Source organism: Centroberyx affinis, unplaced genomic scaffold (assembly GCF_046629955.1).
Source record: "Centroberyx affinis isolate AG114_WGS23_722 - 3 ecotype Tasmania unplaced genomic scaffold, CSIRO-AGI_Caff_v1 ptg001398l_1, whole genome shotgun sequence".
Lineage (NCBI taxonomy): Eukaryota > Metazoa > Chordata > Actinopteri > Beryciformes > Berycidae > Centroberyx > Centroberyx affinis.
Genome location: NW_027279880.1, coordinates 16,383 through 160,561, shown reverse-complemented (window position 1 = coordinate 160,561; position 144,179 = coordinate 16,383). Strand labels below are relative to the sequence as shown.

Sequence of the window (144,179 nt, the reverse complement as noted above, 5' to 3'; positions counted from 1 at the left end):
GATGTCTGTTTTAATGTTGTGTTTTGTTTTGGGTGGTTTTTTATCGAAAAATCTAGGGTACAGACATTCCTGACAATGCTAGGCCATGCAGTGACTATTAATCACAAATATACTAGCCGCAAAAGGAAGGACAGAAAAACCATCAGCTTGACACTCGTTGTGAAATGTGATCAGGCAATTTACTAAAACAAAGCAACATATGGAATTTACCTTGAGCAGGATTTGTGATTTAACCTCATCTTTGCAAAAGGTGCAACTTTTGCTTCTGGAACAAAAAACTAATGAATAATGAATGCACAAACTTATCCAAAGGCATCAAGTCTGCTGCGCATACCTATGAGAATATTCATTGCGTTTGGGTGAATGGTCTTAGGCAAACGCAAGTGTATGGGGAAACACCTGTTCACAGTTTGAAATATAATACCAGTGTTCATGTAATTGATGTCTCAGGAATATGAGGCTCAGTGCTACCAGCTATAGTCCCACCCTGATTTAGATGGTGTGACTGATACCATACCACAGCATTTGCCAATTTAAACCTTTCCCAGAAATGTACAACAATGGAGCTGTGTTTGTAATACTCACCTTGTATTCAGTGGGCAGAGAAAACCTAGTCTGGGGTGTGCCTGGATTTTAAAAACTGAAATGCATACAAAAGTTCCCTTTTGAAGGAGAGTAATTTGTTTTGTTAAGACACTGTGCTGCTGCAGGAAAAATGAGCTATATGAAAAATGTATGGACTGTAGGTCTGTTAGAATTACCTGCCAAAATGTTTCATGACTCGTAATATGCCAACAGCTGAGGGGAGGGAATATTCGCCACTGCATCCAAGCATAATGCCATGATTTCTGCACAGCAGTGCTACTTTGCATAAAGTAACTTAATTAATACAAACATAGCAAATATGGTATAGGGTATCAATCAATCAATCAATCAATCAATCGACCAACTGAGTGAATGCATAGGTGGTGAGGTGGTTTTCTCTTGCAGTCGCTTGACTTATCATCCATTTCTGATTATCTCCCATCCATGATTCACCAGCATGCTCCGGCGCTCATGCCATAGTGTCATCCTGTTTGGCAGTTTGGATCTTCGGCATGAGTGCGTATGTGCCTGTGCATCTTCATATGAGGACTGTCCGAGAAGTGCTCATGCCACATGACTCACCGTATTCCCTGGTTATTACTAGTTTCTCCACAGTAAGCCCTTCTCCAACATGCTGAAGAAATGAGATTTAAACAGCAGAGAGCTCCAGGGTCGCGGTGTCGTGCTAAACCCCTCCATCAGACTCTGTCAAAGGGAAAGTAATAACTACAGTACCTAAAAAGAAGGAGGGGGGGAGAAAGAAATCAGTTTTCAGCAAAATTCTGTGAAACTTAGTACAGTCGCTGAAAGCTTTTGGTGCATGAAGGAATCTCAGCGTAGATAAAAATGAATCTCTGTATTGATTATTATTAATGCAGATTTCCACGCCAAAAGCTCTGCTATCATTTCAGAATCTCATGGGCATTGTGAAAAGGAAATAAACCTATGAGGGCATAAATACCTAATCATCTAGAGAGATATCTCTTTATAGTCATTTGGGAGACAAATCAATATCTAATCTCATGGAGAGTGATCGGGTTTAATTTCACTATGTGTGTTTTGTTTCTTTTGCATCAGTTCAGCAGACTTTAGTGAGCTACCTTTTGATTCCAATAGGAGGAACAACTTGTGGCCTTGCAGGTAAAGGAGAAAAAAAACATCTGAAGGGGGAGATTCTACTTTGATGTCAAGTTGCCAGCGCTGACATTCTTTCTTTCTTTAAGCTGATTTTTGGGGTTATGCAGCTTGAGACTGATCTGATCTGCTCTCAGAGATTTCTCTTATTTGGCCTCACTACAGCATATCAGCCTAGCTGAGTTTTCTGATATCTCATTGCAGCACCTTGATGTGGCTGAACTCTGCTGCCTTCCCTGCAGTTGTCTGCAAAATTGTTTACTGCATCCCTTGCCAGGTCAACAAGAATGGGGCACTAAATAGATGACTACCTACAAGTCTAGAAGAAATTACGAACGCACCCTGTTATGGTGCGTTTTAAAGATGATACAGTGATTAAAGCATGTAAGAACTGAACTCCAATGAATTCCATTTTCATGTGGCCATTTGAGACGGGATACTAGATGATTTAGGAATAACCACATACACACAGAGACAAGGCAATCCTAAATCTGACTGCAAAGCAATGTGGTTGAGAATCTCTTACATTTATAAACTGGCTGAATAAATACAGGCCCACATGCGTGCTGCTTCCAGTGTTGTACACTTAAAGTAGGACTTGGCCAGGCATCTTTAGCTACAGGCAAGCTTGAGGAGATTTTCATTAGCCTGCGCTCCGGCATTAAGGTGCTACTAAACAAGAATAATAACAGACACACAGAACAGATCGAAACACAATTACCAAGTATGCCTCAGTATAAATGCAAAGCAAGCATGCTGTACTTCTCTATTTGCTGCTTTCGCTTGGTGTGAGATTTAATTGTATTTACATGCAGCACTTCTAATAGCTGCATGCGACATATAGGACATAGATGATCTCTGGGAAAAGTAAATTTGATGCTGAAGTTTACCCAGAGGGAACATTTCCCCTCCTAGTTAAAGGAATTGAGACTAATAAACTAGCTGGTGGAGCAGCCGTTGCACATTTTAACCCGCCAAGCACAGAATTGATCATTTTCGCTGTCACCTTTTCTCGGGGGGAAACACAGCGTGGATATCCCCCTTAGCTGTTCTACTGGGGATTGCAGAAGTAAACTGCAGGTTTACAGTGATGGGAGAGGTCACCCAACCCCCACCCGCACTCCCCCCCTACCCCATTCCCCCATCCCTCATCCCTCATCCCTCCTCCTTTCTGGTGGCTCTTCAATTCCCTCAGACTTCTCCTTACCTCTCGCTTCATCACTCTATTGCACAAATGCATCCTGCCACTGATGGTCTCACAAGGGATTTGCACGTGACCTCCCTCCTTGTCTCAGTGTTCAAGGACAGCACCTATACAGTGCAGTCGGCCCTGGAGAGCCACCACAACCCAACATCTGTCCTCTATAGAGACTTGTGACTTCTCCTTGCACAGAACCAAGTACAGGACAACTGAACAATCCTTGTTCTTATCACGGGAAAAGAGCCGGCTTGTTGATAAGAGAAATATTGTTTATAATATTTAAAAGCCTTTGCACAGTGCTTTGGGATTTGTCACAGAAGTGACACAAAAGTGATACAAAAATGTGACAATACGTATCGTGGGGCAGAAAAATGAAAAGCAATATTAGCTACATTTTATTCTGTTGTACTAATCACAAATGAGACGGCTTGACCATCACAATTTCATAAGTTTTGTGAGTTTTGTAATGACATTTTCAAATTGTTGTTTACATTCAAGCAAGTCAATGCCATTGCTAGCAAGATTTGTGGCTCAGAAATAAACATAATTCTGCACAGTCATAATTTGTTGTCATTGAACTTTTGATTATTACATTGGTTGTATCGAATCGTGAACCCCATATCGCATATCGAATCATATCATGAGATAATCGTATCGCCCCTACTGCCAGTGTTTCAGATCTAGAAGATTTTGCATGCTGCCATAGGAATCAGAAGAGAAGAAAACACTCCCACACATACCAATAGGCATCAGCAGCATCTATTTGAGACTCTCAGGGATGTAAAATTAAACATCTCCAGGCAAATGGCGTTGCTCATAGATGATGTCAGTCTGAGGTAAAAGTTCAGCCTGAGGCTGTTGTCTATCCCCTTTCCATTCTTTATTCTATATATGTAATTTTAATGAGGGATGACTGAGCCTTGATTATAACTGTCTTATGACTGAATGTTTCTGCTACATTTCTACTGCTGCTGGGCATCAACCATTATTGATATGAATCTTTCAAACTCCTTTTTAAAAAAAAAAAAAAAAAAAAAGACTGGACTTAAGTAAAAAGAGGCATCTGATTCACTTCAGCGATTCACTCATCAATTATTGAACCTGGTTGTAAAATTGAGAGAGGTGAAGTTTATCGTCTTTGTCAGGATAAAATTATTTTGTTTTCCTTCAATTTGGTCAAAATGTTCAGCATTTAAAAACACAAAAATAAAGTCTTGATACATGCTAGGCTACAGAATATGCATGTATTGTTGCATGTATCGCTGCATGCGACATACACTGTACATGGTTGTGTTTTTCGGTTCATGTGTTGCATTCAAATAGCCTTGTTAATATTTTCTTATACATACTTTGACACACTGACCTGTTAATATTAATATCTACACTGAGGCTTTGCAGCTGCATTTACAAATCTCTTAGCAACCCCTCTGGCACTATCATGGAGTTCCAGTGGAGAATTAGCTGTGCAGAAATAATGTCTAAATATGTAACAACCAACCGGGCTAGAGAAAGAGAAATAGCTCAGAAAGATTGGGTTTGGGCAAAGGTCAATTCAGTATGTAATAAGTAAAAATAATTTGGTCCAATAAGGTACACTTGTTTCCAAAATTTAAGCTCAATAAACATCCATGTAGACTTTAGCCCTTTGTTGTATATTAATGTGTTCATGTTATTTGGATTTGCATATGTTAATCGGGTTTGTATGGTATATTTTTCTTTTTTGGGTGGGGTTTGAAGTCCTATAGGCCTACTATATATATATTTTTTCTTTTCTTTCTTTCTTTTGTTAGGCAGGCATTCAGTGAGAGCCTATAGTTTAAACAGGTAGACAAGGTAATTGAAGCTAATTGGAGAAGCAGTCAGTCTCTGTCTAATTACATACACCTGTGTTTGTAGTCTCCTCTATGTTTCATTGTTCTCTACACTGTGAAGAAGGCCAGGTGGGGCCACAACGCGTTGGTGCGTTTTCTAGCATTTTAACATGAAAACAGCCAAGAACAATAAAGGCCTTTTAACTTTAAACAGAGGAGAGTGCCTTGGATTTTTTTCCTCTACATATGGCCTCCACATATTTCCAATGAGCAGCTCCAGTGAACATGTCTGAAGCCTGTGCAGTGTTCCTCATCTGATCAACATTTCAACATAGACCAGCTAAAGCTGGTTGATGGTGTGAGCTGCTTTTTGATAGGATCTGCTGGACCTTTGCTGGTCTTAGCTGGGCAGAGATGGTCTGATCTGGTTAAAGTGGTACTAGAGAATACTGAAGAAAAGTGCCCAAAATATATAGTGAGCTGATTACCAGCTAAACCAGCATTTATGGTCAGAGCATGACCCTAACCCTAACCCAACCAATGTTACTAGACACTACTAACACGAACATTATCCTCTCAAAGAGATGTTAGCTAGTGCACAAATCAGATGTGCTTACAACAAATCAGTGAAGGTTAGCTGACTAGATACAATGAAGCATTACCTAAACACAAAATCGATCAGATACAGGCTTGTCAGTGACAAAACAATCAGTTCCCCATCAGAAGTTTATAGAAATTCACCATGTGTATTCTGTTCTGTTGAGACGGCCACAGTGTATACACTACCAGTCAAAAGTCTGGACACACCTGATTGAATGTACTGTGATTTCATTATCTAAAAGCCATTTTGATCTAAAGGCCTTATGCTTAAATGCTTGAAATTAGTTGTTTTAGACAAATATAAATAGTGAAGTTGATGCCTATGTATGAATTTCTTTCCAAAGACATTGCCTTTCCATCAAGGCAAAGGGCGCCTACTTTAAAGAATCTAAAATATAAGATAGTTTTGATTTGTTTAGCACTTTTTTGGTTGCTGCATAATTCCATTTGTGTTACTTCATAGTTTTGATGTCTTTACTATTATTCTAAAATGTGAAAAATAGTAAAAATAAAGGAAAATGCGTATGTCCAAACTTTTGACAGGTGCTGTACATTTAGAAACTCTATCAGCTGTTAACACCTGAGGACTCCAATATGGCCGCCAGAAGGTGCTTTATGCCCTCTACAGCTTTGATGCAACAATCCTGCATAAAACTCTGATGTCTAACCATTTTCTGGTTCAGCACATTAACGCTCCCCATGGCCCTAAGCAAATCATTAAAAATCATTAATTGGCTGCCGCTGTTTAACAATTCCTCCAGTCAAACAAAAGGGGTCCTCCAACTCTGGCATAGCTGTGTTTCCTTGACACACACATCTGACGACGCTATCCCAAAAAAATGTTGAGATAACTCTGGCCAAGCAGTGAAGATGAAAGGCTTTGAGCTTTGGGGATAGAGGGGTGGGGAGGGGCGGGCTGGTGGTGTTGTCAGGGCTGCGGCAGTGAGTTAAAGATCTATTAAAATAAGAAGCATTTCCCCAGCAACTTTCCAGGGAGCGTGCAGGCAGTTCGTTAAGCAGACAGCTTGGGGAGCGGAGAGTGTCTGCTGATGACTGACTGCGGTAGATCCAGGCTCTCTGTGCCATGCGTCACTCTGTTTGATGATGAGAACAGTGCTTTAGCCCCATTCAGCAGATTGCTAAATAATTAAAAGTGCATTTCATTTCTCAGCCTACCCTTTGTGTTTCATTAACAGCCAGAGTGAAATATAGGCAGTTAAGCAAGAGGTAGAAGGACCTGTCACTTGATAACAACGCCTATGTTATGTTTTGAAAATAATAATTTTTAATACCGGTAAACTAATTAATTTATTACACTCACTTTCTCTCTTTCAGTTATATGTTATTACAGATTTCAATTACATGCTGTTTATGTCGATTTAGCATTGGCACACAATACCAATTACTCAGACATTTTAATTGTTTTTTTTCTTTTTTCCAGAGTATATAGTATTTCTGCAGTTTTCACAGTATAAGAAGATGTCACTATATGTAACTGCTGGAGACAGAGAGAGACTCAACCATCTTAGGAGCAAAGATGAGGCAGTTTGTGAACAAATAAAGGAATATGACAGGGTATATGACGCATGCAACTTTGTCAAAATATGTGTGAAACGGTTGAAAAAAGATATTTTAACTCACTCCTCTGGTCAAAACACAATGCATTTGTTCACTTGAAGGGTGGACCTTTGAATTGGCTCAATCAGCAGCTCTGCCATCTATCACACCGGCAGTAATCTCACGTGGACACAACACAAAAGAGGTCTGGGGAAAATCATGTTAAAGTAACTGGACCGTGTGGAGCACAGGGTTGCAACTGGATCGGCTGTGAGTTTGAGGACGGCTTCTTGCACGCTCCCATGGAAGAGACACATCAGGTTTGTTTTTCTGAGCTAGAACAGGTTCTCCATTGTTACAACGCTAACTACCTAGCCTGCTAAACTACACCAACCTAGATAAAAACCTTTGAAAACGTTGAATCAAGACTAAATTCGGTTCACTTTACTGTTCAATTCTGCCATTATACCAGATACATTTGATGTCACCATTATAGTTTCTCACCTTTTTATATAGGCTCTCAGCTTGGTAAATCAATGGTTGATTGACCAAGAATGGCGGTGACATTTTACACAGGAGAGAGAAAACTACAGTATTAGTAGTCTGTCCCCTGATGTCAGTAATGATGGAACAGGCAGCCGTAATGGATGTCAGTGGAAGCGCCGCTCTATACATGGGACGAAGTGCAGAGGAAGATGCCAAATCTCTTTTCAAATCTCCAATTAGCCAATGGAGAATATTCTGATGCGTTTGGGACTCCAGAGACCTTCGTTGGTTTGGGGAAATGGAGGGGGGGGGGGGGGGGGGCTGTTTCAAACACAGTTGTTTCCAACAGTGACTCATTAGTATGGCTGTTGATGAGATCCACTCTGAGGTTCAGTTTGTTTCTGTCTATGAAACCCACTGATAGCCTGGCAGCCTTAAGCACCTCCCAAAATAATGGAAACAGCATATTTTTTTCTCCGTCATGAGCTGCCACATCAATGCCAAGCAAAGCCTTTGTCTATTCTTACCTCAGATCATCAACAAATTATATTAATTTTCTGTCTTGGTTGTTCCACAATATTAAACAAGTGAGTGACAGTGTAGAAAAAAAAGATAAGAAAAAAAATGCCAGGTTTTCTCGCAAATACACTTTTTTTTCAGAATTTTTATATCTTTTCTCATTCTTGTTCAGTGTTATGACAAAAGGATATCATAATATCAAAATATTTCCTTGCTACTATGAAATCTTTTCTCATTATTATGAGGAGAAGATTATGAGGGTGGAATTTGTTTCCATTCCATTTTGCAGATTATTATTTGTGAGTTAAGGGAAAACTATGACAAAAGATTAAAAGAAAATATTAAAATCCTCATATTTTTGAGAAAAGATCTCATCATTGAATGAATACAATACGCTTCTGTATGAGTCAGAAGTGTGGCTCAGTGAGATTACAGTGGCAGGGCCAGGGACTGGAGGTGTGAAGCCTGGGATGGGACTCAGCCTGAAAGGAAACCGTATTCCTTCCTTAGATGACACCTGTATCTGTGTCAGCTCGTCTCTCTGCACACTGAGCTGCTGGTCCTGGGAGTCCACCTGCGCTCTTTCTTTACTCACCTGCTAATCTCAAGGCTTCTGCAGCCACCAGCCAGCTCCACATGCAAAATGAAGACAAACATTATTTGTTTGTTTCTGTAGTAAAATGGTAGCAAACACCACCTGCGTGTAAACTCTATCAATATATATTCTGCATACATCATCACTGCACTTTCTTTGTTCAGGTAAATCCTTTTATCTGTGCATGAACATCAACTAACACACTTCAGTGCATGCCTCTGGGGTGTAAGTAATTTAATGACAATTCAAAAGCAATCACTGCTAAAAGTACTTTTTAGAAAGCAATTTAACTGATGTACAAATCATAATGCCAACTACTGATCTTGTGGGCTTCAAAATGACCAAGGTATTGTTAAACAATTAATTGTTTTTATGGAGAATAAAATGATGAAAAAATAGGACAAACAGGACTTCTGGTTTGTCACATGCAGTGAATATGGGTTGCATAATGCACTTGGGTAATCTTGTTTAGACAAAGTGTAAAAAACTGACGCGACGAGAATGATGCCGCTTTCTTCAAAGGGGATCGCTGAATTATTCAATCAAGCTAATGAAAGTTCATAAAAAATGTAAGTCTTTCACACAGCACCGCCTTTGACAGACATATCTCAGCAAAATTGATTGCGAAAGTTTTCTTTGAAATAGCGAGAGGTTTTCTATTATTAAAGATCTCTGGGGTTTGGTCTTTGAAATTAAGAATAATTGAGTCTAAGTGTGGGGCAGATGAAGTCATGTCCGAGCTGGCCTAACAAAAACCTAATTTTGAGTCGGACATTTTGCTGTAACATTTGAAAACAAACAAGAACAAGACATGGATAATGTACAAACATACACAAACTTGATGCATTTCAAATACCAGGCCCATTTGTCCTGAAATAACCTCTCCAAATCTAATCGGAGACAGCGTCCTCTCCCCCTTCCCACAAGATTTCCTGTAAGGAGGCAAAATGTCAGTCAGCTTTTTTGCCTTTTATTCTATTTAATCATTCAGGCAAGTCTGCACTGTTTTGAGAGTGAGATGGATTTACTGAGTCACACCCATTCATATGATCCTCACACAATCAGTTGTGCCCATTAACTCTCAGCTGGAGCTGAAACATAATACGATAACATGTTTGGAGAGTTGCTAATCATCAAGCTTAATGTTCTGTGTAGTATTTATGATACGTTTATAATATTTAAGGGATACAACTATAGGAAAAAACAGAAAAGTTGTGAATAAAATTACCAATTTAACAAGTTAATAGTTAATGAGAGTTAACCCAGTCATGGCTTTGTTGTCCTCAGAAAGATCTGATTTTGGAGAGGATATTGCGGTCTGAAGATTTCCAAAAACATTATGCATAAAGTCTAAAAGCATACAGACTTTATTGTGCAAGTGGGTGATACTTTTATCATCCTGCTTTTTATTTTATTTTATTATTTTTTATCTTTAATAGCCGGCTCTTTTGAGCTATTTGTTGGCCAAACCTAAAGTGATTGCTCCTGAAGCAATTTTTGCAATGCTCTTTCGTTTGCAGACATTTAGCAGTGATATTTTTTCCATTTGAATTTCTTTGTCTATTCACCATACTAAGTAATGAGCATTTCGAGATGCGTTTCCAGAGAAAAAAGATTGATGGAGTTAATTTGAATCAACTGCCTCATGGATCCTTCCCCGCAAGATGCTGCAACTCCAATTAAAAATCCTAATTATGATGACCAATATATGGGTTCAATAGTGTGCAAATTCACGTGTGGTGTAATAGTGTGTGTGTACGCGCATAATTCAGGGACTCGCAGAGAATCTCATAGAGCAGCAGGCCCTGAGGTAATGCAGGTAAGGCCTTAGTAAGCTACACAGAGAGCTCATTAGCCGTGTGCACACTCCCCCAGACACCGGTTCATGCATAAAGATGTCCGGTGCATCTTGAAACACAGCAACCAATATTGCCCACTTATGCCCAGTATGCTAATATTGACTTGGATACAACCTATTTTTTTTTTCATATTTTCAGAGGATTTTTCTAATCTCCTCTGCTTTTCATATTTTGCTTTCCCATGAAATTAAAGTTTCCTAATAGCACTTTTCCTTTATGCATTTATATTGAAATCAATGAGGGAATAATATCACTGATCCAATCCCCTGAGATTCGTGAAAAGTTGCTGCGGATTCATAAAAAAGTTAAGATGAAATATTAGTTGTTTTTTCACAATTAGGTAGCAAGATCATTTCACTCTCGCTCTTATATAGACTTACAATGGGGTGGGGAGCTGCTGCTGGGAACCTGAACCCTAAACCTTTAACCTGTGTCTGTACCTTTTGGTTGCAGTCCAGTCTCTTTAACCCACTAGTCCACCTGTATTCAAAACACCAAACATCCAAAATCACATTTAAAAGACCCTCGTGCAGTCACATGTGGTTAAAATATTATCCTTAGTTAAATATATGAAGAATGACATTGGAACAACTCCACACAATTCATGAATATTTCTGAATCGCCACATGTTCAGTTCATTATGCCTTGTGTGTCATGATGTATGAAGCTTGATGAGGTTTCTTTGGCCAAGCAGATGCACACACACTCTTCAGGATCTTTGTGTTACATGAGTTGGGCTTTTTTTGTTGGTAAGTTAAAATGGAGCTGTCACTTGTGATGCCACTCGCATTTCACAAGAGCCTCTGAGATTTACTTTTTGTTGTTCTCATGAAATTGCCATGTGTCCCATGGACTGCCTGACCCATATACTGTAGCTGTGGTACATGGTGTTATGCCCGACTCACACTTCATTTTCTTTACACTTAGATGCAGAGGTTATTGGAACATACTCTCTTCCATGACAGGAGTCAAAAATAACTCATTTTGCCACAAAATTATAATTTGAAGTTTATTTCAGTCCTCACAAGAATGATTTCATGTTTGAAATATGTTTGTCATCTCTTAACATATTTTAAAAGCGTCACTAACTTATCAATTATTAGTTAAACAGAACAGCTATAGATAAATGTCAGCATTACCTTTTTTGCAATAATTCATCGATCTACATCTACTTCTTAAAAACATGTCACAATGTTTTTTAAAAGCAAACTTTCCATCTATTTCAGTGCATATTGAACAAAAAAAAACAACAACATAGACCTTTTGATAAAGGATTGCCAAAATGGGAAAAAAGTTGAAGTTAGACAGGGACAGGAGGCTACAGGAGGTGTGTGTGTGTGTGTGTGTATGTGTGTGTTGGGGGTGGGGGTGGGGGTGGGGGTGGGGGGAGGGGCTGGCATCCACCCGCCAGTCCCTGACATCTACAGAGGGTGCGGCCGCCTCCACAATCCCCACTCTGTGCCTCATGGCGCATACTGACAGCTCGATGTTGGATGACAATCACTCACACCACAGCCACATGTGTATATAGTTAGAATGAATGAAAAATCTTATTTTTCCCTGCTTGAGGGATTTGTGTCAGTCAAACTGGCCAACATGTCATCCACAGAAAGGTCTGGTAAGCTTTTGAACGGGATCTGTTCATACACGCATTGCTTGGTAAAGCCACGGAAATATCACATAACTCGACTGTGCCGTAATTGCGCTTTTTTTGGCCTGGACTGAGCAGAATTGACACCAGAATTGCACTGTGATGCTTGATTGTTACTGACACGCCCCCAACTGTGCCTCCCCTCCCACTTTGGTGCAGTCAGGTTCACTGTGAGTCAACGAAATACCAAAAAACCTGTGTGCTCCTGATGAAAATGACACTTTGACGGCACAAAGAAAGTAGAGAACTAAATGTCAGCCAGCTACAGTCAATGCAAATAGACCTCCCTCTGCAGTGCAATATCACATACCTTCCACTCCCTCTTTCTCTCTCTCTCACATATACTGGCATAAGTCAATAACTGGATAGCCTTGCATTTCCATTCTGAAGTGAGCAGATAGAAAGTAACAAGTGTGTGTATGTGTGTGTGCGTGTGTGGGTGGGTGTGTGTGAACCCATGCACATCAATGCATAGCCCAAAAGGTGCGAGTGAATTCATGGGGAAAAAAAGTATCACTGAACTGTCAGACTCGCTGCACAAAAAGTAAGCTCAGAGAAATAGTGAATTTTCAGAAACAAGAGGTCAGCAGGGTGAGCGTAAACTTATCTGTCTATCTGTAAAATGCACAGTGATGTGGGAGAAAAAAGTAAAAAAAGGGCAATATTCATAAATCATCTTAAAGAAGTATATGGTAACTTTGTGGACAGTTTTCTATTTGATACAGAATAAGGAAGATCACCAAGGAGTAGATGTAAGAATGTCTTACTTTGACATTCTCTGTGAAAACAGGTTGTGTTTTAAACATAATAGTCTACTTGCAGAAATCTTTACAGAAAGCAGCTGACTAATCTAGTAGGCTATATATCACAAGTGCATGTATTACATTAGTCATATGTATTGGTTTTCTGGATGATGATACCCAGGATTTCTGAGTAGGGCCCTCACATTAAAATCTGCCCATTTCCAGCACTGGTTAACATGGTAGCTAACATTGGCCGTAGCTAATACTGATAGAATGGCTAACGCAGACAAAGCTAACGTAGCTAATTTCCTCTACATTCTGTGAGGAAAAAGAAGTAAATTATCTACTTACTTGTGACAAAGTATCTTAATGGCTTCCAGTCTTCCCCAAGTCCAACGTGAATCAGGTCCTTCGACAAACTTATCAGGCCATGCAGCAGCACTTAATTGCTCCGGGTCCTCTTCTGGCTTTAATTTTTTTCACCCGGCATTGTCTTTTCTCTTAGTTTGTTTGTTTGTTTTTTTTGCCTGCTTCGACTTTCCTGATGGAAACCCAACAAATCTCAGTCTGTTTCCCCTTCGAAAACCTCTGTTTGCACCGCCAAACACAACATCGTTTAGTCGTTTGAGACGTCAGTCAAAAAGAACCAGGAAGAGTTGTTTACACTCAGTGCATATCATGTAAAGGCTGCCTAACAAGTTATGAGATTAGCTGCTATACAAGCAAGTGAAAAATAGCAGTGTGCTGTGTGGATGTAAGACTGTCTTATGTAAGCTGAGCTCACACTTGAATAAAAGTAAATATCAATATCAATTTAATGAATTTGACATTTTTGTTCCATCAAGTAATGGATAGGTAAACCGTTTAAGCCCTAAACTAATGTTTACACACAACACTACTCAATCAGATATTACAGAGAATAACACACAATCACAGCCAAATCAATTCACCACAGTCCTCCAACTACTGCCTTGTTTTTTTTGTTTTTTTTGTTGTTTATGTTTTTTCATAGAATTTATTTTTTCCACTGTCAAATTGATTGACTTTTCATACAAGGGTCTATATGTAAATTTAATGTCATGCTCCCATGCAGGCAGTGAAGCAGTGCAGTGGCCTGTTTGTTTTATTGACTTCCTGAAGCTGTGCACATATTATATTTTTTGAAAGCACTCAGAGAAATGGAACCGAAGTTTTGGATTGATCACACTGAACGTTGAGCCTGTTTGCCAGCTTAGGCCGTTTTCCTCTCTGCTTACAACTAATAAGAGCTCTTTGGCACATTCGTATAAGTACAGCATATTGGTTTCCGTTGGACATTCTGTTTGAATCAACTTGAATTCAAGCTGCTTGTGCAGCGGCTGGCATTCTGTGGAAACCCCTCGGTGAATAATTATTGTCCTTAGTGAGGCGAATTTTAATTTCGTTCGCTTTGCAAAACAGCTCTATAGAGAGTTTCGCTGTTCAATTAAATATTTCACACATCTGAAAGAAGAAAACGAAAACTTAGGAAACAAGGGAATTAAATTATGAAAAAATATATATTTTCATAGATGTTTTATTGCATCTTTGGACTGTAAATGTAGGCAGTTTACTTTATGGATTGATATATATACACAGGGGCAAGTTTCCTGCTGATAAAGTATTTAATAAAAGAAAGAAAGAAAGCGAGAGAATGAAGGAAAGACAGATTTTATAGATTGCAGGGCTGGTGAACACTGTGATTGTCAAGTCCTCGTCCTCTTGCTGGCCTTATTCTACATCGATTACCACAATAATTGTATAATGATGACAGATTTGACAGTTATTGTCACATCTGTCATGTTTCCAGTGTGGCTTTTTCCAGTGAGGTGTTTCAAGCTTGTGAATTGCTCCCGCACAGCCTAGGGAAATCATGACTTAAGTAAAAATAAATCTAACATCATATAGTTTATATAACAGAACACTCATATTTGAATGACAAATTGGTCTACCTTATGTGACTGATGAGAGATCAAGCCACGGGAAAAAGAGAACAAGATGAAAGTACGACAAATGGCCTATTTCAGGAGTATTACAGAAAACTTCACATGTGATATCAAATGCAAGGATTTTTCTTTCCATTTAAAAAAAATACTCCTAAAAATAATCTCAATTAGGATTAAATAAATAAACAATGTCAAAAGTAATTTATACGCACGCATAACATTTATGCATTTGCATCTTTTGTGACGTGAGAGTAACATCTGACATCCTTCCCAGTATAAAAGGATATGACACATCACTTTGAGCTTAAATAAACCTCGAAACGGTTCGCTATTGTTGACAATCAGACACCAAAATAGAAATGTCTGATGTGTTTGTATAGCGCACAATAAGAGTGACAAATGCTGGATCTTACCAACATACAACGATCGCTCCACGGCGTCTTCAGAGGAGCAGAGATCATAAAGGTGTTGCGTTTTTCTTTGAAGAAATCAAAGCTCATCGGGGTTTAGAGCCCGAGGCAAAGCAATTTCCTGGCTGCGCCAAAACCGTTGAGGACCCATCTATTACAGCACCTGTGGGAGAAGACGCCCCATTACCACAATCTCATTAGCTAACATCACGGCATGCTGGCAATGGAATGAAATGACGCTTGCTCGCAAACTTTGATTTTAATAATTCATTGTTTACAATAAAGTTCTCCAGTGTGTCCAGTGAGGAAGACAATAGAGCTTTAATGAGCTTTTCTTCTCTTGGATATCGCAGACTGTGGTGTGAAAGTAAGTAAGGTGCTTTTTTTTTTTTTTTAAATGTAAAAAGCTAAGGGCAGCAACGTTCCCTAGCGGTTAGACAGACTCTCCTGTAACCTGAATTTCACAGGTTCACAGTAGAGTTCGACCAATATGGGTTTTTAAAGGCCAATACCGATATATCACAATTTTTGTATTAAAGCTGCCAATATCTTTACATTTGACCATTTTCATGCCAAAAAAATTACTGGGATTCAGTTTTTCCCCCTGAACTTTATTCTTGGCATGGTGGAAAAGCCTCTGAAACATTTAGACCATCATGCGAAACTAAAAACTACTAAAACCCCACACAAATAAAATTCCTTCAGGGTTGACAGCTCCTTGAGGAAAGGGTGATCCACCTCACCTGTATAATGGTAGAGGAGAATCTAGGATATATTACCGCCTTTACATGAAGAATTTGCTTCCAAAAAACACGAATGGACAAAATGTAGAATGTGCAAAGAAAACGAGAACCACTCGCTCCCTCAACAGCACTTGCTGTAAGACTGCCCTGCTACTGAATGGCTCCCCAATCATACATCAGCACCTTATGGCAACTGACAATGCAGTTAGCCAATAGTCTTTTTTATGCAGCCGTCACTTTACCCTATCATTGTACTAGATCTCTTATTATACCTCTAACGTGATCTGGTATTTGGACTTTATTCCTGTACTTTTGGGGTTTTTAAGTCTTACATCCATGGACGTATGCACTTTTTTATTTATGTTATGGGGTGGGAGGGGGTCATGTGTTTTTGTCATGTAGTTTATGATGTGTCTTTTATTTTATATTATCCTTGAGGTCCCTGTTGTTAATGTTGTTCTGTTATGAGCACACTGAGACAAATTCCTAACGACTAAATTGGTATGGCAATGAAGTATTGACTCTGAATCTTGAAAATAAGATTTCATTGCATGTTTTACAGACTGTTTTTATGTAGCTGCAGTCAGGGAGGAACCTGAATCATATTGGCAGTGGACAACATGACTGGCTGATGTTTGATATTTAATAAAAGGCCAATAGTGGCTCAATATACAGTATTGTGCAAAAGCCATAGGCACATGTAAAGAAAATCCATAAAGCGAAGATGCTTTCAAAAATAATGAAATAAAAAGTTTCTAAATATATTTGAAAAATACTATAACGAACAGTCTACTTACACACTAATGCAGCAATCAAATGAACAAACATCTAAGACAAAATGTATATAAAAAATCTAGGGTGACTAAGACTTTTGCACAGTACTGTATATCAGCAAATTTATATATCAGTCTAATCCTAACTCACTGCCAGTATGTCCATGTGTCCTCTCATTGAACCCCTATCTGCTCACTCATTGTAAATCAGAGTAAGATAAGAGAGAGTCAGCTAACTGCCTAGAAAAAATCTCAAAGTAATGGATGCCCGTACAATCTAGATGTAACAGCTTTTCACATTCTCCACATTATGTAGCGAAAAAACATTCAGTGAAAATAAAGTGATATAACAAGTTAGCAGGATTTTTACTTTTGGGATTACATGATGTGACACTGCTGTGGAAGAGGAAGCAAATTCAGCTTCTATTTGTTGAGATAATTCTGCACACTTATAGAGGCTGATAATTAAATCTTTTCTAGGTGATAAGGGGAATCACTGACCAAGAACAGATTCTGTAGGTCTCTGGATCCCACCCGCATGACATCTTTTATGTCAGTTTGACTTTTTACGTTGCATTGTTGATGAAATAGCATCGAGGGTCTGAGTAGTAACATGCTAGCTGCATGGTAATGTAATTCAATTCAATTCAAAACTTCATCTTAAAAAAGAGGCCCATAGCAGATAAAAACAATACAAGACAATTACACATAAATAGAATAAAAATATGTAATCTTTGTAAGATGCAATCTATGATTTAATTAAAAGCATTTTGTAACAAATGCCTTATACAGTAAGTGCTACTGTATGCTGAAAACCAATCTAAGAGTTTTTTATCGATATCCATCTGTGACAAAGGAGTTGCAGCAACATTGACAGCTCTCTGGCACAGCTTACGGTGGCCTGTAACTGACATAAATAATAAAGTCACACTCGCCCAAGTGGAAAGTGAGTTTTAAAAGCTAGAAATATCAGTATATGGCAAAGTAATCGTTGAGTCATTGGTATTGATCAACATATTTCATGGTCATTTTGTGCTATAGGGCAGTAAATATCTTACTTATTGCACCTTTTAATGCCATCCTTGAATTCATTTGTTTGTTCACTTACTTATTTTGTTTGTTTTGCTCATTCATTCATTCAGACCTTGTTTCATTGCCCATTGCCCAATATGCCCAACAGTATTGCAGTTGGCCTGCCACAGTCACATCTTGGTGTCACAGTGTCAGTGTCATGGCCGTTCTTCTCTCGATACTCTGTCTCATCATGTCTGACACAGCCTGACAGTTACTCGCACACTAAGAGTCAGCAACTAGTCTCTGACTGGAGTGTCTGATTTCTAATTCTTCTCTACCAATTACTCTTAATGTTACTGTTACTACCCACTCCTCCCTTGAAATGTAAGTGCTGCAGCAAGTAGCTAAAGTAAACTTGATTAAACTAAAACGGGTGAGCGGTAACATCATCAGACTCACGCTGCTTTCTTTTGAATAATTATCTCATCTTGCAGAGTCTTATAAAGGTCTATGCGCACATCCAACTGTAGACAACAGAAAATCGATTATAGTCCTGTAAGTAACTGTAATTGAGCTGAGACGGCAACTCTTGTCCAAGTTATCTGTGCGTTTCATGAAGTCGTAAGGTCCTGAAATAAGGATGTGAAAAAGCTCTGAAAATGTCAGAAAAACGAGTGTAATTGGTTTCTTTTCTGAGAATAGAAACCAATTCATCACTCGATAACTGATATCATACTATTATACATGACTAACCCTCGACCATTCTGTACGCAGTTTTTCTCAATATATTCATAGAAGATGAACTGAGATGGAAGTATTTCTTTGCAAGGCCATTAAAACGGTTTGTAGAATCTGCTGGTGCATGTCTTTATTATATAGGATGTCGGTCATTATGCAAGCTTTTACATTATGTAGCTGGACTTAGCTAGTTAGCAATTAACACTTTACATTACAGTTTACTAATTAATGCTTAATTAACCAGTAATTAAGCATCAACTAACAATGTGTTATCATGTTTATTAGTTATTAAATATGCATCAGTCATGGTCAACTAATATGCTGATTAACTAATAATTTATGGTTAGTTAAAAGCAGAGGTGGAGACTCCAGTCACATGACTTGGACTCGAGTCACAATTTTAATTGTTTGAGACTTGATGTGATGCAATAAGAGAAGACTTGAGACTTGACTTGACTTGGTTCTGGTGACTTGGGACTTCACTTTGACTTGTACTTTGATGACTTGAAAAGGTTTCTAAAGTCTTGACAAAAGATCTTGTGTTTTTGTAAATGACTTGGAATTTAAATTCAGTCGTCTGGTGGAACAAATCCCATCACTTTCAATCTGTTTTCTGGATTGGTATGGAATAATTGAATTTATTGAAGTTGAAACTGATTATAGAAATCAAACTCACGATGCTTTTTATCCTATTAAAACCATATTGCTTTGAAAAGTCCTAGATATTTTTTTCTTTTAAGATATTAAATTGATACTGAACTCTTGATTTGTTGATTTGCTGACTTGACATGACTTGGACTTGACTTGGTAATCTACATTTACACTTCACTTGAGACTTGTGCCTCAAGACTTGAGACTGACTTGAGACTCGAGCAAAGTTGACTAAAAGTATATTATGTAATGGTAAGGTTTCAATAATTTATGCTTAATTAAAATGCAGATTCTAAAGACAGCTATAAAGTTAGATGAAGAAGACTGGACATCTGCTCATGATGGAGGATGAATTTAAAGCTTTACACAAAAATGGACAAATAAGGCACCTGATAACACCAAAGAAGCATAAAGTAATGTTCAAAGATTGAGAATATGTAGATTACTCAATTTTGATTAAAAAGTCTGATAGAAACTTATAATTCCACACTTAAGATGCATGACTGTTGCAGGGATCAAACCTGTGACATTTGCATTATGAAACAGTCACTCTAACCACTATAGCACACTGCCTCACATTTTTTTTACAAAAATATATGTTGCGTAAGAGGGACCTGAACTCAGGTCAATGTGCTTTGCAGTCTAAGCGAACTTCACAGAGGGAAACTGCCCTTGGCTCACACCTCCATCAATAATTATTTCGCTTTACAACTTGGAATGCAAAGAGCCTGGACTGTTGATCATTTTCCCTCAGTGTCAGCGGGTGGTTAGCGATGAATTTCACTGCAATAAGGTCATTTTCAAGCGAGACTAATATGGGGTCAACCAGGGTGAAGGTTTAGGAGAAGACGATGATTATACATCAGAAAATGGCTTTACGTGAAGTCAGTCTGTTTGCTTTCGAAAAAAACGTTTTTGTATCCCTCGCCATGTGTGGGTGTTTGGCAGATTGCGTCTGAGTGATAACGCAGCTAAAGTAGCCACCAGTGGAGAAGGATGACAACCGTACTTTCAAAGATTGTCGGGTGAGTGAGGGGATCCCTTCTTGACGTCTAAACTTTATAGAAGCTCAACTTTGTAGTGCTGTGAGTGAATCCACTCTGAAACACTCACAACCCACAAAAAGACAGTATTGAGAGTATCTCCACAGCGAATCATTGTTTTTGAGAAGAATGGTGCTCCCTTGCCTGTCTTGTCACTGAAATAGGGCGGCATCAGCCTGAGTTGCTTTGAACACTCTGACACGATTTCAGGAGGCATCTTAAGGGAACAGAAAATAAGAAATGATCTCTCAAAGGTGTCTGAACAAAGGCAAAAAGTTGAGTACTGTTGAAAGTTTATTGCTCTGTGGAGCCATTGCGTAACTATTTTCAGCTGCACAGCAGTTGACTGTTGTCAGTAGTTACTGAGATATACAGGAAACTGATATGTCAGCCATTCAGACATAAACTGGATATCATATCTCAATAGTGATCATAGGAATGCATCATTGTGTAACTGTCAATGCCTTTTGGACACTTTCCCCGACTTTCATGATGATCACGACACAAATTTCCAGACGCAAGGTTTTGTATAGCAACAAACTGTGATGCTTTTTTTGAATGCAAAACGTTTGAATAAAAAAGGGGTGCGACACTGCCTTCCTCTCTGCCTTAAACCTAAGATATAGTGGCAACGTCTGCATTTCACACAGAGTTGATTGACTTAAAATCATTATTCAGAGCAAGATGTTTGCTAATCCCCAAATTGTCTGAATGTTTCAGCTTGTGCCATGAATAATATTACCACTCCACTGTGCACTGGCCTGACTTTCTCATTCAAATGCAGCTGAATATATTGGCATCGGGGGTCTAGGGTGGTCAGGGTCGGGCCGCATACAAGTGTTTTGTAGGAGCAACCAATGTGTTTGCATTTAAAAAAAGATTAGCCTGACTAACCTATGGGCTTTACACTGGTGCTGAAAGTCTAACATTGTTTATTTAGTCTCATAATCAAACCCTTAATGTAATACTCCTAATACATAATACATTTGTAATATTACTCATACAGACAGCCCTTAAACAAGCCTTGCTTCCACCTGTGTTTCATGGTAAATGCTATACTCCCAGTGGGATTTGAGCCATAATTATAATCATGAAAAAAATCATGAAATTATAATTAGAATCATGAAAAAAACATCTATGTTATGGAGCAACTGGCACTTGGTTATATTAGGAGACATGTATAAAATAGTAAATCCGGAATGCTTTGGGGAGCTGCAGCCTTTCTATCTTGAAGGTGGCAGTTAGCTGGGGATGGGAGAGACGGTTTGTGAAGTAAGAGACTGCTGGTCATGGATGACCACACTGATCTCCATATCTACCAAACACAGCCTTGTTCTCTGGGGTCACCTTGTCTGACTGTTTTGCTGCAAGGGGCTTCATGCATAATCCGCCATTTACTCTGATGCTCTAAAAAACACAAGCGTGCAGACACACAATGCTCCAGTTGCGCCAGTGAAGCTTGTGTTCCTGTGCTGATCCACACCTAAAACACGCAGGTGGCAAGCGGAACACATCGGGGATGCTCAGAGATAAAGGTGGAACTGCTTGTTGTCTTACAGTGAAACGATTTGCATGAAGCCCGGAGAAGAGAGAATCAAACAGTATGTTTCATAATTGAGCGTGATTTTTATTTATTGGTTGACAATGTGATTTAACATAAACTGGCACAAATCCTTCTGGAATGAACGCTGGTGTTCAGGTAAACACTTTGTAGAAGGTTAAAACGTTGTTGGCGACAGGTACTTAAAAGAAAATGATTAAGTAGACTATAAAAATGGCAGAGAAGCTCCTGTACACAATCTATTTTCTTTCAACTCAAACATTTTCTGTTCTGTGGTTGTTGATCAGTTAGATCTAGTTAGGCTCATTCTCTGTTAAGTCCTTTGAGGCACACTTGTGATAAACAGGCGATAGAAATAAACAAACTTGAACTTGAACATTTTACAGACAAAACATACCTGTCTCATGCCATTCCTCAGGTTTGTCATGACATATACAGTACACATTAACACAGTGTAAATCTTTCTACCAACCAGAACGTTCATTCATCATTTTGGATTGAAAGACACATTAAAGCAATATTCCACTTAGTTTTAACATTGGGGTTATTCGGCACTTGACAGCCATGAAAACCAGAATATAAACTACTTTGTAGCGTTCAGATTTTTACTTCCCATTAATTTGAATGAGGCCACGAAAATAGCCTGAAAACTTACATTTAACACGTTGGTGAACAGATTCAACAACAGATTCCGGTACTGTGATTTTCAATTGACATTTGGTCGAATGTTTTAGAACATAATTTTGCCAAATAGCATTTTTATTGATAGAAGAGAACATAGCGGAGGGATAACACTTAGGAGAGATAGTTTAAATGCTAATTTTAGTGTAAACCAAGAATGAGAGACGACAGACCAGTTGCTGCTTTATTGTTTTAAACGCGGGATCTGTTGTTGAATCTGTTCACAAACGTGTTAAATGTCAGTTTTCAGGCTATTTTCGTCAAATGCTACAAAGGCTACAAACTCGTCCAGCTGCAGCCGATCTTGATGACTAGTTTATATTCTGGTTTTCATGGCGGTCAAGTGCTGAATAACCCCCATGTTAAAAATAAGTGGAATATTGCTTTAACTGCAAAATTGAGTGGGAAAGTAGTTTACTTTGGTGTTCGCTTTCATCCACAGCACCTTATGGAAAATCATGAGTAATACTATAACCTTGGCAGTGTCGATGACATCTTCTTCCAGCTGAAACTCACAGGACTGTTCAGCTACAAAACCTATAGATAATAGTACAGATAATACTTCCACATAGTTCTCCAGTTTTTACAGCATTTCTCAGCAGACTGCATTCATGCCCCCTAACATTGTCATCATACAATACAAGATGCAGACTGAAATGTTCTGCTTTTACAGGAAATATGACGTTAGGATTACTGTGGAGAAAATGTACAGCCTGTTACTCGCTGAGAACTACTCTTGCTGTTTTTCAGTAGTGGATTTTAGATTCTAAGTCTATCAGTGCAGTTAAGATTTAGAAATGCTGTCTGTGTCAGAATGTGGCAATAGTATGGTGTATTTTTTTTTTTTTTGCAGAAGAACAGGTTATTGCAACAGTAAACAAAATATTGCAGTGTTTTCTCATTTCTTCTCTCTTCAATTTCGTTTAGAGGAATTTCAACTCATTTTTGACAGGTTGCAGATGCCAATATGATATAAATTAACCATCTCATCTCCCCCCATATGATGCATCTTAAAGTGTAAAATAGTCTGCTTTGCTTCCATGTTCCTCTGTGACAATGGTGAAGAGAAAAGAGTAAAAAAAAATAAACTATCATTACTAAATACTAGTGCAGTGCCCGTTCAAAACATGCCTGTTCGGAACGGGCCGATTGCTTGGCCTCCGGTATTCCGGTATTATTCTCGAGAACCGTTCATCTAAACAACTTCACACTCGACACTGCGCTTCCAGTCGCTTGCTTTGAGCCCCGCTGCTGCACAGAGCGCTGTTCGCTTGTTCATTCAAAGTTTATTAATATTGAACGTGTCACGTGTCTAATCCGACACTGCACGTCCTTGGGTCCCCAACAATACACCCGCCAAGTGTGAAGTAGATCGGACGAACGGTTTTCGAGATATGCGAAGGACACACATGCAGACAGAGATTCCTTGCTTTGTAGTATGATAAGCGTTCAATACAAGCCCATCTCCAGAGACCTTGAACTGTTTCTACAGTTTGCAATATTATCTAGAAGTTTGCTGCTCATGGAACTCTTAAGAATCTCATAGGATGTGGTGGTAAGACGAAAATTGATCTCAGATGGCATCAATGGTGGGTGCAAGGCTTTGAAAAAAACACTATAAATCCAAATACCTCAAGGCTGACCTAGAGAAGTCTGGGGTTAATAGTTTCAGCCTGTTACATAAGCTGCACACTGAACCAAGAAGGGCCAGGGAAAGGGAAAGGGAAACACAGGAAGGCCCAAATGAACTTTACCAAGGCCCCGCTAAGACAAGCCTGAATCCGTCTGGGAAAATGATCTGTGAGCTGATGAAACCACATTTGAGCTCTTTGGCCATGCAGATCAGTGGTTTGTTTACATATAGCTTGGGTTGTGTAGCTTCCTGGACACGATAAAACCCCCAAATCTGTGATTCTCTATCATCAGTTGTTTCGGTAGAGACGATTGGAGAATTGTGTTTTTTTTTCTCTCTCAATTCACTGCCGAAACAGGTCTGTAAATCACACTTTTAGCACATAGACGAACGCAAACAAAGCAAATTCTGACAATATATGAGAATAGAAATCCGGTCAGAAGCATTTTGGTGTTACACTTGTTCAGACTGACAGGTTAATAAACATAAAGACAGTGCTTCACTGAGCCACATGTGAGCGACAGTATCTTTTTTTTTTTTAATGTATTTTTTATGTAGCTGATCTCAGTCTCATTGAGATCTGGTGAACATTACCATAACAATGTTTTAAAAGTTATTGATTTGATAACTTATGGTAAAGATGGTATTAACAAGCCAAACAGATGGTGAATTCTATGCTAGCTCAGTTCCACATCATTCATTGTCACAGCATCATTCAAATCACAGCATTCATTACCACGTAATCTAGAGAGTTATGGCAATGAAAGATGCAGTTACAGTAATATGACATATTTATCTGTAAATAGTATTTGAACTTTTTTTTTTTCATTGAATTCTGATATTTGGACACAGCAGGTAAATTAGTGCTGAATGAATTATGAAAATAAATAAATATACTATCTCTTTTTTTCTTCAGCGATTACACCGAAGCATTGTCACTTGGCTAACGCTTTTCTTTCTACCCGCCTAAATTAACCTCAATAGTATCTGAACTCAATATTTTGTGTAAATAACTGAAGACTTATTATGAAGATCAATAGAAAAGGAGAGGAAGAGCAGAAGCATGGGCAGAAGCTGTAAAGCAATTTAGATGTGCTTGAGGACTATGGGAGAGAAAGGTATAGCTTAAATCAAAGGACAGCAGAGAACACACACACACACACACACACACACACACACACACACAGAGAGTCATAAAGCTCTTTTGAGGCAGAGGTGATACAGGTCTTTCCCCTGTATTTGTTAGTTAGTCTCAGGACCGTTGCATACTGTAGGTAGGGGAACTGTTATGCTAAATTAAGCTCCTTGATTCCTGGCACCAGAGCTATAGATTATACTGTATATTATCCTATATTTTAAATGTATAACTCTGGTTAGCACTGTTGTGGCCTTATGAAGGCTCTGCATGTTTTCACTTTTCAAAACATCATGTTTGTCACTACTTTTCCAGGTATTTAGAGCGAAGCGAAGAGAAAGGCCTTTTGAAGCCTGCTGCAGAACTCACTCTAAAGCAGCTAAAAAAGCAACTGCCTCCTTATATACATTTTTCCCCAGCTTGTTGCAGCAGAGCCAGGGAAGATATTGGTTTGGGAAGTCTCATGTTTCTGTAGCTCCTCTTGTGACTGCTGCTCCCCGAAGGAGTTTGTTTTCAGAGAAGATGCTGAAGAGTGTGAAAAGGTTGATGGAAAACATGCCAGCGAGGTTGGGAAATGGGTGCTTGCGGAATATGATGGAGACATCTATCCAGGCACCGTGACACAGGTATGTTAAAAAAAAAGAAACATGTTACAGTCCATAAAAACGGAAAGAGAAATTTGTTGTGGGGTGTAAATACAGAGGGGAATTCAACAGGTTGGGGATTTACTGAATACAGATTTATTTTGAATGTATTAAGTATAATTATAAGTTCCATTACACTATCAATAATGTGTATTTAATCTTGTTTGAATAGTGCAATGTTGTTATTCTTAATTATTTTTCAGTTCCACTTGCTTGCTGGTGAGTGTGAAGTGTTTGTAACGACCAGCTCCAATGACGTGGCAATAATTAACATTTGTATTTGACTAAATGAGTGAAAGACCCTCTCCAGACAGCATTAGTATTACCAGGGGAGGTCTGGTGATTAGTAATTATTCCCTCAGGACTCCGCTAATTACATCCCGTCCGGGACAAACATGTTTGTGATTCTCTTTGGCTACTCTGGTACAGATGTATTTTGAGTTAACTCTGATGCCCTAGGGTAATTTTAATCCCGTCTGGATTGACAACTGTCTGATGTACTGACGATGGCCATAAATGAGTGCTGGGGTAAAGTAGCATCACTCTTTACGACAATATGGATCCACTTGAAGAAAGCTTGGCCTGTTTTGTTGGTATGAATCCCCTGACTTCAACGGCCCATTGCACTGGGCCCACCTGGTAAACTGAAATCTTTTAGAAGAGCCTGGTCTTGGAAGATGTCTGTCTAACTGCTGTAACGTTTTCGATATGGAAGGATTCCAAAAAAGGAACACAATGTCTCATACCTGACATGGTAAGACACTGTGTGACATATTTGCACAGGGGTGTCCTTGGATTACCAGTCCCCTAGTAAAATGTTTTACCATCCAAATGACTTACTGAAATTACCAGTGTGCATGGACAAATCAAATTGTTGACCTCCCCTGGTAATACTCCTGCTGTCCAGAGAGGGCTAAAGTTGACAAGCCACTGAGACGTTCAAATTCAGCTAAAATTCACCGCCACAATTTTACTGTATGCTGGTTAATCAATATTTGAGACTATAATAACATAAATAAAGAACATACTTGAAGGATTCTTTAATATTTTGCATTGCTCAAATGGGAAAAGCCTTATACAGCATTGCTCAAAGGCAAAATCAGTCACAAATATCACTGCAATCTAAATTTTTCATTGTGAAAAAAATTGAGAGCAGACTTGTTTTCTTCATTTGCTTGATAAATATTACATTATGTTAACTGCTTAAGCCCCACAAACAGTGTTTAATAGTCAGAATTCGGTTCACACATAAAATTCTCCTGGTATAGTCTTCCTTCAAAGACCAAGGTTCAAACTGGAGGCTATTTTAACCTAAATAATTACACATTGTGACACATAAAAGCAAGGGTCAGCTACGAGCTGATAATAATTTTGAATGTTTTAGTGAAGCTATGTGCTCAGGGTGTTTTAACACTTCTGTTTCATTTTGCCCACTGTATTGAGCCTTTCCAAACGTCAGTGAAATCGAATTGCAATTGTTTCAGATCAAAGGATTGGCTTCTGTCACTGAGTACATACTGTACATCCTTTTGTATTTTACTACAATTCCTAAATAATGCCTTCTTTCTTGGAATTTTGGCAGAGAAATGGTGTAAATGTTGAGCCATCACCATGATTACAGTCACGGCCTTGAAAATGGACTCGCATTGGTCTGGTCTCGGTCTTGACTCGGTCTCACCCCCCCCCTCGGTCTTGGTCTTGACTCGGACTTATGCTCTGGTCTTGGTCTTGACTCGGTCTCGGTTTAGGTGGTCTCGACTACAACACTAGTCCAGTGTCTGTCTCACAACAAATCATCTGTTTCACTGATGAAGTTTAGTTTCTCGGTTCTGTGCCTTCTTTGGCAGTTCGCTCCCATCCAATGAAAATCTTTTGAAGCAGCTCAAATGTGTACTCAAGGCATGAATGAGCCCCAACAACATGGTGGGATGCCAAAGCCACATTTGACAGATCCTGAAGCACCATCGCACCCTCGAGGATAATCCCCATGTTGTCCATTTCAATCTTGTATCTAAAAAAGGTTGTCTTTTCTTTCATTGCAAACTGGTGATTATCCCACTTACCCATTTTTTGAAACTATCAATGCGTGCAATGTGTCACTAGTATCAGCAGTGCTTAGTCTTGGCTTAGCCCAGCTTGGTATAAGTGTTATGAGAGACACATGGGGGAGATGAGATTTTCACGTCATGGGCTGTAACTTTTGTGTGCATGTCTTCATCATAAATCATTGTTTATTTAACCTAAAAAAAATCTCAAACAACTAATTACTGCCTGTCACTTGTCGCTGAGAGATGCATGGAAATTTGTTTTAAATGTGTGGACATTTCCCCCTCCTCTCCTCTCAGTCCTATTTTGTATGACATACCTCTAATGTATAATAACTCAAATATCTTGCCTGAGCTGCTGGGATTTATCACCGAAACCTAAACCATCACACTAGTTTACATTATGTATATGTTTTTATTTAAACATCAGTAAGTACTCTCTTCCTCCTCCAGCTCACTCTCTTTCCTTTTCTTCATTCACTTCTTTGTTTCTCTTCACATCTCCCATTATCTCCTCTCTCAGGGTATTTCAACAAACTCATCTGGAGTCATGGTCGCAGAAACTACGGTCAAAACAGTTTAGCTGTGATTTTTTTGCTACTTGCTTTGCTAGCTAGCTAAATTTAGTTAGCTAAAACAGCAGTGTGTGTGTGTGTGAGTGTGTGTGTGCGGCAATCACAAGTGTATCTCAGCTTTGCTAAGCTTAGCTTTGATAAGTTAGCATTACTTATGCCTGCCATACATTAGAAGACATTTGGTCTGACACACATCTCTCTCACATTTAACAACAATTTGTCTCAAGTCATGAGTTTTTAGTCCTAGAGTTGCTCACACTATAAGAATCTGTTAAGACTGAGAATCATGCAGAATCACACATTAAAACTCCAGCAGGATTTTTCACAGATTTGGTAGTAGCTCCAGGTTTTTAGTGCATGTGAAGGATTATACAGGCTCACAAACACTGATAATGGGCTATGATGTTAGAGTGTTAATGAAGCTACAACATCCCCCTCCACCATCTACACACACACACACACGCACACACACATACAGGAAACCACACAGGCCTACACAACACGCAGAGAGAGAAATAAAGAGAGAGATCAACTCTTGTTCTTTCCACAGCTCCACCAGTTTCTCCTCCGGGTAAACGGTCCAACGGAACCGTGACCGCCGGCATCGCCGTGTTTACTACTCTGCCTGTCTGTAGAGCCTTGTCACCTGTCACTACAGGTGCAAATGTCAGCCAAAGACAGCACACCTATTGGCGGTCGACAGTGTAACGTTATAAATCGCTTTGTTGACAATCACACACCATTTGAGCCAAGACTAAAGACTTAAGATCATATTAAACATGTTTGATTTTGTCGTAACGGTCAAGACGAGAAAAAGACTGCATTAAGACGGCTCCGACTGAGTTTTCCACCTAACGGTTGTGGTGACGGGAGCACGCAGAAACTGCCGTGATTTTATTCCAACTTTATTCCAACTCCGAAATTGGTCTGAAACTGTGAAATCGCTTTAAATGTCGTCTAGTGTAAGGTCGGCATTAGCACTGCCTGACAATTGAAAAAAACAATATCCTATATAACTGTGCGTGGAGGTTCTTACCTCTAACCTCCGTCCTGGGAGTCTTAGGAACTTGGTCTGGATTTTCAGAAAGTGCCGCATGAAAGTAACGCAGCAGTGCAGCAGGACAGAATGTAGCCAATCCACACTTTCCTTACTGTCTATGAGCCAATCTCATCTCATCATGTAGGGGAAAAAAAATATCTGCTAGCAGATGTGTTCAGAATACTCACTTTGCTCAGACTGAGTCTTGCTGTATTTTAAATGACCATTTAACCCTCTAGACCCCATAGCGCCCGAGAACGCCCGCTCTATATTTCACTATAGCGCCCAAGAGCGCCCGTCATTTTTAAATTGTTTACAATGTACCAAAAACTGAAAATCAAGTTATCAGCTTTGTTTTATATATACTTCAAGTTGTCATTGACGAACCGGAACCGGAAAATTTATCTGGTGACACTGAGACGTTTGATTTTCCCCGGGTTTAGTCGTCCTCCACCAGTAGATCTAAAAATGGCTTCGCCGGCTAAGCGTTACACTTTTAAAACCTTCTGGAAGCTGTCAGATTGTGCTGTGAGACAGAACCTGACCCGCCGTATGTAGTGGAAAGTTACGAAGACATTGTGAGTTGAAGTCTTTTGATGGAAATCGCTTGTTCTTGTTCGATAAAACAAGACACAAGATCACCTTCACTAAACAGCGGGACCTACCTGGCTCTCACCGCCGCAGACGGACGCTGTTTTCCGGGAGGCAGAGCGCTGAAGAGTCGGTAGGAGGACTGGCCGGGTCGCGGCGACTTTTATCCAAATAAGTTTGGCGACTTTTATCCATATTTGTTTGCCGACTATTACTGTCTGATCTTATTACTGTGTAGGTTGAGGCGCTGGAGGTTTTGTATGTATTTTGAAAGCTTATCGTTAGCCAAGATAGGAAGGATCTGTTTTGTTGTCATACTGTGAATGTTGACACTTCAGTAAGGAGACGCCCTGAATCGCCTTGCCATGTATTTGGTACCAAATTAAAGGGAAAGTTGTGTTTTTTTAAATGGAAAAACTTGTGATTGTCAATTTATTTTTATTTTTGAGATATAGCTGTTTGTTTGGAATGAGCAAGAAAATGCTGATTTAATTGAGAATTCCCAGTGAACTGTAGCAGCATTCTAGAGTTCTACTGGGGTCTAGAGGGTTACGCTGTGGTGTCACAGTGTATCTCACACCAAATGTGTGAGAGTTGGCAACTCTGGCAATGTAGGCAGTATGCTGAGGAAGTAACCTGTTTGAAATTAGCTGTTTTGTTTCACAAAACGAGGAATTAAGGCAAGGCAAGGCAGCTTTATTTGTATAGCACATTTCATACACTGGGGCAATCCAAAGTGCTTTACAGAGTGATAAAAATACAGTAAAGGTAAAAGATTTACAATTAAAAAGTGCAAAAGTACAGACAAGAGATACAAAAGATAAAAGACTTAAAAAGTAAACTAGTGCAGTTCAAATCAAATGAGATAGAAAGATGAAAGAACACAACAAATACTCTCACTTTTAGATGCACATTGTGAGTGAACCCATATGTTTTTCTGTAATTTCCTTTTCCCCTGTCCTTCCTGATTCTACCTGATTAAGTCAGATAGGAGCAACTAATGTCACAGTTAGCTGATAATAGAGGGAGAAACTTGAGGCTAGTGCCTGAGCAAAAATAAGATTACTGAGCTGAAAATATGAATGCTGCAATATGTACCTGTTTCACATTAAAATAGCAAAAAAAATAATAATTGGGGGGTGGGGCGACTTGACCAACTTAGGTGGAGGCGGACTAACAATACACTTCACTGACTCAGTGCAAAAAGTTGCATATTGTAACTTCAAGTCAGCAAAAATACAGCCACTTGCCCAGTTGTATTTCCATGATGTTACCATGGCTGCCAATACGGTGCTTCAGTGCCATCTGATTATAATCAATTAATCTATTACCTGATATTTGCCTGTGAAAATGCCTGTGTCGTGGTTATGGAATTCTATGAACAGAAAATTGATTACTGTGATTAAAACTATCGTGACTAACAACTAAGTGATGGTCGGTCAAGTCCATCATCATTTGAACGAAGGAGTAACAAGCACTTCAGAAGTCATTAATAAGAGCCTGTGTTTCACAGGCACATAGACCTCACAACCCACACACCCTGTTCTGTCACCACCGCAATTAAACTGGCAGCCTGTGGGAAACACTGAATTCACTTACCTGTTGCTCCTTCACAACTTTCCTACGACAGTCACAGAGATAGATGCACAATCCCTCAATGATGGTTTCTCACCCTGCATCAGTGTTATCCTGAAGGAAACCGTAAAGAGCAGAAAAACAGAGTCATTTGATATGAGATACTCAATCCTGATGCTTTTTGTCCCCCACCAAAGGGGGGACTATGGATCGGTCTCTGTCTGTTAGTTAGTTAGTTAGTTAGTTAGTTAGTCACACTAACGTTGTAACGTCGACTTTGTGGCGCTAGGCGGCGGCATTGACAATGAACGGGGACTCAGTGGTAAAGCAGGTCATACAGTTAAAGTTATCATACAATGTTAGGGACAATGAATGGGGACTCAGTGGTAAAGCAATACAGTTACATAATAGTCTACACACGCTACACACTTGGAGACATCAGACTGGGTTGATGTGTTGAAGTGAGAGTCAATGGAGAATTTTTGGGCAAACCTCTAACCACAAGACACTGTAGTTATTGTACAGTTGTTGAACTGTTGTACTGTTATTGCATCATCACTGCACTACCACTGTGCCGTCAGTGTTGACTGCTTATATCATATTACCACTTACCTACTGTGCAATACCATATATCACTTATCATTTAGCATTTATATTATTCATAATACTCACGCTCCTGGTGTTGTATGTTATATTGTATATTATATTATAAATTGTACTGTAGTGTACATTGTGTAATGTATGGATTGTATTTATTGATATTGTAGTTCTTATATTTTGTACTGCATTGAGTAAAAACAGGACAATTACAGTTACTACATTTCAAGATATAACTTGTAAGCCTAATTCTGAGGAGAGTAGGCAACAGACATAAATGGTCAATCTGTCCTTTCATTGTCCCATACGAAAATGCTTATACAATTTCACTCATATTTCCAGTACTCTCAGCAATCACTGAGTGACCCAAGGGTGGAACTACATCACTGGTGGGGGACAACATGTTTACTATTTGCTTGTTTTTTTTTTACTTTTGACATCCAAATACTTGTTGAAAATGGCTCAGCAGGCTTACCAGGGCAAACTAATAAATTAAACAACATGAGATGAGGATTATTAATTGTTTATTTTCTACTATAGCCTCACTGACAAAGTATCCCTATAGGCAACAAGATGTTAGAAAGTTAGATAGAACCACAGACAATGTTATGGGGGGAAACTGAGAGGCATAAACAACCACTAAGCCCTGCTTTGCCTCTGCCTCATCTTGTAGTGGAAACCGGTGGTGATACTTGGCCAAAAACATGTCACTCCACAAAAAACAATTCCTAGATGCCTTACTGGAGTTATGGCTGCCATAAAACTTCAGAGCATTCTGCCTTGCTCTCCAGGTCTCCTGTCAAATCTCTCAAGTCAAGTCCAGCTGGGAGAGAAATTTGCAGAGGGTAATGGTCGTCAACCGTTTGAACTCAGCATTTATCTGCAAGTTAGAAACAACAAAGCCTGAGACATTTCAAACTGTTCATTAAAAACTCATTCATGTTCCTTGCTAACATGGACACATGAGAATTCACACTCCGTCAAACTTGGCCAACCACACAGTAGGGGATAATGGGGTAAAATTAGCCACTTTTTGTAGTTTGTTCTACTACCACAAAGTAAATGTGTATTTATTTCAAACAGTAATTGGTATTTGTTAAAGTTTTTGGGCATTCATGGCAATTAAAATATTTCCTGTAGCTAATACAGTTTTAGAAGTATGATCTATTAAAAAGGTGGGGAACAAATTTCCCCAGGGTAGGGGTATGGCACTGTGGGGGAATATGTTACCCAACTTAAAACCTTTACTTTTGTCCTCTTCAGTGCTTTCTCTAGGGCCTTCCCAGCATGCAGAGGCAGACAATCTGTCCACTCTTCTGAGGATTGTGTGTGTGTGTGTGTTGTACATCTCCTTTGTCAATTTTCCCAGTATGTCCCTTCAGTGTCATTCTGTGTATCTTCTGTTTCCTTGCCACTGATCAAATCGACTTCTCCTTCTGACTGACTGCTCTTTTTCGATCCTGGGCGAAACCACTGTTTGTTTTGTGTTTGTAGTTGCAGAATTTTATGTGATCTGTAATATTAGAAAATACCACTTGAACAGTTATATGTTTAACATAAATATAATTAAATAGGGGTACGCTGTGTCACTGGCTCATCTTGCCCCAGGGCTAGTGGCACATTTTACCCCACAACCACCATTTTGTCAAATTGCTTCACACAGCTTCTGAGACCCTGTTATGCTGAGTTCATGACCTCATTTGAACCTTATAAAGCCTTAAAATACTATATAATAAAGCCTCAAATGTATCTTCTCCATTTAGATACAAGAATAAGGACATTGTTACCACAATGAAATCACCTGATGTAGCGAAAATCTCATTTTTTGACCGGCTCTCTTACCACTTATTGTTCTCCTCCATCACAGATTCAGGGAAGTTGATTACTCTTCTTAAATACATGATCACATTATTAATGTTGTGTATGGTTGGCTAGAAACAAGGGGTGGCTGATCTTACCCACAGGCTAATCTTACCCCCTTCTCCCCTACCTGCCTCGGTCCCATCAAAGAGTGCCGGCCATCTCATTTTGAAGTCTGCGATCAAGGGTGAGCAATGAACCCCCTTGTACTTATATGCACCGGTCCTGTCCGTTTTAGCCTTCACAGAGTCCCTGTTGTTCTTTTTCTTCAAAGGAGTTCTGTCCTTATTTTCTCCACAGTCTCTTCATTCTCCAGGGGGATAAGAGGGGCAGTAGATCACTTCCCAGTGCTTTGGTTTCTTGACATTATAGGCAGGACTGCATTTTCCATCTTGATGCTTGAGCTTCAATAAAACTCCTCTGCATGTCTGTTCAATTACACTCGGAAGGTCCTTTCTGGCATCAGGAGCATAATCTGAATCTGGACTTCATCTACATGATCATCTGTGGAAGTTTGAGCATTATGTTCTCTGTTCTTGTTGGGTTTAAATGTTTCATAGGAATGTGTTTTAAAATTGCAACCCATAGAAGTGTCTTAATATGAACAAAATAATCCTTTTATGTGGCAAGATCTTCACAAGGACACAGATGGCAACTAAATATTGACACCTCTTATCTTCCTTTGACTGGTTTGTGTTGTGTGAAATCTGCTTCAATGGATTAGAAGGGCATTCCATGTTCTGAATGTGCATAGACAGTTCAAATATGCACAAGGACGATGACCATTGTGCCCATATTGCCTGCCCTTCACTCTATACTTCAACAGTTAGGACCTACTTACATAGAGTACAGCCCTTACATTGCCACATTCACTGAAAAAGAAAAAAAGAAGAAAATGCTAATTACTGTTATTGTGCACCAAATGTCAAAAATGTTACAACTTGGAGTAATAAAACAGGTGAAACAGAAAAAAGCTAGAACAATTTTATTCACCACAACTTAAGAGCCTTGGACAATGAATCATACAGAGCAGAGCGCTGTAGTAATCTCTGAGAAATAATTCAATTTTCAACCCAAACAGACATTTCAACAAACATTTCTCGGAGGCAGAGCCGCTGCTCCGGAGGCATACATAATCTCATTGTTTTTTGTTGCGTTAAACCTTAATGGGTGGAACCAGAGGACCGCAGGTGTACTAGCTAAGCCCTGAAGTGAAAAAGGCAAGAGGTAAACAGAGAGGAGGAAGAAAATATTACGAAGCCTAGTGGCTCCACCCATTTCACTCAACCAATAAGACTATTTCTCCAGAGCAGCTCTGCCTCCAAGAAATGTTTGTATAACTAAAACTCCAATCTGTCTTCCACTGCATTGGCACAGTTCACTGTAACACAACTAGGCCAATCACGTTTGTAACAGAAACATGAAATCATTGCATTAAATGATTAGGATCTGGTTCAGTACATTCAACAGAGGTCTAATTATTTTTTCCAGCGTGGTGTCTTGATCTTACTGTAAAACCTAAAAACTTGTTTATTCTGGTGCCTTTAATCCATCCTGACTCCCTGTGTAAGGATGACACACTGGTTCCTGACTTTTTTTTCTCTGCGTAGCATCTTGGTTAGCCAGCAAGAAGTAGTTTCATCTTTTGGCCGGAGTGATTATAAAACTTACATCATACAGAAATGATATAAAATGACAGCATTACACACTAAATCTCAGCATGAAGTGAATGAAGTGGCCAATTTTGGGGTTACTATATTCTTCCTTCCACTCTCTTTTCCCCCTGGCAACTGTTGAGTTAGAGCAGTGTGCTTCTCATCAGTGAACAAAAGTGACATGGGTAATGAGTTTCCTCCTTTTCTCTTGGCGAGTTTCTATTTCAGCAATGTAGGTGCTTTTGGCAAAGTCATTAGAGTTGAGCTTGTGCCACTATGTGCACTGGCATTTTCTACACCAGTTTTAGTAAGGTCTCTGAGCAATTCACCCAGACTAATTTTCTATACTCCCAACCTGCAATTATTTACAATCATAAATAATTAGTAGTAGACTCGAGGTAAAATGAGGCACCATTGTAAAAATGACAATTCTTCACGGCAATTCATCATTTTTTATTCATCACAGGCATTTCTTTCTTGGAAATATTACAGCAAAACAAGGTTTTCAGACAGTCTTATCTGGGATTGTTTATTGTTTGTCTTGTTAGTCTCCTTTGCTTGCTTTTTTTCCCCCCTTTATCCCTTTTCCTTCACCTGACCTTTGAGAGGTAATTTTGTCCTCTTGTCTGGTCGTCATTGTAAAGAAGAGTTTGTTTTTAATTGAGCTGCCTGGTTAAATAGGTTAGATTAAAAAAAATGAAATAAAAAAATAAAAACAAGTGGTATATTAATAGTACTAATGACTAGTAAAACAGTAACAAAACAGTTCAACTTGTTTTTTTGCACTTACCTAGAACAAAAGTATGTAAGCTGTTGTTGCAATATTGTGTTTTATTGTGACTGTGATTTGATATTTGATGTAGTGGCAATGATTCAGCATGATCTTATATCCACCAAACTGTCTAAGCAACATATAGCTTCAGTCTGCAGAAATGTTGCACCTTCAATTGCAACTTCTTTCCCTCTAATTGGCAGCTGACATTGTCTCCCACAGGTAGAAACTCTTTTGTGACCCTGGAACAAACCAGTCAATAACACAGTGTAAAAGGTAAATGGGTTAATCAACCCCAGTTTCTCATTTACTGAAAAGATGACTTTTGGAAAAGTCAAACTTTCTGCAGGATGCTAATTATATGCTAGCACAGTAGCCTTCCCCGTGACACAGAAAAACAGATGCATCTGCTGTGCACCTGGCAGGGTGGCGATCTGCAGTCACATTGATAGGTGGCTGTCAAGGTTTCCATTGAAGGAGACAGAGGTTCAAATCTCAGGTGTTGCACAGGTGTCAGAAGTGGGAACATAACCATTACTGTGCTTATACAGAGAAACGAGTGAAGAACAGGCTAGAAGAATAGCTTTTTAGTTTAGTTTAGATTATTTACAAAATGATAAAACATAGGGGCAAAGAGACTGTGATGAGATGAGAAAAAACAGAATGGAGAAACAAGTTGCTAGTTTGTGCATGAGATATAATAACTCAAGGGGCCCATAAATATCTCACCTCAGAACAAACAAGCAAATACATAAAAAAAAACATCAAGATAACAAGCACAAAAACAAGTGAAATGGACAAAAACTAAATGGCGAGAAAACAACATGGTAGAAAAAAGTAAAACAACAACAGATGCATAAAATGACAAGACAGATAAAAAAAATAAGTTAATACACCTGGCTGTAGTAGTCGGCCTTGTGAAACAGAACTGTGCAGGTTTTCCCCTTTGACTCTCTGGATTAAGTGAAATGTGTGTTTGAATCTCAGTCGTTACAGAGCTGTACAGCATTTGACACAGGCGGAGGCAACAGGGATCTTAAAGCACAAATCTAAAGCCCTTATGATGTCCATCTTTGACTATGAAGGTCAAATAGCTATTACAGTTGAACAGTATTAAGACTGAATCGGACAGAAGCGTCAAACTTCCTGGACAAAAGATCAACGCAGCTTTCTTCAGGGTTTCTGACTTTGTGGAAAGAGGAATAAAAAAAATAAGGTGCAACACTCACTCTGTAGCAAAATATAGACTCTATTTATCAGATTAAATACATGATGTTTCAGCCATGATGGCCTTCATCAGATATGCAAGAGGAGCAATGATTTATACATGCATTTAGACAGATAACTACAACTGACCATTGGTCAGCCATGGATTATTATAGAGGAATGCTAATTTGAATATCAGCCTCAGATTTGTATTGCTTGCTCTTGTCCAATATGGTAAAAAAAAAATGAATTGATTATATTTATTATAAAGTAAAACTTGATGTTAAGGTCTGGGAAAAAAATGTCAGAATGTGTCCGCCACACACATACAGTAGCAGATTGAATGATGAAGACATAATTACTATCATTAAACTGTCTGAACACCATGGACATCATGTGCCACTGTTCCACAGACAAGTCAGGCAGCCAATGCATAAAAGCAATCCTGTCAAGACATTGTATGAACACTAGGACAGGCAGACATTAGCATTAACATTTACGCAACAGGGTAAATTTCCATCACTTACTTTCTTTTGATTAGACTTAACATTATGTATTTAAATATGCCTCATAAAGGACGCATATAAAAATGTGCTCAGTACTGACTATGCAAACCAACATTGTTTATAGGTGCAACTCTGAGGAGAGATTTAGAGATTATAGCACCACACAAAACGTAGTTTTGCCATTGCATCTCATTGAAACGGGTGAATTTTAATTCTGGATATGGCAACAAAGGATTGTAGCATAAAATCCTGTGTATTGGTAAACGTAAAGTCTCATAAAGGCATTATTTTCTGTGTTTTGTTCTGTACTCACCGCATTGAATTTGAATTTGTAACTTTGTGTAGCTAAATACAATATGTTTCATTGTAACCTTGTGTAATGAAATCATAAACACCCTCAAATGGACAATGCAGGGAAAGCTAATGCCTATAGTCGCTATGGGTTACTTTCCTTGAAGAACACAGTGGTTTGCTGACCAGCCAAACTTGCAGTCTATGCTAAGCCCCAAACACACAGCAGACGTAAAGTAGTAATAATAATAATTATTATAATAAAGTTACAGCACTTGATATGGGAGCCCCAAAATCAGTGAAAGTAAAATATTTATTACCTCTTGTTAGAGAATGTTTTGTCCCACTGTCCCCCGTAAGGCTCCCCAAGGGCTAATGTCGCCCACAGCCGTCCCCGAGTTGTTTATAGTCCCGGTCTGGGCTGTAAAAACACACGAGCTCGGAGCTTGAGACTGAATAGCCGTGTTTCACCCCAGAGTTGAATAGAGGTGACCAAGGTGCTGCTGCACAGAGAGCACAGGGATAATCACAGTCATTACACGGTATTATGTGGTTGAGATATTATTGTGGCTGTATTTCAGGAGAATGTAGTGTAGACGTGGCATGAAAACAGGAAATGTTTTATAGTATGTTATTATAATAATAACCTTTATTTATGTCGAACTTTTCAAAAGAAAGTTACAAAGTGCTTCACAATCAAGAGAAATAAAAGATGGAGCAAATATCATAGATCAATACAACAGAAGGACAATGAGGTAGAGCAGTCATAATAAATACTGAAATAAATTCTGAATTATAAACAACACTTGCTCTTAATGTGAACTGTTCCAAGGTTATCGCTATGATAATTACGATGAATGTTATTTTCATTCTGCTACATCTCTGGAAGGAGATGAATCCAGTCTTTTAATCAACTTTTTATATAATTACAAGCAATCCCTCTCTGGTACTTTTTATACTGCTGCTTCAGCAGCTGCTATACTGCTGCTGAAGTGAAGGTGCGATTACACCTTAGATTATACATTTTTGTTATTGAAACTGCCAGTGACTAAATTCACTAAAACTTAAGTTAGTCTCAAGACTAAATTTATATCTGCTTGGAGCGATGAACATGAAATAACTGCCGCATAATATAAAAGCTTGTCAAAATATAATAAAATGTCCCTCTAAATGGGTCAAAAATGTAATAATACCTGTTAATCCTAATGAATTGCTGGATAACATCACAATAACATCACATTATTACATACTGATGATGTAATTACATAAGTTATCACATTCTTCTTATCCTTATGAGTTGTTACATTATTATATAGTATCATTAGTTCAGTTCAGTTCATACTTATTCAAACTTATATCATACTTATTATATCATCAGTTAAAACCCCTTACACCCCTTATGAAGTCATAATGGCTGGTTAATGAACAGAATACATGTTTTTTTTTTATCTTTTCGACCTTTTGAACTTTCATTACTTTTTAACAAGCTATCCCTTACTATTTTGGGGCTATTACTTATTATTATCTAGCAGTTAAGATATTATCGGTTTCTACACTATTTCACAATACTGCTAATTGTGTACAGTATCATATAACAAGAAATTAAAAGATTAATGAGCTGTTCTCAGTCTTGTTAATGGATGCCTGTGCAGCACTCTGGATACTACCGAATAAGATGAATCGCTTTATTTATTTAAGCTGAATAAATGATTGCTGTTTTCAAACTAGGACAATAACACAGTAATGTTTTTTCACCTTTGGATGTTTGGCACTAAATCTTGTTAGCGGGCATATATAGTTTATAATATTGTTGGTGTGTAAGATAAGGAGACGTGTAAGAGGAGCTTAATTAGTGTTCCAGAGTGTTTGTTTTGATCTTGTAGAGCTAAGGAACATATGGTATTGGTGGAAGTAGCACTGCACTAATTCTTAATGTTGGTGTCGCTTTTCATATGAATTCTAATTAAAATCAGTAATCTGTAGAAATTCCTTTTGCAAGAGCACAGATTTGACCCCAGGTCCCCCATGCTCCAAACCAAGCATTTACCAGTCAGCCAGAGGAGAATTTATCCTGACCGAGGGACTAAGAAATATATGTACAAGGCTTCAGGCAGGGATACTCTGCTACATACAACACCGTGGAGCTCCCACACTGCAGCGAATCCAGTTCCAAGTTGGGTGCCACTGTAACAAGGTGGATTCAGACACAAAACTCCCACACAGATAATAAAACCTACCAGTCAGCTAAAAGGGATTCCCTTGTTGAAAAGGGAGCTATTTGGACTTATACCTGGACTCAGCTAGGCTGATCTGCTACATGTGTACGGTAGTCCATTTGCAACTAAACCCCATAGTTACATTTCTATCTTTTTTCACTTACCACAGTCTGTTTCATTTGGATAGGAGCTGAAAATATGAGTATGGGAAAGCGTCTTCACAGGAGTCCCTGTCTTTGAAATCATATCTGTAGGGCCCATAATGTGCTGTGCATGTTAAACTTCCTTGTGAGTTTATTCCCTTGCGATTACACCAACAGTTTGTTTCTTTGGTCTGAACCATAGTGGAAAAGTTTACTTGCAATTTTGTTTAGTTTAGGCTCCAATTACAAGGGAAACTGGGCTTGTAAACAAAAGTCACATGGACTCACAAGTAGTTCAGTTGTCATCTCACCAGGTTTGAGATTTTGGGAGCGTGGAGGGAGTCAAAACAAATCTGATTCCAGTCCCTGTAACTGTTCAGACCAGTTAACAACACACAAAGAAATAGCTGAATATGAACATCAATCCAGACTGCAGTTTGCCCTCATTTCATTTTGCTATGGTCGGCTTTCCAAGTGTCATGAACTGATGTCAACATCTGTCTCCTTATACCCATAAAATCTTGCATTTTGGGGTTGTTTCCTGTAGTTGGTTCAGATTACGTTCTCACTCCTAAGAGGACTCAGACTCACATTTTCAGGCGTCTCTGTGCCGTTATTTGGCACCACCAGAGTTTGAATGCCAGTGGTTTTCACCTGGCCAAACTAACTAAACTAAGTAAACGCTCCAGAGTTCAAATTAACGTCTCCAAATCTGCGTGACGTTAGCTCAACACTACACCTCACCAAGCTCTATCAGAGTATCAAAGGGGGCAAACAACTGCTGTACCTCCCCTCCCTCCCTCTGCACTGCAAAAGCGCAGTGATCTGCCTTATTCTGACTAGGTTGACACTCATTTCTAGAAAATTCCCGAAACAAGTGAAACTGCATTGGAAACAAGTGGAGTTATCTCACCCCACTGGCTGAATTTTTCTCTTGTTTTAAGAAAAATAAGATTTGAAGGTTGAATATGAGACTAATTGACTTAAGATGGACATTTTGCAGTGTGGTTAGGGTTAGGTTTCGTATAAACCCAATAACTATAAACAAGGTACGGTTGGCGCATGTAGGATTATGGGTATTCACAACCCTGCAAGCCCAGCAGTATGACTAAAAGTTGAGGGTTAGACCTGTGTGTGCTACATACACTGAGGCTTATTTCATCCAGACAGTATATTTTCATAAATATGTTAGCCAACACGACCGCAGAAGAAATATCCTCACCAATATTTCTTTAATAATACCCATCACATGGTTATATTTCTAGTTGAGTGTGCACTCAGCCTCTTTTGTATTGGCTTTAAAAATAGCCTCCACAGTCCTAAGGGACAGATATTGCTTAGCGAATGGTCTGCTCCAGGTGCGGCTCGCAAAGCATACAAGCAGCTGATTGCATGGCATGTATGTAAGTAAAGTATGAACAGAGCAGAGCGCAAGGCATATGGGCCTTCACTTATCAAAGGTAAACAGAGGAGCCATGGCTCCTTAGGTAATGAATTGGGAAAGATGGAGGTGAATGAAAGAGCAAGATTTGGGATTTTCTGGGGATAAGACTACATTCCTTGGTTCAGAAGAACTGACAGCAGTACCATAGTATTGTAAAACTCAAGTCAGTCACAGAGTTTTTTCTCTGTTTCTGACATTGGGACAGAGTTTTTCGTGTTTACAATTACCTAATTATCTAATTATCCGGTGAAAATCTAATCTTTAGATTTGCACCATTTTCAAGTTATTTCCCACTTTATTTCTATGCTGGGCTGGGCTAAGCCCCCAATGTTTCAAGATCCTAACAACGCCTCTGGCAGAGATGACTGTAACTACAAATCAATTCACCCTTCTAGAAACACCAAGAACACCACTTCAGTAGGAGAGGTCTGAATAACGTACAAATTGGCATCAATTTAATTCATACCTTTTCTATTAATCCTTTGTGGCGCTGCATGGTTCTGTAATCAGATTTAGTGGCACCCCCGTAAAGTCTAACAATTATTAGCCATGCCATTATTGCTTTTTAAATTTAAAGAGGGCTTAAGTAAAGCACTGTTCTTTGAGACAATGAATTGATTCAATCATTGAGTTATAATGTCTAAATGCTCACAACCGAATGAGTCATACATTTAATGCTAATGTTCTTGTGTAACTGAGGATAAGTTAGAATTTGTGAAGTAGCCTAAGACATGAACTCATTCACAACTGGAACATTTCCACATTTTTAGACAGCCGTCATAAGTCAATCCTGCAGCAAAATAAGCAATCATTTTTCTCTTATATGTCATTGCCATATTAAAGCAAGGGAGTGAGAGTGGAGTAGAGAATAAATTGTATAGTGAGCTATTGTGGCATTTCATTTTTAATGCATCTGTTTCCACTCTTGCCATTCATCCCCTGAAGCGGTAATATCCAGGACCTTTTGAACTCGAGTCTGTGAGGATTGAGGTGAAAATCAAAAATCAACTTAGGTACATAATTCTAGCCATGTTGCTTGTCAAATCAGAAAATATAACTATAGCACTCTCACAGGACTTGAAGAGTTGACACAGACAAAGGGGAAGGATTAGCAAATAGACAATGTTTTAATTACCCCTGTCAGGAAGAAACACTATCACACAAGAAATTAAAACACACAAAGAAGTCACACAGTAGCTTGCTTGGTCTTTGCAGTGGAGTGTAAATCACTCTTGCCCGTGTCTAACCACCTACTGACAAAACAAAAGAGTATAAATAGGAATGGGTTAACAAGGTTCAGGAGCCACTCGTCTTGCTGTGTCTCGCAACCAATGCGCAACCCCACCTCTGCTCCACACAGTTGCTACTGTGCATACTGTATGTGTATTTGAACAGTTTATACAGAGACTGGGTTTAAGGCTGGGGACACACTAGTAGATTATTGGACTGATTTAGACCAGATTTGCCCTTTCCGATGATCAGAGGCTTGGTTAGGACTGATGTTCTGCAAAGATTATCTGGTAGTGTGAGGGGTTTTCGAATTCAGTCTTAAAGCTGCACTAGGCGACTTTGCACGTTGGTGGCTGCAAATGGCAGTGGAGGTATATGTTTGAAAAATCTGAACTTGAATTCCCAGAAATCATGAAACTTGTAAACTGCATACAGCATGCTCATGTTTACCAATCTGACCAGTATGTGATGCTTAACAGTGTTTCCCATACATACTGGGTAGAAGATTTGTTCCCACCCAAGAAGATTTTTTTTTTAATTTTACACATGAAGTTAAGTTTGTTTATTTATTTATATAGCCCTTTATCACAAGCATGTGTCAAAGGACAATTACATTATAGGAGCTGGTTGTGCAACTGTCATTTCACGATGCACATTAGTAGCATTGCACCCAATACGACAGAGCCGTAGTTAAAAGTGAAACTTCAAATTCGACAGTTTGCTCCAAACTCAGATGTGTGTGTAAAGAACAACTTTTTAATTAAATAACTTTTTAGTTATCGGAGATGTGTAGAACTGTCCAACATGAGTGCAGTGCAAAGACTCACATATTTCCCCTGGTCACCATTGGATTCCACTGGACATGCCGCTCTTACTTTAGGAGGTAAGGACAAAGTTTGCCAGTTGGATAACTTGTGCTCTGAAAAAAAAAAAAAAAGTGGTTTCGTTGAGGTTCTGTCCATTGAGGTTTAAGTCAATCAATAAGATTACTTCTACATCCATAGCAGCTCTGCCTCTGAGAAATGTTTCTATAACTACAGTAAAACCCTTTAATCTTTCTTAAAGACCCGAGTTTCTCCTCACTTCACCTTCACCAAGCTGGAAAGCACAGATAGAATCAGCAGCGTTGGCTCAAGAGGGGTCATGGCCTTCAGCTGTGTTACATACTGTCACCTCCAACTCCATTTATGATATGAATTCTAATTTAATAACACTTCTACAAGAGCTTCATAACAGATACATGGCACATTTATGGATTAAGTCCTCATGTCACCTTTCACAAGGCGATCATGTAAAACTCATGGCATTTAGAGCATAGCAGGGGGACAGTGAATGTGTGAATGTATTTTGCATACATTTCAAAGTAAAGGGGTCTCCTTGCAATTGTCTGTGAAAATCATGCCTTTGGTTTAGCATTGGAAATGTGTTATGTCTTCTCCACTATCGAGACAGTAGCCAGCATGAACTCAGCATGAACATCAGTTTGTATGCTATTGAGGAAAGCAGGAAGTACAGAAAGAAACGGGGGAGTGATGTTAAGAGTTTTGGGATGTACTGTTATCATCTATTAATCCTGTTTCCTCTTTGTCTGTTTCGCCCCATCGGTTTCTACCAGCGGGATTCTCTAGACAGATGCTCATTTTAAAGCATTCAAAATCAATAACAGTGACATATTGTGAAAACTGGAAATTGGAATAAATAGAGAATAAACTACCCATTCAAACAACAATGATCGCTTTTGCTCTTGTGTAAGATGCCACCATTGATTAATGTCTTAATTATTGCTTAACACTGGGTAAACACGTCCTTAGAGTGTGATTATGATTGCTGTGTTTACTTAAATGCCACCGTCCCAAGGTTAGTCAACAGTGCTGCTGCATAATTAGCAGGGCAAAAGGTTAGTGGGCACAGGTTTCCACACTAAGATCAGCAGATTCCAGTAAAGCAAACCTGTCGGCTTAGAGAGCGGTTAGGAGCGGTGCTGACAGCTCCATTTCCATATGCATAAACACCCTCAGAAAATACCCTAAGATGCAGAATGGAAGTGGCTGGTATTAATTAAAACACACATACGTATCAGCACTATAATCCCCAGCAACAGCCGGGGTTCACAAGACAATGAGGCGCATTTCCATAGTAAATTGAAAAGTAATAACTGAGAGTGGACTCGGTGGCTCTTGTGCATACATTAATTTCTCTCCAAGCAAATTGTTCTGTGCCTACAACAATCGAGGAGGTGATTCAGAAGACGCTGTGACAACTCGTCTTTGTTGAATCATGACAGGCCTGCACAGACTTGCGTGACTCAAAAATTGAATGCTGTACTTTCGCTGCTTCGCTCACAAACAAACAACAATGCTAATTTGAAGGCCCTGTGAATTGTGATGTTTCTCGCTGCGTTGCCAAGTCAGATGTTTGCTGCCTCTTTTCCATGAGGCGTTATGGTTGTTGTCGTGATTAATCAGTTGATGGATGTTGCTGTGATTAAAGAATTGATAGATTTCTTGTGAGGAGTGGGGAAGTTTTGATTTGACCAGAGGATTTATGAAGTCGGTATACTCATGGTGGAGTACTGGCAGTGAAGAGCTGCATTATGAGCCTGTTTGAGAGACTGAACAATGAGACTGGACAGTGCTGCTTGTTGGAGCGTGGAGTGTTGAACCTGTTCCAACACAAACAGTATCAATGCCATCATTTCTTTTTTGCTTTGGCCTGTCACAACTGTTGCTTATCCTGGAGCTATTCAGTAGACATGCCAGTTCTCTCATGTTTATGCATAGGATGGGAACCCCACCCCCCACCCCCCTCCTCCCCCAACCCACCACTCCTCCCTGTTAGTGCTGATGTCTCTGTTTGGTCTGTATCTCTGTGCCTACTGCCAGTAGACAGGGTGAGTCATCACTGGTGTGGAAGTGTTGTGATTTGGGAAAGGCCATGCAACGGCAGGGGGGATATAGTGGTCCAATGATCACAAAAACCCACTGTACGCATTCAAGGAACACTTTCACCGTGGCAAGCTCACTACTCGCAACTGATACAGAGAAAAATAGCAAGTGGCATTGGTCGAAGGGGCAAAAATAAGTTTTGCTGCCCCATTGCACAAAATGACCATAATATATCTGTGGGGGGTTGATAAGGTTTTTTGACACCAATGATTCAATGATTACTTGGCCAGGTGCCTCCCCATCCATTGGAATTTCAACACGCTCCCAATCTCGCCACCTAGTTGCATTTTCAACTGCTCAATGATGGCGGACGTTGCTACGAGCGAGCAATCTGTGTCACAATACTTCAGCTACAACGGCAAAAAAACGTCATTCTAAAGCCAAAAAGCAAATGACAATTGCAGGATTATTATAGTATTTAGCTTTAATGATGTATTACCTCTTCACTAGACATTTCTGTTGGATCTTTGGTCTAATTAACGATCTTACTCGATTGTGAAAATGGAACTTTGTTGTTTTTGTCAGTTACAGGCCACCGTAGCTCAAGGGAATGGAAGGGGTGAAGGCTATGTCAGAGACTTGTGTAGGAGATAACGTCTATCGATGTTGCGATTCCTACCGGTTGCCAATAGAGGCCGATAAAGGTCTTAGATTACTTAATGCCCCTTTAAACACATAGGCACACATTTACTCAAGCTCAGACTTTGCCTTGGGGTATACCTGTTGGATGAGAGAGAGAGAGTGAGAGACAGAGGGGATTACTCTACATCCATTGGTAGAGGCTCTGCATTTTATCTCACTGACTGCTTTGGCTTTCATCCAGACCTTCCATTATGTCGTCACCAGACCATGCCAAAAGGTCTGAGCTACTCTGTACTATTGACTGGAGAAATAGGGCAATTTTTATACTTAACTAGAGCCTTAGCGTCACTCGTAATTCTTCCACCTTGAATGCCTTTTCTCAGAATCGGGACGTTTAGCTGATGGTGCAAATCCGGAAACACTCCTCTTTAAAGGCATCTATTTTTTCACTTGGCTGCTGTAAATCAGTCACCTCTAGAACAATTTCCTCTTCAAGGAAGGCTGTACTGTTTTGCTGGTTGGACTTTGGAAAGAGATGCACACATGCAATAAAACAATGTGTCATCTGACAGAGAATATGATAAGGGGATAGTAGAGAGGGTTTTAGGGGTTTATGTTGTTCATATATGGTGAAAGGTGGACATTGTGTAAATTGTAAAGCTTATTATTTGAAGGGACTACATCCTCAATTTCCTTGATCCTACCTCACCACAGGAATCCTACACAAGTCAAGTTGATAATTTCTAGGTCTTGAAAAGTTTTGAAATTGCACAAAAGGTCTGCAGAAGTATGGGAAAAAAATATTGTTAATTCCTGATACTCAACTAACTCTTATGTAGCTGTTCACCCAAGATCATTTTACTTTACATACTTCACAAACAAAACTCAGATCTACAGTGATATGTGTAGTCATACTATATATCCCAGACAGCATGTACAGTGTTGAAAAGACGAAAATGTTCAAATCCAGTGAATATGCATAGTTCTAGAAAACATGAGAAATTTTGAGTATTTATAGACCTACATTCATGCAGGGTGGCTGACATGCGAGCCAAATAACGAAACAGAAAGAAGGTTTTTGTCCAAGTGTGGTTTATTTAAGAAAACAGTGTTTATTACATGACTGAACTGCAGTATTTAGCCCTAATTTATCTTTTTACAAGTCTAGTACAAGTCTATTCACAGGACCCACCTAACAGAAACGTCCATTTTCACGTGGGTCTTGAATAATTACAAAATCCTCGAGTGTCTCCAAAAATAAAAAATACAGATTGATGACTGAGAGATAAATAGATAAATACACAAAAAAATCAAATCAAATCAATCAACCAATAAATAAATAGAACAATAAATAACATTCAAAACATCTTTGGCCAAACTTCGGCCACTTCATTGTCCCCACAGAGTTAACATTGGTCTCAGTAGATGCCTCGGCCAGTCAGAGCACAGTATGCTGACAGAATCAGCTTTACTTCTGAGAGAGACAACATTGGATATGTGGCGTGGAATAGCAAGTAAGAGAACAATTATATTGAGGCACTTTTAAGGATGTTCTAGGAAATGGCAACATTTCCTGTGTGTACGCGTATCCCCCCAGGAGGAAACAAAATAGAAGACAACAAACGACATTCAATTGAAAGGTAATTGAATGGCTGCTTTGCTCGTCTAATCGTGTTACTGTATGTACCCTCCTTTTGTACAATTTCGGGACGGACCGTGGTAAAGTACCAGATAGCATAGAAAATGGTAAGCTGGAAACCAAAAAAAAAAACAGAAACAGCTAAAAAGTAAGGGAGAAAAATGCCAAAACGTTTGCGTAGCCAACCAAAATAACATAGTTACATATTTGCTTTTTCAAGTCTATGAATAACATCAATGTGTGTTCTCCGTGGTCGTTGTGTCGGACTGAGTTTCTGACTGTTCCCCGAATATCCCCGCCAGTGTCTTAAAGCGCGGCCCCCATTCGTTGAGGTAATCATAGTCCTCCTCGAGGTCTACGGCCAGGGACTCGATGGAGCTGAGCGACTCGGCCACGGAGCCGTCGCCCTCGTAGGCGTACGTGGCCAGGGAGTCGTAGGGCGGGGCCGAGTTGTCCACGTCGTGCTCCTTCAGGCGCTGGTTGATGAAGTCGCGGATGTCGGCGCTGTCCTGGGACACGGGCACTCTGGGGCCCCTCTTCGCCTCGGGTTTGACGTCCCTGCGGAACAGGTTCTCTTTGATCACCTTGGGGTTGCGGAGGGTGCCCATGTCGAAGGCGTGCGTGTCCTCCTCGCCGCCGCCCTCATCGTCGTAGTGGATCACGTTGTCCCGGATGTCCTCTTTGGACGACATGAGGGTCTCCTTTTTCTTCTGCCGCCTCAAGCCCACGTACAGGACCACGATAACTGGGGGGCACAAAACAGGCAATTACGTTAGCTCGATGTGGACACACTCGTAATACTGTGCCTTAACCACCTTTCCTGTGAAGAAGGCAGAGATTACATCACTGCAATTGAATCGGTTCTGTACCTCGAAGCATGTAGAAGGCACTGGCAGCATAGCATACTCAGACATTAGGTAGGTATTAGCAAAACTGTAAACAATTTTGAGGGAGAAAATTGTATTCCTGTGAACACACCTAAAGCAACAGTTTTCATTTTGCTGTGGAATTTGTGCTATTAGCGCTGAGCCCTTCAGAGACTTTTCCTGAGGTTGTGCATATTGTACGCAGCACCAGAGTATAATGATTTTCCTCACATAATCTTACAGTGAATTTACCTGACTCCTTCTCCTTCTCTCTCTCTCTCTCTCTCTCTGCTGGTGCCTCCGCCTCTCTTTCTCTCCCCCTCTCTCTCTCTCTCCTCCAGTGACAAATACAGCAAAATATACAATTCTCATATGGGTCTTTAATATACAGTGGCATCTAGGATGAGAGAGCAATGGCCAGAATAATGCAGAAATCATTCAATTGAAATGAGTCAATAAATAAATTCAGATGGAAAAAAAAGCGAAAGAAAAAACAACTGAATGCCTTAAGTAGGTCCCTTCCTTCCTTCGTCTCTCTCCCTTCCTTTCTGCCTTCCTCCCTTCCCAAGTGATTTTATCTACCTGGGTACAGTGTGCCAGCTCCCCCCAGTGGTACCTATCTAGACTTCAACAACAGCCCATTATTATTGGACACATTGGTTGAACACAGCTTCTGCCATTGGGTGTGGCCTCTGCACATCAGTTTGGAGGAACAGCAATGCAGATGAAAGTCCCCCCATGCTGGTCTGGCTAATTTACCTCATCATTTCTCCTCACAGGACAACTGGGTCATTCTGACAAATCCGGCACAGGAACTAAGTGGCTCTGAGGAAATGTTCTGAGTGTGAGTTCTGATTTTCTCTGCCACTTTTCCTTCTTGGGGACAGCATGACAGTTTGGCGCCAGCCTCAGCCTTGGGGCGAGCTGACTTGGAGCTTTGAAACAGCTCCTCGCAGCACGTCGACTGAACTGAGCACACCGACACTGTTCTACAGCACCACAATCGAGGGCACACTTTTATGTTCCCTCACACATCAAACAATGAAACTCAAACAGAAAATGAACAAGAATGTATTCATAAATCGAATACAAAATGATCAATGATGAAGAATGAGATGGTATTATAACAATGAATTCTTTGTTGGACCATATTACTAGGAAGGTTGAGCAAAGTAAATATAGATAACCACACAGAAAAATAAAGGTGCACACTGGAACTGAAAATGATTCTTCCGAGTGATGCCATAGAAGAACTATTTCTGGTTCCACAAAGAACCTTTCAGACCAAGGTTCTTTAAAGAACCATTTCTGCACTCCTTTGCTTAGACACCTGCATTGTGTTTTTGTTTATCTGCCCTTGTATAGCCTCAATTGCAATTGCACAATATAATGGACGGGTTTGAATATTGTCCACATTTATGCCATCACTCACCATCCAATAACTAAGAATTAAGAACCTTTTACTATCCCAAAGAAAGAAAGAAAATAAAGAAAGAAAGCCATATATTGTTCCTTGGGATATTTGGGACATATTAAAGGTTCTTGAAAGGTTCTTTGTGGAGCCAGAAATGGTTCTTCTATTGCACAAAGAACCATTTTCGGTTCCAGTCTGCACCTTTATTTTTCTGCATGACAGGAGGTTTTCATGGTCACTGATTCAGCATATTTTGTGTTCAAAGGTCATTGCGACCCTTGACTTCCACTGTAAAACAGGAACTTCTTTAACAACCGACCATCCCACAGACATAATTCAGGAAATGATGCCATAAACCTGTATTTACTTCCTCTCTGCTATGCAGATGAGCTTGGACATTAACTGCAGAGACTTAAAGAGGAGTTTTATAACCGTGACCTTGTGGGAAAAATTAAAGCTAAAGCCTGGCAGCCGTGGAGCGGCAGGATTGGATTTAGTTTATAGAGCCAATCAGGATAAGGGACCCTCCCTCCAATCTAGCACGCCTCATTGAATGACTAAATTCATAAGTGTCCTATAATCAACTGCAGACTCTTCTGGAGGGATGCCAGTTCAATTCTGATGGTCAGCCCAGCAGGTTTTGGAGTCAGCTGTCTTCCATATTGGCAAATAATAGGAACCAGCAAAGAGGCAGTAGACCTGGCAGAGTGTCTCACAATGAGCTTCAACTCTGACATTACAAGCAACCAATATTAAATAATTATCAGTCAAGATTGCAAAGTGGGGCTGCAATGGCGAAGAGCGTCCCTTAAGAGTGAAGTTTCTTCTAAACAGCAGCAAGCAATGTGTTGGGAGAAAGTTGGACTCGCCAACGATGGTTGAACCTGTTGAAAAAAGATTTTTTCTCATCTCAAGATATTTCTCATCTCATTTCCACCCATACCAGCAACTAAGAAGAAGAAATTTAGGTCAGAGGTTACCTCTCAAACAGTTACCTCTCGCTACCACTTGGGGCCGCCAAACTGCAAAGTTGCCTAATGCAGTCACAATGAAATGAAAAATTACTTTTTCACCTTTTTAGTTAATTTCCCATGCCATAATATACACCTATTTAACAATAAAACCCCCAAAACGAACAGCATTTAGATTTTCTTTTACTTTTATATCAAATTTCCATTACTTTTACTTGCTGGAAAACAGTGTATCTTTAATAGTTACCTCATGCTGTACTAGTAAGTGTAAATTCAAATTCCAACCAATAAAACATATCAGATTTTAGAACAATCCGGCCCTTCAGCCCGCCCAATAATAAAACTGCTTCCTCATTGGTTTACACTTTTGAATGATCCCTCCCCGCATCATGTCACGCACCAATATCCTGTTTCAACAGGAAATCCATCAAATAAGGAAGCAAGATGCTATCAAAATGCTGTTTCATTGGGACTCTGAGGGGCTGCAAGCATCAGAGCCAGAGCGCCCCTATGTTACAACAAATATTCCTGTATGATCATCTGTGATAGAGAAGTGTTAACATTAGAGTGGAGGAGAAAGCTGGGAAAGGGGGAAGGAAGGGTTAATAAGATTTATTTACAAGCTGAGAGAAAATAGAGCTCACCTAACAAGATGATGATACAGAGGAGGATGGCGATCAGAGCGCCTGTGCTGAGGCCCACAGGCAGAAAGATGGCCTCCGCACTGCAAGTTAGCAGAGAACCATCTGATTCGCAACCGCACACACGGATGGTCAGGGTGCCTGTGCTGGTCTTGGGTGGGTAGCCATTGTCTTCAATCACCACAGGGAGAAAGTAGATCTCCTGTAGGCGCCGTCTAAAGCCGCTCCGCTTCGTCACTATCCCAGCTGTGTTGTCTGGAACAAGGGAGAGGAGAAGAAGAAACAAGCAGGCATAAAAGTTACTAAAATCAGGACTCTCACAGTCAAAAAGTCACATTTAAAGTTGAAGTCACATGGGTTTTCCTCTTTCCCCCTAGGGCCATCACGGTCAGCCTGGAAAAAAAGAAAATCTTCTAGACAGCAGCGGAAGGCTTTGAAAAAGTCTTTGGTGTGAGATTTAAAAAAAAATATCTAGAAACTTGTATGAAGCAGCCCCAAGTACTGCAGCAAGTGCTTGACTAACCCCTACTATTATCATTGGCAGTAAAATATATCTTTCCTTGTACAGGGTGCATACTGATCTGACCAAAAGGGGAAAAAAATCCACCTAGTATAGTCTAACATCAATTAGGCAATCCTCTGAGCTACAAGTCTGGAGGTCTGAGTGTCAGCGAGATAAAACTTTTCAATGTCTGATAACTCTTTACGTTTGATATCAAATCCTCTCCGAATGCGCCTCTGTGAATGTGATCAGAAACTGCGATGTATCAAAGGCTGCTCTTATCAAAGCCCTCTCCATTTTTACGCCGCTTATTTTGAAAGCTGATACAGACCAGCCACACCCGGCCAGATTCCTTCCTGAGGAACAGCAAAACGTGTTTTTTTTTTGTTTTGTTTTTTCGTGAGAACTGCACTGGGATCTGTTGTGATTTTGTTATCTGGTCATTCAGGCGGCATAACTCCTGAGAAACAGCAGATTAATGATATATAATAGATAAAAAAAAAAAAAAAGAAAAAATACACAAAGGGGACAACTTGGGAAGACAGCCGGAGGTGTGAGGATGGCAAGTAGAATAGAGGTCGACAACGTATGCGAAGTAAAGGGAACGTGTCAGGTCGGACCTGTCTGCTGCAGCTGGACTGTCTGACCCCTGTCAAGCCCGGTTTGTTCCACTGACGAAGCTTGGCACTTTTTCTTGACAGGAGGTCAGGCATTTTAGCACACCTTGCATGTTGTGCAAAAGCATGTTGTTGTTCGCTCTCTCTCTCTCTCTCTCTCCCTCTCTCTCTCTCTCTCGTGCTGAACCTGTCTGTGCAGCCTGTGGTGCTTGTGTTTCCCTGTCCCTGCGCATCAGATCTCGCTCTGTATCTGGAGAGAGTGTGTCGAGGCCGCTGGCAGTCGAGGAGCTTCAAGACAAGTGTGTCCAAAAGGTAAAACTGGATCAGAGGTTCGGACCGGCGCTCGTCGAGGATGGAGAATGCATTCGTTTTCCCCGGGCCTCATCCCGCCATGTCCCACTTTTCATTACCCTTCTTTTCTGGTTAGACTTCAAAGGGCCCGGGCAGTGCATACTGGGAAGAGTCATTATGCCCTTATCGTAAGACAACGTCTGACCTCATGCATTTTAGTTATTTTTTGCCGTTGAAGCATGCCACTCTCCTAAGCTGTGAGCTGCAAACTTTTCAGCCGCCCGATAATTGGTCTTCAGAGGGCGGCTGTCCTATTTCTTGTTCTGTTCTGGTTTTTGGGGAGAAATATCAGTTGTCAGCTGGAATAGGAGGGTAACTTTTAACATGTGATCTGTTACAGGTTACCGCTTCAGCTACCTTTGGAATATTATTTGCCCTCAAAATTCATAGAATATTAAGTTAAACATTCCATTTATTGTAATTAATGAACTATTTGCATGTTATAATCATCATCATTGTCGTCATCTTCAACCGACATCAACAAATACTTCAATGTGTGTAAATTCCAAACATTTTTACTTACTATAATCTCATGATAAAATTATGATTTCTTTTTACTTTAAAAAGTAATACATTTTTTATCTGTTACCGTTTTATGTTGCTGTCATGGATTACAGGTAGGATTTTTTTCATCATAATCAGATTACGAATCAGATTACTGTATTGATGTTGCTTGTCAGTTATACAGAAGAGGTTTCTAATACTGAGTGTGATGTGGTTTCAGTATCTTAGAACAGTGGTTCTCAATGTGGCGTCCGGGGACCACCAGGGGTCCTTGAGGGGGTTTCAGGGGGTCCCCAGCAAATTGATGAATTGTTAAACTAAAACTAGAAGTTAACACAATTAGAGAATGTAGAAGAATTACTATTTTCATCATAGTTACACTGTTATCTCTCTATCTACAATACAGATACTGTAGTCATGGAATTCTGGACAAAACATATCTAACAATAAAAATATTCTCTAGATTTGGGTCCAAGAGACAAAATCTCATCAAAAGGGGGTCTGTGGCCCTAATGTGTAATAAATTAGTGGTCCTTGATATGAAAAAGGTTGAGAATCACTGTCTTAGAAGACTAAACTGCCTATACTAATGCTACAAGCTGATATTTTATAATTAACATGCTGTTTTGATACTGTATGTCATCAAACACAGTACATGTCAGAAAATAAGATGACTCACTCCCAAAGTCCCGGATGGTAAAATTCTTGTTTTTCACATCTTCCTTTGTCGATTTGAAGGAGAACTGTTGGCCGGCAGTCGGGAGATCTTGGTCTTTTGCAGTGAAGGTTTGAATCACCTGTTAAAACCAATAAATTAAGAGATTAACAATGACCCATGCTTATAACTGGACAGGGTTAAAATACAGCTAATTTAGTTGCACAATGATGATCCATCCATGATGCACACTCTAAAAAAAAACCCAAGAGAACCTGTATGACTTTTGAGAAAAGTTTTAAATATTCCTCAGGGATAAACAGTGAGAGTTTGTGTCAGGGTTATTAGAGTTTTACAATTTAAATTAATTTCATTTTTTTTTTTTTTTTTCTATTTTAATTTTGATTTTCGTTTAGTTTCAGGTAGTTCTCAGATGCCATTTGCTAGTTTTAATTTAGTTTTTACATAGCTTTAGTTAAAGTTTTAGTTTAGTTTTGTAATGGTCATGCTTGTATGGAGTGTGTTGGTGCACACTAGTCATCAGTGTATTGATAATGTATTGATGGAAGATCAGGGCCCATTCATGACAATAGGATTCTTTCTCCACCTCACTTAAGAGTAAAGCAACTGATAAAAAACTAAAACCAACGCAGGAGGCTGTAACACAAACCTCTCTGAATGCCTTCTGCACTTTTTAAATAAATTATGTTTGCTTTCACGGAAAACAAACTTACTTCACTTCTATTTGCCTCAGTCTAAAATGTAAAATTATTCAACATCTGAACAGAAGTGTCAACTAGAATTGAACCGGCTGCGTATCAGACCTGTCAGCACTGAAACCAGGGAGTGAATTTTTCTTTTTGTAGTTTGTGATACAGTCGCTGAGCATTAGATTGATACCTTGTTGAAACTTCTAGATTACCTCAACATATAGTGTGATGGATTAAGTTCATTCAAAACTACTGGAGCTTGTTGTTCACGGGTCATGGCCACATACCAGCTGTTTTATATTGTATTATATTACATCTGCCATAGGCACAGGATAGACTCAAGTTTCATTCCAAAGAAAAAAACTAAATAAATAAAAAAAGGTTAGCCAACATTTTGATATATCTGAAACCTTCTCTTACAAAATAACTGATAGCAAAAAGTTAAAACAGCTTATGGTACTTTTTAAAGGATACTAGGTAAAGTATGTTCTTGGTGATAGCATTTTTAGAAACTGGATTATTATTCTATGTTAAATAATTGAACTATGTGTTGTCAACACAGATGACTAATTAGTGATTAGTAGTTATTCATACTAAATGTATTTTACCTTCAGTAAATGTAATAATAAACTTAATAACTTAGGACAACAGTCAGTCAGTTTACTCCACTGCTGATATGATGGAGCTTCCTACCTGACCACAGCTACATAAAACATTCAAATCCTGCAATGAAATTATATTTTCTTTGCATATTTTATTTATTAATTTAACTGGTTGTTCATTTAATATCCCAGAGTTTTAGTGGCCCATGATGGTCTGAATGCTGTTTCAGAGGCTTTTCCACCCTGACAAGAACATAATTCCGGGGGAATTGTTTGGCAAGAAAATGGAAATGGATACTGAATATCGGCACATATCAGTATCAGCTATCATCAGCCACAATGCAGAACTATCAGTATCGGCATCAGCCTTCAAAAACCAATATCTGCCGAAATCTGGCTGCTACTAAACAAGCAATAGAATCTACTGTATTTTGTGAGATCTATTATGTATAAATGTCCCTCTTCTTGCACTCAAAATGCCCCGGTCAAGTTGGATAAAAAAAAAAAAAAAAACCTTTCTACTTAGATCGACAGTGCTGTGCGCTCCTTAGTATCGGTTGCTAATGTTGGTGATCTATGAATTTAAGTGTATTCTGATGTTGCACTTATTCTACTGATGCATTGTAAGTCGTTGTAGATGACACTGTCAGCTAAATGCTCATATTCTCTCTCAATTTTAACTCTGATTCAGTAGTTTAGTGTTTCAGTGTAGCATTAGCTCTACTTGGCAAAGGAAACAGATGGAGAAGATGGAGATCACAATACAGCTCTTGCCGGCCAGAAAATCTAATATGTATTTCTATCCATTTATCTCCACAGTAGAAAACAATTTTTGTTGTTTTTTTCTGCTTTTCATGTATTTGACCTGCCACCAGTCATGCCTCTGTGTAAATTATGAAATAAGGAAACATCATACTTTGTCACAACCCCGACCTATTTTATCTGAGCGTCTCAGTTTGAGGTCTTATGCCTCTGCCCTTCCTGCTCTTCCCGCAATTTTACATGGAAATAGTGGGTTGTTTCTCTCGCTCGGCTACGTCCCGGTTACTGATTACTTTCCATGGGAGGTTGAGCCACAGCGTGAGGCACTTCAAAACAAGGGGTTTGTATGTTTTTGAGCAGTGTGAGCGCAGATAATCATCAAGGGAGACTCATGATGGCTTTTACAAGAGAAGACCTGCAATTCTTTATCATCCGCCAGCTGTGCACAACACCTGGTGGAGCCATGCTGTGGAAACGACTGCTACGAAAAACACTGGAGGGAAGGAGATATTCCGCACTGGAGGGGAAGGGAGGAGGTGAGGACAGAGGAGAGGGGAGGAGAGGAGTGGGTGGATAAACACTCCCCAAGGTTAATGTCTGACTTCCATCCCATGGCTAAAACTACAGCGAATCTGCAGCTGACGTCAAGTTTGGCAATGACAGTGATGCCTTCAAACTCATTACGGCTGCAGCTGAACATAGGGCTGCAATTCCCGAGTCTCCAGACCATTGATGTCTTGGACTTGTCTTGGATTTTTGCCTATTTTGGCTCAGATTCAGACTATTAGGTGCCAACTTCTTCCCACATATCTAAAAATGTTCAAATATGAGCTTTTCTCCTTCTGGTCCACCTTCATTTATTTTATGCCCAGCACTACAAACAATTTAAAGGGACTATGTGTAACTCCTGGTCCAGTGCTGGCCTCTATCAGTCAGCGTTGTCATGACAACAACACTCTGCCCTCCATAGAGACCATCATCTGCATGGTGGGCAGGTTGGACTGCTTCAGAACCAACAACAATGAACATTCTGTCATGTTTTACCATTTTTTTTTGTTCAATGGACACTTGCCTTGATTAGGATCCTGACATTATCATGATTCCTGTTGTCTGTGGATTTTTGGAACATATCGAAGGTAAGGAGTCGCTATTTTGTGTGTGAAGTAACACTACATCCCCGGAGCATAAATTGGCCGATCCGTTAAAATTCAAACTGTTTGGGGGATTATATAAATGCCGAATTTACCAGAACACCCTACCGATTCATACTAAAGTCTCAAATTATATTTTCCGATGTGTATTTTTACCGATAATTAAGGCAAAAACAAATTTGCCAGATTTTTGAATGCACATTGGTGTGGAAGGAGGGCCTTCAATCTTCAAATCTCTGCAGTGCATGTGCCGGCTGTTCACTTTGTTTCACTCGCTTCCATTCAGGAACCTCTGTTGATATTTACTAGTCATATTATGCTTCAGTAAAGCAGAAATATTACACATATACCCTTTAAGGGATTACACCTGCGTATAGTATGTAATGGTCTTCAAACTTTTATGCATTGATTGGTCAAAATCCTTAGTTGGATTTTGAAGTGTGTAGTACAGAACTCCTGCAGGTAGTTCTACAAATCTGTTAATCCTTAAGTAACTCCTTAAGCATTACTTTTTACATTTGGAGTGTATATTGCTTACGTTAGTCTTGGTCTTTAATAAGACTGGATTAGATCTGGTCTCAACCGCCTTTGGACTTGATCTTGACTCAAACTCAAAGGCTAAAACTAAAGCAAATCTATAGCTGAGGTCAGGCTAGGATGATGGCGATGTCTTTAAAGGCAGGGCGCAGAAGTTGTTATGATTGGAAAATAATATATCCACCGATGAAACAGGTTCAGGCCTGAGGACCAGCAAAGCATCCTCAGTGTGATGAGGAGTCTACAGCTATTTGACAGACTGCCAACGGAGCTGTTCCCTCAAAATGCTAACTGCATATAGATGCCAGTTAATGGGCTAATTTACAGGCACAGGTGGTTTACAATGCGCACAGGCAGATTCTCCACCGCATCCCAAATATATCATCTGAAATGTACTCTTGGTTGCTGATATGCAAAGCGCAGCCATGCTTTACGATTGCTTCTCCCGCTGAATCCGGCACTATGACACAATCATAGTTCAGCTGTTAGATTCATACTCGGTGCTGCAGTGTTCTTGGCAAACTCCCTTGGGAGAAGAAGCGACGGGGTGATAAGGTGGCCGGTTGGTTAGAGGGACTGCCGGGTAACGAGAATGTGACAGACACGATCGTCGCAAAAGCGTACAACCCTACTGAAGTGTCCTTGAATAAGACACTGAACCGCTGAATATCCCTCTGTTAGATACGCATGTGACAGCTAAATATGTATATCTTATGTCAATCTGGAGCTCCAAAAAAACCCACAACATTTTATGACTGTTCAATGTCAAGCATACACCGCAAAAAATACACTACCAGTCAAAAGTTTGGACACATCTGATTTGAATGTACTATGTTTTTCCTTATCTTAAAGTCATTTTGATCTAGAGGCTTCTGCTTAAATGCTTGAAATGTGTTTCTTAGACAAATATAAATAGTGAAGTTGATGCCTATGTATGAATTTCTTTCCAAAGCCTTTGCCTTTCCATCAAGGTAAAGGGCGGCTACTTTAAATAATCTAAAATATAAGATAGTTTTGACACTTTTTTGGTCACTGCATAATTCCATTTGTGTTATTTCATAGTTTTGATGTCTTTACTGTTATTCTAAAATATGGAAAATCGTAAAAATACAGAAGAATGAGTGCCAGTGCCACTATGCCAGTGTTTATATCAGTTAACACCTATCAGAGGCCATTTGACACTTTCAGATGCTCCAAAGCCATATCAGCTCTATGAGTGGACAAACAACTCCAATCAACATTTGTCAACTCAGTGAAAAATCAACACTTCTCAACGCTGGGAAATTTGCTGCGTTCAGCACCGCAAGGAAAGCAGGTGATGTGAACCTACCTGTCCCACTTTGGCGTTTTCACACACAAAGGTCTCATAGGGGCTGGCCAGTTCAGGCGGGAACTCGTTGATGTCCAGGACGTGGACGGTGACGGCCACTCGGCTGGTCAGAACCGGGCTGTCTGCATGAGGAAACACCGGAAACACGGCAATCGGCGTTACAGTCAAGCACAGCACCGGACTTAGCATTCTCATCATGATGAATCATTGAGATCAATCACAAATGTGCTCTGGACGGTGCTAAATAAAGGATGGGGAAAAAAAAAACAATGTAAGAGTTTATTACACAGCACTGACATCATGTGGATACACACAGTACTACCGTGTTAAAAACGAGCCCAAAGCATAAAGGTTTAATGTTGTGGCTGCAAGGTGGCCGAGCGGTTAAAGAGGCCGTCATGTCCAAGCGTCCTTGCACAACCTAACCCCCCCCCCCCCCCCCCCCACCACCACCACCACCACCACCACCACCACTCCCCCTCTACCTGCTCAGCCACTGTGGATAAAGGCGTCAGCTAAAAAAACCTCTGATGCGTCTGGAACATGCTCCTGCATAAACTGCACCATAATGCCGTGTCGTTTTATGCTGTTTTTTGATTGATGATGAAAAGAAAAATTAAATAAAACACACACTAAACGCATTCCCTCATGCGCCGACTACAGATAAAGCGCGCCCGCATACCCGTATTATTGAAAACGTCCCCGTAGAGAGCGTGCAAGCTATTTTTCCTCAGGTTCTGTTATGGGTTTTAGCTTTAAGATGTGCAGCCCATATTAATTACACAGTGAAAGCCCCCTGGAGAGGGACTAACTGGAATCCAGACTTGTTTGTTACCATGTTTCTACACTGCAGGGGCGCGAGGGGGAAATGTTCTTTTTGTGTGAAAGCCCGGGTAAGGTAAACTTTATGGATTTGATGTGGGAATAGGCTTTGCTCTGTAGTTGGGGGGGCTTAGCGTGCGCTTGTTTGTGTGTGTATGCCAGTGTGTGAGTGCGTAGGTGTGTTTGTGTGTAGGTAGGTGGGTGGTTGGGAAGAATTCGGGGGGGGTGGGGGTGGGGGGGGGTGGCTCTGTAGAGTCGTCCCAAGGGGATTGGAGACGCAGCCATGGCTCAGTTAGTAACCTGTCTCTGACCTTGATGGAAAAAGCAATCTTTCCACCGAGGTAAAAATGACACTGGGCATGGGATTTGCTGCTCTGCACTGACTGAACCACTAACATTGATGCTCACCCAGCAAAAAATACTGATCTTGTTTGTCATCAAGGTCCTGAAATTCTCTGGCCTCCCAAAAAGTTTGAACAACTTAACAAAAGCTGTGAAATCGGTGTTTAAAGTTATAGTCCTGGGCTTCTGGATATAAGGTTTTATCATATTTCCTTCGTCAGTAATGCAGCTAAATAGAAAAAAACTCATCTCCATAATTATTTGCTGACTGGCTCAGCCTGTCATGAGTGATATTTCATTCAGCCCACTAGATGGAGCAATGGTATAGTGGTTATATTCAAATCAGACTAGTGTCAGCATTTCAAGCCAACACCACATGCTCTATTTATTTTATTGAATCAGAATCCTGTATTGCTACAGAATGCTTGACTGGTCAGCCATAAAGTTGGCTGTCTTATACAGCTTTTCTACTAGATATAACTTGTTAATTAAACCCATTTTAATGAAACTTCCATCTTTGCAAGCGATCAACCAGAAATCTATAAAAGACAGTGAAAAAAACAGAGATAGAAAGATTACTTGAGAGTGTGGACAGCATCTGTTCATACTGCAACTGTGCACAGAAAAAATGGAGAATATGTAAGCAAACTTACAGCACACAACTAACTGCATGTTAGGTTTGAAACTTAAGTTGCAATAGCTATAAATAGATGGCAGGTGTGCTTCCTCATTTGCAGTTATTAGGTGTTCCTCTCTCTTTTTCCCCTAAAAACCGCCACTGGGTTAAAACGCCCAAAAGCAAATCGTTAATCTAGCCCAGGCTCTCACTTACTACGCCTTCCGCTGTGAGGCTGAGCACTGTGGGTCTCAGGAGAGCGGCAGACACTGTTCTCATTTTGCTGCATGACTGCAGTGTCTAGCAGTGACCGGATAGATCGCCGAGGCTTTGTGACGTGCGGAGTCTCCCTCGCTCGCTCAGGTGTTGTGCAAATTAACGCCCTGTGCGAAGCTACACTCTATTCACGGAAAATGTCATCCGGCAGCTCATATTGTCGGATATTTCCTCTCTGCGTCATTGTAATGGGGAGGGACAAGGAGTGGGTGGATGGATGTGAAAAGGCATTAGCAGGGAGGTCACACAGAAGATGCAGGGACAGGTCAAATAGAGCAGTCTGCAATGATTCACTGTTTATTGAAAACCACTGTGAAGTGACAACTAAGGCTGCCGGAGACTATGTAAGGACAGAACATTTCTCTTTGTGTGTGTGCCCTCTCCTTATACAATCCATTATTTGTATGGGCATACAGGGTATCTTTTCGCCTCAGTATTTTCGCTGTTCTTCATGGTTTAAAAACTCCCAATGTGGGAATACGAGACAACAGCTCAAATATAAAAATACAATGCATCGCAGAGGACCCATAACAGCCGTCCAATACCCAGAACACAAAGCGCTGCCAAATCTCCGCCAAGGTCAAAAATGGATCTGAACTCTGAAGTTGGGACACAAAAGCTCCTGGGTGCTGAGTTTAGATATAAAGTGCCGCTTCCATTCACATTGCTCTGTTTTGTATTGTTTTATTATTATTATTGTTATTTTTTTGCAAATATTGGCCCTGGATGTGAATGTTTTTTGGGGTTTTTTTTCTCTCATAAGGAAAATGGTCTCTCTAGGAATATCGGTCCTCCAGGGGCAAACTGGGCATCGTATTGAGCCGGATTGGAGGCTGGCATGGGGAAGGGGGGGGTGATAAGAAAGGGGTGAGATGCAGGTGGGGGGAGTGATATGGCAAGGTGTGCACAAAATACAATCCCGTTAGCCTCCGCCGCTTCAGTTTTGTGCCAGGTACGACAGGCTGAGCATGCAGCATCCTCGTGCCACCTCCACCTTCCACCTGCTCTCCTCCTCCCCTCCTCCTCCTCCTCCCCTCCTCCTCCTATCCCCTTCATTCTGCCCCACACTCATCCTTCCAATCCCTTGACCTAGCCCTACACACACAAACATACACACACACACACACTCACAGGAAACAGAATTAGCATGTCACTACCATGACCTTGAGGGGAAGTGTGTAATACCAGTTTCCAAGGCGACAAAGACTCAAGTTTTAACAGCCCATATTTCACAGTCTGTCCTAATGAATATACAGCGTGGGTAATTTTGATTGAGCACCAGCCTGCCTCTGGGATAATGACTTTGACGGTTCTTAGCAGATTTGATGACTTGATGACGATGGATTTGCTTATTTATCTGGAAATTTGCTCCACTTCCTTCATAAAAACATAATTAGCTCGATGACACGTCTTAAAGTAACAGTTCTGCGTTGGTTCGCTCTTTCTCGGGGCCCCGGCTCACGCTCCTTCACGGGTGCGATGCGGCGGCATCTGCTTGCTGTAAAACTCCTGGAAGGTTCACATTTTACTGCGCTGTAAGTAAAAGTTGACTCTGGCAAGAAAAGCTCGGTTTCAATGCCAATGCCATCAAATGTGTTTGGAGAAAAAAGGCAGTTATAAATGAAAACAGAGTTGAGGTGAGCATGGTGGAGGAGACAATGTCCTGAAGATACACCCTGCGGGAGAGTCATCATGCTTTATGGTCACCTATAAACCTTTCCAACAAAATGGGATTGAGTATTGACTTGAATAAAAGTGTGTTAAATCCTTCACACAGATTACGACGGGGGAAGGACAACGACACCTGCATGAATCACAATCGATCTTGTTGTCATACTTACTAAGTTTGGTCGCTACGATGGAGATATTGTGCTGGGCGATGCTCTCTCTGTCAAGCGGTTCGTTGGTGGAAATCGTTCCCTCGACCGGATCAATGTCAAAGTAGCTGTCCAAGTCACTCTTCCAGTCGATGGAATACCTAAAAGAGAATGTTTGTTTAATGGCGCCCATTTCCAACATAAACCAGAGAATTAAACCACAGTGATTCTCCCTGTGGGCACGTGTATGTGAGTTAGGTGTAATGTAATGTTGGCGTAGCCTTCATTATTCATTCTGAATGGTCATTTCCAGAAAATATGCTGAGGTACGCTTATATATTCCAATCTGGTAATGGGGGCACATGTACTTGGGCTATGCTGACTAAACGTTTTGCCAGGGAACATAAATGAATTTTAGACACTATTGAAACCGTATCAATCTCTCAGCCCATGAACAACAAAGGCGTAAAATGTTGGTTTGGTGTCTGTGAACAGAGGGTGCGATGTCCTCTCTGTGAAATGCATCTCTGGTCTTTCCCACTCGCTCTGAATGTAAAGTACGCGGCGCAAACCGGATCTAAAACCAACCGGCACGCCACTTTTACTGCATGAATTCTCATGCCACGCTATTTGATCTTAAAAGGCGATTCCTCATTAATAATTTTGTGATACTGTGTTGATCTCCCAGAGGAGAAATTCTCTTCTCTTGCACTCCCCCCCTCCTCTAATAATAACAATAAACTTTTTTTATATAGCACTTTTCAAAACAAGGTGACAAAACGCTTTACAAAACAAGATAAAATCACCAAAAGTAGGACTAAAAGGTAGTAAAAAAACCATAATAAAGTAAGAGGCTAAAACAAGGATAAAAGAGAAAATAAAATAATGACATCATGATATAAAATAGGAATAACAGCCACATTAAGAAAATGCCTTTACATAAAAGTAAGTTTTAAGGAGTGACTTGAAAGATGATACTGATTTTGCTAGGCTGACCTCATCAATCGGGAGGTCAGAGGTCAGGCTCCCTGGAGCTGGTAGGGATTCAGCGTCTTGCTCATGGACACTTCAGCAGGACGGGTGCTTCGTGTCTCATGAGCTTGAGCCTGGAGTACAGAGGACCGCCTCCCTACTCACCATGCCACCACACTGCCCATTTTTTCTCATGGCAAGCTATTTGATCTTAAAAAGGCGATTTCTCATGAATATTTATCATGCTTGTTTTCTGCACTGCACCGCCTGAAACTGGACTTGAGTCAGTCATTAAGGGATAGAAGCCCAGCGTATTCTCAGAACCCCCTAGTCTTTTATTGTAATGAGAATGATAACAAAGCGTCTTCAGAAGAAATATTTTAAAGAGACCTTGGTTCCGTGAGATTTTCCGTTTCAATTTCGATTTATCCAAGTCCTCTCTTTAACCCTGTTTTGTGTGTAGCCTTGAAGTGAACACGATCTTGTCAAAATAGTTTAGTGTGGAGTCTCTTTGATGAATATTACAGCGAAACTCCCATCACTGGTTCAAAGGGTCGATGGCTTGCAATTTTTCCTCAGGGCAAAACCCAGATTTTTCAGGTGGACTTGTATGATCAGTTCAACGCGCTACTGAATCGTGAGCTCATGTCGGTGAGACCCAGCAGGTTAGAGAGACCACCTGGTAACCCAAATGTCACAGGTTCAAGCCCGGCAAGAGCTTATCAATGGTTCTTCTTTCAAAATATCCTTGAGCTCGACAATAAACCGCTGCCTGCTCGCTCAATCGCTCTTTATAACAGCATCAGCGACATTAATTGGCAAAAATGTATCTGAAATTATAGGCTACATTTTTTGCTGTCATGTGAGACAGATTTTTTTTTGTACTCATAATTGCTTCAATCTGTAAGTTATCTATTAAGAGAAAAGAGCACATCGCCAGCTGTGAGAAATAGATCACACATCTAAAGACTCTACTTAAGCTCAACTCAGTATTGCATGCTGTAGATATGAAAATTAATTACGGTGTTATCTCCTCCTTTGAATTATAGTCATGTGAATCCAGACCAGTGAACATTACCCACAGTACATAGAGTAACATAAAATTGAGAAAGCACGCTCATGCTGATTTTCCACTGAGCCGTTGATTCTTAGATGTTGGGGTTTCATCAGATACTGCGGCGGAGCCTTTCAAAGTTCACGACCAACGTGGCTGTAGCTGAAAATCCTCTCCGGTGTCTTATGATTTGTGACGTTACCATTTCAGACAGAGGGCAAAAGTGTAATCTTTAAAAAAAACGCACACAAACTTTCGGAAGCTCTTTCAAATCAGTCAACAATGCAGTATTCATGACGCCCTTTTGTTTCCCCAGTTAAAGATAACTCAGCACTATACTGCTAAATAGCAGAATCTGTTGAGTCAAAGTCTAAAAGCATAATTCCCTATGCATGATGGGTCATTGGGCCTATTGTTTTGAAGTGAAGAATGCAAGTCTGCTCTCTGATGGCACACAAATGAACAATGTCAGCCGTGGTATTGATGAATATTTAAAGTGCCGGAGACAAAGTGAAGAGCCACACAATAGAGGGCACATGCTTTTTGTTTTACAAATCGCTGCCTCTTCCATTCTGTTGTTTTCTCTGGAATAAAATATTCATAATAAAACAAATACTGCCCAAGCGACAGGTGTTTTTACCATTTGTGTCATGCTCTTGAGTGGTACATCTTCGAAAAATCAGCACTGCAAAGCTTTAAAACAATCTGAGCCTGAGCAAAAAGCAACTAATAGACTTTAAAAACAAAAGATCTCTCATGCATTTTTAAGTAATGCACTTTTTCCATCTTTGAAAGCGACAGTCTATTGTTGTCTTCCACTTATTCAAATGCTAGGACACAGGTTAGTGTGTATATGTGTGTTAGTGTGTGTGTGTGTGTGTGTGTGTGTGTGTGTGTGGAGGCAGGTGTGTGTGTGCAAGAGAGAGAGAGAGAGACAGAGAGAGAGAAAAGGAATGACTTGCCTTGCTTATAAATCATGAGTTCAGTCAGACATGTCAGATCTATAAATCTCAGCAGTCGAGATCAAAATGTGCCATTACTAAAGAGAGACCCTTGATCTATATCTATATATTGTTTTAGACAGAAGAGAAACAGAATGAAACTTTACCGGACTGGACTGCTGCTGGCGTCTAGATCCTGTGCTGTCACTGCTCCGATGATGGTGCCCGCGGGCGTGTCCTCATACACATCCATCACGTAGGAGGGCTTATTGAACACCGGGGGCTCATCCACATCCAAAACGTTAATCTTCACTGTTGCTGTGTCTTTAAAGGCCCCGAAGCTTTGGAATCGTGGATCCAGGTGAGCGTTGGAGGCGTCTACCTTAAAGGTGTACGCCTTCTTGGTTTCATAGTCCAGGGGCTACAGAGGAGAAAACAATACAATTAAGGGTGAGAGCGCAGCTAGAGTTTTTGAAAAAGAGGAGTTTGGAAAGTTTGCTTTGTTGCATTTTTTTATTTGGTTCGTTTATATTCACACTGCCGAATTACTAGTGAACCAGGGCTTCAAACACACATGCACTCACAGAGTTTTGGTAACCTGTCATCCTGCCAGGTTAGAGATTTTGGCAGCAGGGGGAGTCAAAACAAATCCGATTCCAGTCCCTGTAACTTTAGCTAAGCATGATTGACTTGTTTGCACTCTTTGCTGTAATTTAACTTTCTCTGGCGCTCATAACAGTTAACAACACAGGAAGAAATAGCTGAATATGAGCATCAGTCCAGACTGCAGTTTGCCCTCAGTTCATTCTGTTATGCTAGACTTAATTTCACAAGTCAGATTACCATTCGAATCCTGATTCGACTCTGGGCTACCAAGAATGTGCTAGGCTTTCCAAGCTTGGGTAACTGCTGGCTATCAGTTGTCAACATCCGTCTCTTTATACCGTAAATCCTTGTGTTTTGGGATGCTGTAGTTCCTGTAGTTGGCTCTGATTACGTTCTCTTTCCTAACGAACCACAACACAGTTTGCTTGGAAGAGGACGGATGCAGTTATTAGCAGTTATTAGCTGCCATCTGAGCTCAAATGGCTTTGTCTTCACTTGCCCAAACAAACCAAACTAAAGGAGTAAACGCTCCACAGTTTGAACATCCTTGGTGTGAACGAACCCTAAGATATGATACTGTAGGGGTTGAATTTTGTTGTTTAAATGACAGTCCAATGGGCAAGTCAATAGGAGAGTCACACATTATTCCTGAAAGACATGCAATAGATCCAGGCCAGGTTAACGTTTCACCCCCTCGGTGTGAGAAAGTCAAGCTGCACTTTTTCGGTTCAATAGAACTTTGCACCTTACAAGAGCTCTCAAAACAACAGCTTAGAGGTTCATATGTTCTACCTCCTCTGCCTCTGACATATCGGCTCAGGGTCAATTAGTCAAAGGCGAGGGGAGGAATCGGCAACCACCGCATGTCTGTAGCCGAGGTGTAAACATCCGACAGCAGTGACACCCGTGTTCGTGCTTCTGCCTGTCTCCTGCCCTCTCATGTGTGACCAACCACACTTGGCGAGCTCGCAGTCGGTCACGCTCCGCTGGCCTGCAGTCACATGAGAGACATTCCTTTCTGTGTATTTCAAATTGACTAACACGTAACCACTATGGCAGCAATGCTATCTTCCTGCCCCAGGCCTTAGGCTTCTCTGGCATGTTGTTCCAAAAGGCGCCGAGTGAAAACAGCTGGTAATGGTGGAGCAAAATGTGCTTATTTGAAGAGACAGTGAACGTGAGAGGAGAGGTGGAGTGAAGGCTATAGGAAAAAAATCAGCCAAATATGACCACTCTTCTTAAGTCTATATCAAATACACACGAACTAGCTATCTAATTAGGGTCCAACCCCTTGAAACCATCGGAGGCTGTGCAGTCATGATTTCACAGCGATGGCAGATGCTGCTCAAGCCCTCCTGTCTCGCCTCCATCTCCATGGTTTCACAGCATTGCCGTTAGAGCAGGTGTCCGTAAAAAAAAAAAAAAGAAAAAAAAAAATAAGAGCTATGTGAAGCCGAGCCAATCTGAAAGCAATCATTGACCATCAACCGCCGTGATTGGTTTGATTACAGTGCGCCAGATGCAACTGGCTGGGCACGGCAATAAGATCCTTCAACAGGAAATACACTCTGTCTCTTTCAATCTCTCTCAAGAGGAGAGAGACAACAGTGAGGGAAGAAGCTATGGTCCCATACAGAAACTGGGTTCGTTGTGGGTGTCGTTCACATGCTGGTCCCTAAAATCAGACCCAAAGACTTCCTGCCAACTTCCACCAGCAAGGAAGCTGAACAGAAACAGCAGCTACTCCTGCATGTAAACCTTTCATTATTTCAGTTTCTTTCCTGTTATATTTTCAGTGAATTGCTAGAAAAAGAACTGAATGTGCTTTGTTTCTCAAGGAGTGAGTAAGGTAATCAATCAATGCCATCAAAAAAATACACAATCTTTATTAATTATGTGATGCAAAATAGCTGTATCTAAAAGGATAAACAGACAAATAAATATCAAAATAAAGAAAGAACAAATAGAAAGATAGATAGATAGATAGATAGATAGATAGATAGATAGATAGATAGATAGATAAGCACACAAACAAACAAACAAACATACAAATAGATACATTTATAAAGGTCCTGTTGGACAGTATATCATGGGGTGCCAGCACCACCACATGCAGGCCACGATGCACAGCTCAGCTGAAATGCGTGTCCAGGTGGAGGAGGCGGAGAGGGGGGGAGCTGGGGAGGCGGACAGCAGGAGGCGTACACTAGGCCTCATTAGCCAGAGTCTCACCGGGGACGAGGTGAAACGCCGCTCTCCATCTCAACATGCTGCATCACCGCAATTAGGACAGAAGCCCAACTCTCACCCTCCATAACTCCGTCTAATCCTTGTGTAATTGGCTAGCCAAAGATGGAGACTTGTGGAACGTGATGGGGAAACGGTCTTATCATGTAGAGGCTCTTGCAACTGAGTCACAAATCTGCGAGTAACTGCGATTGGCACCATCGTGGATATCCAGTGGGCAATTGGCTGTGAGCAAATAATGTCTAAATATATAACAACCGGGCAAGAGAGAAAGTGACTGGTCTGATGAGATAGATTTGTTTCCAAGCTTAGGTTATTGACACTCTATGTAATGTCCAATAGCAGCGTTTACAGCGCGGATACAGCAGAGTAACAACAGCTCGACTTTAGTTTGTTTGAGGTGCTTTTCTTCAGTGTTTTTCATTATTTACCTCAGTTATGGGTGAGACATGCATCAACCAGAATGTAGGTTTATTTTAAATATTTTAACTGGTCCCCCCCCCCTTCACATTTTGTTTGTTTGAGTCAGTGACTTCAATCAGGAAACTGAACGCCTGGCACAATAAAGAGGTTACTTTATATATTCATTTATAGGCACAGAACTGACAACAAACTAGGCTACAAAGCAACTTGAAGAAAAAAGGCTGTCAACATTCAGTGTTGGTTTCAATCGGGAAACTGAAATTCTGATGCAATAGATGAAGAGATCATATAACCAGTTTTATTTATATATTTTTTAATTGTGAATAAATATCGTATTAACATAATATGTCAAAATAGTGTATTTCCACACTTACGTTAGCTGGTGTGCAAATGAGATATGTTAACAACAGCTGTCTTTATAGTAATGGTTAGCTGACCAGATGCTATAGTTGGCTAGCTAACAAGCTGAAATTAGCACAAAATCAATCAGATATATCAGTGACAAAATGATCAGTTTCCAATTCAGCTGTTCACAGCCACAGTTGCTGAAAAGCTGTTGACCTCCAATATGGCCGCCAGAGGGTGTGTTATCCAAAAGTCACATGTGAATTCATAGCACATGTGCTTTTTGTGAACATGTGAAATTTCCCATTTCCTGTGTGAAAATTATGTTTCCACCTGTGATGTTCCACCACTTTGCATGTGAAATTCAGTTTCCATGTGTGAAACAAATACAGTCACGTGTAATGGCAGGAGGAAAAGTGAAAAAAAAAAAGGTTCATATGAGGGAAAAAAAAAACCTAGGAATTGAAATGTTCACATCTGAAGTAAAGACTGTTGCATGTGATGTCAGAATACAACATGGATAAAAAAAAGGTTCACATATAAAAACCAACATGTGTCCAAAAAGCACATGAATTGAATTCACATGTGGGTTTTTCCCATGTGACATTTTACATTTGGGTCTCAGGTCCAAAGCCCGTGTCAGGTGAGCTGGCACTAGAGATTTATCACTACATTCATTACTACACTTTAACTTAGTTCATTTGACATATCCATCTAGTCTGGTGCACGTTGTAGTTTTTTACCAAGTTGGTGTTAGGAGCTCTTTACTTGTAAAGGTCGCCATTAAGTTTGGTGTCAAGGTGTGAATTAAGATCTTGTTAGTGTGCAGCCAAGAAAAGAGATGATGTTGCCTGAAAAAAGTGCTCGGCTCCTCAGCAGACAGAAGAGGGAGAAGCCTTTCTGACACCCACGTAACAATGCAGGGACATCCAGTATGATTAAATGTCAGACAAATCCCACAGATTAACTTAGGTTTTCTGGTTTAGGTGCAAAAAAGAATGTCAAGAGCTTCGCTGCCCTTTTAATGTGTCTGACATGTGTGATGGACCAAGTATGGCTGGGGTATCTGTTGTTAATGTCTGTCATGCAAAAACTTGGAAATAGGAAGAAAATGGGGGCAGGAGGGGGTAATGAGAAACTCTGAGTTAATGAGAAGAAGTGCTAATGTGTCAACGCTTGACTTGGGGAGAATCAAATCAGATCTGGAGGCCATAGGGGAAATTTCCCAGGAAGGAAAATGGCCAGTCAGTGTCTGACTGGATGTATCATTTTACCTTTTTACCTTCCTCAAACATGACCCACTTAAACACCAAGGACTGCTGCTGTACGGCTGAATATTACCCATATCCACACACACATATTATCCTTAAACATATTGCATATAGAGATGCGGGCTAAATTACACGTTTGAAGTGCCTCATTATGGCTTGAATTGTTATGCGTGTTTCATGGACGGTGCGGACACAACAAGGAAGTGTATCAACAGTGAAATTTGTAAGGAGGACAGACCGACTTCCTCTCATGTCAGTGCTGCTGCTCTTCAACATCACAACAGAACACACTTGAAATTCTAGACATGGTGCTGCGCCCTTTGATATGTAAATGTGCACCTTCATTGCACTGGCAGTGATGCTGAATGAAGGAACTATTTTTTTTTTTTTTTTTTTTTCAATTGAACCTGTTATGTTCCAAGGGAATTTGCCAATTTAGAACAGGGGACTAATCAAGGCATTGCGGTCTCATAGGTACAGTATTGTACTTCACAAGCTTGGGAAAGAGCTTGTATGATCTGATTTAAATGTATGAATACAGCACAAAGGGGATATTTGTCGAGGCTTTACAAAGATAAAATAATAGCAAACACTGTAAAAATCTGTTTCTTACTTCTGTCTGCTCCTGGCTTCTCCCTCACAGCTTGCTCCCTGTGCATTGAAAATTGTTAGTTGCAGCCGTTTTTCAGCTTGCTGGTTATTTTGGAGGCGGAAGCAGGATGATATGCATATTTAATAGGCTCTCAGTTTGTTTGTGTGTTGAGTTCAGTATTACAATAGCAGAGTTCAATACTCTCACCCTCTAATATGGGGGATGGTCTCCTGCCAACACCCACGGGTGAATCTAGTCTTTCCCCTTGAAGAATCATTATCATAGTACAGCAAGTCATTAGCAGGCAGATTTCATTTGTTTGTGCTGAACACAGGTATTACCTGAAGAGGATGAAGATTAAAGAGGGTGAAAAACACAGCAATGCTGTTTAATATGTGATATGTGATGCGGTCTTAAATCCTATTAATCACAGTATTATATATTTACAATACCACTTATGAATCATTACCGCCCCCTCACATGATTTATCCCCTGAGCACAAATCAAAGCTAAGCCAAACATGCCTAGAATACCACACATTTCTAATTCCAGCTGTGTGAGTCAACACATTTCTCTAAACATCAACATCAGGGAATGTCTGGATGCTTAATTCTAGTGATGGCAGGCCAAAAGCTCCTCGTCCCACATCCGAGGAGAAAGCGACATATTATCAAAGAGATAAGAGACATGCCATTCGGGCTGCAGTAAGATCAAATAGTCCCCAAAACAATGCCCAATAACCTAAAACTGGAAACTGAATTAGTTCCGGGACACAAAGCCCATTCAATGTCAAAACTGCACTAGGATTCTGAGATGGGCCATCATGTATTATAAATGACTCAGTGGTTTGAGGCTGGCCTAATATCTCTGTTGTGAGTGAGTGACTTCTCCATAGGGTCATCGCAGCCATTGACTGACAGCGCAACAAGAATCTGCCATGCAGAAGAATGCTAAAGACCTCTATCCACCTTCGCACCGCCGCGCCATCAGCGGTCAATTGACCACAGAGCACAATGAGCTTATCATCAGCGCAAAGCTTACATGCCCCAGAGAGCCATTTGATGTCCCGCTGAATACCGGGGAGGGGAGGGGAGGGGGAGGGGGGGGTCCTCGCACTGCGGAGGGGAGATGCTCACTTTATTGTGCTGCCATCAGTCACATTGGTTTGTGTCCTTGGCTGCCTCGAAGCGTCTCCATCCCCCCAGTGCTCGCAACAGTGAAGTGCCATCTGAGAGCCTCGCCAGCAGCCCCGGCCACACTGCAGTGGAGTGGAGTGACTGTGAGAGAGACTCGCACTGCCACTCTAATAGGACAGGGTGAGCCACGGGACGAGCCCCGAGACTCTAGTTTAATCTATTACACCCACGCCACCCCGGGCCACCAGAGAGAAGCCACTTCATCTACTCCAAGCACCACCTCAGCCGCCTCTTTGTCATTCCCTCCTCCCTTTTTTTTTTTCTTCGCTTTGCACTCACTCACTCACGCACGGCACATGAATACCCAGAAATACACAAAGACATGCACACACACACACACACACACACACACACACATTGCTTTCTGCTTGGTTGCTTGCTTAACAAGGTGTTATTCGTCGGTGTTGGGCACCTATATCTCCTGCTGTTCTTAGGTATTGTTTCCTCTCTCCTCCTCCTCCTTTCGACTCCTTCCACACCAGGGCCTAAAATAACTCATTTCACCTCCTGCTGGAACATTCTGCTTCATAATCAATAGATTAGTTTCAACTCTCGTCTCCTAGCAAGCTTCAGTAGTTAGGTCACTGGATGAGGTCTTAGGCGCTAATACTACCAAGTTTAAGCGGTAACATAATTACCACATGGTAATATAGGCATCACACAGATGCACATGCATTTTTCTATATTTTTACTATTTTCCACATTTTAGAATAATAGTAAAGACATCACAACTATGAAATAACACAAATGGAATTATACAGTGGCCAAAAAAGTATTAAACAAATCAAAACTATCTTATATTTTAGATTATTTAAAGTAGCCGCCCTTTGCCTTGATGGAAATGCAAAGGCTTTGGAAAGAAATTCATACATAGGCATCAACGTCACTATTTGTATTTGACTATTTCAAGCATTTAATCATATGTTTTTAGATCAAAATGGCTTTAAGATAATGAGAAACATAGTACATTCAATCAGGTGTGTCCAAACTTTTTTGACTGGCAGTGTATATTAAAAACCATTTCACTGTGTTTCTTAATATTCAGCCTGCATGCTTTCTCCCCCTCAGTCAAGTTAGCAGTTTGTTCATCACTTGTGTCATTTGACCATTACTTTTTTACTGCCTGGTAGTATCTCATCAAGACTGAAAGGCACTAACAGCTTCCATCCTCTGAAATGATTTACTGTTCAAACAGCCCAGTAATGACATTTCTGATAGAGAAATTAGACTGCGGTCACTGTCTGGCTTTAGTGAAATTAAGTTCTTAATTGATGGCAAGAAGGATGAAAAAGGCCACTCAACACTGCCAGTGGCTCTGACTTTGAAAAGTCTAAATAGGGCCAAGTTTGAGATAAGACAATCCAGGCAATCGATGTTCATTGTTTTATATGTAAATGTTGGTACGCAATGCACTCTGTTAGCGACAGGCTCTTTTCTTAAATGTCATGCAACACTATAACATTAATCATTTGAATGTGTTGTTCTTTGAATGAGGAAAAATAACCTTTTCCTAGATGGATAAATCATTGTTCACTTTTTTCACGGTGTCACCTGCACACAGAAAAAATAAAAGGTGCAAACCGGAACCGAAAATGGTTCTTTGTGGAACCATTTCCAGTTCTAGAACCTTTTAAGAACCTTTTAATATCCCAAAGAATCATATATAGTTCTTTGGGCTATTAAAAGGTTCTTAATTCTTAGTTATTGGATGGTGGGTGATGGCATAAATGTGGAAAATAACCAAACCCCTCCATAGTATATATTGTGCAATTCCAAATGAGTCTATACAAGGGCAGATAAACAAAAACACAATGCAGGAGTCTAAGCAAAGGAGTGCAGAAATGGTTCTTTAAAGAACCTTGATCTGAAATGTTCTTTGTGGAACCAGAGATGGTTCTCTTATGGCATCACTCCGAAGAACCATTTGTGGTTCCAGTTGATAATAACTGATAATAGGCCTAACTGCATTCCAAGGTCAGGTGTCTTTTATCTTTTTTTATAGGATGCTATTTTAGGACTCAATACTAGATTAAATCAATGGTTAAGATAGACATACAGTAGTTTGCACAAATCACCTGCACTGCCTACATTGCTCTTTGAACCCTTATGCCAAAAAAAATGTCTAAGGTCTGTAGCAAATCCATCTATTCAATGCGCTGTGGTTGGCTTGGGGTATTCAGTTTGTACAGTGAAGAGATAGTCCTTTATTTAAATGGATGCGCTGAATTTGCGCCAACAAGTATTATGCCACACATGTTGCCATTAAACAATACCATTCCTCCAGGCTTAGTAAACCAAATTTCAATTATGCATATCTGCTATCTTTTCTGCTCTCAGGAGGGAGTAAATAAACACGCAACTGGTCAAATACACATAAACACATTTTAATCTGCCGGGATGCCTTTTACCAACGCCACCTCAGGTTGTAAATGTTAAAGTCCTGAGTGTGTGAGTGTTCTTGCTCTGTTTGTGTATAGCAGTGTGTGTGTGGTTGTGTCCTTCCACATGCCTCTTGGTGTACAGTATGTCGCTCTGTGTGCACACATTTGTCTGCGCATTTCCCTGGGAATCCTGCGGTGGCTTTGCCTATTGTCTCCCATAATCTTATGTTTTGCAGATGGGATGTGCAAACCCCCTCCATGCCTCTGCGCCTCTTCTTTTCCTCTCCCCCTGTATTGGCAGACCGGGAAACAGATGATCATCCTTTGAACCCATTACTCAGCCTGATCCTCTTATCATAACCAACCTTCCCGAGTCCCTAATTTGGGGTCTGCCAAACTCTGCTCTGTGTACAATATGGCTTTCGTCTCTGTCCTGCTGCGTTTTTTGTCGATGTGGGGGCGAGGGAGAGAAGTCAGAAAGAGAGAGAGAGAGAGAGAGAGAAAGAGAGGGAGAGAGATTGCCTAAATACATTTGCACACCTCTCTCTGGGGATATTCCACCAATCTGAAATGAGACAAGTCTGTGGGCGGGTCAGTATTCTGGGAACACGGTGAACAACTCATAAAGGCTTCATCTCCAGCTACCTGTCTCCCCACACCTTCCCAACACACATCCTGCTCTCTCTCTCTCTAACTCTCCCTCTCTGTCCATTCCCCACCACTGTTCACTATTCCACATGGGTGGAAGCACATGTCGTTTAGTAAATTACACTGTAGGGGGGGGGATTCAGTTGAAGGGGCTCAGAATGTCCCCTATCAACAATGGCTTTGTGCAGTAGCCTCCCACTGTAGGGAATACATCACACTGCCTCAGTGTTGTTATGGCAGCATATCAAACACTGGAACTAAAACAATAGGAGGAAAGATGCATCGTCGCCTATCCATCGAGGGTATTCATGATGTAAACAAATAAATGTCCTCATTTACATCATAATCGCGCCCCGTCCCATTCTGTAATTCCATTAGTCTCAATGAGAAGGTCACTATACAATGATATATAGCCACAGCGGAAATAAACACCCACCCACACATATGTGCACATGCTTATACACATGGGGGCTGTTGTACTCACACAGACACACACGCACACGCACGCACGCACGCACGCACGCACACACACACACACACACACACACACACACACACACGCACACAGAGCACACAGTGGGAGCCTCTACACTGAGCAGGGAATCAATTATTCACTCAGCTGCATATTTTTGGGGATCAAAGGATCACACACCTTTGTGAGCTTCTGCACTGGGGTATGTACTAAAAATGTACCAGTTAACGAATACCTCAGTCTGATACATCAGAAAAACAAATGAAGATTTGCATTCCCCAAAAGAACATTTTAGACACTTACATCAGAAATACCCTGAAAGGCACAAAAGTCACAAAAACAGAATTTGCTGCACATGTTTTTTTTTTAAGTAGGCTATTCAGCAGTTACTTTTGCAATCAGTTGAAATCTGTATGCCTGAAACAAAACAAGAGACAAAAAATAGATGTATTACCACTCCTTTAAAGTGTGTCGTGGTGTATTTACATGAGGCAAGTTTAAGCGAGAAAGACATTTTCTATCTTCCAGTAGAGAATGTGATTGTAGAGCTCCAAAGTTTTGGGGGAAGTTAGAGGGACTGTGTTTTATCAAGAAAGGCTGTGGGTTAGTGGCAAATAAAATAGATATTGCTGAGATACAAATATCACCATACAACTACCTGCAACTTACCTTTTATCAAATTTTTATTATATTTCAGCCCATGTATATTGTTGCATGTTCAGTGAGTGCAACTTTTGTTTGTTCTCTCTTGAAAAATAGAGAACATCAATGGCACCTGGTTAAATGAAGCTTTACTATAGTAAATAAAAATCAAAAATATTGCAAAAAGTTTCAGGATGAGGATCTCACATTTCTGCTAACTTTTGCTCTTTTGTGCATCATACTTGTATGAAGTCTTACATTTCAAAATTAGATATCCACCATTTGAAAATTATAATGACTACTCTCACAAAAATATTGCTCACATGAACGGAAATCACATTATGGGTTGCTATTAAACTTGTGCTATCTGAAGACTTTTCTCCTTACCAAGAAAGAAAAAAAAGTTTTTGAAATATTGAGACATTTCAGGTAGCAATAGCAATTTTTTTTTGCCAAAATTGTTCCCAAACTGCATTTTGGAACAAGGCAGTGACAGTGCACAGTTAGCATTACTCTGCAGTTTTCTGTTGAACTTCACACAGCAGTGACAACAAATGGCATTTAAACTCACCACAGGGGTTCTACTGCATCCTGCCAGAGGGAAACGCAGCATAGAGTGTGAAGGAATCAATGTGCAAGAGCCTGTGTGAGTGTGCAGGTGAGGTGGAGTGTGTATGTAACGCAGCGGCAGGTTGAAAGTTGCCAGTGTGTGTGTGTGAGAGTATGTGTGCATCTGTGTCGTTTGGTGCCTTATCACCTACATGGCACATTCACAGACTGAGTGAAACATTATGTCACCTTTTCATATGATATTCTTGCATTATACAGTATGTCTGTTAAAGGTTCAATGTGTAGTATTTCTGCCTTCCTGGAGCATAATATGACTAGTAAACACCAGCAGGGGTTGCTGAATGGTAGTGAGTGAAACATTGAAAACACAGGAGCGGGCCGTGGCTGTGTTTTTGTTGTTGTTTGAAGGCCCCCATACCACTCAAGTGCGGTACCCTTCCACACCCATGACGCGGTTACTAACTGGTAGAGTGTAAATTCGGCATTTATATAAGCCGCCAAACAGCATGCATTTTAATAAAATCTAAACTTTTATATTCAGTTCATGCTGGCTCGCACAGTGGCGTATTTTTGTGGAAGAGGACTGTGGAAAGAGCCAGCACATCCAGGCAAAAAATTGAAAATGTAGTGAAATAAATGCAGTTTGTTGGGTAATATACGCATATGCCGAATTGAAGAGTGGTCATTAAAATTTTAATTAAAAGTTTGGCATGAGTTTCTCAGATCTCGCTACCATTATACAATACCTGGGTAGCTAACTTATTACTACTTTGCTAAAAAGTACAATGAACTGCATAAGGGATGGGGGAGGGGGGCATTCATAGGCATTCAGAAATGTCTTGCCCACCCACTCACTGCTATCACACCATAAGTGAAATAATATCATGCTCTTTGTCTATGGTCAGGCCTGTAGCTCTAAGCATGACATCATTGGTGCAATTGAACATAAAGGACACTCAATTCTTCAACTCAAAGCTTGCAAAGGAAGGTAATAGTTTTAATGGGGAGCAGTGCAATTAATAAATATGATGAATTACAAAAATAGAAGGATTTATAATTTGCTTAAAGACCTTAATTTGGACATTTGTACCTAATTAACTAAAACAATGTCATGAATACATTATGAAAGCTGACAAAAGGTTTGATTGATGCAGGTAGAAAAGCTGAAAAAAGGTTTGATTTAAGCCCTTACTTATATTTTGAATGTACAAAATGTACATGTAAAATGATTGATAGCACAAAATAGTAGGTATCATACATAACGCTTTCATCAACTGGATCCCCTATTTTCTGACACTGAATCACTTTTCCCCAGTATGAATAAACTGCATTTTGGAACAGAACTCTTCAATTTCTCTTAACATATATTCTAAAGTTAATAATTGATAGCATAATTCTTATTTTAGACTAGCTGCTTAGCAGAGGAGCACTCGTTGCAGGCTGGATATATTTCTCCCTCTAATTTTAGTCTGTGGCTGTAAAGTCCTTTTTTCACCCCTGGCAGTTAATATCGCTGGCACTTTGCCACATCTTGCCATTAGTGAAGCGACACCATGGGCCTACAAATACTGTATTTGGTAAAAGCGGCATTAATATTAAATGGGCTAGATCTGCTCTGTGGATCAAAGGAACTACATCCAAAAAACCAAGACCTTTTGCTGTGGGTTGCCTTGCCCTGGGCACATTAATCCATTTAGCAAAGAGACCATATGGCATAATAAATGAGCCCTGACATGCTGAGTGTATACTCTATATAGCACAGGCGCTTAGAGAGAGCCATGCCATTGCACTCCGCTGTACTTGAGGGCATGGACAGCAAGGTGGCAAACAGTGAGGGGGACCATCATCTCACAACTGAAAGGACACAGGTTCAGTCCCTGCAACGGCCACATGTCCCATTGTAGTGGCCTTGAACAATGTACTGAAACCCTACCAGCTCACTCATGAGATTGCTTCACGTGATGAAGGATTGGAAGCGTTTGATTGTGACGCCAGGACTGCCCTTCCTTGCAGACGAATGAGTATGAGACAAACTCTCTCTATGTTTGACAAACTACAGCTAAACCTGATACATGTCCATCTAAATCTGACAAAAGACAGCTAAACCTTCGTCAAGTCCATCTAAATCGGACAAACTCCATCTAAGTTTGACAAAGCACAGCTAAACCTGACTCAGGTTCATCTAAATCTGACAAAAGACAGCTAAACCTGACGCAAGTCCACCTAAATCTGACAAAGAACATCTACGAATGACAAAGGTGGCTGAGAATGTCCTTAAATGGCCACTATACATGGCACCAAACCTACAATTGTACCAGTACAAGTCTTGGAAGCTCCTAGGTGTGAATATGAAGAAATGTCATTATACTCACTCTATACTCTTTTTGTCTTGTGCTGTCTCCTTGTTTTTAGTTGTTTTAATTCATTCATGAGTATAATGTTTGTATTTTGATTGATAAAGCACTTTTAAAAAAGTGCTACACAAATAGAATTTATTATTGGCTCAACTATCACATAAGTACTCCATGAATCACGCAACTCTTGTCCATACCCTTTTGAGAATTATGATCCCCTCTTGGTTGTGTTCATTGGTGGTGATGTCAAACATGGCGCCTCCATCTCCCGGCACGATGTTGTACTCCACTTCTGCGTTTTTCCCGATGTCCAAGTCATGAGCTTTGATTCTCCCCACAGCTGACCCCACTGCAGATGACTCAGGAACTCTTAGGTGAAAGAAACCTGCCAACACACAAACAGGAGACTGGACTCAGACTCATTCATTATCAACCCTCGACATCGGATGGAAATACTTACTGAGCACTTCACATCCTCTAGCCTTAACGGAGTCTCTTACCCACCTGAGTATGTCTTATCCGCCCACAGGCAAGGAGCTGAAGGAGCTTGATATATAATATGCTCTCTGTCTGAACTCAGGCCTGTAGCTATAAGCATGACATTATTCAATTTTGACGTGTTTAGATATCAAGGGTGCTCAGATCCTTGTAATTGGATGGATCAACCTGTAAGACCAACACACACAAGAGCCCAGGGGCTTTGATTCTCCCAACAGCAGAGCCCACTGCTGTGGACTCAGGAAGAAATCTACAAACAAACAAACAGCAGATTGGTCTCATTTATCACCAAACACCTGACACTGGACTAGAAATTCCGCTTTGCCGTGTTTCTTGTCACCCTCTGGAGATGGCTAGCTGTTAGAACAATGGCATCTGTTCATTGAGAAGTCAGCATTGTACAGATGGAGATGGAGTGTAGATTGTGTGTGTGCGTGTGTGTGTGTTGAGGAGTGCTGACAGAAAGACAGAGGAGAGACAAAGACAGAGAAAGAGAGAATAGAGAATAGAGTTGCGTCACAAATCTCCAAGCAACCACCTGGTGCCATCATGGAGGTCCATTGGAGAATTGGCTATAAGCAATTAATGGCTAAATATGTATCAACTGTGCCAGAAAAAGATGCCTGAAAGAGATTGTTGTGAAGTGGATCTACGCAACTTATGCTGTCCCCACATTCACTTGGACATCAAATTCAATGGGCCTCATGCAAGAACCACTCTTACGAACAGATTCGTTCTTAAATCACTCGTACGAGCGATTTAAGAGAACCTGCCGCATTCACCAATTTTCTCATAATTACAATTTTCTCTTAGGTACCAACAAAATGTACGAGTGGTCCAGACCTGTCATATGAGTCACGTAAAATCAACCTGCTGTTCTCCAAAGTAAAAAAAAAAACTTTGTCGTTGACTAATGGATTGTGTCTCTGTCACTTTGAAGAAATTTTGAGTTTGAATATATAAATGACACTGTAAAGTAATGTATAATCATGTTGAGATTAACCAGTACAGTGGTTATAGTCATAGGAAAAATAGCAAGGGAGCACTGATGGCTTTTCCAAAAGAAGGTAGTGCGTAATTTATTTTACCAGAGCCGCATAACATCTCATAAGTAGATGTGGGTTAGTAGCCTATAAGTGCGCTCAATACAAAGACAAAACAAAAAACACTAATAATTGCCAGGTTATTTGACAAACACTCAGATGAGACTAAGGCAAAGTTAGATTGTATAGGGGGAAATACATTATAGAGGGAGATAAATCTGATTTATAGGCTATTTTACTCCAGTTGATAACTTTGATGTGGGTAAGTGCAAGTGAATCTAAATTTAGATCTTACCAGGTTGAGGTGCAAGTCGCTGTCCAGGGCGACATCGGTGAACACCTGACAGCCATATCGCCAGTTATGGCAGGTATAGGCCTATTCTTTCATCTGTCTCTGTAACGGAGAATTCTTCCTGGCCCTCCTGTTGCAGTCATGGATCGTCTTGCTTTTTGCATCTAATTTCATGTCAAGCCATTTCTTTTTTTATTTCTGTGATGGCACCCTAACAACAAATGACTATAGACCTATAATATTCCTATAATACTCTGATAGGGACTTAGAGTGTCTGTGGTACTCAATAGTGAGTTTATAGTGACCTTATCATGGTATTTTTGTCTTCTGTAGTATCACTATAATATTCATATAGGGAATTATAGCTTTGTTGTGATATTTATTTAGTGTTAATCTAAAATGTATAGGAATACTATAGTTGTTTATCGCAAGGGAACGCACAGAGTTATTTTTCCCCATTCCTTGGCTTTAGCAAGGCCTTTGATTCCACTGTTGAATTATATTAAATATTATATGCTTTGGTTGACTTATTTCTAATAGTAGGACTTCAATCTCAGAACTGGTAACTTCTCCTAGTCTTCCTGTTTTATGAATGAAGCTTCCCAACATATGGGCCGGACACCTAATCTTATATTATATGGCATTATTGGGGCGTCAATTATGCAAATTCACAATTCTCATGAACGTGCGTTCATTTAGAACAGGTGGAATTCATCATGTTTATGCAGGTCATTTACGACTGTTTTCTGAAGATATGAGCGTTTGGTGAATCTGACGTGGCACACTCGTACGAGTCCACCTCACGAAAAAAGTAAGAGAAATTTAAGATAAGAATACGAAAATGTTCTTGCATGAGGCCCAACGAATTTCTGATTACTTTCAAAGTCAAACTCAACTCAAAAATTGTTGTAGGGTAAGACATGACATTGGTCAAAATCAGACATCATATGGGGCTTATGTTTTTTACTCATGACCTTGTCTAGTCAAAACATCTCAAGAAATCATGGTGAAATCATTTTGAAACTGCTGCTATATCAAGGGTTTTATATCACAGGGTTTTCCTCAGGGTGTGAAGTGTTGATCCTAGGATGGAGAGAGGTCCAGAGAGCTGAGGCATATTAATGAATTTGGGTGCTTTTAATAAATAATCAAACGTTCAAGGCTATCCATTCATTTTCAGAATCTTTTAAAACTTTATTTTATTTTCTCAAATCCAGAAATTGTCAAGGTTTTTAAAAGCCTGTGGCCATCCTGTTAAGTAAAAGTGGATGGCCTGATGAGGTAGATTTGTTGATGTAAATTACTGTGTCAAAGGAAAATATCTTGTGTTTAGCCCTAATCTCCACTTAAAACACTATGAGTTGAAGAGTCAGTTCAGTTAACCTGAACAAACAGCTGTTTTTGGGGGGGATTGTTAGCTAGCTAACTAGCCAGCATGCTAATTTAGCAAAGCAACCATGTTATAGAAGTTAATTGTCTGATAAGGTTGATTTGTTTCCAAATTACTGTGACACAGGAAACTGTTTAGCCCCTTTGGACCTCTACTCTGCTGCACTACAAATTAGAGCTTCAAAAGTGTCAGCTCAGTTAACCTAAATAGATAGTTTGTTTGGCTTTGTTAGTTCTAGTCAGCAAGCTAATTTATCAAAGCAACTAATTTGAATGTTATGTGAGTACAAGATACTATTAATGCCAGCTTCTACCAGATATGTTAGCTAGTGTGAAAATTTAGATGTGTTAACAACAGTGATAGTTAGTTGACCATGTGGTTAGCAATAATCTCACATTATCTACGCAAAATTGATCAGATATCAGTGGCGATATTATCAGTTCCCAGTCAAAAAGAACACAGAAACCCATGTATATTCCATTCTGTTGAGACAGGCAAGTTTTATGTTTAGAAATGCAATAATCACAGCCACCGTTGCCCAAGAGCTGAGGACCTCCAATATGGCCGCCGTGTTTTTTGTCACCTGTAAGCCCTCTATTGATGTAGAGAGAGAAAAAGACAAAGAAAGGATTTGGGGCAGGGCAGAGGAGCCACCATACTTGGCCATGAACCTCTGTGCTGTGACAGCATTATGGAAATATCATCTTTTCCCCACAGCCAAAGGAGCTTGACCGTCTGACTGCCTGTATTTACATTCAGAGGAGACCACAGAGTGGCGCCTCAAAATGCCTGAAGAGGACTGCATCAATACAGAGCAGTGTGTTTGCTTTCCTTTTCGTACCTCTTACTGTTTTGGAATATAAATTATTTTGCATGGTCTAATATTTATGCTGAATATATATATCATGTTTTCACAGATCAATGAGTTTACAGTACTTTTTTTCGGCTTACCTTGTTACATGACCTGGTGAACAGTAGAATAGAATTAATCTGGTTTAGCAGCTTAAATAACATACTGGACAAGATACCGTATTTTAATACAGTGACTCAAGCTCTGGTGCAGCAAACCTGCTCTAAATATAGAAGGACGGCCCATGAGCAAAATAACACCAACCCTGCTTTATTTACCAGAAGTAGCTGTAGATGCAATCATGCTAAATAAATAGGCCTCTGCTTATGACAGTGCATAATGACAAAATAACGAAAACCAATTACAAAGGGTAGAGAAGATGAATACACTCTGCCCTCTTGTAATTGCATGGCGTTTTCTTTCTTAATATAAGATGTGTGAATCAGCATAAGGTCATCCACATTATTAGTATTTTCAGAAAATGGAACTCTGTGTTGTTCAACAGCCATAATGCTCACATTTTGTACAGGCTTTCGTTGTTATGGTGGCTTTTCAAAATACTAAATAAATGTGTTTAGAGGGAATAGGCAACAAGGCAGAAAGGAGACTCACTTTTGGAGAACCTGGGTGGGTTATCGTTGACGTCGCTGAGGGTGATGTTAACAGTGGTGGTCCCAGCCAGCCCCCCCAGCTGGCCCCCCATGTCCTTGGCCTGGATTAGTACTTGGTACTGTTCCTTCACCTCTCGGTCCATATTGGGCAAGGCTGTCTTTATAACCCCTGGTGTACAGCCAGATTGATGAGCAAAGCAGATCATAAAGGGAGGGAGGGAGAGAAAGAAATAGGGGGAGAGAGGACAGGGAGAGCGAGGGAGACAGCGAGAGCGAGATAGAAAGAGAAAGGGGAAAAACATGTGAACAATAAAATTCCCTGAAATATGTTTGGCGCCAAATGTACAATTTACTTCGCTCCGAGAAGCCCACTTAGAAAGACTCCACATGTGCCACTGACCAAGGCTGGAATGGAGGTCATTTCACAAGCCGCAGACACTTGACATTCAATAGGGAACTTTGGTGAGGCCATATAATGATTCACTTGAGGATCAGAAACCCTGAGATCAGAGAGCGTTTGTGCTGCAGATTAATAGCTAGGTCAGTGGGAGGTTGTCAGGCTAAAAGGAAGCGCTGAGCGTAGGTGGGTCTGCACGTTTTCCCTCCTCTCATTCCACTTAATATGGTGAGGATGCCACATTTGATCCACAGTCTCCAAACGTGTGTGAATACAAAATCAAACACCATGTTGATTTTTGACATTCCTGTCATCTTTTTTTTGGCGTTGTGGTACGCCTTCTGAGAAGGATCCTGCTGGGATGTGCATGGTGATTTAGGTGTGTTGTTCCCCTTCCTTTTCTCCCCCTCGCCCACTTTTATTCCCTAAATGTTTGTTCCCATTGTTGATGTGTGTTTGGAGATAGACACCGGCCCAGCAGTGCAAACATTTATTTTAACAGTTTGATTTTCCTGAATCAGTATGAAATACAGTCACAGTTTGTGCTCTGTAAAGCTCTGGGATGAGCAGCATAATCAGCAATAGATTCCACCGTATCCCCCTGTGTGATATGTATGAACCTATTTTCGCATGCTTTGAACTGTCCCAGATAGTACGCCAACAGCGGCCCACTACTGGCAAACACTGGAGATACAAAAGGTGTTTTGCTCATAAGATTTACAGAAGCCATCCACCGCTGCCACTCTATCACCATCTCGCTCACCTTCTCTGCCTCTGACGCCCTCCTCCCACTCTAACAATGTGCAGCTGGAAATGAATTAACACTGTCAATATTGCTGCATAAAATGTCACCATGTTATATCTTTGTTTGTCTTTTGGCAATTTAAATTCATGCCAGCTGCTACAGTATAGTGGTTTGCTGTCTGACTTTGCAGCAGTCATAGCACATAGACTATCAGTATCCTCGTGGCAAACAAAAAAACACAGCAGTTTGGGCACATTCTGGTGCTTAGACTGCCAGTTCATGACTTCACCTGACATTTGGATGCTTTGAAAAAAACTGATGACATCTAACCGGGCAAGCTGTCAACTGCCATATGTAACGTGGCAATGTGCAAGATCCTTTTTCTCCCAAGATCTGTTTTTTCCTTATTTCTATGTTGGCAACATCTTTGCTGCTAAGCGGTAATTACTGAGATGTACTTCCCAGAGATCGCTTGTCAATCAAACAGCGTGGCAATTTACTATGGCATCTTTTTCCTTGGATTTTCTGTTGATGCAGTTTGAGTTTCTGTAGGTGGCGCTCTTTTCTTTGTCTGTTCAGCCATGGTGGCTATCGCTGCTCATGCTAACTACCCAGTTCTTCCTCTGTTTATTCCAAACAAACCGCTGTTGCTGAATTGATGAACTGTGTATACGCTGAATCACAACTGCTATATCAATTGCCGATAGACAATACCAAATGGAAATGTATTTATATGAAAATGTCATGGTTTAATACTTTAACGTTTGTACCTGTTTTAGGGTCGACAGAGAAGTATGGCTGGCCATGGAGGATGCTGTACACCACTCTAGCACTGTTTCCATAAGTGGGGTCATCTGCATCTGTGGCTGTCACTTGAGTCACATACGTCCCTGTGAAAAAAAAAAAAGACATTTGAATTTATTCGATTTTTTTTTTTCCTTCCCAGACCGATATCCACACTCACTGAAATCCATTAATTTACTGACTGATCTCATTTGACATGATTGAATGATGGATCGCAATTCATGAAGCTACGGCTAATGCTGGAAGTTGAAAGTCCTTATTTGGTCTGGATCCTAATAGAGTGCATCGAGGAGGAGTGTAAAGAATGGTGCTGGGAAATTGTTATATCTTTCTGTTGTAAGTTTTTGATTTGCACATTTGTAGCATTACTAAGTGGCTGTTAGTTGAAATAAATCAGGGGAAAAAAAGTCTCTTTGGTGCGGCCATTCATTAAGCAATGTCACCATTAAGAAAACAAAGGGCCATGGCAGGAATAGTAGTAAGATGGCAGTCTTCCAAATTCCTGCAGTAACAGGGACAAAGTAATTACTTGTTGGAGGTATGGCTCATCCCCTTTAACTAGCTGGCATTGGAAATTCCATAGCAGTAATGCACTCCTTATTTACCATTTTTTCTTTTCTCTTTATATATATATTTTCTACTTATTTACATTTAAGGATAATACCCACATCAGTCCTGCTCCCCACCCCCACCCAAAAACATAAGGACAAAAAAAGGGATTTTACAATATGCATACACATATAGAATAACTATACAAATAAATGGATGAATGAAATTAACAAATAAATCAATAAATAAAATACAGTAAAAGAGGCTAGGAGACATTAGGGTTATCTGTCTAAAATCCCTCTGAAAGTGGTAGTGTTTGTATTACTATGTCTAAGTAAGGTTGCCAAATCTTGATGAAACTTTTCTGTTGATTGCAGCTGTTAATTTCCAAAACCCATCTTTTTTATAGAGATCTACTCAAATTCAGCAGAAAATGTGAGGTTTTAACAGTGTAACCAACAAACATCGGCCTTGCCAGCCAGACTATCTCATCATGAGTGTATAACAGCGAGAGACACGCCTGGTGTCCCAGTCGCGGATGGGCAGAGATTCTCCTGAAAGATTACTTGTAGACAGGTTGACATAGATGCCTTCATGTGGCAGACAGCTCCATGCACGGCTGTATCAATCAAATACCTCTGTGGCTAAAAAACATGCTGTCTAAAAACATTTAACTGTTTTAAACTACAGGATATGTAGCCTGCTTGCTATGTACAGGAGACACCGATGTGAGGGACAGTGTTTCGATGGTCACTGCAGCGTTGTGGTAAGCTCCTTGTTGCCCGTAAAGAGCTGATATTAAACAGGCTTTGCAGTCTGAGCAGATGGTAACAATGGCATTAAAACATTAGGTGACAGAGATTAGTGTCTCAATCCTCCTTAACAAAGCCACACATGCCCGATTAGGCATACCAGAGTACGGCTGCATCATGTTCAACACTAATAGGCCAGAGAACAGACAACAGATGAGATAATATAATCAAAACCTTTTCACTTCTGCCATTTGAAATGCTTTGTTTGAATCAGTTATTTCCTAAAAAGAGCTTTGCACCATTTCCAACGCTGCAGTTTCATAAGTATTCACTCTGTGGGACCAAAAGATGAAAATTTCTGGGGTTTTTGGGGTTTCTGGTCTGATTTCAGCACGCTCTCATTTCTCTGAGGAAGACCGTTCAGCTCCTTTCATCTCATTAGTCTAATTAACAGTTTCAAGTGTTTAAACATCCACTGATGTACCGCAGCACCATTTACTCAACATACTGTCGTAGCAAATAATAGGAGAAGAACAATAATCACAAATGCATTCCGATGCGACCTCCTCCTTGAGAGGAATACGTTTTTGGCTGCATTTGGCATTTTTGGCTGCAATACTGTGCACATATCAATTTAATTCAAAACACGATGAGCCAATCTCTGTAGTCCACTTCCATGGTCAAACCGGCCATGTTTTAGATCAACTTGAAAGGCTCTCTGATTCTGCAGTAAACAGTTACAGAGCAGCGTGTGATTTAGAGTGCTCACGTAGGCTGGGCTGTTTTGTTCCTGCTTTCTACCCATACTCTGGAGACCGCTGATTTGGAGTTCTCTATATGAGGGCTTCGTTGCCATTCAGATCAAGGGGAGCCATTCTCCCAGTGAATTACCTTGATCTGTTCTCCCTGGGGGGAATGTATGAAGACAACCCTGTGAAACATACTCAGGGCACACCAAGAATAACTGGTTCTCTGAAATGTCAAAATCTGTTGGGGGGAGCGGCTTTGCCCCTCTGGTTATACCTGTGATGCTTCTGCGACTCCTCTTCTTCTCTAGCAACTTTGTGCATTTCAGCTCAGTTAAAGAGAAGGAAAAAAAAAACTCTCTGTGCAAGGAATTCAAATCTATTAAGGCAAACATTGATTTCTCCAAGTTAAGTGGCCAAAATGAAGTCGCTGAAGATGGTCACTTACCTACTGGTGACATCTCAGGGACGCTGGCCGTGTATGGGCCCTCCAGGAACTTTGGCTCATTGTCATTGATGTCTTGGACCTTAATTACAAATTCTGATTCAGGCTCTAGGGGCCTGTTGGTGTCGATGTCAACAGCCTGGGCGCGGAGGGTGTAGTAAGGCTTCTCCTCCCTGTCAAGACTCCTTAAGGCATGGATGTCCCCCGTTGTTTGGTCAATGGTGAAAATGGAGCCAGCCCCTTCCCCAGAGAGAGTGTACTTCACCGCACTCTCCCCCTTATCGAGGTCAGTGTGCAGCTGCAAGACAAAAGAGGAAAAAGACAGGTTGAATCCAAACAATGGCACAGCTAATGATTCATTGAAAGCACTGGGGGAGAGCTGTCAAAGCACACTAGTTCATGAAGAGAGTCAAGGAAACTGACTGAGCATCAAAGGGCAAATTCATGTCTCCACAGAGATCTGCAAAACAGTAAGTCATGAGAAAAATAAAATTATCTCACTTTCTTAACATTTCACAGATTAATGAGGCTAAATCTCTCATAAATAATGTATTCTCTCAGTGCAATTACGCCGCGGTGATAACTCCTCGACATTGCGCAGCCATTTCTATTCAAGCATGACTCAAAAATCTTCTAATATATGAGATTTTTGTTCTTGAAGTAACAAAGATCAGACTGTGAAATCTAGAGGCAAACACTAGTGTTCCGCAAGAATCATTTTTAACACCTTTGCAAATTCCGACTTCTCCAGCCAGAGTATATCTTGTTTGACCTAGATATACAGAGGAGCCAGAGCACTTCTCTATGTACAATTACTAGACAAACACATTCCTGGCCGGTGGCACTACACCTATTGACATGGCAGTGATTTCCTCTTCGTGGAGATCAGTCATGTACGACTCTCAAATATTCAAAAGGTTATAATGCAATGCGATCATCACCACATATGGATGTTTTTTCTACGTTGCCCTGATATCAATGGCATTGAATTTGCACCAGCACTCTTGCACACCGCTCTCGTTCCAAGAGGATGGGATGCAAGGTGAATGCAATTAACTGCCTGGTAGGATGGAAAACCAGCAGTACTCTGGGTCCCGAGGTCCCGAGGATTAGATTGATTGATTGATTGATTAGGATCAGGATTGAGAACCACTGACCTATAGCGCCAACTGTGTCAGGACCGTCACTGCACTGAAGACTACAGCCAAACTCTACATATATAGTCATATTTTGGAAGAAAACTCAGGAGGAGAGAGTGGCAGTTTGACAGGTTTATTCAATCTGCAGGTTGGGAGCCAAGGAACTCAAAATCTGAATGATTACACAGAGTTTTATAGGGTGATAGAATGATAGAATAGAATAGATAGAATATAATAAAGCTATTGGTCAAAAGGTATAAGGTCATATGGACAGTGAGTTATTGGCATTTGCACAGTCTAGGCTCACAGTTCTTTGAGAAACACACAGTATGTTGCTTTAGAGTTTAATCTTGTTTTTATTCTTGCATTTTTATTCTTGTCTTTTATAACCAATCTCTGTAAAGCACTTTGGTACAAACTTTTTGTTTTTTAAAGCACTATATAAATAAACTTGAACTTGAACTTGAACTTGAACTTGAACTTGAACTATAATGGTGAAGCAGATTCAGTATTCTTGAGTTTTAAGCACTTAAGGTATAAATATGGGTCAAAGGTTACATATTAAGTGAGCATATACGAATGTTGCTTAGTATAGGTACTTTTCCATTTCTTTCCATTTCATTTGCCCTGTACACTGTTAATACTTACTGGTTAACATACAGTACATTATCCTAACATTAAATAATCCTACTGTACACTGTTAACACCTACAGGTCTGCAGAGTAAAACTAGCAGACTTTTCACTGGGTTTCTTCCGGAGTAGTGACTGGTTTGATGTGGGTGAAGTGTGGAACAGCCTTAACATGACTTCAACCAAGTCTCAAATAACTTGTGGAATTCAACTGCCATTTCCTATTCAGCTGCCAGGAAGCACAATCTCTCACCTGCCTCTCACTCCTCATCACGTTGCCATCTGCTGAAAAAATGTTGTATGAAATGTCATCTGCAGTGCTGACAGTCCAAATTAGATGATCAATTCTAATTACAGTATATTAGAACAATTGCAGTTTTACGAGTACCTACCACTGTAAAATCACTGTATTTTGAATGGAATTACCATGTACTCTCCACAGCCTATGATACTATACGAATGATTCTGATTTCCATCTTGACCCAGTGATAACTCCGGTTTTGCTAATTTATTTGAACAAAGGCATCAGCCTATTAGTGGTTATCTACAGGGGCATCAGAGGCTTCACAGCTATGTTTTGTCCTCACATGGGAAAGCTGACACAGAAGGAAGGAGACGGAGAGAAATTTATTTGGGTGCTACAGTACATCTTGTAGTCTGTATGTGGGAGATGGTGTGATTTGAGGAGTTGAGAATTTTTTATACATTTGTTGCTGTTTTATCTTTTTGAAGTCCTTGATTAAAGGAGGTGAGCGCTTACTGTGCATGAATTTATTATATAGATGACCATGTTTTCTCATTGGTGAAACTGTTGTATTCATTTGTATAAATGTTAAACATTATTATTGTATGGATATTACCATTCATTTTAATTTAATTTACAATACAAATGCCGATATTCAGAATGGAAATGGGAATCACACACTGTTGGGCTGCAGAACCATGTGTTTAAAAAAAATAAATTATATTTGCTGCTTTGCTGCTTGGTCAAAGCTTGGTGCGACTATGTACTGCTTTACTTATATACAAAGCTCTTCATGGCTTAGGACCGGCCTACATTACAGACTCCCTGCTGTTCTATTTCTTCAAGAGCCCTCAGGTCTTCTACTGCTGGTTTGTTAGAAGTACAATACCCCACTCAAAACAATATTGGAGATGCAGCCTTATCTTATCTTATCTTATCTTATCTTATCTTATCTTATCTTATCTTATCTTATCTTATCAAACTATAGTTGGGGTATCATTAACCTCCATTGTTGGATGCATGATGCTAATCGTTCATTCTTCCCAATACAATAAAATTCTCCTCGATTCATATGTTAACACTGAACATCTATACCATAATGATGGCCCATTTTTTGCCATCTGTGTAAAAGAGAAACAGCATTGCTGTAATTCACATGTTAACAAGGCAATAGTAAACATGTCCCCCGTGAATAATGCAGTTCTCCCCCTTGGTTGGCCCCTTTTGGGCCAATCAGTGCAATTTTAAAAAGTCTTCAATTAAAATTCCTTCATACTTAAGTAAGATTGAACAGACTAAATCACTGCCTTCCATGGTTACAATGAATTGAATATATTTGGCCTATATTTCGAGTTTGTAAACATAGGTTTTGCTTTATGCACATTCAGAACAAGTCTCAGACATTGTCCTAGATTATAAACATGAATAGCAAATAACAGCGGACCAAGTTCAGAACCCTGGGGCTCTCCTTTACAGACAGATAACATTTTTGAAGTGAATTAAAATTGAGTGCACTGGACTCTATCATAAAGATAGTTTACAAACCACTGCATTGCTTGATTTGAGAGTCCTACACCAAGCAGTCTTTGATTAATAATGGCATGATCAACAGTACATGAAAAGCCTTGTCAATTTCTATTAATAGGGAGACATACTGTTGCTTATGTTTCAGGCAGCAGCAATATAAATATTTAACCCTAACTGCTGTCATATAGTCACGAGTACATTATATTACAGTGACTTTCATCATAGCTAATTTTCTTTTGAACATGTTACACAGGAGGTGGCCCCATTTGAGATAGAAGAGTGGCCTTGTGGTGAGAGAAACCGTCCTATACCTTCCTATATAGAAGGCCAAATGGTCAATCCTCACAATAGTTGACGTGTCCCTGGTGATGTGTTCTTGAAAAAGCCACTGAACCTCTGCTGAACATGGTCCTGGTTGCCCTGCACTCTGACCCCTCTGGTGAATTCTGTACATGAATGTGTCTCAGAGAGCTGTGCAAAGAAGAATTTTGTAGTATGGCAATTGAAGTACTCAAAATAGCACCAAAAAAAAAAAAAAAAAAGACTGGCAAGTGGTATTTCTGTACATTCTCTATGAATTACATGGCAAACCAATGAGCAAAACATTAATGTGGTGCTAAGCTTTGAGCTTTTCTAAACTGAACACTCTGATCTAGTAGACAGGCACAGCATTTTGCAGATCTAAAACACGGGAGGAACTGGGCCACAGATTTTTTGTGTTTCCATTTAGAATTAGTGTGTATCATAAGGAGGGAGAGGGAGATTAAACAAATGACTCCTTCGATGTGATTTACCAAGACAGAAAATGATATTTCATGTGCCGAGGAACCATGTCTTAAGTCCTCAACCCATGCTAAATTAGCCTAGTGTTGTGTGCTGCATGCTCATTGTGCGGTGTTAAGTCTCTAGCTGAGCAGAATGGACAAAGGGATGAGGAAGAGGAGAAAGATGAACAGGATGATGATGTACCTCCAGGCCGGGGATGGAAGGCGCACAATGGGAAAGGGAATGCAGACTTGTTTTTTTCTCAACTAGTATTAAAAACAAACAAATGAACATAAATAGACAAACAAAAATATGTTTCTCTTTTTACCAATACAGAAATAGCAAAGGCTCTTCATGTTTCATATTCAATGCAACGATAGATGAGGCAGCATGTTCACACACGCATCTCAGCAGACATAGTGCCCATTTTTCACTAGATTTTTACATTATTTTTAATAGTTGAAGCCTATAGGAAACTGTTGGGAAGTTGTCTTAACAGTGTATACTTTATTCTATAACATGTATAACTTACCTTCAATCTTTGTTTTACCAAATATCATAACACAAGTCATGAAATAGCTTAGCTGTAGTTTTTCAGGGAAGTAAAAAAGTAAGCAAAAAGAAAAAATAATCAAACAAAAAAACTTCTGAATATGCTGATAAAAAGATTTGAAAGTATCTGTAGGAACAGGGAGACAGCTTTTTACTGCACTGTCACATTAGGTATGCTGTTAAATGTGACTACTTTTAATTCACCTCCAAAAAATATTGTTCCTTTTTTCCCCTTGAGTCTGATGCCACATTTCAAGCATGGTCTAAGTACAGCAGGTACTGGCAAATTGGGTGCAGAATTGGAGACTTTTTTATTATTATTATTTTTTTCAGTCATGGTTTGTGCCCTTCTTTGTAGATCCAGGCCTCAATCTCATGAATGTTATTCCGATTCAGGGAGTAAAAATTGTCCTAAGCGGCATCAGACGCAAGTACATCCTGTAAGGTGGATGCAATTATTTGTTGGTGTACTATGAAATAAACCATTACTGTCTATCTATGAATAATGGAGAGGTTAAATTTGATTGCCTCACTTGGAATGACAAAAAAAAAACCCATCAAAAATATGAAAAAAAAAAACAACAGCTTGGCATCTATTCTTCACAGCTGCAGTTTATTCAATACAGGTACTCAGGAGAGGCACCTGCAAATCGATTCATAACTGCACAATTAAAGATGAAAAAGAAATGCAAATGCCAAAAAAAAAAAAGAATAGGCACATTGCCTCATTAATTAGAAGGAAAAGTTGACTGATATTAATTAAAAATTCCATTACTCTAACAATGGTAATCAATTATATAAAGAGATTCATTAATAGGGAGGCAGACAAGGGCCCTTTTTAAACTATACAGCACAACCCAATGGGCCCAACAGACAAGAGGCAGAATCGCAGCCAGAAGCTTCTCAACAGTATGTCAAAAGAAAATAAGTGATTTTACTACAAAAAAAAAGGAAAAAAAGAGCCATGGTTATTTTCCAAGCTATAACACATGAATCAACAAAACTAAGTCTGTGCGTGCTGAATTCAAATGATGGCATTAGTGATAACATTATGTAAATCCAAAAAAAGGCAAACATACATTTGGCTAACATATGGCGCATGTGCATAAAGACAGAATGAGAGGAGGAGAAAGTGAGAGAGTTGGGCGGTAACATACACACAGCACGATATATGTGGATAATATGGCTTTAGAGAGGCGAGAATTTCCTATATGCATAACAATTTTCGCTTTTTCATGATCGCTGTAATTAGCAAGTTGCTCTTCTCACGGCATCAGTTGACATAGCAGCTATAAAAAGAACATAAATAAGTCTCTTGTTATCATCAAAACTCTCACCTACTGCGAGCGTAATGATGTTTATGTTCATGAAATTTTATCTTGAATGATTGCTCCATGCTCAGCACTTCTCATGCCAAGATAGACTAGCATAAATAATGTATTTTAGGCAATTAGCTGATGCTATTATCCACAGCAAGTTTCAATGATTGAGCGGGTAGGGGTTCAACGTCTTGCTCAAGCACACTTTGCCAGGATGCATGGATGTTTATGGACATAAATTAGGTGTTTCAAACCTGTGACCTTTAATTTACAGGATATTCTCTCTAACCCAGTGATTCTCAAACTTTTTCATATCAAGGACCCCTAATTTAGTCCACATTAGAGCCACAGACCCCCATTTGATGAGATTTTGTCTCTCGCACCCAAATCTGAGAATATTTTTATTGTCAGATATGATTTTGTCCAGAATCCCATGACAATCTGTATTGTAGGTAGAGAGATAACAGTGAAACTATGATCAAAACAGTCATTCTTCTACATTCTCTAATTGTGTTAGCTTGAAATGATGAAATAATGGTGAAGTTTAACAATTCGTAAATTTGCTAGGCACCCCCTGGAACCCCCTCAAGGACCCCTGGTGGTCCCCGGACCCCACATTGAGAACCACTGCTCTAACCACCACCCTGCCTTACTGTGTTGTCTAGAACAGCTGAAGCAAAGCAAGATAGTCAGCCAGTGCATCAGTCTGCTAGTTGAAACAGATATAGACAGGTCCATAATTGATTACTTATTAACCACCAGTGCAGAAAACTTCTCTTGACTGCAGCTATTCAACCTCAGGTACAAACAGGGAAATATAGCTTGTTTGTGGCGGCTGTGGCACACGCAGGCACACACCCAGAGGATAGTGATTGTGCTTTACAGGGGAATTCTCCTCCAGTGCTGTGGGCTCGTTCAGAGAGAGAGTGCAACTCCACTGAACACCATTGCTATTTGCAGGATTTGCGGCGCTCGGTTCCTCATTGGTTATGCAGTAGACTCGCATATTGATTAATTTGAGCGATTTCAGTGGTGAATGTAACCAACCTCTGTAGAAAACGCTGTAATTGGATTTCTGCAACCAGGATTACGTGGGCCTCATGTCAGGAATGCATATGGAAGCCGTAACTGTTCACAGATAGCGAGCCAACATTGTCCCCCTGAATGGGCCAGCAACCTTCTAGCAGCAAGTGAATTTACAAATCAGTAAACATCCTGAAAGAGTGCAGTTGTTCTTTCCACCTTGGAGCGCCATTTACTGTGCCGCCTGTTTATGTATCCGTTTGAGATGGTGAGATATTTCCAGGTATAAACTTCCAGTATAAACTCAAGTAAATGCAAGTGTTTTGTTTGTGTTGGATTTGCAACAACCCCAGTCTTTGTTAGCACCTCTTGCCATTCCTCTACCAGTCCTGCTCTATTCTCCTGCTGTTCCTCCACTGCTCTTGTGCTCTTGTCCTTCTGTTGCCACCTTCCTCATCCCACTTGAAATAAACATGAGAATAATTATGGCAAATCAACTTCTTTCATTAAGTACGTTGATTTACTTTGTTTACCAGAGATAAACACCACTGTGATATTCTGTAGGTAAGCAGCAGAGCTTCCATGGTGACCTCAACATGAAAGGTCCTCTTTAACTATGAGTCAGTATGTTCTGTGCTACTATGTACAATGTCAATATGTCCCAAACAATTGGTACAAGACAAACTCCTGTAGACATATTGTACTCACACTTGCCTGGACATCAAGGACTTTGCAATGACTGTAAGTGTCTTGTTTGGTGAAATTTAAGACTCAAAATGGGCATGTTTTGGGGGTAAGACATGTCACTGGTCAGAATTAGACATGAAAGAGGTGGAAGATAGGACTTTGACAAAGCAGATTCTGCCAATATATATAAAACAAGTCATTATTTTCAGCCTATTTACAATTATTGGTAAACGTATTATTTTCTTTGTTCCATCATCATAAGTTTCCTGTGATTTTCAGACCTGCTTTGCCATATAATGGCAGTGAATGGAGAGAGAAAAAAACACAATTCTCCATTCTCCTCTACCGGAGCAACAGATAACAGAGAATCACAGATTTTGAGGTTATATCATGCCCAGGAAGCTACACAACCCAAGGTACTACCAAAGTTCAACATCACTATTAATATCCATCATAGGGATTTTCCCAGGATGTGCATATTTAATGAAAAATCTTAAGTACTTTCAAGGCTAAACATAAATTTTCCAAAACGTTTAAGGCCTTATTTTATTTTCCTCAAATTCACAAACTCAAGGGTTTTCAAGGCCTGTGGGAACCGTGTGTACTTGAGGTGAATAAAGTGAGTCTGATCCATATTTAATGATGGGCTAGACTTTGATCAGGACATGGCATGCATGTCCCCCACCAGAATTCAAACCATAAGCCGTTGTTTATCGATGTAACACATTCGCCTCACTAGCCTACCGCTCATCTTGAATTTATTTTTTGGCTCCTATTCGTTATTCAGCCTGAATCTACGCCTCAATCCAACTACTCCTCACCCCCTGTCCCACCAGCCCAGCAGCAGGGCGACAGAGGAGCGGCAGCAGCTTGGCACCGTGGCTGCAGGGTGGCAGAAAGTGTCTTGATGCGCTGTCAGGCCGGTGCCATGTCACACTGTGTCATGACTGCTGGCGGCACGGTGCGTTTTCGCAGGTAGTCGGTGCAGTGGCGAGCCACCAGTGGAGAAGCCACTGTGGCAGATGCTGCTGGCTTATTATAGCTGATCGATATTGGCTTGCGAGCCATTCCTTAGCTGCTGACAGCTAGATGCTTGCTATCTGGGTTGTGACATGCGTCAGTCAGGTAATAGGGATGGAGCAAAAAAAATACACACACTGGGGAGCTCACCAGGATGCTATACTGCTAGATATGCAACCGCTGGAAATGTGTATGTGTGTGTGTGTGTGTGTGTGTGTGTGTGTTAGAGGGAGGGAAGACAAAATGGGATAGATTGACAGATACAGTGTGCATCACAACAGATAGAAGCAGTTCGGCTGGATCCGGCTCTGAAGCTGTATCAGCTCAGTTCAGCACTCTCCACATCTCACCTGCAGCAGTAAACAGGCATTCATCAAAACTCTGACAACAAACATCACATCCACTGCTTGTAGAGGGATGAAGTTTGCAGCCAAGACTGTTGATAGTATCGTTACCCAGATCTGAAGGGACTAATGTGATGCTATAAGCTGCAGAATTACTGCAGGTTCAACAAATTCATTCTAATTAAAGCCTATGTTGTTTTTCTATGACATGATCTATATTTTGCATAGAACACAACATGGTGTAAGAGTGATGCCTGACACATCACATTAATTTACATGATAGTTATTGATCTTCGAGGCTGAGGTTGAGGCTTGATTCCCTTTTCTCATATCACACTTGATTAAACAATATAGCAATATTGATACAATGTACAGAATGTAATTTTCTGCCTAGAATCACAACAATATCGCCCATCAATGTCAAGGTACAAATAGAAAATGTTGATCAGGCCAGTAAGTGATACTGATTGGGACATTAGGGAAACATTTGGAAATATGTTCCAGGCAATTCAAGGGAAAAGTCCATTACCAAAGAGGAGAAAAATATATGGAAAGGTATTACTTTGGCAGGACAGATGAACGACGTCATTAGCTTTCATTTCAGCCGCTCTTTTCACAACTTCTCACGACATTCATCATCAACATACATTACACTTGTAAATGCCCTCAACTTCTTAACATGTTCTAACGAGCAACTGAATCACTGGCAAACCTCATGCATAATTTTCAGCGGAGCAATCCTTTCAAATTACTTTGCATCTGACACCGTGAATTACTTTGGCACCAGATTTCTAGATCAATTCGAGGATAGTATGAAAGCGATCTTGGATGTGTGATTACACCAGTGTTTTTCACTTTTAACGTAATCCACACATTTCATCCTGCATCCAAACATATTTCCATAATTCAGCGTCCAACGCCTGTCACGAAATAATTTCAGCGACATTGATGCATCTAATCGCTGAACACACATACACACACTCACTAGTATGCTATGCTCCCTAGCTCAGTGATTGCAGTATTGTCGTGTCAGACACTCAGTTACTGCATTAGACATGCTTCATGGGCATCATGGATGTATCAACAGGATAATTGTCTGGCACTTTGCTCGGACTCTGCACTTAGTAACCTTGCTCAGCTTATAGGTCACTGAACAAACCTCTGCATTGGAACCGGTGCAGAGCATTCAAGTTATGGAGCCTGTGATTTTGGAGTAAATGTTAATTAACTGCCGCTGTTCAATCAGCCCCACTGAAGTATTTTACAACAGCGGCTATCATCATCATAGCACTTATACGGGGATGCAGCCTTTTATGAGCTCCTGCATGTTTGGAAGCATTTTACAGCTAAATTCCACAGCATTTAAACCGAGGCATCTTTAACGACGTGGAACGCGCTGTAGTTTAGCGCTGGTAAGGCTGGTAAATTTCATATGGCCAGATGATGGAGTCTCTCTTTGTTGGGCATGGTGATCAATCAGGGCATAAGTCTTGTTGAAAAGGTTTTTATGTCCTGCTCATAGGTTCTCATTGATAGATTAAATTGCGGGCTCCACACCAGTTATAAATCTCAGCCAGATGTTGGGTGTAACTGGGAGGAAGAGCCATCAATAAAAAGAGGGATGGTCATTCCCTGTCGAGGTAGGAAGCGAGCGAATAAACAAGTTGTTGGAGAAGCAAGGCTGCCCTTTCCAGCAAAAGTGGTGTATTGACTTTTATTTAAATGAGCGACCTTTTCCCTGAAATGTGTGAGGAACTGGGCACCGGAGCATGCCACCGCACGCCATCGCATGTTCACTATTGTCATAAAGGCTAGTATCAGAGATTTTCCTTCCATTTCCTCGGTCCTCACCGTGACTCTCTTTAAATTGATTGGTTTCTGTTTAATCTACAATGCATGTCATTGTTATGGGTATGAGAAGTCTTTTCGGAACATAATGGCCGCAGCCTTGGTGAGTTTCTATGGAACTGATTCCCTCACTACATTCTCTTGCCAGCTGTATAATTTGTTTGGTCCCTTCTGAGCGAGTCTCACACGTTGCCTTGCTCTCATGTTCCCCCGACTCATGTGAAAAAAACGTTGCTCTGTGGTGTCGCTTTTTAGGGGAGGTGGCACAGTGGAGTCCCACTGAGCACAGCCTTTTTAGATACACTGTGAGTCTAGAGAGCAAGCCACCCTCATACAGGTCCAACCAATCCTTTATCAATCAGGTTGCAACAATAGGATTCTGCTGAAAGGCTCTGTATGGTCTCTCTCTCTGCGGTCTCTCTCTCTCTCTCTCTCTCTCTCTCTCTATCCCTGCACAAAAAGTGCTGTTTTCTTCAGCCGATGCTGCTCATATATTCAAGCCTTTATGTGCAATGTGCTATCACAAGTTGAAGTCACAATAAATTAATAGACAGTGGTTGAAACAGGGAATATACTCTACACATTTTCATTAATTCCCTTTTTGCCTCGCCACAAAACGCATCCACTTCAATCACAGAGACGCGCTGTATCCTGTGTTGACAATACAAAATTGTACCATTGAGTCAGTGAATTGAAACATTGTCAGCAGCAGCATCACAAGCCTGGGAGATGTGCTGCTTTTGATTACGCCTCCAGCAATTGTAAGTGGTCATTATGTTTATCATGCATCAAACTGACAAGCACAGTTCCTTAAAGTGGGCTCTGAATGGCCACACCACTATAATTCTAGGCAAAATAGGACTTTTTTTTGTGTCTAACAGCCATTCATAACCATTATATTCAGATGGAGACGGAAGAAAGAAATGCTGGAGAGTAGCTGCTGAACTCAGCGGAGAGTTTAATAGAGACTGAGAGGAATGAGCTGGGCTTGATATACAGCCACAAAACCAATGGCAGTTTTTTTTCTTGCAGATAACCATTGCTCAGCATAAGAAAAGCTACAGCATTATCTAATTGTGACGGCACAAGGTTGTTACATTATGCCCCTAAGCCATCTGGGCTTTAATTGCTGATCTGCAGTGATATACGTGCTGTCAACAGGAGATCGTCAGTATTTTTGGGGTTTGTTTTTCTCCACATGCAGGCATGTATTAAATGTGATCTCTTGGTGCTCAAAGTGATTTCTAATCAATCTGTTTTTGTGGTTCCTTTGTATCACAAGTGACAGAATAATTATTTATGTCTCTTTAAAACCGTTAGAGGAGACACAGTGGACTGCTCTCTTATGACATTATAAACGCTTGTTGTTGTTTTTCTCTGTTTACTGTTTATGACAGTGGAATTTGGGATTTACACTACACCGCTTTTCACCCAGTAGAGTGGCCTCGGAATAATAGCTTTCTAATTCCCATCCTCCAAGAGCACCCTTGGTAACAACCCCCCTTTTTTTTCCCAAGTAGCCTTGGTAGACCTCTCCTTTTTATTTACACTACAATTGCTTCCACTGTAGTATTTCACAAGTAAATATGAAATATATTCTCTCTTAATAGCAGAAACATCTTCCACAAAGGAGAGCCTGTGACCTGGAGGTTGAAAATTCAAATCCCCTGGGTGATCACTTTGAGTCTGCCAGGGAAAAGAAATGAAATAAGCCCTTCCCCGAATAACTGCTGTTGAAGTTCCTTGGAGCAATTGCAGTTTGGTACCTTGCTGAAACAAAATACACCAACAGTGGTCAACAGTATAAGTATGTTATTGACCTGGATAAATAAAATGGGGGTGTGTTGGGCTGCGTCTGTCCATCCGTCCATATGTCAAACGTGAAATCTCGGGTGATATCTCAGACACCACTAGTCTGATTTTGACGAAACTTGTAGGGATGATGCATCTTCACACCGTGTTCCAGCGTTTAAAAAAATACACTGATTGGCCTAACGGGGGCGTTGTAATTAATGGACCAAATCTGAAATACTGAAATGCGCTAACACCTACACCATAAATCCGATTGACACAAACTTGCAATGGGGAGGGAAATGTAAACCTACGCCATCTGCTGGTTGCATTCAAAGAAAAAATGAATCACCATTCATTTTCCCATAGGGGGTATTTTATAGCTGATATTTTGCGACACTGAGGCGCATCAGTTAGGAATGAAATGAAGCAACATATTTATTTTTTTTTGCAAAGGCATTGTACAGATATGTATACAATAGAGCCACAGCCTTGCTACTGCACTATATAATTGTGTCACATCTCTAGAATGATGGAGAGCAATCATACTCAACGGGGTTACACCACGCTCTATGCTTTGTTGACCAAATTCAAAGCATTTGAGAAGCCTATAGCGTTGCATTTTGATGCCAGATCATTTGAAACACTTAGATAATGATCAATTTCATTGGCAATAAAGGTGTAATTGCATGTTGTGTAATATGAAATGTGCAAACCATTCAGTTCGTATTGATTGCCAGGTTTGATCACAAACACATGACAACTTTCCCCTCCCTATATACACATTAAGCTTTACTTGGAAATTACGCTGATTGTCCTGATGGAGGCACTATAATGAAAGGTCATATGTAATGTAATATCTCACACACCACTGGTCCAATTTTGATGAAACTTGGAGGGATGACGCATTTTGGCGCTGCGTTCTGTCATTTAAAAAATTACACTGATTGGCCTGATGGGGACGCTATAATTAAAGGTCAAATTTTCAAAGGGATGATGTATCTTGTTACTGATTGGCCTGCATCACTGGTGTTTACTTGTTAACCTTCGCTTCTCCTGCAGCATCTGCCAGCTCCGCCTCAGATGGTTAATGAGAACGATGTTCTCAGTCAACTTGCCTGGGCAAACAACCATTAAGACAGGGAAATGCAAATTTTGGCAGGGATATTAAGATGTAGTATGTTGTGTACAAAAGCAATGTGAATAGATTACTCTGCTTGTCAGTTTTCACAGCTTGATTGTTCTCAGAAAATGAGGTCGATGCTTTAACGGTATCAAAGCTGAAGTCTAAATGTTTATTGTGTTAGTCCAACTATACCACAAAAACAAGTGGAAATGCAGACATGGCATATTTTCCCACTGGTGTCACAGAAGAAAAGAAATGCTGCTTTGCTTGCATTCATTAATCCAAAATAGACCAGACAGCCTGTAAAGACGGATAACAGATTTTTTTTTTTTTTAGTTCTCCCTTTCCCTCTGCCATTCCCTGCACTTGTGTGACACAAGGCTAATATTTACCCACACTGCCTCTGCCCTTGATATGATTGCAATGTGAGAAGAGAAGGTGTATACATGGAACCTGATACTGTGTGATACTGGGACTTTCTCTACTGTATCCGTATCTCATTAGAGGTTTGATATGTTGCTGTGGACATGGACACTGGTTATCTTCGCTGGGGGTTTTTAGCCAGCAGAGATTTTTTTTTTTTCCCTTCTTCAGAGAGATTTCTCCCTTTAGCGTCAGTGCCACAGTAAGCCAGAAAAAAAGCCCAATTTGTGCATGTTCTCCTTTTTGATCATGAATTACAACTAACAATAAAAAGGGCTTCTACTGCTTTACAAGAATCAGATGTTCCTGCATAATACTGTTTCTCTTTGAGAGTGTAATGGCATTGAGAGGCAAAACAGAAAACCACATAATCCGTATTGATCCAGGAAGCTCAATGTAAAACAGTTACTAATGAGGTCCGGCTCTCAGGTGCTCCGTAGGCTTAGATAACTCAGATTTTTTAATATTTTCACTGCCATCTTGAAGCAAATCCCACCACTCCCACCACTATCATTTCAGTCTCAACTGGGGAAGACTTTTAAATAAAAACGCCGCTTAAAAAAATCAACAAAATTGCAGTCGCTGGCAAGGTGCTTTTTCCTTTGAGTCTCTCAGCAGTCTGTTTGTGGCCAAGCCCCCCGGCACAGTAATCAGGATAACAAAAAATAGGCTTTATTTTAATTTATCATAATAGTTAATTGCCGTTGGGCCTATAATTTGTATAAACTGTTCTGCATGTACTGTATGTGTATTCAAGCCAGCTGAAAAATAAATAAATAAATAAATCACCCTGTGCCGTGTTGCTGAAGTCTTTTCTGGAACTAATGAATGGTAATCATGTTTACACTCTAGAGTGAATGCAATGCCACAATTAAGCATTGATGTATTGTAGGACGGGCATTCATAGCACAAAGCCGCACGGTCCATTAGAGTTCATTTATGTGCTTTGAAAACAAAACTGTCACCATTACGGGCCTCGTGTGTCTGCGCTTGATAACTCCTTGGGAGAAATGTCACTAACACCCCGCCCTCCCAGCGTCCAAGCATTATCTCGCTGACTCTTATCCCGTTACGGCCGCAATTATTTCGCGGCAAAAGCTTTTCCCTCTTTGAGATTGTCTTGAGAGAGGTCCAAGGATCTCATCTCCAAATGCCTTTCATATGGCAGAGAATCAGTCAATTATTTTGAAGCGGTGCAGCAGCCCAGGATTAAGTGACTTAGGAGTGCGGCAGACAGCAGCCTCCCTCCCCCTGCCTTTAGCCTCGGAGACTTCCACAAACAGCGCGGCTCGTCAGGGCTGATTGCAGCGGCACTGGGGCAGATAAGTCAGTCTTACTATTATCCTGTGTAAGCTAGGAGTGCCAAATTACAACTTCAGCCTTAAACCCCCACAGAGTTTAGTTACGAATGTCTTAAGCCACAGCAGAGAAGAATAAAAATCCTATACTAAAAACAGAGACCGCCAAGGCTCGGATGGAACAAATGGAGTGGGTGTGCGTGTGTGTGTGTGTGTGGGTGTGGGTGTGGGTGTGGGTGTGTGTGTGTGGCTCTCATCCTGAAATTCAGCTCAGACTATTGGGTCTCTTCTATGGTTTTATTGCTGTCAGCATCTTCCCCGGCTCATAACTATGATGTCCTGACAGCTTTACAGGAGCCATAATTTAAATTTATTCCTACCAGGTCATCGATTCTCTCACCACTGCAATGTCATGTGTGTCTGCGATGGAAATGCAAGTCCGACATATGAATGCTGGCACGGATCCATAAGCATGTATAGATTTCCCCCTCCCCCCCCCCATATGTCTCAGACCATTAAATATCTGAAAACACTCACCGAAGGAGACGTCTCAAAAAACAAGAGCATTACGAGATTAAAATGGCAAGGCCCGGCTTCGGGGGGCAAAGTGAAAATAGACACGTGGCGGCGATGGCCACCAGAGAAGATTCAAACATGCTTCTCTACTCCTGCCATCCCTCCCTCCCTCCCTCCCTCCCATTCTCCTATTTCATCTGTCTCACGTTCTATCGCTCCCTCCATTTACCACCAATTCAATTTCTCCAAAGCCCCTTACTATGTGATTTATGACTTCTCCCCATGCCATAAATAACTGGAGGAATAAGGCTCTTTACCTTGCCCACGTACTGCGGGTCTGACCCCATGTACTCCTCCAGCACAAAGAACTGGTTCCACACCCAGCCCCTCTTGACCCGCTGAAACCCAGCCGCCCCATTCCTCATCGGGCCCACCAGGCTCCTGGGACGCTCCCTCCCCGCCCGGCTCCTGCTCAGCGGCGGCGAAGGCGGGCGCAGAGAGGAGACCGAGCCTTCGTCGAGGAGAAACCAAAGGAACAGCAGCAGGCAGTTCCTTGTGAGCATTGGCAGTCTGTGAGGTTCAGGTCCCCAAGTTAAAGTCCAAAGACGAGAGCTGAGCCACGCTGAAACAACTTGGAGGGAGGTGGTTATGGGAATATGGGAGGGCAGGGTGTGTGTGTGGGGGAGGGGGGGGGATGGCCCAAAAAGCAGCCGCCTCCGTCTGTCAGGATCCCACTCAGCGATTGATGGAGCTCATCACCTACAAGAAAGAAGAAGAGGGGAAAAGCTGAATCATCACCTCACCTCCACTCATCTCATATACGATCTGATGCAAAGAATTACGATTCAACAAAAAATTACGAGGCTTGTTATTCAATTCACTTCCCTGAGGATTTTTACGATGATGGTGATGATGATGATAATGATTTTCAGTATTATTATTATTGAGAAAGCTGAAGACAGAGTACAGAGACATTAAAGGTGTAATAAGTAAGATTTTTACTGTCCCATATAGCACAAAATGACCGTTTTATATCTGTGGGAGGTTGATCAATACCTCTGCAGGTGCTGAGATTTCTGGCTGTCAAAACTTACTTTCCGGCCCATGCACACACGCACACACACACACACACACACACACACACACGCACACACACCCTCAATTGGACGGTGATAAGAGCAACCACAAGACATTTCGTTCTCAAACCCCAAAAAAGACATATAAGACAATAACAAAGTATTAATATATCATGATGTATTACCTCTTCACTAGTCATTTCTGTTGGATCTCTGCTGTAATTAGTCTATATTTGTATTTAATCTTATTAAATCTTTGAATCTTTCTGAATCTCTATTAAATGTGACTTGCATCATCTACAGGCCTCTGGAAGCTGTGCGGAGAGCTGTCGATGTGTCAGATCCTCGGTCCCTGATCAAGTGCTCGATAAGATAAGATATATAGATTTTTTTAATGTCTCTTTAATGAGAAGGTGCTGCTGAGATTTTACTCATTGCGTGGCAAGTTTTGCTTCATAAGCCTTAGCCTCAGCTGTTGTTTTATTAAGTTTGTCAGCAAGCTGCTGAAAGTGGAGCCAAAGCTGTTTCTCTCTTTTTCTTTTCCAGTTTTCAAGAACACACATAAGGTTGCCTCATCATTTGCAGGCTCACCATCCTTTCATCTGAGGGAGTTTCAAATGTCTTGTGCAAAGGCATGATGGAGACAACTTAGATCTGCGTGAACTGGCAATGCAGAGCCTTATGATCCCAATCATGTCTTTAAACACAGATCCTTTGCACTCTCTCAGGCATCACTCCGCAGAGGAGCACAACAGATCTGACAACCAGCGGCCACAGGAGATTGTTCCCCGCGCCACAGCATGTAATTTGACAGACATGCATTCCATGAAATAGGACACTCTCACAGAAGATTACCAACATATAATCCAGCTCACAGGCATACGATTGAATATTTCATTTCTTCTTTCTTTCAATAAGTCACTGTCTATATCCACACAGACTCCAATTTAAGTGCCATTGAGCTTCAGGCGATGGCAAGGACGCAGCATGTCATGGAATTTCTTACCTGGTCAAAGATTCACTCTGATTTTGAATGCATGAGCGAAGCAGAGTTTTATTCAAGAATATTCAAAATATCATCTAAAGGCAAATATGTACTAAGTCATTTTACCTCTCAATCATTTTAATAAAAATAATTGTAATAAAGTTTTTTTTCTCACAATTTATAATACTACAAGTGGCTACAAGGCTGATCTCTAAGGTCTTATAATAGACCAAATAGGCTTTAGAGTAGTGAAATAACACTCTTGGCTTCAAACCAAAGGAAATACTGTATGATTCATAGTGGCATGTGGGAGTGCATTTATTGAAACAAATGTTATTTTTCTTTTCTAAACAGAATTGGAATTACTTTTTTATATAACTGCTTTGCCGTAAAAGCAGCCCGAACTCTTATGTACTCTAATCGCTCAAATTACAGAGCAGAACACACTTTGCAAAGGGAAATAGAGGATGAAAAAAGTCCATTCAGCTAAATTAGGTTACTCTAACTCATGGTCATGGTCATGGTGATAAATAAGGAACGTCGGTTCAAATCAGGATAATCTAAATTACCCAGGCATGTAAGAACACATATTTTTCGGTTGAACAGAAGTTAAAGAAGTAGATTATTTACCTGCACCAAATGATGTAGAGTGAGTTACGTGTTAACAGGTGGAACGATGACAATATTAAGAAGACTAACGATGATTTTCTGAATCAACGATCATCCATTATACAGCCTAACACATTAAAAAGAACAGAGAATAAACTAACTAATTTGTTCAGCCGCATTCATAATTGAGCAGGCAGTCATTGCATTGATGCTGTTCACACCTTGTTTCTAAGCCCCACTACCATAACAACATTGGAGCCTTGTCACTAAACACCCGATTGCACTGAAAACAAGGGATGCAATGCGCAAATGGTTGAAATGAAGAATGGAGCTAATGGTTTCCACACCTGGTTTATTGTTCCTCTCTCCCTCCTAATGCACTTATAAGTTATACAATAATGGAAGACAGCATGCCTCTAATTTCATAACCGGAGCCCTCATTGACATCATTGTCTTTGATTAATTATATAGACTTGGAACATCGGCTTCAGAGGGAGATTACTTCAGCAAGGTTACGCCGCGCACCCAGATCCATTTATTCTCTCTGTCACCGCAGTATCTTAAAAGTCAAAACCGATCTGCAAAGCCCCCCCCCCCCATGCAAAATTGGCAGGAACTATCTTGACACGGGTCAGACATGCTTCTCCCACAGGTCGCTCCTCATTTAGCTTCGACATAATGGAAAATGACTGTTCCCATAATTCCTGCAAAATCACGCCTCTGCCTGCTGCACGGTCCTGGGAGGGCCTGATGCATATTTTATGAGATAAGTTCATTAGCATGTGTCGGGCCGCGGTTGCGAGCCTTGACCCGTGTGTCTGCTTCAGATAACACGACGCAGCGGGCTGACAGCGTTCTCACACATCACCTTCAATAATCAAAGAACATATGGCCAGCCGATCTGCCGGAGCAGATTACCACCCGTAAGAGACTCCCTCGGAAAGTTATTAGTTGTCAAGGCCGCCGCAAACATGACAAACAAATAAGTAGGCATTGACTTCTGGAAACGAGTCATCTGGATCCCGTTCGTATTTTGCATATCCTCATTTTCCTTCATGATAGATATGTGGGAGGTGATGTTTTCATTTTTTTTTTTTTTTTTTTTTACAACCGCAGGTGTTTTGCCTTGCGGACTGACATGTCATTCAGAGACATAAAGAAGTCAAAGTCGTTTTAATAAGGTTACGGATCTGCCCCGCTCGTGATTCACACTGGAATTAATGACTTTCTCCCGTCTCCCGCTCTCGCACTTTCCCCAGTAGAAGCTACGTTTCTGTCACGTCAAGCAAATTTCAAGCAAACTTTTTGAAATGTCGCACGAAATAATGTGCGAATTAACTGCGGTTTCATCTGCTGAGTTGGTTCCCTGGATGTAGAACTACCTCAGAAAGTACATCCGTGTGGAAAATAGTCTTTCATGTATTGATTAGCATTGGGCAAGTCGTTACTGTTCTTTTGTGTCAGCTCATTAGGTCATATTTCATGCTTTTCAAAGATCAAAACAAAGTCTAACGCATGAATTCATGGCCTTACAACCATAACGGGCACCTTATACATGGGAGTGACACTGGTTATGATAATTCTGGGAAGTACTGGTGGACAAACAACATTTCAGAACGTCCAAAGCCACTTTTGAGCTGTTTTTCAATGTGACTGAACCTTTCGTTGGGCCATCATGCCAAGCCTACATCAGAATTTATTTGGGAAATTTGTTTCCATCAACACAGTCTCAGATTAAGTGTTATGGACATGAATTATGTGAAGTGATTACCGAATTGGACACAGCATTTTCACCATTTTCACCCCATTTTCAACGGTTAACTTGAGGCAAATATAATTACTTTGGTTGGGTGATCATTTCAGAAACTTTTGGGAGACCAGGTTTGTTTCTATTGCTATTTACTGCATATTTTTTATATTTATATTGCAATATGGAGGAAATTCTATCAAAATTTGCCAGAGATCTGTTGATGTTGCGTCAGTTCCTTGGTTGCTGATCAAGTGGTCGATAAAAGTCATATATTATTTAATGCCCCTTTTAATGAGAAGCTGCTGGTGAGCTTTTACTCATTGCACGACAAGTTTTGCTTCATAAGCCTTAGTCTTATAGTCTAATAGTATACATTCTAACCTGCCTAAAATACCAGAAACACAGCTATAGTTTGGTCGCACTTATGCTCTGTTACCTTGTTGCTTTCATTACTATACAAAATGATCATGAGTTATCATCAGACACTCAGTTCAGCAAAGTAAATAATAACTTTCAAAGTAATACAAATATATTGAGACTAGACTGAGCAGTTACCTTACCTAGGCAACTATAGCACAAGCTTTAGTTGCTTTTTGTTGTAACTTTGACTATGAATTTCCTGTGTAATATCTGTCTTGACCTTCAAACAGCAGACTAGATGATTCCTCCCTGTAAGTTGCACCCATATCCAGGGAAGACAATGAGCGCATGGAAAGGTGATCGATACAAATAATGTGGGCGGTGCATACAACAAACAGCACATCTGACAGCCGCATACAAAACTAACCCACCGCTCTCTGTCAGAGGATACAACTGTTGCATGAACATTTAATGAAAGCTAACATAAGTATTGAATCAGTATTGATGGATGTGTCATAGAGCTGTTGTGAAACTCTTGTTCAGGCATTATAAACCAGAGTTTATTTTCAGCTTTACCCTGTACAGAATGAGTGTATTAGTCATCAGAAGCGCATGTCAAATATAATTACATTTATTATATATATAAATACACTGATGGCCTCCAATTTTTTTTACAACAAATTGGGTGGTATACCGCATGTGCTTATGGTGTAATTAAATCCTTAAAATAATTAATGAAAAAATGAGATGAAAAAACTCTTCAGTGTATGTTAAGATTTGTATGTGTTTGTGTGTGTGTGCTTGTCTGTCATAAGTATTAGGTGTTCTAGGCCAATAATCAACAATTCCGGGCTATAAAAATAAAATAAAATAAAAGACTGCAGAAAAGACGAGCTGGATTTGTTTATGTGACAGAACGCACACATCAAAGCGGCATTAGTATACTGCTACAGAACACATTGTTTTTTAACAGCTGATTTAAGGCCTTTATCTGCAGCGAGGACTCCTGTTATCATGACAACAGATGTTTTGCGGTTTGGCGCTCTCACCGCGATGATCAAGCCTCAGACAGCAAGCTGAAAGCGTACTAGAAAGGAAAACTGTGGCACTTGGTGATGAAACAATATGTGCACTAAGGCCGAGAGACAAAAAGGAGTGTGTCTCCCAGAAGGAAAAAAAAAACCCAAAACGTGTGACTCATTCAGACAGGGAAATCACTGTATAGACTGGGAAGGCTAAAGAATACCCTAATATTGCCAAATCCCTTCAGGGAGAGAGTGGGAGGAGAGAAGGAGTAGGTGGAAGCAAGCTAATGAAAAAGGGAGTAACAACACAGCTGGCCAGTCAAGCTAAATGATCAAAGAGCACATCATGCATAGGTTACAGCACACCCAAAGTGACCAAACTGCATGGTGGCTGCACTACTGCAAGGTCTCAGTTTGTTACTCAAATGCATTTACAGGGCCACCTAGCTTGGCTTCAACCATTCTAATGCCTTGGCAGCAAAACAGGGTGCTGAATATTGTCCATCTCTAAATAAGACCGATAGTGGGTGGGCAAAAGTGGCAAATTTCTTTCAGCTCTAAGGACAGGACTGAGAAATATGTGTGAAGTGGGGAGACTACTTGGAATACATTGTTAATGTGGACAGATTTTGAAGTAAAGCGCATACCATGTACATAATACTCACATACAGCAGCACATACACATTCTTTATATGTCTGAGAATTAATCTGTTGCTTGTAAATTAGATGAGATTATGGTACATAATGTAGGAATATACATTTGATCTGTGTGGGGTTTTTTTTTATTATTTGTTTTTTTTCATTTATTTATTTATTTTGTATTTATCATGATGATGATGATGATGATGATGATGATGATGATTATCGTTATTATTATTATTTTTATTTTGACATTATAGATGTATAGGAGTCATTTGATTTGTTGACCAGAATGTGACAATGTTTATACAAAAATTCAATAAAACACTAACTACAAAAAAACAGTGGGTGAACAAAATAACTGAAACACCACACTAAAAATGACTTTCCATTTGACATCATTAGATTATACTCAGACAGACAGACAGGTGAGTCATATGAAGTTGAAGGCCAGTTAACAGTATGTGCCACTTTTAAAAGGGGTCAGACAACCATAATTTTTAAATTTTTACACGGCAACTGACTGTTTCAAAGGCCAAATAGTTGGTGCATGTACTGCAGGTGCATTGGCAAACCCCCCAAGGCTTAAAAATCATGACAACACATGCAAAACATGGAAAAACTGCATCAGCAAAGAGGAACAGCGGCCACAAGTCAAAGCTCATCCGACAGGGACGTACAGACACTTGACATGTATACACAAATGATGGCCTCAAAAAATGATCACCGAATTGAATCAACACCTCTGTGACACAGTCTCAAAAAAAAATTTATGTTGTTGAGTTTCCAGCTGTACAAAGACGGATGACCTGGTGCAAGGAGCACCAAACTTGGACCTCTGAGCAATGGAACAAGTAATACGGTCTGATGAGTCATCTTTCACCCTTTCTCCTACACTACCAGTCAAAAGCTTGGACACTATTTTTACTATTTTCCACATTTTAGAATAATAGTAAGGACATCAAAACTATTAAATAATACAAATGGAATTATGCAGTGACCAAAAAAAGTATCTTATATTTTAGATTATTTAAAATAGCCACCCTTTGCCTTGATGGAAAGGCAAAGGTTTTGGAAATAAATTTATACATAGGATCAACTTCACTATTTATATTTGTCTAAGAAATACATTTCAAGCATTTAAGCGTAAGCCTTTAGATCAAAACTTTTGACTAGTAGTGTATGTCCAGATGGGTTTACATTTGGAGAAAGCCAAAGGATGCCTTCGCTTATCTGGAGGATCTGTAATGGTATGGGCCACCACCAGCCAAGAATATGATGACTTTTTGCTTGGCCAGGTGCATCCTATGGCGCAAACACTGTTCCCTCATGATATCCCCATATTGCAAGATAATGATAATAATGTCCCTGCTAAACAAATTCAGCAGTGGTTTCACAAACACCAGGATGTCAAACGCCTTCCACCAGATCCAGGAATCACTGAACCTTTGTGGGGAAAGTCTGATGGCTTTCCTTCTTGAGGAAAGCTCCGATATACATCTACACACAGTCCAGGACTTGTATGACAGTACTGCAAGGAAAACTGAAGCTGCAATGAAGGAAAATTGTGGTCCTAGTCCTTATTCTGTAGTTGATATTCATATATTGCGAGGTGTTTCTGTATTTTCTGTTATTTTGTCCCCCTTCTGCATGACCTTACCCACAGAAATGTGATCTGAAAGAGATGATAATGCTACTGAATGTAAGCACTTGGGTTTCGAGCCAGATATTTGTCCTGCAGAGGAACACCTTTATCTTTCACCGAATTCATTAGAACTGTAAGACAGTAAGCCAAAACAAATTCTTTTAATAGTGACAAATGGCAGCTACTCCCATTGCCAAGGCTATTTCTGTGATAAATGTGCCTTGATGCTTACTTTACTAAAGTGCAATGTCTGCAGAACCAAGAAGTCATGACTGGAAAGACACTTTGTGGGTTTTGGCAGTGTTGGGGAAACAACTTTGAAATTATAGTCCTATAAGTTACCAGTCACTTAAGGATGTTGGACTACAGCAAATCTATCCTCAAGAGAAATATAGGTTTGTTATCTAAAGTAACTCTAAAGAATGGGTAGTTCAAAGTAATATCTACATTTGTAATAAAAACAAAGTAAACAAACCTGTTTGTCAGCAAGAAGTACAATAGATTCTTTCTTTTAATATGTAATGCCCATCACTCCTACATTTTCACTCTGACACCTTTCTGCCAGAGAGTCTGGACCTAAACCCAAACTAAACAAATCAATCTGGGTTCTTCTCAGAAATAGAGTGGGAGGAATGCTAACGTTCTATCAGCTGTAATTATAAAAAAAACCCAGTCTTTTTTTAATGTCTGACTTGTACAGCCTTGACACTTAATGGAGAAATAAATAAATGGATAAATAATACTAGTAACTTTCCTTTTATAGCCAAAAATAATTAATATTTACACCTCGAAAATGGCAGTCAAGAAAAAAACAGCTAAAAACAAAACAATTACTGCAAAATGTAGTTAAACTGCTAGAACACCTACATGTAGCAAAACTGTGAACACTGTGTTTTAGGTACTCACACCAGACTAATTAAAGGGCAATCAGGCATTTTCCTTTTTTTATTTAATTCTGGCTTGCAAAACAACCCAGAAAACTAGAAGGAAAATCAACAAACAGCAAGCATCTATTTTCCCTGAAGTTTCCTGCGTCCCGGAATTCCGGCGCTCAGCTATCTTTTATCACATCTTTGACATCTGAAGTTTTGACAGATACAAATATTCGGAGTCAGGAGACATGCCTGATCTTATTCCGCAGCGGTGAAAGACAGACAGCTACTGAGATGAAATGAGTCAGCCCTGTTGCCCCAAGGCAGCCAAGAAGTGCCATCAGTGCATCGGCAACCGTTGTCATGCGGGCGGACAGTTCTGCGAGCGCATGGGGCTACAACTCATTTTTGACCCTGACCCCTGCCTGCCTGGAAAACACCGTCCTGGTGGATGAGGGAGTACCAGCTCCTTGCGAGAACAGATGCTGTTTCTGGGCGTCGCAAATCCTCGTGGTCTTTACTGACATCCTCCGCAATTCAGCTGACTCTCATCTTATCCCGGGGGATTCATATTGAGTGAGCCGGTAGGCGTCCGGCGTCTCGGTCGGGGGACGCTTCGGCCAAAACGCACGGCCGTTGATGGACACGCTGGCTGTTGCGGGAGTCTAACCTCTGACCTTTAAGTTATGGTACGGTCTGTGTAATCACTTGGCCACTCATCGCCGTCTCTTAAGCCGTAGCTGACATGTCTAAATGTCAGTCATGTTGGCTATTTCCCATGCTGCAAAACATCTTTCCTGAGGGGGGAAAAAAATCTCTGCCTCTCTCTCTAGATTACTCTGACACTCGTACACCCATTCAGGAAAAACAGGATTGAGTATACAGACAAGAAATATCTCTTCCAGCTCAATTTTGTCGATAAAGGGATCCCACAAATCAGCGTGTGCACTCCCCGAGATGGGATACATCACCTTGAATATTATCAAGTGATGATGAAAAATAAATTAGATGCATGTCCTACTGAACGAAGGTTGCCTCTCTGTAAGACTGAACTTTTCCCCCCTCAAGATATGGAAGGCTTTGCTGTACAGACAGAAATGGCCCGAGGCAATAAAGCAAGCACCACACTGAGTCAGCTCTCCCCAGCGTGAGCACGTCTGGATCCACTGCCAACCAGGTCTATGATGCAACAGATCGAGCTCCAATGAAAGGTTATGATTAAAAAGGAAAAGCTATATGACAACTTCAGAAAATGCTCCCAGGATCTGAATTATGTATTTGTCTTTCTACCTCTGAGATACTATGGATATTCAGTGGCATATGGCGCATGAGAGAAAAAAAACATAGTGCTTGATCTGATTATGAATGTCTGGAACGGCTCAAAACTGGCGTTCCTGTTTGAGTGAGAGCTGCTACTTTTGGCTCTCTGATGTGAACTGAATGGAAGTACGTGGAAATAAAAGGCGTGAATGGAGAGGGCTGTCAGGACTCAGCTTGACTGTGAACACACAAGCCAAACTGACAGTAGGAGGAAACATGCCCATCCTACCACCGCTGGGTGTGCAATGCAAACACAGACAGCACTTTTGCCCTCGCTGCTTTACTGCGAGCTAAGAAAAGACGAGCTCTAAGGTTTGCACCCTCGGATTTTGAACCCCGCTGTTGTGTTATGGAGTGTGTCATTAAATTCAGCTGACGGGGATGCCAGCCATCGACAGAGAAGGTTATAGCAGACAAGTCAGGCTATAACAAGACAGATAGCATTGAACAGGTAGTCACGCACCTGTTCTTTTCTACGTGAAGTGGGAGAATAAAGTGTTGAGCCACACAGGCATCATCAAAACAATAGATCTGTGCAAAAGAAGCGCAGTAATTGCTTCTCCGCGGTCTCCAAGACAGTAGTGTGCAGTACAGTAATACACTTTGTCAGGAACTAGTTTAGCTTCTAGTTTAACAATGATCCACCAGGTCATACATAACACCTGACTTGGCAAGAACAATGACTTGAGACTTGAGTCTTTTCACCTTATTACCCCTACTCTATTTCTTCACATTAATAGTAAGTGGAACTGATCATCAAACCCATACCTGCATAGTTCTTTTGTGCTGAACAGATCTACGTAGTGACATGTAAGTGACATATAGGTGGCATAAAGGAGTATTGCCACCTTATGATTGATGTAAGGTAGATTACAGACCTATAAATGTGCATACTTGCATATTCTTTGGTGCAAATGTGCAACTCTACAATTTATCAGTCTCATATCTGCTGAAAAACAGGTGTACAGGTTTGTGCTCAGCATTTAAAAACATGTACGTGAGCCAATTTTCAGGTCTCCACATCAACGTTTCACATCAAGGCTTTTATACTCTAGATAGATCTGTGCTGTACATAGATCAAGTATACCAAATGTTAGGGCTCGACACCAAAGTATGTCCTCTACTGTACATTTAATCTCATAACATTATGAATTTTCCATAAGAAATCAATTACAGGTAATTTTGACCTAGGTTATAGAAAAGTGTTATGTTTTTGGCTCATGCATTAAAGAGTTAATTTCTTTCATTCAGGAAAAAGCCCAGCATCCCCAATTATCTTGTGAATATGATGAGTCATATTGTTTAACAATCGCTTGATAGGGACTTGTCGGGAACATGTCTGCTCTACAAAGCCAAGCTGTAACTGAGTGCAAGTAGACAAACTGAGAAAAATGACCTCAGCATTTATCTCCTGTCACAACAAAAGTATCATTGAGTTTATGGGTATAATTTTATTGATATGAAATCTAAAGCCTAGCCATGAAAATAGGCATATACAGTATGTTAAGTCAACATTGCTGCCACCATATTACAAAATAGATTTGGTTCTCCCACAATCTAAAAATAAATGGTTTGGGTGAGAAGCTGCTAATAGTGGTGGTGCATTCCCACATGGTTTGCCTCTCTGGCTGCATTGATGTTCCACAATCAGAGTGAGCACATCATTCTCATCACACAACCTTGTTTAGAAACTTTGCAGTTGCATCACAAATCTCCTAGCAACCACAGCTGGCGCCATCGTGGAAGTCGTGATGCACGACTCATCGATTTATATGCAACACAGTCTCAGCAAATTTAGTGAAATGAACATGAACTCAGACAACACACATTACATTACAAATTATTGAAGATTACATTCCGACCACCACAAATTGAATTTTGTGCCAATAACGGTTAAAGTTAGGCAAGTAAAACAGCTTAGATTAAAGTTAATGTTTAGGTTTGGGCAACTACAACAACTTTGGTTAAACTACAACAATTTTGTCATATAGTTAAGGTTTTGGTCATGGTTAAATAAGAAAAACCTTTGGTAAAACTTAATTTACGGTAGAAAACTTCTTCAATAGAGTATGTATGCAATGCCCCTCCCCCTTTTGAAGTTAAAGGAGAAGTCCCATCCTCACGTTAAAGCAGCTGAATGATTGGTCAAATAGTATGCCTCTTGACCAATTAGCTATTTTATTTACGCAGACACAAAAACATTGTGTCAATAGCCAGCAGGCTAATTTAATGATTTAATTTAATTTAATGTATAATGCAACTATACTAGCTAAGACCAACACTAGCTTCTACTAGATGCATTAGCTCGTCTGCAAATCAGATGTATTTACAACAAGACAGTGATGGTTAGCTGACCAGATATTATGGTTAGCTAACCAATAAACTGACAATATGTAAACACAAAAAATGGATCAGATTTATTAGTGGTGAAATGATCAGTTCTCAGTCAAAAACAGCACAAAAATGAACCATATGTCTATTCAATTCTGTTGAGCCGGCAGAGTCGCACATATACAGTAGAAATTCAATCAGCTGTTCAGCTGTTGTTGCTCAAGGCTGTATTGTTGCTGAGGACCTCCACTATGGCTGCTGGAGGGTGTGTTACATCACCTGACAGCCATATATAGAGCAGACTTAGTGCTGATTCAATATCATGGAGCCGATCTAGCCCAGTTAATTGGTGCTGTCTGTATCAGATTGTGAAAAGCGTCATTTTCGGTATTCACAAGTTTTCATCAAGCCTTAACTGAATATAGGGAATGGACATTTTTTTTCGAGTTTTGCCTCGATGACCTTCATCAGTCATTTGCACGGCAAAATCTTTCTGTGAAAACAATTGCTGATTTGCTGCAAGTTGGTCTCTTTAATCACAGCTGAACAGCTTCTGCCTATTACAGCTGTTGTCTTCCTCTAATTACCCTGATCTAATAAGTCCATTTGCTTGGTGTGACAGACACATATCCCAAACTATTATGACTGTCATTATCTGGCCGCTGCATTTTTCAGCCAACACGTTCCCATTTTCGCTTAATTAGACATTGCTAAATGTTAACAGATAAAGCTTGGGTGAGCAAGTCAGTCTGCGTTCAGATTTACACTCGGGCCGAGCAGATGGCGATAAATTATATAACACAGAGAGAGAGAGAGAGAGAGAGAGTGAGAGACAGAAAGAGAGAGAGCGACATAGAAGTGGAGCCAGTGGCCTAAACACAATTCCTGTGTAATGGTGGCCACAAAGGTCCCTGCCATGTTCACTTTTGTGGTGTTTTTGAAGGTGCCACTCTCTATTCTAATCAACAATTGTGCAGCTGGTGTTACGAACCTCCCCGTCTCTATCCATCCGCACCAATCCCGCTCCTTTTGTCGCTTATTTTGCTCTTCATTTACAAGGTTCCAGCCACACACTTAATAGAGTCGCTATCATGCACAGCTCCTGTAATAATACACCTGATATTTCACATTGAGGTCCACACCTTTTCACCAAATCACAATCCCCACATCAGCCAATAAAAAATGTCCCTGCTGAAATTATCATGTTGATTCAATGAACAGACAAATCGCACATATTTCCATCCAGCGATATGACTCTCCTTGACTTGTTGCAGTGAAAAAAATTAGATTTTTTACCTTACAAGCACCCAGTGAATAGAATCGCCCAAGCGTTCATTTTGAGCAGTTACAGACTTAAGAATATGAATAGTAAGCACCTCAACATTGTTATTCGCTGAAGCTTAAATAGGGCTAACATCATCTCTGCAGTCGACTGAATGCTGATGGCGTCTGACAGTTCAGTGATTGCCATTTATGGGTTCTCTGTTGCGCAACAGGTCTGCCTTCCACTTCCCGTAGAGAAATTAATAACTCCATCGCCCCAGTTCTCTTTGCCTCGCCCACCAATCGGCAGAGCAGGCAGTATGGAGCGCTAGCTACCTTGGTGCCATGCCATGCTGCAGTGTGAAGTTCTCCCCCAACTTGAAAAGCAAGCACAGAATAACTTAATGAATAAATTGAATAAATTCCCTCCGACTTGCGTTCAAGTCTATTTCTTTCCTTTTGTTTACATTTTTCTTGCCATAGTAATGACTACAGTCGATGGGGGAATTCTCACTCGATGGATGCCTTATTATTTGATTTTCAGACAGCTCTAAAAAAGTGTATATGTGTAGAGGCTTGATGGTGCTTAATTAAGTGGCTCTGATGCTGAGGAGCCATCACTTATGTGATTGGAGGAGGGGGAAGAACTGAAAACAAATTAGGCCCTCTCGGTATGCACTATTGACAAACAATGTCGTGCTCATGAATATGAAAATCAACACTTGATGTGTTGTGTGGCAAATACCTCTTACGACTGAAATAGATTTTGCATCTCCCATGTGTCTATTTGGTGCAAATATGGTGTGTTCTCTCTTAAGAGGAGATTATATGTAGAGCCTGAGGCTAGTGTGGGCCCATACCTACAAAAATAGATTTTGTACCTTGCGTGTGTCAACATTCTTGGAGGCAGAGATAATGATTTATATTGGCCAAGATTGCAATCTGACATTGTCAATACTTATTCAGGTTTGAAGAATCAAATGTTAAAAGGCTAAGCTTAGAGCTTTCCTAACTACAGCTCACCCATGAAAAAAAGTGGAGGTGACACATTGTTGGCAGTAGACATAATGTACCTCCAGCAATTACTACACTTTGACTAATCTATGCAATACAACATATTCATTATCATAACCCCTGTTTCTGTTTCTTTTTGCATAATATAATTTTCTCCAGATGCTAACACACTGTTCCTTTGCTATTATCGACTAAGTATGATGGATTGATTACGACGATTCTATTACACATCTTTTCATACAGATTCTCCCTGAGTGTTTAACTTTACGATTTCATTCAAAATACAAGCACATTAGTCTCTTTTTCAGAACAAGATTCATCGGCACGGTTTTTTCTATTACCACAGTAATCTAAATGCAAATTTTAACTGTCCCTTTTTTCACCAGGATGATGCTTCTGGCACAGGATGTGCACTAGAATTGAGATGTGTGTCCCCCCTCCCGTTCTACCTCTGTTACATGGGAATTCCATCAAAAATGAGGATGACTGCTTATCAAGTTGACATATTGTAAAAAAATAAAATAAGATAAATAAAAAATAAATGCTACTAATTGCCCCAAAAATATCAGCCGTTCCAGGACTCCATCTATGACTGTTTGACTGCAGTTATGGAGCTTAACAGAAACATTTTGGAAACTGTGTGAAAGTGGAAGTTTGCTCAGAACATCATTGAACCAGTCCACAGGGACGCATAAAGAGGGGAATATTGTATTAAATTAAATCATCGCATTACAGGAGGAAATCAGTTGCCGAGTTATGGATTCACTGTGGTACTCTTCACTGATGCAGATATTACTTTTAAAACTAATCAAATTCCAGCTTTGACATCTAGTCCTTTCAAATAAAAATGTTTATGTAAGCCTTGGGGGATATACTGTATTTGCCACCCTGGACTTAAAAAGCAGGCTTTGCCTAGTTGTTCTCTTTGAGGTGTCAGCCTGGTTACTTTTTTCACTGCAGAGGAAAGGGGAAATACACACACTACACACACAGCCTGCACACAGTGTGATGCCACAGCTATCCTGGATGCACTGATATGGATTGGTGGCAGTGAAAGGCTTCATCATTCCTGCCTTCCCTCTTGCCCCTGCCATCAATCTTTCCCTGCATGGATGTAGTCCTGAGTGACACAGGCAGAGCTGCTTTCTCCTATCTCCCCTCTTCCGCTGCACTGTAAATACATCCGTAGCACAGGAGCTGAACTTGCCTGTCCGCCGGTGTAACTTTCACCCACGTGCCGGTGGCCTGATACCAAATAATCTTCCTCTGCACGTTGCCGCGTTTGCTTCGCCACTCAATTTTGCTCTATCGGCGAGGTCAGGGACGCATCCCATGGCCTTTCTATCATCTCCCATTCATTAGAGCAGTGAAGGCTGTGAAATACCTGGATCCACATCACTCATTCATTTCTTCATTTGCTCATCTTAAACCTGCACTAGCCGAGATTTCTACGCAAACAAAAAAAAAAAAAAACACTCGTCTAATCAGCCTAAATCACAAAGTGGGGCTGCAACAGACAAGAGCGTCCCATCCTCACTAATTGAGACGCTGTAGATTTGCTGTACACTGCAAAAAACGTCCATCTTAACAAGTCATTTAGTCTCATATTCGGCCTTGAAAAAAGAGAAACATTCTGCTAGTGAGGTGAGATAAATCCACTTCAATTTTCTAGAAATTAGTGTCAATATCAGTCAGAATAAGGCAGATCACTGCACCACTATCAGGAAAATGACACTTGATTCGACAAAATTCTTGAAACAAATTGATTTGCATTGGGAACAAGTGAAATTATCTCACCCCACTGGACTCAATAACGGACTAAATGACTTGTTAAGATGGAGATTTTTTGCAGTGTATTTGCCCAAATTCATTTCAGATGTCGGGCGGGAAATCTTGTCAGTGTACAAGAAGTCTAAATTTAAGAGCAAAATACAAAACCTTCTGCTAAACAGCACTCTGTCCAGAGAAAGCTGGACTCACCTACGATCCTGTTGCAAAATATTTTTTTCTCCACCCCGACTAGCAACTAAGAAGAAGAAAATTAGGTCAGAGGAATGCAGTTTCCTGACGTCACGTTGTGTTTTCCGGGTAACGAAGTCCTCCAAAATTTTAAAAATTCAAACAATTACCTCCTGCTGCCACTTGGGGGCGCCACAGTGGGAAGTTGCCTAGCGCACCTTTAAAAGGCTTGGGATTTTTAAACCAGACTGCAAATTTTCTCCTCTGCCTTCTTTTTGTGAAACAGAGAGCTTTTTATCAGGATTTTTCGGAGTCTATCCTTTTGATCTCTACTCCAAACCGCCTCCTCCAAAATATGGCTGTCTTTGTTTTTGAGAAATTAGCACCAGTCTCCTGTCTTTGTTTCCTGTCAGCGGGGAATGCAGCTATTTTTCTCGTCATTACATGCAAGCTATGCATGTTTACTTGCAGAAACTGAAGTAATGAGAAGAATAAGTAAGAGAACTGTTTTTCACTTTATGCTGAGAGGAATGGTTTCGTTCTCTATGGACGTGGACTAGCATTGTTCCTAAAAGGAGGCTATTGAGGCCCATCATGCAGTGTTTGGAGAGTGGCCACCAATGGTGATGAGGGACAGCACGGCCATGCAGGAAGAGTGACAACAAAAGACTGTAACGTCATTCCCTCTTTCTCCTTGATATAACAAAGTAAATGTCAGATTTCTGTGCGGTTGTCAGGTATTCAAAACTGTCCTGTAAAAAGGAGAGAAAAATATCATTGTGACCAAACACAGCATGGCACAGAAATGAAGAATTTTCTTTTTCAGGGAGGAATCTTTTTTTTGTCACACCTTCCGACATGGTGATGTGTCCTTTGAGCATCCACTCGCCAAACTTTCCATGACAGAGGTTTATTGCCAACTGCTCAATTACAAAAAAACCCAGTGTCAACACTTTTGAATATCCTTGAGGGTGCTTTGTTTGGGATCAATAGCATTGGCTTCTATTAATCCTGACATTTGCGTTTAAAACAAAGAGAGAAGAAAGGAGAAAAATTTGCCGCGTGCCTCTACAGATAAGGCAGTAACCTTAGTACTGTCATTACTGCTGGTATTATCGGTTCTCTCCTGGAAGTAATTTTGATAAGAGACTGATGAGTGTGAGAATGCTCTTTCAATTAGGTTCAATTGCATTACAGTCTCTACTTACAAATTGTCCTGTCTGTGTGTGTTGTGTGTGTGTGTGTGTGTGTAGATGACGATTCAAATTTTGCACTCACATCTTTGGCATTTACCGACCTCTCTTATCCACAACAGCTTACAACGAGTGAACAGGGTAGAATAAGCTTAAATTCCTAGATCGCCAGCACTTCAACCAGCCAAGAGCAGGGAGAGCAAGGGTCAAAGCCTCTGACAGATAGATATACAGCAACAAATATTTCAGTATCGCTAGAAAAATCATGAAAGATGACCGCAAGGTACAGCAGAAAAGATAGAAAAATGTCTTTTTTTTTAACCAACAGAAGCATTTTAGAGCAGGTAGAGTAGGAGGACGTGGGAGAAGGCGGTGTAACTCATGTGTCTTGTGGGTATGTGGGTTATATAGTAGCAGATGAACAAGATTGTTAATTGGATTCTGTTCAAAACACGGTTACTAATGATGGGATAGCATGGCACCAAAGGAACAGTACCTCACGCAGCACCTCAGGTGAACTGGTAAACAACTTAGGCCGAAGCAGGAGGGTCTCCAGAGTATTAAAACGTACTCCAGTAAACACAGCCGGGTAATTTGGCTGGAAGATATTGGTGAAGTCAACTTAGGACGCGTTAAAACGGGGTTACAAGTCGAATATCTTTCATAACATGCCTGGAATATTCCTCACTGTTGAAGTCATGCTGAAGAGAAAATGCACTGAACAAAACTGCCATGAATGTTAAATATATTATGACATGCTACAATTTCTATAAAATATTCACAGCAGGTTATTCCTTGTGTATGACATGAAATTGTAATATATCTGGAGACCATTCTCTTGTGATTAAACTGTTTTTTTATATTTATATTAACATTTCTAGAAAGTTGTATTGAGATTATGTTCTGTAATACACAGTGGAAACACTGAATCTTAATTCTATGCAATATTTGGGTTGTTCTAATTCAATTTTTGTTGACATTTGTTAATAGTGTTCCTATATCTATATTGGTATACCAGTGTTGAGTTTTCCTTGGAAAGAAAACTGCATTTGTGTAAACATTTTAATCATTTCTGGTGATAATTATGTGTGTGAGCATATCTGACATAGTCCAATAAGCATTTAGAATAAATAATGAGAAAATTTTTACTCAGAGAAAGGTCTCCTTAATTATTTAACGCCTCAAATGGATTCACCATTCTACATCAAATGGATGAACATCAAAAGGAGGATAAGGAGATGACAATTACGCTGCCACAGAACTTCCCATCCACTCTGAATGAAACCGCGCTGAATCTGCTGAATTTTTAGGTAAAAGGAAACCACACTCTCTCCGGCTCACATGCACTCCCCGAGACAAAAACCTATATCCATGTGAAGAAGCCCTAATTCCAAATTCAATAATAATGTATAATAAATTATATGAATTCTTGACTGTTGCTTCATGACCGACTTTTTTTTCTCTCTCTCTTGCTTATCTATTCCCTTTGAATACCCACATGTATACAACAGCACCTTCCTGAGAGCACAAAGAAAAAAAAAAACCTTTGCATGTTAAATAATGAATTACTGCGCACAATGTTTTCCAATATTTACACATTATAATGAGTGCTGTGATTGCAAAGGGGAATGGAAATGTGCTGACCAAAAATAACACAAAAGTACACATGCACAATCAACATAGATAAGCTGTGATTATGTTTATTGAGTTTATGTGTATGACTGTTTCCAGATAAGCCATCTCAAAAGGTATTGCTAATGTTCGACTGCATCAGTGCAGCAAATAATGGCAAAATGAACACACAGTAACTACAGCACGCTCTACTATAATCCTGGCACAGACAGCAATACATTAACATTTACATTTATTACCCAGAGCGACTTGTAATCAGCCAGCAGGCAGGTAGGAGTTGAGTGTTTCACATAACTACTGATGGACACATTAGGTGTTTGCATTTGTGGATCGAACCTGTGATGTTTTGTTATCGGACCGCTAGGCCAATCCTGCAACCTGCAGCACATATGCAGAAGAGATGAAACCATGACTTTATTATAAAGCTTTGCCAAGATAAATCATTGTCACTAAGGATGAGCAAAGACAGAGTCACCAAACAAGCAGGTTGAACATGTCATATTATAATAAGTCGTCAAGTGATTTAATCTTGTTTCCAGACCTATCAAGCTTATTTCAGGATATTTATAAAATTATATCACTGCACTGGCAGATAATCTTGCTGGTTTCAATAAATTCCAATGTGCTGAAACAAGTTACATGATCCTGAAAAAAAAGTCAAATTTGTTGAAACAGGTAATTAATTATCTGCCAGTGCAGTAAGATAATTTAACAAAACAAAACTCCTAAAATAAGCTTGATAAGTCTGGATACAAGATAAAATAGTTTAACAAGTCTGTCAGTTTCCACTATTGCAGTGGTTCTCAACGTGGGGTCTGGGGACCACCAAGGGTCCTTGAGGGGGTTCCAGGGGGTCCCCAGTAAATTGATAAATTGTTAAATTCACCATTATTTCATTTACAAGAACTTACTCACCGTTATCTCGCTACCTACAATACAGATAGTCATAGAATTCTGGACAAAACTATATCTGACAATAAAAATATTCTCAGATTTGGGTCAGAGAGAACATATCTCATAAATGGGGGTCTGTGGCCCTAATGTGGACTAAATTAGGGGTCCTTGATATGAAAAAGTTTGAGAATGACTGCACTATTGCACCAGACTTTTCCCGTTGGCTCATCACTTATGATCTGTGGCCAAAACTCAGTGGTGGACAGTGGAGGACATTGTATACACTGATATGGATTTTTAAAGGCCAATATTAATTCTAGTACTTTGAGATTGGAGCTGCCCAGAACCAATATTTTGTGCTGATATGCAATATCTATTTTTCAATTTTCATGCCAAAAAAAAAAAAGTCTTGGCAGGGTGGAAAAGCCTCTGAAACAGCATTTAGACCATCAGGGGACACTACAACTCTCCACTTAAATCCAAACTAATTAACATATTTTAGGTTAGCAGCTCCTTAACGCAGGCTGACCCACCTCACCTATTCACTGGTAGAGGAAACTCTGGGATAGATTACTGCCTTGAAATGAAGAATTAATTTACACAAAATACCATTGACCAAATAAATGAATAAATAATGAGTGCAAAGAAAATAAAATTTCATTGCAGGTTTAACGGACTGTTTTTATGTAGCTGTGGTCAGGAGGAACCTCCATCATATCAGCAGTGGCTCATATTTAATAAAGGGTCAATAACGGATATCTGATCTATCAGTCAAACCCTAATTATATGACAGACTGATTGAGAAATTTTGAAATTTTCAGCACTTTTATAGATTTTAGCTTGTGTGGAGGGTGCATGGTTGATACTTAAACAAATGATTCTTGAGTCTGCAAATCGATAATGCCCTTGGCTTATATTGCCAAAATGTCAGCGCAACATATTTGTGTTTGAGAGGAATCAAATTAAATGAGTTTAAGACTTACGTTTTACGGTCATTTTGTTATTTGTTGAGTCAGAAAACAGAAAGTGCATTGTATCAATTTCCACTTGTGCTTTCACCCTGCATACAGCTCCCATAGAGCAACACACCTGAGAAAAGGAGAAGTGAATTTAGCCATTTGTTTGAATTTGTGTAGAGGGAGCAGTGTGTCCAGGGCATGCTGGGATACAACGCTCATGGTCAGCGACAGGTTTCACCTATCCAAATGAAAAAGTCTAAGCAGATCACTGCATTAGGGAGATATTCATGGAGTGCTTAACGAGTTTATTGTGCACTTACACCGCTTTTCCCTGGGTCAATACGCAGGCAGACACACTGGGACGAGGCCATTGTACAGTAAAGTGTCAGTGCCATACCCCATTGACCACATCTTTGAGTTTTAATGGCAGGATTCAAAATGTCATTTGCTTGTTTGTTTTCATTATAACAGATAGAACTGTTTTACCAAATGTGCCACACACTGCTCTTGTCATCATGAGCTCCGCTGATCTCTTCCAACTCACTATTACTGTTTTAGTGTCAATATTCAGAGCCGCGCAGCTGCCAGCCGATCAGTTATAATTCTCCATAACAATCCATGAGCTATGCTGCCTGGATGCAGTCTGATGCGGATGCAATAACAATTTCTAAATGGATGCTAATGTTATGTGATTACTTTACCAGGCTAAGGATTATGCTATATCTGCGACATTTCTGTTGGGCCATGAGGGCAGATTTCAAATAGACTAGATACATGCGCAATGTCATATATTCATTGCCAAAAAAAAAACAATGCGAAGAAAATATAATGGGAATATGAATATGAAAATAAAGCTGCTGTATCTTTCAGTAGTATGTAAGTTTCCGTTGCATGAGATTGATGTATTATGTAAATGTTGCAGACTGCTGGACAAATTACTGTGTAAGATTGAACTTTTATGGTAGCAGTATGCAAATAAAACAAACTTTGTGCACTCTTAAGTTAAGTAATAAAAGAAGAGCGTGATTAATGTTACCTGCCACTCAGTTTGTTTCCTCTCACCTTATCTGTTCCTCATTAAAAAGCTTATCTACAATTCTAATGAAACCCAAGAGTCTGCTTAAGTGTTACAAACTTGCTGATTTTGAACACTTGTCTTTTGGCTATTGATATCTTTGACGTGGAAGACGCAGGTTTCCTCCATGTTTATTCATCTCTCTGCTTACCGACCTATGTGCTAACGGGATTGTGTCTCATCTGAATGCGTAAAATAGGCCAGAGAATATGTTTTATATTAAAAAATGCAAAAAAATACAGCTTCGCGACGGTAAAAGCTATCATCATAACAATAATAGAACTGAACTGATTTCTCCTTTATTAGAGTTCTGTCCTTGAAATGAAACCTCCAGACGAAGCACTCTGGACCTAATTTCATTAAACGGAAGGTTTTGCCAAGTCAGTGAACCTAAAATGATGCAGTTGAACTCTGTGGTCCTCCGTTCTCTGCCGAGCGGGGTTGAGTGTGGTGTGTGTGTGTGTGTGTGTGTGTGTGTGTGGAGGGGGGGCGAGTCAACCGAAGATAGGTTACCATGCTGTGGCCTCCAGCCAACCTCAGCCCTCCTCAACTTCTCTCTCTTTTACCCCCCTTTTCCATTTCTCCTTCATTTTCTCATATCTGTCTTCCATTTTCTGCTCAACTGTGCTGCAAAATAAAACAAAAAAAACCAAAACAAGAGTGCGACAAAAACAAATATTTTTTTCATGGTGTTATGGGTTATTAGGCACACAGAGTCACATTAAGCTGGGCCTCATTATCAGGGCAAAGATACTCTCAAAAAGCATCGAGGTTGGAACCCACTGATGTATAGCTATGATCATCACATTGTTTATGCTAATGGCTGCCTGTATTCTCCATGTGTGAATGTGCTCGCCATAATGGTCATGCTCATCCAAGGGTGTATGTGTGTTTCTGTGCGTGTGTGTGTGTGTGTGTGTCTGTGCCAGTCTGTTTATGCGAGCCTGAGAGCGAGATGCAGGGGGCAGGAAACACGGACTATCTCAGGGAGCAGGATGTTAATGGCAGAGGACTGACAAACGAGGCAGCAAACATTTCCTCGGAGCACTTCATTGACTTCGTCAGTGTTAGAAACTCAGTGGTCCGATATCATCATCTCAAACTAATGGGCCATTATGCACATTGCACACACTGGAAATTTAATGCAATAATTATCTAATTAATTAATGCAGATCAAAAGAACGCAAGCAGAGGGAAACGTGTTTTGGATTTTGCCTTAGGCGGCCCACACTGACCACACTATGTGATGTAAACGATACGCCTCATGGAATCTCATCTTCCTCCCCCTTTAGCAGTCGGCACTGCAATCTATTGATGTTTGCAGCAATGCACTCGGCGCTGCTGAATGTTATTACTCTCAGATAAGTGCCGGCAAAAAAAAAAAAAGAGGGCCCACCTTAACCTGTGATACCTTTTGTGCAAAGCGGAGAGGAGGCACTTTAAGAGTCAGGGACTTTGAGGTGGGATGCTCTTTGGGATTATCGTTTTGAAACGGTCGCGATCTCATTTATTCGCCGCTTCCATTGCCTGCTGTCATCTGGCTCTGATTACTGAAAACAATATGAGGCACAAAGCTGACAGAGAGCATTAGGACGGGCAAGGGTGATGCGCTTTCAATTAAACAGGAAGTCTTTTTTATATTCAGCACATTAAAGTCTTCTCGCTCAGGGTGACTGCGTGGTCCGCAAGTCTGATGCTTGTCTGATGCTTGTCTGAAATTGAATACGGATCCTGTAAGTAAACAGCAAGCTACCGCAGTCGTCTTTATTTATTGTCTGATAACCCGTCCCTTCGAGAGTTTCCCGCTCCGCAGCCTTACACACTTCAACTGCCACTGCTCTCCCCTGTCTCAGACTCCTTCTTAGGGCGTCAAGCCCCGGCGTCTATTCACAGATAATCTAATGAACTCTCAACTGGGCTTCACCATTAAAGCGGAGTGGTCAGACCCTCAAAGGCTCGTAAAGCTACTTAAACACTTGTGTTTTTCGACACTTAAGTAAAGTGACATGAACCGTATTCCTGGAGCATTTAATCAAAAGCGTTCTTGAAAGTATGACAATCTCTTTATCGCGCTGAAGTGGGCTGCTCGTGTTCCCATACTCCACATTCCACTGGTTTCAGTGCGAATGAATGATGCAATGTTCAATTTGCAGTTTAGCAAGGCGGCTGCCATAATGAGTCCTTCATATAGCACTAGCCCCATGGCCTACATTGCAATTCAACAAGCAAGGTGAGTGGGCAAAGTCACACTAAGTGCCCACTATTTGAAGTGAATAGGCCACTAGACCTAGTTTGAGGTATTTGGGTTAATTAATTTGCAGTGTTTATTGAATAAATAACTTTGAGAATACTGAAGGCTACTTTGTCACGGAGGGCCCATCAGCATTCGTAATCAAGAATCACAGTTCAACATTATTAGCCCCCACCATTGCTGGTATAATCAGTCAGCCAGGTGATATTAAAAGGTGGGCTGTTTCAGGCTCTCAAGTGACATAACTGCCTTCATCAAACAGTTATCACGCAAGAGGCCAGAGGGAGGCAGAATAATGAGAAAGCAATATCCTAGATTAAGAATTAGTCTTTTCTATAATGGCTCTGTCTCACTGGGTCAATGGTGCATAATGGTATAGCATACAAAAGTGGGCTAAAGAAGATTGGAGTAAAGCGCTGTGGGGTTTCATAACTCACATTGGTGAATGGAACGAATAAATCCTGTTTTTTTCCCACAAAAGTGACAAGGTATAGACTAGAGGAGTTAATTTTCTGCCTGCTCATAAACACAGTGCATTTCTTCTGTCCGCTGGTCTGTGCAGCGTTTGGCTTCTGTTCCTCCTGACCAGTCAGTGTTCAAAAGTCTATTCATTACAGCCAATGTGTGGTCAATGTTTGTTTTGCGTTGTTGAGTTTAAGTTTGCTCTTACAAAATCATTGCTGGCATAAAAGTAAAGCATATTATGGGCTACTGTTAAAGTTCAGAGGCAAGATCTTTGCTTACATGTCTGGGGATAAAATCTCCTCTAACTAATATGCTTTGGCAACACTTAACACTACTTGATTCCTGCCAATGAAGCTTTTTCTGAATCTGAATCTGAATCTGACTGGTGAATTCCAGTTGGGAAAATATTTGCAAAATGGATGCATCGCATTTTGGAAATGGGAACACCTCATTTACTGTACTGTCTGAGTTCGAGAAAGGATTACGCTGAATTTCTGATGGTATGTAATATTTTGGGTCTGTAAGGCAACAATACTGGCCCTAAAAATCCCAAAGGGAGGAACTTTTTCACTTTCTCTCCTTCCATTTGTACTTTATTCTTTGCAAGCCCTATTGAAATATTGAATAGATGGAGTCTAATGCTGACAATGGCTATAAAAGGCTTATGAATAACTTCACATTCCAGGTTTTTCTCACTCTCTCTCTCGCTACTGCATTTTTTTTTCTCCTCTACATTATTCAGTTCCAGTTAGCTTTGGGTAAACTTTGAAAAGCTATTCCAACGTATTTAAACTGGAGCAGGTTAATGTGAATTCCTAAAATATGGAAAATCCTCCCTAAAAATAGAATTTGTTTATCCATAATTTTGTGAGCTGAAGGGAGTTAAAACCCATTTCCTAAAGTGTTTTTCAAAACTATTCTGATTGCAGGCCATAAAATATGCGCAGGTAATCTGACACAGTGAAATTGGGAGGAAAAAAGACTTTCATATCTTTTCTCCCTGGTAATGTCTATTGCACTGTGAGTTTGGCCCTTCCACTCTTTACTTATAAAGTTGGCAATCTCTGAGTTGAATCTTATACTGTTACTCTGCACTCATTGTAAATCGCTCTGGATTGGAGCATCAGTTAAATGCCTAACATGTGAAATCTAAATTGTTTCGGCGTGTTGTTAATGAACGAAAAACGCACCAGAAAAATAACAGCACATCAGTCAAGAGTGAGAGAACCAGAAGCGACCTAGAAGACTCAGTCGCAGGGTCGGCACTACCAGGTGAAAAAAATTAATCTACGGTCTTGATTTTAAAACGAGGGGGGAAAAAAAAAATCGATTGAGGGCTGATGAGAAGCCGCGGTGAGACATCGCTCCTCTAATCTGAAGACACTGCTTCTTCCTCCTTTCCAGCAGCTTCAAGCCTCAAATCATGATTTCCCCAGAGCAATTATTAATTATGTAATTTACACTCCTATAAAGATAACACTTCATCCAACGCGTCTTCTTCCTCTTCAGTGGGTCACATGTCCCTGTTACTTGCCTTGTTCATGCTCTTTTACCCAATTATCGTACTCTTTCCAGGGTTTTTACATCTAAATGTCATGTGCTGCCGCGGCGTGACATGCGTTGCCGTTTTGAAAAATAATGTTCATTGTGTTTTAATTACATTCATTACAGGTGAGAGGTGACCAGTTTTCAGCAGCAGCTTTACCAACCACAGAGAGTCATTATGCTGAACAACAAAAGCCTGCCTGTTGGAAAAGCACTATGTATAGCATGTGTTAAATTAGATTTATTTAACTTATGTGCTGCAGTGTTGGGGGTTACAAAATAATCTGTTACTGTAATCACATTACTTTTTCCTGTAACGTAGTAAGTAAAGTAAGGCATTACTGTTCCAATTTCAGTCACATTACAGTTACTGATCTAACAGATTGATTCATTCTGTAGCCTTTTTAACCTCTTTATTGGTGTAATATCAATCAACAGATTCCCCTCGTCTTATCTTGCTTTCAAGTCATGATTGAAATATCGGCATTTCAGTAGAGCAACAAGAACGGGCCAACACACTGGTAAAAACAACTCGGAAAGTCTGAATTTAATGCTGTAGGCTTTATCTTTATTAAAAACCTTAAAAGAAAGATGTTGTCTGTCATGATTTAGATGCTTCTGCTGGTAATGTGGCTTAGCTCTACAATATTTATCGGCCCAATGAACGCAAGCAAGCCCAGCACAATCGCTTTAAGGTGTAACAAAAAAGTAATGTAATGACTAGTGTAACTAATTACTTTTCTTAGGGGGTAATACATTAAGTAATTCCTTACTTTTAAGAAAAATAAGGAGTAATTTGTAATATATTACTTTTTTTCTAGTAATGACCCCAACACTGCTTTTGTTGATTTGAAATGTTGATTTCCATCAGTTTTTTCCATCATGTTTTCATGATACAAAAAAAGTTTACAGTTAAAACCAAGATCAATAACCTTTGCCTGATCAGTTCCTTCTCAATATGTCACAACGCCACAGGCTCTATGCAAAGAAATTTGCACAAAGTGTGCATCAACATAAATGCATTATGGATTATGTGTAATTGTGCCACATGACAGAAAGCATTAGCCGTCAGGAGACTTGCATAATCAAACAGGAAGCACTGCTTTCTTCAGAGACAGTTTTGCCAAGGGAAACTATTATCTCCAAACAGAAAGACTTCAAGGAATCGTATCCATCATTATGGTTTATAGTGAGTGAGAGATGAATGAAAGTGTGTGCTTAAAAAATCTAATCTTGAAGGCTGTGAAGCACTATAAGACAGACACACACACACACACACATGCCCCTCATTTGTTCAATTGAATCACTTATCTGTTTTTGGGATCTGTCAAATGCTGTACATCCAAAAAAGTACTCATCACAAGTATAATACCATGATTATGTTAAGACTAGCTGGTAAGCACAGAACAGATTACCTCTCAAATCCTAAACCATTATTTATACTCGGGTTAGACTGATATAACGGGCCGCTATTGGCTTTTTATTACATATCGGATCTCAGTCGGATATCAACCAATACGATGGAGGTTCCTTCCTGACTACAGATACATAAAACAGTCTGTAAGACCTGTAATGGAATTATATTTTCTTTGCGCACATCATTAATTTTTCGAACATTTTTTTTCCAAGTCTTCATTCAAAGGCCGAACATCTCTTCTATTGAATAGGTGTGGTGGGTCATCTGGGTATTTAATCTGGGTTTCAGTGGAGTTTTAGTGTCCCATGATGGTCTAAATGCTGTTTCAGAGGCTTTTTCCAGCCTGACAAGGATACAGTTCTGGTGGAAACACTGAATACTTTAATATTTTTTGGCAAGAACATGGAAAGACTTCAACATGTTGAATGTCGGCATAAAATATTGGCAGCTTCAATAGAAAAACATTGGTATCAGGCTTCAAAAACCCATATTGGTGGAACCATACCATATATTGTATTGACTACTAAATTATTTTCCCAGTAGAGAGCACATCAGTTTTCTTTGCGCTTTGCCCTGTTATGCATTACATGAACACAACACATAGCCCACAATCCTCCACCATGTCACTGCGAGTCACTGAATCAAAAACCGTAATGCAATCTTAAATTTAGACGTTTCCCCATAACATAACCCAAGTGATTTATGGCTCCACATGAGAAAGATGAGAGGTTTGTGGGCCCAGTGGCTTGTGTGGACAATGCGAGACAGAGCTGGTGGAGGCCTCGCTACCAGCTGGGTGACTGGGCTCTGTGTTGTTTATCTTCTGCACAATGAGGTCAAAGGACCCCTGCTTGTCAAGAAAACCCAGCAGGCTGGGTCATAACTGTCAAACACAGAACCCCAAGCCTTTTTAGTTTTGTCTTGAATTTTACGCCCTGCGACTCATATGTTCTGGTCAGATGAAGAGAAATAAAACAAAACCTGTGGGAGATTGGTAAGCAAAACGGACGTCATAGTTGCTTTGAACTGAGAAAAACAAGCAAACCGAAGGGTGGCGCAGCATCCAGCCTTCATAATGAATGCATGCAAATGCCCAAAGTATGTAGACACAAGGCCATGCACACACACTCACACTAGTGTTGAAACGATAACAGAATTTTGACTTTGATACCAATACAAAATGTAATGTCTAAAAATTCTATACTGCTACGATACCATGATAAACAATAAAAAAACATACATAAATTGTTACCACATCGACTAGGACAGCTTTGTTGCAACTTTTGCACAGGAGTTTTAATGCTGGTCGGGTGTCTGTCTGTGTCAGTTAAGTAAAATAGTTCCATATATGGCTCCGGGCGCCAATTTGTATCAACTTTGGATGAGCGGGGACATTTGCCTTCAACTCTGATGACCCAGGTTCAACTCCAAACTCATGGCAAAAGTTTTCAACTGTGAGTGCAGTTTTCATTTTCAGCGAAAGTTTGTTATTTAACCATGACCAAAACCTTAAAGCCCCTATGTGTAGGATATTTACTTTAATATATCATTCTCAAATGAATTTTGACAACATAGCAGGAAAATGACACCATCGCTGAAAAAATTGTGCAGGAAAGGAGGGGCCTCAGCCAAAACAGGAAGAGACTGCCTCACTACTTTTTCGTAGGCAAACAAATATATAAACAAGTCCAGATGCTGTTCAGCCAGCACCTAGCTGGGTGTGCACCATCAACTGTTGCTGTAATTGAAGTTATTACAGTCCAGGGATAATCAAGATAACCACTTCATTCACCAGTGTACTGTGAAGAAGAGATCCACTCCACTATACAGTTACACTCCGGTAGGTTAGCTGTCTTTCAGTATCATAATAGCCTGTTAGCCAAAATTGTTTCATTAGCATTGCCCAAACTTAAATGAATTCCACAGCTATTACACAAAAAAACTGCTCTGCTAGCTCAATCTAGCTGTAACTAGGGATGGAGAGTCGACTCCAAAAGAGTCGATTCTTGATTCCATCACGTTGATTCTGATAATCGATTCTACAAATTAACAGAATTGGAGTCGACTCCTGTTGCAATCTTGACTCCAAACTCTGGAATCAAAGAAACTGTTTAATTTAAACACATTTGTAAATACTGATTTAGGTCTATCTATACCAGTGGGGATAGATAGGAGCGGGGAGGGAGAAATTCAAAGCTCAATGATTGAATGGCAACCGGCATAAAACTTTATAAATTTATTGTGTTGATTTTCATTTAATAATAATAATTGATTACATTTATATAGCGCTTTTCTAGGTACTCAAAGCGCTTCACATAGGGGGGGGGGGGGACTCAACTCATCCACCACCGATGTGTAGCACCCACCTGGGTGATGCACGGCAGCCAGTTTGCGCCAGAACGCTCACCACACATCAGCTATCACAGTGGAGAGTAGAGGACTGAAAGAGCCAATTAGGTAACGAGGGATGATTAGGTGGCCATGATGGAAGGAAGGCCTGTTTGGGAATTTTGCCAGGGCACCAGGGTTACACCCCTACTCTTGCGATGAGTGCCGATGGGATCTTTATTGACCACAGAGTCAGGACCTCGGTTTAACGTCTCATCCGAAGGACGGTGCTCACTCACAGGACAGAGTCCCTGTCTCTGCCCTGGGGCATTGGGGATATTATGCATGAGACCAGAGGGAAGAGCACCTCCTACTGGTCCTCCAACACCACTTCCAGCACCAGGTGGTCTCCCATCCAAGGACTGACCACAGCCAAACCTGCTTAGCTTCCCAGGCAAGCTAGCAATGTGATGCAGGAGCTATGGTGCTGGCATTTGGAATCGGAATTGATTTTGAATCGATTCCATCAATTCCATTGCAAGGAGTCAGAATCTAATTCAAGAAATGTGGAATTGCCCATCCCTAGTTGTAACTACAATGTTCACTAGCAAAAATATTTTTTGTCAGCATAGATTAGTTACAAGCACACATTGTGACACAAACTCAAGGTGAACAAGCATCGTTTCCTTAGCATTGGGTAAACAAATACAAATACAAAACCTGTTATGTAATAAACTGCTTTGCTCGCTCAATCTAGTTTCTTTGTTTTTTGTAAGCATAGATTAGCCACACATCACACATTGTGATACAAACACTGGGCAGACAAGCATCATTTAATGAGGTGAGAGACATGTGAGTTAACATTGGGCAAACTTAAGTCATCTTTGTGACAGCTGACATAAACTACTACCACCAAGGGACTCAAGGGGTCGCCAAAGTCATCAAGTTTCAAATTCTACTGTTATCTTAACCTTAACCAAACTGTTTTATCAAATTTAGATGCCTAAACCAAAGTTTTAGATGCCTAATCCAAAGTTTTAGATGTCTAAACCAAAGTTTTAGATGCCTAAACCTAACCCTAACCTTAACCAACCTTCACCAAAGTTGCTTTACTTGCCTAAACGTAGCTGTTAGCCAAGCTTTTCATGTGACAAACACATGATAATGGCGTATCCAATTTATGCTTTTGTCACATAATCCTTTCATGGTGGAAGAACGTAAGCTTCACATTATTTGTGTCCGCAACGATTAATCTGCATTTCAGAGTTTGTGCTCATTTCACAAGATTTTGTGAAACTGTGTTGCATACAAACACAGAAACACACACACACACACACACACGCTGTATGTCCCACATTCTATCTTTTGTTCTGATTATTGTATTTTTTCATGGACTGCAACTCGTGTCACTTTTTTGATTCCTGGCACGGATTAGCCGGTGTTTTATGTCTCCCTCAGAACCTTGTGAGATGAAGAATTAAAAAGGCACCCGGCTCTTGCTTCCTCTTTAATCTCTTTCACAGCTGAGAAGCACACAACTCTCCGCGGCCTCTATTTACAGCTAAACACAATGCATTAACCCCCCTGAATCGTGCCTTCACCTCCCCTCTGCCCTGCCCACCTCCCTCCCTCCACTCCTTCACACCCCGCCCTATTCATCACCGGCAGTCTGCGCACTGAGGAAAGTATGACCACGCTGACCTTGGAGAAGACTCGTTCATAAGAAGACTCACCCAGGCCAAGATCTAGGGTCTGTCAAGATGATTTCTTATTCTATTTAATGGAAGAAGTGCAATGCTTTATCACTCCCCGGGTTCATGGTTTATATAAGGCATGAGGGCCGACCCCGTTTGAAATGGTAAGCTGTTTAGTCAAAACCCTGTACAGAAAAAAAGATGTCCTTAAGAGTCACAGTGATTTAGGGGCAGGGGGGCGAATGGGTAATTTTATGTTAAATCGGCACTCTTCTGAATGGTAAACTAAGAAACAGATGACAATGTCCTCCTATCGCCTCAATGACATTTTCTGCTGAGGCATTTGCAGAAGATAAGCACGAATGAATACGGAGGAAAGTGTTTCTTTGTCCTTACGCTCTCATCTAAGACCACAGTTCAGAGTCGGATTGTTTCGCTGCAACAGAAACTGTTCGATTGGACTGAACTTCAGACTGCTTCATTGTAGAGATAATGTCAGTGGCAAAATATGCAGTATGGGGGGACAAAAGCATTGATGCGACTCCATTGGTGCAGCGATTATAAGCATCTGAGTATCGACGAGTCAGACGTTGGAGCCTATGTACGACCCCCAAACCTCTTCCAAAGTCCCAGTCCCTCACCCACCATTACGAGCTGTGTTTATGTTCCCTGAATTGGTTTCTTTCACTCTCAAATGGATTAAATTGAAAGTAAAGGAGACACTGATGTAATGGCTCTAAGTTTGATGGCTAAACATTAGTTTAGCTGGCAGTTGGCAGGATGGAAAAGCCACAGAAGCAGCATTTAGATCATTGTGTGACACTAAAACTCTCCACTGACACCCAGACTAATGAACTCTTTTAGTGTTAGCAGCTCCTTAAGGCAGGGTGACCCATATCCAGCTATTCAATCGTTAGGGGAAACTTTGGGATACATTTCTTAGTGTACAAAAAAACCCATTATTATTCATTACTATCACATGAATCTATAAAATGTGCCAATACCTGTATTCAAATATGACCTCCATTCTCTTCCATGCTCTGATGAACGCCACTCAGCTGAAACGTGACCATGTTTGTTGACATGGGCAAAATAAATTGGTGAAATTGTAATTAGTCAACTTCATCCTGAAGATCTGTGTGTGATAAATGTTTACCTTTGGGTATTTGATGTTAAAATAAAATTCCAGGTTTTCCAGACTGTTTTTATGTAGCTGTGGTCAGGGAGGAACAATCGGACCATGACTGGCCGATATCTGATGTTTAATTACAGGCCAATATCGGACCAATATATCGGCAAACCAATATATCGGTCTAACCCTAGTTTATAAACATAACCCATTTACCCAAGAAAATCCAGAATTGGGCCTGTGAGAGTTTGATGATTTACAGGAAACAATGTTTTGACTGCGACAGTGTCTGGAAACATAAACCATGTGTCATGTCACTCGATAAATAGGCCTGGCATTTTGTTCTGCTGTACTGTACTGACAGTAATCACAGGTCCATAGCACGATAATAAAAAAAAAAATAAAAAAAAAATGAGTGGGCTGATGGCTAACTGCGACAGAGTTTTGTGGTTAGCTCCCGGGCCGGGTTTATCCTCCCATATCAAACGGCTGCTCGCTATTGTGCTACCTCAGCTTCTGTTCTCCTCCAGTAAGTTATGATGTAATTTTCTCTCTGCCATGATAAGGATAAGAGGGAGAGATACCAGGAGGACAGACATTCAGGGGTAAATATTTTAAATTCAACTCCAACCCTTACACGTCCCAGCCTATGCACACAGACTTGGAAACTGCACCTCAAATGTTGATTTAATCTGACAGAACATATGAAGCGGCCTCCTCGTTTGAATATAACCATTGTGTCATTTTTCATAGATATATAATAACTGTAGTTTTTGGAGTTTTCTTCTTTCCTCTTAAAATGTCATGAGCCGATACTGTATGCAACACGTCTCGTCTCTGAACGGAGATATGAATTGGGTTTGAGATACTATATAGGATTACTGAACAGATGGGAAATAGACTAAAACATTTATGCCGCACTGCATTTAAAAAAAGTCTATATGCAAGGGAGGAACACTTGCTCAACTGTGTTATCCGAAAGGTGAAATGTTATACTCTGTGTGAGGTATTTTACAGGAGGGCGGTGTCTACTGCACTGGGAAATGATGTGATTTAAGGAGCACATTTTCCTCTAATGAAATGAAGATGAGTTTTGACGTGGATGAATAAAACTGAAAATGTTATGTGACATGTAGTGGAGGACACAATTAATTGCTAAGGATTCCTGGATAGGGAAAAGGGAAAAGCGCTGTTTCTAGATATAGTGTGAAACCTATTACATATGGGTAACACAAAATTGTCATTCTTTTTTTTTTTTACACTGGATGTTTTCAGTCATTAGCATTGCTGGACTAGAATGTTTTATGATATTCCACTCTCTGCAAAAGTTTATATTTTAGCAATAATGGCCACAAAACATGGGATCGTTGTGTTACAATGTTGCACCAAAATTTACTGCCTCAAGGTCATTATTGATTTCTCTGGTGCAGAATCAAAAACTGACAGAGTTTGTGGTTAAAAAGTTCCTTTTTTTTATCAGTTCTATCCATTTTTTGTATTACTTGTTACTAACGTCCAATGCTGCCAACTGACAAATTGAACAAAATGAAATATAATTGAAGGCAGATTTCTTTCCAAGTAAGTTGATATTCAGCCTACTGAAATAAGTGTTTCAAAAGCGAGGTAAGTCTGAGCATATTAGTATTAGGACAGATGCATCTTGGCCAATCAGAATGCTTGATAAGAACTAACTGTTTTATGTTGCTAACATATTCAATGATCCAAATTCCTAAATAATCTGAAAAAGAAAAAAATAACCCTATCCAATGAGAGTTTGGTCAACAATTTTGAAGACTTCAACATCAAGAAACAGCACACTATCTCCCCGCTCATCCAATCATTACCATAGAATAAGTGATAGATTCCCGGCACATTGAAATCTGTGCTGGGTTGTTTGAAGTAAACACCCAATCTCGATCGAGAATAAAAATATGTATGAATTATATTGATCTCCCAAAGCCATTATCTTTAAAAAGGCATGTTAATGGCCTTAGAGTCATCTGCGAGATTTAATCAATTCACCAGAATGGAGTATTCCATATCTATTTCTACCTCACGCTTTCCTCAGGAGTGCTACAGCGCCGCGCAGCCCCAATAATGAAAGGCCCCCTAGCACCCTCTCTAGAAATCATTACAATCTCCCTCTACCTCTAGGGTCAGTAAACTAATAGTCATTCACCTGTGTGACAGGAAATCTTTCCCAAGTTGCCAATGGGAGCCAGCGAGGTTGTGTTTAAGGTTATGGAGTCCAGGCAGAGATCACCCAACTGTTCTTTTTCTTCTTTTTTTTGAGATGGACCCTCTGTCACTGATTAAGAGTGTGCCAGATAAAAAGTAATTAATCAATAATGCAAAGGACGGGGAGTACATATATAACTTACTAATTATCTGTCTTTCTGAAACTGGCAAGCAATTAAAACATGTTATTCAGTGCTTGCCAATTGTGGAGATACAACAAACAACAACTTTATAAATAGTGGAGCACACAGCATGGCGAAGAAACAGTCTCCATCATCCTGTTGTGCTTGTGCATGGCCTCCAGTGATTTTATGACCACAGCCATGCCTGTCCACTATTGGCCGAGAATCTGTGGTGGATTTCTCAAAGGGACGGCCCAACTGTATTCAAAGCCACAAAAGCCTGAGGGTTTTCTGTGTGCTATTTTAAGCCTCCACTCTGCAGTTTTCACAACATATATGAAAGAAAGTTCATAAATAAAGTACACTCACCTAATAAAATGGGCGAGACGATTACCTGACCTCTCTTTAGACTCTCCTCAATACCGCCTCGACAGAAATGGGATTGCAATTACACGGAAAAGTAAAAGAACAAAGAAACAACAGCTCCAGATACTGTTAGACAAGACAAAGTGATGTAATGTCAAGGAAATATCTGAAAACTTTTTTATTTTGTGTGTGTGTGTGTGTGTGTGTGTGTTTCTACCTCTCTCTCTCTCCAACTGTGGCCACCCTGGACTGTAACTGCAGATAAGCCACAGCGGGACTCAGATATGAGCAATAATCAATGTTCAGGCTCAGCACAACCAGTCAGTTCTCGGAGGACCAGCCTCACCTTTCATCTCAAATACCACACCGCACCGAGCTCGCTGTTTTACATGTTCATAAGCCATTTCATATCGAGGACGCGCCTGTTTTGTCCTATCTTCAGGTATCTGCACCCTTCCTACTTCTATTTTCACCGCCACTTCAAACAACACCAGTATACCACGGAGAAGGTTATATTCGTTTGCTTTCCAGAAAAAGCCTCGGCATCAGTGGGATGCAAAAAGAAAAAAGAAAAAATGTGACTTCTCTCTCTTTTTTTTTTTCCCTCAGTGAGTGTTTCTACCACAGAGCGGGAAGATACACCGTGTCCAAAAAGCTGACAAACGAATAGAGACAAATCTATATAAATAATTGCTAAGTGGAGTGGAGAGGAGTTGCCCATCATTCAGAGCGGAAGCGGGTGCAATATCTCCTGGAGATTGAGACTCATCCATCACTGCAGGACTTTAATTTGAGATGTTTAGGACTCTTGCTGGTGATTGTCTGCGAGCGGGGGAGAGCCCTGTCTTAGAGGTCTGCGGGGGTCTTGGCTGAGTGTAGCTCGCTGCGGGAGAAAGTGCTGCCTGACACAAAGCAGATACATGAGAGTACAATGGTTTTCATCGGAGAGAGGCCTTGAGACCGCAGACAGAACAACAACACAATCCGCCGGCTGATTAGCATTCAGATGCTTTAAACAGTGCGAGCTACACTCTGACAGTTAGCTTATTACATCTTATGGGGGTACAGAAAAACACACTCACACACACTCACATATGCACACACAGACACACCTCATTTAGAGCGGAACGATGTCAAAATGAGTCCATCGAGTGGGGGGCGGAGATTGAAGAGCCCAAGGTAAAGAGAGTCTAGAGACTCCAAATAATCTCAAGTATTGATTCCATTTAAGCCCGAGGCTCTTGATGGACACTTTCTTCAAAATGTGGTGATAGGTGGCATATCCGGATGACTGATCACTCTAGCTGTGCGTGCGATAATGGCTGCGTACCGTCCATAAATACCACCTCTCCCCCGATCAAACACTGCAGCAGATGAGAGGATATGGTGACAGCTTGGCGGACATGCACTTTCATTTTGTGCGAGGCTCTCGGTCATGCCATTAAAATTACATGGGGCGCAGTGAGAGTAGGGAGAGGCATGAGGAGCAGGTTGACTTTGCATTAAGAGTTCATGTGGGATGTCATAACTCTGGCAGGCGTTGCTGCTGCCTCGTGGCAGATGTGTGTCTGTCAGGCTGTAAAGAAGATGGATCACCATCAACATGTTTTGCTTTGATCCTTTTGGGTCACTTCAAGACTGCACATGAGCATTTAGAAACACTTAAGATGAAGACGTATAATGAGCGTGAGTGAAAATACACCGATACAATACGATATGATAGAATACGATATGTAGTGGATAATGTACAGCAAGCAGCTCATTATCGCAAAATAATCCTTGACAGAGTGTATCAAGACCTTGGCC

The 144,179-nt window shown here is 40.4% G+C and overlaps 1 protein-coding gene across 1 annotated transcript; it reads right to left on the bottom strand.

The window, feature by feature from the left end:
• Positions 1 to 48,875: 48,875 nt before the first annotated feature.
• On the bottom strand, positions 48,876 to 106,780 carry LOC139649816 (cadherin-12-like). Its single transcript, XM_071526318.1, has 11 exons — positions 106,535 to 106,780; positions 89,968 to 90,262; positions 87,439 to 87,558; positions 85,528 to 85,695; positions 81,040 to 81,227; positions 67,263 to 67,516; positions 64,153 to 64,289; positions 60,256 to 60,377; positions 55,188 to 55,305; positions 52,538 to 52,789; positions 48,876 to 49,387 (listed from the first exon to the last, which is right to left on the bottom strand). The coding sequence occupies exons 1-11, from the start codon at positions 106,778 to 106,780 to the stop codon at positions 48,876 to 48,878; spliced, it is 2,412 nt and encodes an 803-aa protein (XP_071382419.1).
• Between the last annotated feature and the right edge of the window lie 37,399 nt (positions 106,781 to 144,179).

What these genes read in the sequence shown, in the direction of transcription:
- LOC139649816 (XM_071526318.1), bottom strand. Translation starts at nt 106,780, where the DNA reads ATGCTCACAAGGAACTGCCTGCTGCTGTTCCTTTGGTTTCTCCTCGAC. An exon ending in ACCCGCAGTACGTGGGCAAG is followed by an intron (nt 90,263 to 106,534) that starts GTAAAGAGCCTT and finishes TTTGTCTTGCAG; the next exon opens with CTGCACACTGACCTCGATAA. An exon ending in GCCAGCAGCAGTCCAGTCCG is followed by an intron (nt 64,290 to 67,262) that starts GTAAAGTTTCAT and finishes ATTCTCTTTTAG; the next exon opens with GTATTCCATCGACTGGAAGA.